The 107617-nt window shown below is 40.6% G+C and overlaps 1 protein-coding gene and 1 long non-coding RNA gene across 7 annotated transcripts; one reads left to right on the forward strand and one right to left on the reverse strand.

The window, feature by feature from the left end:
• Positions 1 to 16882: 16882 nt before the first annotated feature.
• LOC140629719 (cullin-4B-like) lies at positions 16883 to 90096 on the reverse strand. Of its 5 annotated transcripts, none has more exons than XM_072819301.1 (19): positions 89991 to 90096; positions 87619 to 87837; positions 83812 to 83927; positions 74697 to 74800; positions 74368 to 74437; positions 71020 to 71093; positions 70186 to 70348; positions 69998 to 70087; positions 68775 to 68857; positions 67967 to 68034; positions 65793 to 65911; positions 47672 to 47864; positions 46773 to 46877; positions 45937 to 46047; positions 28203 to 28288; positions 27937 to 28044; positions 26980 to 27093; positions 18081 to 18186; positions 16883 to 17245 (listed from the first exon to the last, which is right to left on the reverse strand). In XM_072819301.1, exons 2-19 carry the CDS (start codon positions 87821 to 87823, stop codon positions 17055 to 17057), a joined length of 2106 nt encoding a protein of 701 aa, XP_072675402.1. In that variant the 5' UTR covers positions 87824 to 87837; positions 89991 to 90096; the 3' UTR covers positions 16883 to 17054. The 5 variants fall into 5 exon arrangements, with proteins under 5 accessions (XP_072675402.1, XP_072675403.1, XP_072675404.1 ...); XM_072819302.1 differs by having other exon boundaries at positions 89866 to 90001; XM_072819303.1 differs by lacking the exon at positions 46773 to 46877.
• On the forward strand, positions 90083 to 105318 carry LOC140629720 (uncharacterized). Of its 2 annotated transcripts, none has more exons than XR_012027526.1 (4): positions 90083 to 90129; positions 93984 to 94150; positions 101922 to 102072; positions 105076 to 105318. It is a non-coding gene; the product is annotated as an uncharacterized lncRNA (long non-coding RNA). The 2 variants fall into 2 exon arrangements; XR_012027525.1 differs by having other exon boundaries at positions 90113 to 90162.
• Positions 105319 to 107617: the final 2299 nt, after the last annotated feature.

Here is a 107617-nt window from a genome sequence, read left to right on the forward strand (position 1 = left end):
GGCGTTGGGAACCGGGCCGGGGCCCCATGGAGAGCGAGACGGGGTCCCGGGAAGCCGGGCTTGCCCCGGCATCCTGGCCCTGCTTCGTGCTGGAATGGAGACTTCAGGCAGCCGGGGCCCGCGGGGACGTAGGCACCCCGAGGGATGAGGGGACGCTGCAGTCCCTAGGCGTTGGGACCGTGGAGGAGCGTGTGCATGAAGCCAGCGCCGGGAGGGAGACCGAGCAGGCCCCGCTGCTTGTGGAGTTGGTGCTGGCGGTGGAAGACGCCATGGTGCTGGTCGAGGTCGTAGACGGGGCGGCGGCTGACAACCGTGAGGAGGCAGAGGAAGAGGGGCAGAGGGAGGGGGAGTCTCAGGCGGTGGGAGAGGAGGAGGAGTGTGAGCATGAGGAGGACTCGGGGGAGGAATCTGAGCAGGGCACGCAGTTTGAAGCGGACGACCAGGAGGCCGATGAGAAGAAGACTGACCCCGAGGAATCTGATGAGGAGACCGGGACTGACGACGACGAGGAGACTGAAGACGACAGGCCTGAGGTGGACGATGACTCCGAGCAGGACGACGCCGAGGATGTGGCGATGGCTCACGAGGAAGAGGGGGAGGCTGAGGAGGAGGCCGTCATGTCTGAGACGGAGTACATGCTGGAGGAGGAGGCGAATCTTCAGGAAGAGGAACATGAGCCGGAGGAGGCCATGGAGGAGGGCCAGGGAGAGGAAGGCGCCAGGGAGCTGCAAGACCAGCAGCAAGGGTCAGAGCATCCAGAGGCAGGGCCGAGTCCGTTGGAGTGCCCGCTGGAGGCTCTCGAGGCGCTGCGGGCAGACATGGAGCCCACCAATGGAAGAGGCAGGCGCTCCTTTGCTCCGTTCCAGCTCAGGCTGGGTCAGAGAAGGCACCATCGCCTGCAACAGCGAAGCGCCCACATGCAGGGCATCCGTGGCTTCTGGGCCAAGGCTGTATCCTTGCTGCTGTGGGGCAAGGACCCCAAGGTGACGGGGGTGGGGGGGACGTGGGGGGCTGGGGGTGGGGAGCCGGAGCCAAGCGGGCCGAGAGGAGGGCAGGGGCGCTGTGGGGTATGGGCATCCCTCGGACAGCATTGGTGAACGCTCCCCGCCCGGCCCGGGGTGGGAGTGGCGACGACGCTCATGCCCCGGTGATCGCCACAGCCTTGGCAGCCCGCTTGAGGGTGGGCTCCTCCTGGGCTGGATCGTCCCCAGAGGCAGCGAGTGTCAAGTGCGCGGGACGACATGCGGTCCGGGTCACACGTGGGAGTGGCAGCAGGGTCTCCGCACTGGCCACGGCTACCCGCAAAGCCCCTTTTCGCCTCGGCACACTGCTGCAGCCAGGGGGCTGCGTGTGCCCCCCTCTGACCTGGTCGCCCAGAGCCAGGGACGTGCGCCGTCCCGGGAGCAGCCCACTGTTCCTTGCCGTGGGCCCACAGGCATGTGCGGTGGACGGGGTGCGGGGAGGGGCGTGTCTCGGGATACACAGCTCCCGTCCCGTGGCAGCGCGCACATGGGCAGCAGCCCGAGGCCCAGCGGGCCGTGCTCGGTGCAGCCTGTGCGGATGGCCCGGGAGCCGGCGGGAGGGCAGGGGCGCCAGGGCCACGCTGCTGTGCGGGCCTGCGGTGTTGTTCTAGCTCTCGCATCTCCAGCCCCGGAAGGCTCCTTGACCTAAAGCAGTTTGGGAACCACCCCCAGCTGTCAGCCGTGATCAGTGAGCAAGATCTGCGCATGCTTCGCTTCATGACGAACCTGAAGGTCAGGCCCAGGGCGCGGAAGAGGGTCCTGGGTCGGGAGGCGAGAGGCTAGGACACGTGATTGGCGAGCTGAGGCTGCAAGGGGGAGGCCTCAGCACAGAGGTGTCACCACGCTCCCCGGGAACCCCCAACCCCGTCCCCGTGTCCCCCATTTGTCGGCAGGTGCAGGAAGTCACCTTTCCCAGTGCCTGCCGCAGGATCCTGCTGTTCTTTGGCAAGAACTCCTACTTCCAGAACGAAGTCCTCGTGAAGGAGTATGTCGTCAGTGCTGCTGGTAAGACAGCTCGGCATGACTGCCTGCCGGCCTGCCTGCCTGCCTGCCTGCCTGCCGGCCTGCAGGCCTGCCTGGAAGCGGCGGGTGGACGGTGGAACCGGGTTCACCGTGCAGCACCGTCTCACGTGCCCGTTGCCCTGCAGGCTACAGAGCGTCGCACTCCACTCCCATCCAGTGGTCGCAGCACTACGAACGGGAGGCCTACCGCCGCCAGACCCACGACAACGGCCTTAACTTCTTCAACTGGTTCTGTGGCCACCACCTTGCCGGGTCAGGCAGGATCGCTGAGGTGGGGCCCTGTGACAGACTGGGTCAGTGAGCTCGCTGGGTCCCCCAGCTGCTCCGGGTGGGGATGTGAGTCCCGCTCTCTGTTTCCTGCCAGCTCATCATGGATGACCTGTGGCCCAATGTCCTCAAGTACTACGAGAGGAAGAAGGCGCCGGGAGAGGGAAGCCACAGGAGGACAGGTGAGGAGCCGAGGGTGTGGGCGTGGAAAGGGGGGATCTCGGGGGACTTTGGCTGACACACTGAGGCTGCGGGTGGCCCTGACGGGGAGTGACCCCAGGTCAAGTTGGCATCATCCCCCTGAACCCGGGAGGCTGGGGAAGGGCCGTGCCAAAGGGCTCGTGCCTGGGGAAGCTCAAGACATTGGGAAAGGGCTCTGTCATTGCAATGAGCCGTGCCAGAGAAACAAAGCCAGCCGAGCCGCACCGCCTGTGCGAATGGTCCTGGCGGGGCCCTGAACCCCGTCCTCCGGTGCCCGAGTACCGCCAGACGTGTGCGCACGGCCAAGGTGTCCCTGCCGCCCTTGACACCGTGCGTAGGCGAAACTTTGCAACGAGGCGCTAGGCGGGGGTGGAATCACTGCAGCGATCCCCTCAGTCTCCATTGGCGTCCCCTCCGCCGCCCAAAAGGCACACAGAGAACCCTGGCCAGCATGCCGACATTAAGGAGCACGAGTTTGAATTGCGTGGGCGCGTGCGTGGAGGAAACCTAAAGGCAGAACCCCCCGTGCTCGTGGGGGCGCTGCGGGGGCCAGGAGAATCATAGCCATTGGAGCCAGGCCGAGAATCACTCGTGCGTCGGCCCCTTGGCCCAGAGACCATACAGACTTGTGTCATGGCCGCCTGGCTGTCTGTGTCTCTGCGTGTACCTGAGGCCCTGGGTGTTTCTGTCCCTGCCAGGGAGCTTCAAGATGCCGAGATGAATATGAGGCGACGGCACACTTGTCCACAGCCGTCGCACACATACAGATGGATGCCAGCGGTCAACACGGCTCTCCTGCAGAGGAGATCACTGAGGACAACGCTGTGGTGCTGACACGTCAGACACATGATGGGGCTCCAGGAGCCATGTAACTTTCATTAAAAGTTAGAAACACAAGATCCTGTGTGTGTTTGTGTTTGCGTGTATGCATCTCACTAATCAATCAATCAATCAATCAATCAATAAACAAACGAACGAGAATTTGAGTAAATAAAAATAACCAAGATGAGCTGGGCGTCTGAGTCCGTCTGCCTCTGAAGGAGACCCCAATTCTTTCCTTTCGGGACCCAGTGCCTGTACTGTTGCAACGGGGTGCACTACTTGTTTGGTGGCGGCCCGAGGCGTCCCATATGGTTCCAGTCAAGGAGGGGCAGGGAGCATAGAGGCCTCAGGGACTCAGCAGACCTCGCAGAGCGCACGAGGTCTGGCCCCCGATCCCCCTGAAGGTCCGCACACTCCACACCACCCTGGCTGTGTGGCTGAGGGTGGTGAGTGGCAGGAGAGCCTGTGGTGGATGGGGGACTGTGTCCGTGGGAGCCAGATCCTACCTGGCTCACTTAGGACTGCCTGCCCCATCGTGCAGGTCCAGGAGGGATACACAACCGCACAGCGTGGCGCAGGGGCCGGGGCACCGCCCAGTGAATGCGGGGCCCTCCCCCAGGCCTAGTAAGGAAGGGCTCCTGCATGGCCTGCCGCCTGCCTCCGGCCAGACTTCCTCGATTCATTGACTGACTGATTGATTGATTGATTGATTGATTGATTTTTCCATTCATTCATTCATTCATTCATTCATTCATTTTTTGGTAGATGAGTGCTTTTATCTCCAACAACAGAGAAAGAGCAGGTAACCTGAACAGCCACCCTCTATAAAACATAAAAAAATGCAAGGCAGAATCAACCCAAACCCTTGAAATACATAGCTGAGACCACAAGGTACTGCATATGGTCGGGATGATTTTCAAAGTGCAGACTTGTAAACGTAGTGCAGAAAGTTTCTGTACACCCTTCATCCGTCTCCCTCAGAGGTGAACATCTCCTGACCACGCTCCAATGATAAAAACGAAGAGACCCACATGTGTACACTAGGACTAAACTACAGACGGCACTCAGATTCCGCCAGGTTTTCCAAGGAAGGTGCTTCTTCCGCTGGACACCTGTGTGTGATAGCACATTACACTTAGTTGTCACATGGCTTTCGTTTCCGTGACACTTCTTCTGTCTTTCCTAATTGTTGAAGATGTTGACAATTTTGAAGAATACTAGCAACCGATGATTGTAGACTGTCTCTCAGTTCACTTGTATCTGATGCTTTCTCGTGTGTAGATAGGAGTTGTGCTCTCTTTTTGGGCAAAAACGCCAGGGATGGGAAATTGATCACGTCATACCCTGCTCTGTGCCTCCCAGGCAGACAGCGTGGTCAGCTCTCAAGGCTCTGGACTGAGAAGTCTCCTGATTCTTCCTCCAACGTTCCTCCAACAACGGCACTCATGCCTGTCCCTCCCCCGAATAGATTTTTTTTACAAAATCTCTTCCTTTTCTCCAACAACAACACATTTTCACCAATGCCCTAAGTTTCAGTGCGCTATTTATCTTTCGGCCCAGACGGAAGGATGTTATTCAATATGGATAATAGGGGTCATGATCTGAGCCTTGCTCCGGCTCCTCTCGTGGTGGCTGCTGTTCCTTTGCTCCTGGTGTGTACCGTCAAGGGAACTTTCCACGGCAAGGACTCTGTCCAATGCTGTCTGTGATGCATCTTGTAAGGTCGAGGCGAGAAAAGCCCTCAAGATGTTTCAGACTTCCCCAGGTTTTGTGGTCATCATGGGATTCACTGTCTTGCAAGTGAACACTCCCCTGGATGAATTCTAGTCACCATCATCTGCCTGTTGTCCTCTCCAAGTAAGCCAGAGCTCCCGTCTTTTCCTCGGGCTTTAGGACGCGCGCGTGGTTGCCCTGCAACCTCAAATCCCTCACGAGTTAGTGACAAATTATGAATTCAAAGGCTTTGTTTTCGGCTCTCCTTCTTAACGGCAAAGTGGGAGTGACACTCTTTCTGGCTCTTCACATCCTCAAGAGACCTCCTGGATGTAAAGGCTCCGGTGCCGGCAGGTGGTGCCCCAGGACGCAGTGGGCGGCACGCTCTCGGGGATCTCCTGGGCATCGTCTGGCAGATGTCGGCCAGGAAAATGGCCAGAGACACGGACGGGGGCTGGAGGACACCGACCCGACCTCCGCCCAGGCGGCTGCTCGGTCTCCTGGACTCCCTGGCTCAGGGCTAGTCGTGGGAGGGCGGGACCGCCCAGAGCCCCTCCCACCGCCTTGCCCCTGATTGGCAGGGCCTTCCTTGGGGCCAAGGTCCAGCACGTAACTCCACTCCCGGGGGTGGAGCTCCCGGTGAGTCAGGGCACAGGTGCCTGGCAGCAGGCGGCAGGCCAGGAGCCGCTCTGCGCCTGCGCCGCCTTCTCGCCCGCGCCTCCCGGCGGCGGCCCTAGGGGGCGTATTTCCGCCAGCCACGAGCCGGGCCACTGCGGGGACTCGCGGACTCGGACCTCTCCAGCGCCTTCCCTCACAGCGGCCCAGCTCCCTACAGGCCGGTGGCGCGGTGGGCGGGGGGGGCGGGGGGGCGTTGGGAACCGGGCCGGGGCCCCATGGAGAGCGAGACGGGGTCCCGGGAAGCCGGGCTTGCCCCGGCATCCTGGCCCTGCTTCGTGCTGGAATGGAGACTTCAGGCAGCCGGGGCCCGCGGGGACGTAGGCACCCCGAGGGATGAGGGGACGCTGCAGTCCCTAGGCGTTGGGACCGTGGAGGAGCGTGTGCATGAAGCCAGCGCCGGGAGGGAGACCGAGCAGGCCCCGCTGCTTGTGGAGTTGGTGCTGGCGGTGGAAGACGCCATGGTGCTGGTCGAGGTCGTAGACGGGGCGGCGGCTGACAACCGTGAGGAGGCAGAGGAAGAGGGGCAGAGGGAGGGGGAGTCTCAGGCGGTGGGAGAGGAGGAGGAGTGTGAGCATGAGGAGGACTCGGGGGAGGAATCTGAGCAGGGCACGCAGTTTGAAGCGGACGACCAGGAGGCCGATGAGAAGAAGACTGACCCCGAGGAATCTGATGAGGAGACCGGGACTGACGACGACGAGGAGACTGAAGACGACAGGCCTGAGGTGGACGATGACTCCGAGCAGGACGACGCCGAGGATGTGGCGATGGCTCACGAGGAAGAGGGGGAGGCTGAGGAGGAGGCCGTCATGTCTGAGACGGAGTACATGCTGGAGGAGGAGGCGAATCTTCAGGAAGAGGAACATGAGCCGGAGGAGGCCATGGAGGAGGGCCAGGGAGAGGAAGGCGCCAGGGAGCTGCAAGACCAGCAGCAAGGGTCAGAGCATCCAGAGGCAGGGCCGAGTCCGTTGGAGTGCCCGCTGGAGGCTCTCGAGGCGCTGCGGGCAGACATGGAGCCCACCAATGGAAGAGGCAGGCGCTCCTTTGCTCCGTTCCAGCTCAGGCTGGGTCAGAGAAGGCACCATCGCCTGCAACAGCGAAGCGCCCACATGCAGGGCATCCGTGGCTTCTGGGCCAAGGCTGTATCCTTGCTGCTGTGGGGCAAGGACCCCAAGGTGACGGGGGTGGGGGGGACGTGGGGGGCTGGGGGTGGGGAGCCGGAGCCAAGCGGGCCGAGAGGAGGGCAGGGGCGCTGTGGGGTATGGGCATCCCTCGGACAGCATTGGTGAACGCTCCCCGCCCGGCCCGGGGTGGGAGTGGCGACGACGCTCATGCCCCGGTGATCGCCACAGCCTTGGCAGCCCGCTTGAGGGTGGGCTCCTCCTGGGCTGGATCGTCCCCAGAGGCAGCGAGTGTCAAGTGCGCGGGACGACATGCGGTCCGGGTCACACGTGGGAGTGGCAGCAGGGTCTCCGCACTGGCCACGGCTACCCGCAAAGCCCCTTTTCGCCTCGGCACACTGCTGCAGCCAGGGGGCTGCGTGTGCCCCCCTCTGACCTGGTCGCCCAGAGCCAGGGACGTGCGCCGTCCCGGGAGCAGCCCACTGTTCCTTGCCGTGGGCCCACAGGCATGTGCGGTGGACGGGGTGCGGGGAGGGGCGTGTCTCGGGATACACAGCTCCCGTCCCGTGGCAGCGCGCACATGGGCAGCAGCCCGAGGCCCAGCGGGCCGTGCTCGGTGCAGCCTGTGCGGATGGCCCGGGAGCCGGCGGGAGGGCAGGGGCGCCAGGGCCACGCTGCTGTGCGGGCCTGCGGTGTTGTTCTAGCTCTCGCATCTCCAGCCCCGGAAGGCTCCTTGACCTAAAGCAGTTTGGGAACCACCCCCAGCTGTCAGCCGTGATCAGTGAGCAAGATCTGCGCATGCTTCGCTTCATGACGAACCTGAAGGTCAGGCCCAGGGCGCGGAAGAGGGTCCTGGGTCGGGAGGCGAGAGGCTAGGACACGTGATTGGCGAGCTGAGGCTGCAAGGGGGAGGCCTCAGCACAGAGGTGTCACCACGCTCCCCGGGAACCCCCAACCCCGTCCCCGTGTCCCCCATTTGTCGGCAGGTGCAGGAAGTCACCTTTCCCAGTGCCTGCCGCAGGATCCTGCTGTTCTTTGGCAAGAACTCCTACTTCCAGAACGAAGTCCTCGTGAAGGAGTATGTCGTCAGTGCTGCTGGTAAGACAGCTCGGCATGAATGCCTGCCGGCCGGCCTGCCTGCCTGCCTGCCTGCCTGCCGGCCTGCAGGCCTGCCTGGAAGCGGCGGGTGGACGGTGGAACCGGGTTCACCGTGCAGCACCGTCTCACGTGCCCGTTGCCCTACAGGCTACAGAGCGTCGCACTCCACTCCCATCCAGTGGTCGCAGCACTACGAACGGGAGGCCTACCGCCGCCAGACCCACGACAACGGCCTTAACTTCTTCAACTGGTTCTGTGGCCACCACCTTGCCGGGTCAGGCAGGATCGCTGAGGTGGGGCCCTGTGACAGACTGGGTCAGTGAGCTCGCTGGGTCCCCCAGCTGCTCCGGGTGGGGATGTGAGTCCCGCTCTCTGTTTCCTGCCAGCTCATCATGGATGACCTGTGGCCCAATGTCCTCAAGTACTACGAGAGGAAGAAGGCGCCGGGAGAGGGAAGCCACAGGAGGACAGGTGAGGAGCCGAGGGTGTGGGCGTGGAAAGGGGGGATCTCGGGGGACTTTGGCTGACACACTGAGGCTGCGGGTGGCCCTGACGGGGAGTGACCCCAGGTCAAGTTGGCATCATCCCCCTGAACCCGGGAGGCTGGGGAAGGGCCGTGCCAAAGGGCTCGTGCCTGGGGAAGCTCAAGACATTGGGAAAGGGCTCTGTCATTGCAATGAGCCGTGCCAGAGAAACAAAGCCAGCCGAGCCGCACCGCCTGTGCGAATGGTCCTGGCGGGGCCCTGAACCCCGTCCTCCGGTGCCCGAGTACCGCCAGACGTGTGCGCACGGCCAAGGTGTCCCTGCCGCCCTTGACACCGTGCGTAGGCGAAACTTTGCAACGAGGCGCTAGGCGGGGGTGGAATCACTGCAGCGATCCCCTCAGTCTCCATTGGCGTCCCCTCCGCCGCCCAAAAGGCACACAGAGAACCCTGGCTAGCATGCCGACATTAAGGAGCACGAGTTTGAATTGCGTGGGCGCGTGCATGGAGGAAACCTAAAGGCAGAACCCCCCGTGCTCGTGGGGGCGCTGCGGGGGCCAGGAGAATCATAGCCATTGGAGCCAGGCCGAGAATCACTCGTGCGTCGGCCCCTTGGCCCAGAGACCATACAGACTTGTGTCATGGCCGCCTGGCTGTCTGTGTCTCTGCGTGTACCTGAGGCCCTGGGTGTTTCTGTCCCTGCCAGGGAGCTTCAAGATGCCGAGATGAATATGAGGCGACGGCACACTTGTCCACAGCCGTCGCACACATACAGATGGATGCCAGCGGTCAACACGGCTCTCCTGCAGAGGAGATCACTGAGGACAACGCTGTGGTGCTGACACGTCAGACACATGATGGGGCTCCAGGAGCCATGTAACTTTCATTAAAAGTTAGAAACACAAGATCCTGTGTGTGTTTGTGTTTGTGTGTATGCATCTCACTAATCAATCAATCAATCAATCAATCAATAAATAAACAAACGAACGAGAATTTGAGTAAATAAAAATAACCAAGATGAGCTGGGCGTCTGAGTCCGTCTGCCTCTGAAGGAGACCCCAATTCTTTCCTTTCGGGACCCAGTGCCTGTACTGTTGCAACGGGGTGCACTACTTGTTTGGTGGCGGCCCGAGGCGTCCCATATGGTTCCAGTCAAGGAGGGGCAGGGAGCATAGAGGCCTCAGGGACTCAGCAGACCTTGCAGAGCGCACGAGGTCTGGCCCCCGATCCCCCTGAAGGTCCGCACACTCCACACCACCCTGGCTGTGTGGCTGAGGGTGGTGAGTGGCAGGAGAGCCTGTGGTGGATGGGGGACTGTGTTCGTGGGAGCCAGATCCTACCTGGCTCACTTAGGACTGCTTGCCCCATCGTGCAGGTCCAGGAGGGGTACACAACCACACAGCGTGGCGCAGGGGCCGGGGCACCGCCCAGTGAATGCGGGGCCCTCCCCCAGGCCTAGTAAGGAAGGGCTCCTGCATGGCCTGCCGCCTGCCTCCGGCCAGACTTCCTCGATTGACTGACTGACTGATTGGTTGATTGATTGATTGATTGATTGATTTTTCCATTCATTCATTCATTCATTCATTCATTCATTCATTCATTTTTTGGTAGATGAGTGCTTTTATTTCCAACAACAGAGAAAGAGCAGGTAACATGAACAGCCACCCTCTATAAAACATAAAAAAATGCAAGGCAGAATCAACCCAAACCCTTGAAATACATAGCTGAGACCACAAGGTACTGCATATGGTCGGGATGATTTTCAAAGTACAGACTTGTAAACGCAGTGCAGAAAGTTTCTGTACACCCTTCATCCGTCTCCCTCAGAGGTGAACATCTCCTGACCACGCTCCAATGATAAAAACGAAGAGACCCACATGTGTACACTAGGACTAAACTACAGACGGCACTCAGATTCCGCCAGGTTTTCCAAGGAAGGTGCTTCTTCCGCTGGACACCTGTGTGTGATAGCACATTACACTTAGTTGTCACATGGCTTTCGTTTCCGTGACACTTCTTTTGTCTTTCCTAATTGTTGAAGATGTTGACAATTTTGAAGAATACTAGCAACCGATGATTGTAGACTGTCTCTCAGTTCACTTGTATCTGATGCTTTCTCGTGTGTAGATAGGAGTTGTGCTCTCTTTTTGGGCAAAAACGCCAGGGATGGGAAATTGATCACGTCATACCCTGCTCTGTGCCTCCCAGGCAGACAGCGTGGTCAGCTCTCAAGGCTCTGGACTGAGAAGTCTCCTGATTCTTCCTCCAACGTTCCTCCAACAACGGCACTCATGCCTGTCCCTCCCCCGAATAGATTTTTTTTACAAAATCTCTTCCTTTTCTCCAACAACAACACATTTTCACCAATGCCCTAAGTTTCAGTGCGCTATTTATCTTTCGGCCCAGACGGAAGGATGTTATTCAATATGGATAATAGGGGTCATGATCTGAGCCTTGCTCCGGCTCCTCTCGTGGTGGCTGCTGTTCCTTTGCTCCTGGTGTGTACCGTCAAGGGAACTTTCCACGGCAAGGACTCTGTCCAATGCTGTCTGTGATGCATCTTGTAAGGTCGAGGCGAGAAAAGCCCTCAAGATGTTTCAGACTTCCCCAGGTTTTGTGGTCATCATGGGATTCACTGTCTTGCAAGTGAACACTCCCCTGGATGAATTCTAGTCACCATCATCTGCCTGTTGTCCTCTCCAAGTAAGCCAGAGCTCCCGTCTTTTCCTCGGGCTTTAGGACGCGCGCGTGGTTGCCCTGCAACCTCAAATCCCTCACGAGTTAGTGACAAATTATGAATTCAAAGGCTTTGTTTTCGGCTCTCCTTCTTAACTGCAAAGTGGGAGTGACACTCTTTCTGGCTCTTCACATCCTCAAGAGACCTCCTGGATGTAAAGGCTCCGGTGCCGGCAGGTGGTGCCCCAGGACGCAGTGGGCGGCACGCTCTCGGGGATCTCCTGGGCATCGTCTGGCAGATGTCGGCCAGGAAAATGGCCAGAGACACGGACGGGGGCTGGAGGACACCGACCGGACCTCCGCCCAGGCGGCTGCTCGGTCTCCTGGACTCCCTGGCTCAGGGATAGTCGTGGGAGGGCGGGACCGCCCAGAGCCCCTCCCACCGCCTTGCCCCTGATTGGCAGGGCCTTCCTTGGGGCCAAGGTCCAGCACGTAACTCCACTCCCGGGGGTGGAGCTCCCGGTGAGTCAGGGCACAGGTGCCTGGCAGCAGGCGGCAGGCCAGGAGCCGCTCTGCGCCTGCGCCGCCTTCTCGCCCGCGCCTCCCGGCGGCGGCCTAGGGGGCGTATTTCCGCCAGCCACGAGCCGGGCCACTGCGGGGACTCGCGGACTCGGACCTCTCCAGCGCCTTCCCTCACAGCGGCCCAGCTCCCTACAGGCCGGTGGCGCGGTGGGGGGGGGGGGGCGGGGGGGCGTTGGGAACCGGGCCGGGGCCCCATGGAGAGCGAGACGGGGTCCCGGGAAGCCGGGCTTGCCCCGGCATCCTGGCCCTGCTTCGTGCTGGAATGGAGACTTCAGGCAGCCGGGGCCCGCGGGGACGTAGGCACCCCGAGGGATGAGGGGACGCTGCAGTCCCTAGGCGTTGGGACCGTGGAGGAGCGTGTGCATGAAGCCAGCGCCGGGAGGGAGACCGAGCAGGCCCCGCTGCTTGTGGAGTTGGTGCTGGCGGTGGAAGACGCCATGGTGCTGGTCGAGGTCGTAGACGGGGCGGCGGCTGACAACCGTGAGGAGGCAGAGGAAGAGGGGCAGAGGGAGGGGGAGTCTCAGGCGGTGGGAGAGGAGGAGGAGTGTGAGCATGAGGAGGACTCGGGGGAGGAATCTGAGCAGGGCACGCAGTTTGAAGCGGACGACCAGGAGGCCGATGAGAAGAAGACTGACCCCGAGGAATCTGATGAGGAGACCGGGACTGACGACGACGAGGAGACTGAAGACGACAGGCCTGAGGTGGACGATGACTCCGAGCAGGACGACGCCGAGGATGTGGCGATGGCTCACGAGGAAGAGGGGGAGGCTGAGGAGGAGGCCGTCATGTCTGAGACGGAGTACATGCTGGAGGAGGAGGCGAATCTTCAGGAAGAGGAACATGAGCCGGAGGAGGCCATGGAGGAGGGCCAGGGAGAGGAAGGCGCCAGGGAGCTGCAAGACCAGCAGCAAGGGTCAGAGCATCCAGAGGCAGGGCCGAGTCCGTTGGAGTGCCCGCTGGAGGCTCTCGAGGCGCTGTGCAGAAGCCATATTTCAAATTGCACTACAAGACTGTGATCATCAAAACAGTGTGTTACTAGCATAAAAACAGACACATAGGGATCCCTGGGTGGCGCAGTGGTTTGGCACCTGCCTTTGGCCAGGGCGCGCGATCCTGGAGTCCCGGGATCGAGTCCCACGTTTGGCTCCTGGCATGGAGCCTGCTTCTCCCTCTGCCTGTGTCTGCCTCTCTCTCTCTCTGTCTATGCCTATCATAAATAAATAAATAAAATATTTAAAAATACCAAAACCCCTCAACAAAGTAGGGATAGATGGAACATAACTCAACATATAAATCCATATTACAAAAAACCCACAGCTAGTGTCCTCCTCAATTAGTAAAAATGATCATTTTCCCTCTGCATTTAGGAAGAAGACTTAGAATTTAGAATTAGAATTTAACATAGAATTTAACATAGGTTAAATTGCCATTAGAATTTAGAATTTAACATAGGTTAAATTGCCAAAGTCTTAGCTTCAGCAGTCAGAAAACAAGAAGAAATAAAGAAATAAAATGCCCCCAAATCAGCAAGTTCACTGTTCTCAGATGACATGATACTGTAAATACCCAAAAAGACTTCACCAAAAAACTGCTAAAATATATAAATTCAGCAAAGTTGCAGGTACAAAATACAAAATCAAGCAATAACAAAGTGGAAAACAAATTAAAAAAAAAGAAATTAAGGAAATCTATGCCATTTGCAATTTCATCAAGAGGAAAAAAAATACCTAGAATGAAGACCTAACTACGTAAGTAAACAATCTGTACTCTGATAACTATAACCATTTATGAAAGAAACTGTGGAGGCATAAAGAAATGGAAAAGTATGCTGTCTATGCTGATATACTGGAAGAACAAACATTGCTAAAATGTCTATACTACCGAGAGCAATCTACACATTCAATGCATACCAAAATTCTACAAGCATTTTTCACAGATGTAGATTTTAAAAAACACCAAATATTTATGAAGCTACAAAAGACCGCAATGGCCAAAGCAATTGTGAAAAAGAAAAATAAAACTGGAGGCATCATGATTCTGGATACCAATTTGTATTACACCAAGCTGTCATCATCAAGAAAGTATGATACTCGCAGAAACCCAGACACACAGATCCATGGAACATAACAGAAGACCCAGAAATGGACCTATAGCTCTGTGGACAACTAAATTTCAACAAGGCAAAAAGAATATCTAATGGAGAAAACACAGTCTCTTCAACAAATAGTGTTGAGAAAACTCAGAAGAAGAGCATAACAAAATCACCATGGATGAAAGACCTAAAGGTGAGACAGGAAACCACCTAAATTCCAGAGAAGAATACAAGTTGTAGCAACTTGACACTAGCTGTGGCAACTTCTCAGATATATGCTGAAATGTCCACAATAGCCAAACTGTGGAAGGAGCCTCAGTGTCCATCGAAAGATGAATGGATAAAGAAGATGTGGTCTATGTATACAATGGAATATTACTCAGCCATTAGAAACAACAAATACCCACCATTTGCTTCAACGTGGATGGAACTGGAGGGTATTATGCTGAGTGAAATGAGTCAGTCGGAGAAGGACAAACATTATATGTTCTCATTCTTTTGGGGAATATAATAGTGAAAGGGAATAGAGGGGAAGAAAGAAGAAATGGGTAGGAAATATCAGAAAGGGAGACAGAACATGGAAGACTCCTAACTCTGGGAAACGAACTAGGGTGGTGGAAGGGGGGGAGGGTGGGGGGTGGGGGTGACTGGGTGGCGGGCACTGAGGGGGGGCACTTGACGGGATGAGCACTGGGTGTTATTCTGTATGTTGGCAAATTGAACACCAATAGAAAATAAATTTATTATTTAAAAAAAAGATATGCTGAGGAAAGGGAAATAAAAGCAAAAATGAACTACTGGGTCTTCAGAGTAAAACACTTCTGCACGGAGAAGGAATGAATCAACAAAGCAATTAATGGAATGAGAGGAGATATTTGCAAATGATATATCTGACAAAGGGCTAGTATCCAAAATCTGAAGGAATTTATCAAACTCAACACCCAAAAAAACCCAAATAGTCCAGTTAAGAAATCAGCAGAAGATATGAATAGACACTTTTCCAAATAAGACATCCAGATGTCCAACAAGCACATGAAAAGATGGTCAACATCACTCATTCTCAAATAAATACAAGTCAAAATTGTGATGAGCTATCACCCCTCAGCAGTCAGAATGGCTCAAATAAACAACACAAGACACAACAGATGTTGATTAGCATGCATGAGAAAGGGAAAACACTGGTGCACTCTTGGTAGGAATGCAAACTGGTGCAACTCTCAGAGGAATTTCCACACTCTCTACCAGAAAGATTGCACCAGTTTGCATTCCTACCAACAGTGCACCAGAGTGTGGAAATTCCTCTGAAAGTTAAAAATAGAAATACCCAAAGACAGCAATTGCACTCTTAGGTATTTACCCAAAAAATAAATAAAATATATTTGAAGAGTTACAGGCACCCTGATGTTTATAGCAGTGTTATCAACATATCCAAGCTATGGAGAGAATCTAAATGTCCATCAGGTGAGGAATGGATAAACAAGATATGTCAGATACACAATGCAATATTACTTCACCATTTTAAAAAAATGAAATCTTGTGATCTGTGAGAGGATGTGGATGGAGCTCAAGTATATTATGCTAAGCAATATAAGTCAGTCACAAAGACAAATAAATACCATATTATCTCACTCATATGTGGTATTTAAGTCTCCCTCTGCCTACATCCCTGCTTCTCTCTCTCTGTGTGTGTCTCTCATGAATGAATAAATAAATATTTAAAAAATGAAAGAAAACAAGTGAATATATGGGAATGAGAGGGGGAGAGAAAAAAGATATCATTAACTATAGAAAACAAACAGTTTTGATGGAGGTTAGTAGGGAGATGGGCTAAATGGGACATGATTATTAAAGAGGACACTTGTGGGCACGTGGGTGGCTAAGTCAATTATGTGTCTGACATCAGCTCAAGTCATGATCTCAGGGTCCTGGGAGTGAGCCCTCATTGAGCACCCCCTAATCAGTGGGCAGTCTACTTGTCCCTCTGCCTCTCCCCTGAGTGGTGTGGGTATAGTCTCTGTTTCTCTTTCTCAATTAAATAAAATCTTTAAAAACACTAAAGAAGAAGAAGAGGGTGCTTGTGAATACTGTGTGTTGTATGTACGGGATGAATCAGCTCTATTCCCGAAACCAATACTGCACTGTACTGTGATAATACCACTTTTTTTAAAGTTTAAATTTAACATACAGTTAAATGTCAATATTTAACATACAGTTAAATGTGGTCAATATTATCAATCTACAGAATGCAAATCAAAATGATCATGAGATATCACTTCTTCCTAGTAGAAAGTCTGTAATAATAATAATAATAAATGCAGAAAATAAGTCTTGCAAAACATAGAGAGAAACTAAAACCCTTGTGCACTGGTGGTAATCTTTTGTAAAGCTTGCAAGTCCTATGGAAAATAGTATAGTGGTTCCTCAAAATAAATGAGAATAGATCCAATGTAGGATCCAGTTGTGTCGGATCCTATGGACAAAGAATTGAAAGGAGAGTCTCAAAAAGATAGTTTTGAGATAGTTATCTCTAAAGATAGTTGTATACACTGTACACTCACATTCACAGCAACAGTATTCAAAGGATCATGAAAGTAGATGGATAAACAGAATGTGACATATTAATAAAATGGAACATTTATTTTTATTTTTATTTATTTATGATAGTCACACACACAGAGAGAGAGAGGCAGAGACACAGGCAGAGGGAGAAGCAGGCTCCATGCACCGGGAGCCCGACGTGGGATTCCATCCCGGGTCTCCAGAATCGCGCCCTGGGCCAAAGGCAGGCGCTAACCCGCTGCGCCACCCAGGGATCCCTGGAACATTTATTTGATGTAAATAGGAATAAATCTTGTTACATGCTATCACATATTCCATGTATGAAATTTTAGGACATTATGCTAAGCGAATTAGGCCAGTCACAAAAAGACACAGTCTGTGTGGTCCCCTACTCATACAAGTTACCAAAATTAGTCACATTCATAGAAAATAAAAAAGTAAGTAAAGCTATTGTTTACCAAGGCTGGGGTTAAGAAGAAAAGAGGAGTATTGTTAAAGAAGACAGGGTTTTTTTTTGTTATTTAAAATGAAGAAGTTCTGGACACAATGCACCATAGTGTAGATGTATTAACACTGCATTCTATTTACACTTCAAAACGGTAATGATGGCAAATTTTACATGTTTTTACCACAATAAAAAAAATGTGCCGTTAGAGTTACTGCTGATCCAAAAGCAAAAGACTTATGAAAGGTCTCAGAAAATTTAAAAGAGACATTAAGATTAAGAGGAAAAAAATACTGTTTCTTTCTCTTGGATTTGATTGATCTTTATCTTGAAGAGTTTGTGTTTGAATTCCTCATTACAAAAAAATCTGTCACCATCTTCCACGTCCTTGCCCTTGGGGTTTTTGATGAGAACTCTAGCTCTGCCACAAGCTAATGACTGAAGAGTTCTTCTTAGTTCTCTATCCTCTGAATGAGAAAAAAAAATGTTTAGAATTTTTTATATCACACACTTAATGAATATAATCAAAAGTTACTTAGTCCATATGGACATTGCTGTTACAAACATTGGGGTGCAGCTGTCCTGCCGTTTCACTGCATCTTTGGGGTAAATCCCCAGCAGTGTAATTGCTGGGTCATAGGGTAGTTCTATTTTTAACTCTTTGAGGAACCTCCACACAGTTTTCCAGAGTGTCTAAACCAGTTGACACTCACACCAACAGTGCAAGAGGGTTCCCCTTTCTCCACATCCTCTCCAACATTTCTTTCCTGTCTTGTTAATTTTCACCATTCTCACTGGTGTGGTGGTAGCCAAACTGTGGAAGGAGCCTCAGTGTCCATCGAAAGATGAATGGATAAAGAAAATGTGGTATATGTATATGTATACAATGGAATATTACCTAGCCATTAGAAATAGATACCCACCATTTGCTTCAACATGGTTAGAACCAGAGGGTATTACGCTAAGTGAATAAGTCAATCGGAGAAGAACAAACATCATATGGTCTCATTCATCTGGGGAATATAAATAATAGTGAAAGGGAATTAAAGGGAAAGGAGAGTGGAAAATATCAGTGACAGTGACAGAACATGAGCAACACCTCTCTGGGAAATGAACAAGGGTGGTGGGAAGGGAGGTGGGCGGGGGGTTAGGGTGACTGGGTGATGGGCACTGAGGGGGGCACTTGACAGGATGAGCACTGGGTGTTATATGTTGGGAAATCGAACTCCAATAAAAAATATATACAAAAATTTTTTTTTAAATAAGGTTTTAAAATTAAAAAAAAAAAACAAAAAAACTTACCTAATCCAGTAGCCATCTTAATTTCTTCTAAGCTGAAATGATCTCCTTCATTAAACATCAACAGCACCAATGTTTGGAAAAGAGTCACCTGAAGTTCTTTTTTGCCCTATTAGAAGCAATATTGTATTAATTTATAGAACAATAACATGTTATTGATGACTCAGGTAGGACTTTAGTTACATAAGATGGTCTACATTTGTTGTATTAAAGTATTAAATTGAAAAATAAGTCCTGTGGAAGCAAAGTAGAGCTAAAAGTAGGTGAATATTAACTAGAAAATAATAGAATTTACTGTTTCCACAAATAAATAAAACACACTTTCCATCTCAAACCTCAGAACACACTAGATATATTTTAAAAAATGACAGGAAAATATGCGTTAATTATCTATTCGTCACTTATTCACATTAATATAACTCTGGCTAAATAATTTCCCAATTGCTTCTTTCAGTTACCATTCACTGATAGTAATTATGAAAATTACGTTGTACTCCTTCTAAACATTTAACTGAAATCAATTAAATACTTAATGTTAAACCTTTGAGCATGGGGGGGAAGAAAAACCCCTTTGACACTGGTCTTGACAACTTTTTGGATATGATACCAACAGTAGCAGCAGCAACAACAACAAAAACAAAACAACAGCAAGTAAGCAAATGGGACTGTCGTAACAGCAATTTTCTGCAAAGGAAAGGAAATAAATTTATTCATTGTTCAATTCAACAAAATGAACGGCATCCTACAGAATGGAAGGACTTATTTGCAAACCATTTATCTGACAAAGGGTAATATCCAAATACATAAAATATTTATACTACTCAATTTAAGAAAAGCCAAAATAAAAGCTCATTAAAAACAGGCAAAGGGTGTCAATAATCAGTTTTTCCAAAAAAGATACGCAAATGGCTGAAAACTACATGAAAACATGTTCAAAAACAATAATCACTAGGGAAACTGTAAACAAACCAAAATGGAAGTTCATCATAAAAATAACAATAGAATCATCATTATATATATATATTTTTTTTTTCTTTTTTAAAGATTTTATTTATTTATTCATGAGAGACAGAGAAAGAGGTAGAAACACAGGTAGAGAGAGATGCAGGCTCCATGCAGGGAACCCAATGTGGGACCCGATCCCAGGATTCCAGGATCACACCCTTAGCTGAAGGCAGAAGCTCAACCACTGAGCCATCTCGGAGTCCCTAGAACAATATATTCTATAATCCAACAATTCCACTTCTGGGTTTCTATTTGAAAGAAAGGAAATCACTATGTAAAAGAAATCTGTGCACCCTCATGTTCTTTGCAGCACTATTTACAACAGCCATGACATGGAAACAACTTAAGTATATATGAATAGAAAAATGTGTAAGAAAATGAGACAGATTAGATTAAATAGATACACAGATTAGATAGGTTTATGTAGGTATACAGTTTTTATATACATTAATTATACATAGATACAATGTGTATTTATCAATAAGAAAATAAAATTCTACCCTTTCTGACGATGATGGACGGAAGGCATGAGGCTAAGTGAAATAAGTAACAGAAAATCAAACGCCATACGATCTCATGTTTTACATTATACTATGCTAATATATATTCCCATCGGTCTGAGAGCATAAGTGCCCAACTAATATCTCAAAACTAATTCCCATCTGCTCATGAGTGCTAACATCTGGCCTATTTAATATCCCTAACTGAGCTGCCTTAGTGAAGGTGTTTTTCTGCCAAAACAAACCTGTAAAGGCTTTAGAAAGAACTGCGTACTCAAATATACAGATAACTCAAGGAATCAAAGATTCACGTGAACAGTACACGGTCAAAGTATACTAACAAAGCACCAAAACTGATGTCAAAAAATGAATATGAATTCTGACAAATAATTCAGAACAATCCTCTTAACAAAATTTAGTGAACTACAAATAATGAAAGACAACTAAGGGGAATTTAAGAAAACAATGCATGAAAATAATTGCAACAAAGATACAGAAATGACTAAAGACAAAAATTCGACAGTGGAAGAACAGAGTGAGTGAATTCAGTTTAGAGCTTATTCAATAGCTATCTCATTATGCAGAATAAAATTCAGTGAACTTCTGGGGTTATGAGAATCCTAGAAAAAGAGGAGAAAGACAATGTGACAGAAGATATATTTAAAGTAATAAGGACTGAAAACTTCCTAAACTAGACAAAAGAAATGTATGTCCAGACTCATGAGCCCCAAGAGACTCCAAATAGGTTAAACTTTTAAGGAGTAAACTCATTACAATGAAATTATCAAATGTGTAAACCAAAAGAGTTTTGAAAGCAACAAAAGAAAATTCGCTCATCATATACAAAAGTGAGACTACAAGAATATGAGCAGAATTCTCACCAAAACTTTGCAAGCCAGGAGAGAGCAACCTATACAGTAATAAAAAAAAAAAAAGAAAAAATAAGATCCAATGATATGGTGCATATCAAAAACTGCATTTTAGCTTTCACAGAATGTACAGGAAGAGGTGAAAAGATTTTGCCTAGTTTATATTAATAGCCAATTAATTAATAATTAACAGAAATTAGACAAAATACAGATAAGGCCAAGAATGGACAAAGAAAGGTGATTATATAATGAAAGGGCAATCCAAAAAGAACACAGAAATTTTAAATACATATGCTGTCAACATATGTATTTGACAGAAACTTTAAATACATAAATATATATGCTGTCAACATTGGGGCACTTAATATATAAAGCAATAGTAATAGAACTAAAAGGAGAAATAAATTAAAAAGTGACAAGTTAACAGTTAAGGACTTTCCATACACTATTCTCACGAACAGACCGTTCATCCAGATGCAAAATCAATTAGTAGGGAATGCTGAAAAATACTGTAGACTCAAGGACAAATAGAGCCTTTTTTGGGGACAGATAATATATGCCATTTAAATAATTTTAAAAAGCAGGAAGATAGAAATTCTATCAGGTCTATTTTCTGACCACAATAGTAAGAAATCAGAAATCAGTAACAAAAGGAAAACTTGCAAATATATGGAAGCTACACGACACAATAATGGTTCAAAGATCTTATAAATATACTTACTTGAGACAAATGATAAGGGAAATGAAACTGATGAGTTGTAGCAAAAGCAGTGGTTAAAGGGATTATTTTTACAGCAATAAATATCTACATTTATTGTATTACCTCAAATTCACCTAATTTATATCAAGTAGGAACTAGAAAAGCAAAAACAAACTAAGTCCAAATTAGTAGGAGGAGAGACCTGGTATCAGAGCAGAAATACATGAAAGAGAACAGAAAAAAAAAAAAAAACATTAACAACACTAAAAGTTGGCTCTTTGAAAAGAAGAAATTTGCAAAACTTTACACAGACTCATCAAGAGAAATGACAAAAAATTATAAAGACAAGACACTACCACAGAAACCACAGAAATTCAAAGATTCGGAAGACTACTATATACAATAATACACCAAAACATTAGATGACCTAGAAAAAATAACTGAATTTCTAAAAATACATAACTTACCATCACAGAAACATAAAAAAATAAAAAACTTGAACACAGCAATTAGTAGTAAAGAGATCGAACAGGTAAATCAAAATCCTTCTACAAAGAAAAATACAGACCCTAACTTCATAAGGGGTAAACTACTTAAAAAATAATACCAACTCTTCTCAAACTCTTATAAATAACTAAGATGAGGGCAGCCCTGGTGGCGCAGCGGTTTAGCACTGCCTGCAGCCCAGGGCGTGATCCTGGAGACCCTGGATCAAGTCCCACGTCGGGCTCTCTGCATTGAAGCCTGCTTCTCCCTCTGCCTGTGTCTCTGCCTCTCATTCTCTCTCTGTGTCTCTCTGAATAAATTAATAAAATCTTAAAAAAATAAAAATAAAAATAAATAAATAAGATGAGGAAACAGTACCAGGTTCATTTCAGTAGGCGAACATTATTACACTCATAATAAGGCAGATAAAGACACTATAAGAAAACAGCAAGATACCTTGAATACATGTGCAAAAATTCTCAAATACTGGGTAAGTGAATTTAACAGAACCTTAAAAAGATCTTCTACCATGACCCAATGGGATTCATCCCCATGATACAAAGGTGAGTCAACATATGCAAAGCTATGTGACATATTACACTAACAGAATGAAAGATACAAATCACATGATCATCTCAATAGTTGCAGAAAAAGCACTTGAAAATAATTCACGTGAATTCATGACAAAAACTCTCAAACAAGTGGTTACAAAATAACATACCTCAACATAATGAAGGCCACAAATGAGAAGCATACAGCCAACATTTAGCTGAACAGCAGAGGTTAGAATTTAATCTTAACTAAATGGTTTCAGCTGCAGGCTTACATATTTTTATTTTCTCCATTTTTCCCACCAATTTTATTTTTTTTCCTGTTTCAAACTCAGCTCCATTCCTCCAACTTCAAGCCATCTACTTATCAATTACCTCAGTCTTCCCTGTTCTTCCCCATTCTCCACTTAAAGCCTGTCCTCTAAATGTCTTCCTATGAAGTTTAGACTTTGGTCCATTAACAGGAGTAGATCCAGCTTTTGTGGCATCGGAATCTTACACAATTTGGAGACCACTCTCAATAAAAATGATTTAATTCGAAATGAAAAGTTATACAGCTAAATAACTATGTACTGAAAATGAATAAACATATTTATGGCTGGAAAGTAACATATATGGTGATTACATTATCAAGATTATAACTGATTATGACTTCATAATTTGCATTCACAGCTAAATATTACATTTCTGTTTTTGTATGGTTTTTTTTCTGTGCTTTTATTGGTTTTCCCCAGGTACATATGCATCATCTAGTTTTCAACAGGTGTTATTTCCTTTCAATGTATTAAAAAAAGGCAGAATATAGTCATAACTTTTTAATACCTATAGTTATTCATATTATCCTGAATGCAGGTAAATAGCTTCCAGGGAGTGAGATACTAATTATTAATTCCAGCAAATACTGCACTAGTTCCCTTTTATCCCAACCTTTGTTCATTCTGGGATGAAATTTTGAAAAAGTACGTGTCTGTGCATGAATACACCTGAAAATAATTAAATTATCTGTAATATAGTTCTCAAATTTGGTTATGATGTGAATTTACAAAGTAATTAAGCAGAGCTGTTTTTTTTTTTTAACATCATTACGATATGATGAAAAATGCTCCACAATAATGGAAGGTATTTCCCTAATAAAGAATCCATTGTGTATAATTTGCTGAATAACAAAACCAAAAAAAAAAAAAAACAACAACAACAAAGAAAGGTCTTAAAATTTTTACTGGGAAACAAGTAACACTTCTGAAAATATGTACTTGCAGAATTTTTAATTTAAAATAGATGTCACGAAATCCCTGGGTGGCTCAGTGGTTGAGCGCCTGCCTTCGGCCCAGGGCATGATCTTGGAGTTCTGGGATTGAGTCCCACATCAGGCTCCCTGCATGGAGCCTGCTTCTCCCTCTGCCTGTGTCTCTGCCTCGCTCTCTGTGTCTCTCATGAATAAATAAATAAAATCTTTAAAGAAAATACGTGTCACATTCAGGTGGGATGCAGGATTTTTACAGCCTGAAATTATTCAGTGTGCTAATATGTGTCCTAATACACTTTCCAAACCCGTAAGCTGCAACATATCAACCTTGAACACTAATACAATATAAAGACTTTGGAAGATAATTATGTGCCAATGGAACATTGTCAAGCATGATAAATGTATCAGTTTGGTGGGAGGTGCTGATCAAGGGAGACTTTGTGACTTCTGTTCAATTTTTCATTAAATCTTACACTGCTGGATTGAAGAGAATGCATGTATAGTTTAATTTCAAATCATTTTAATGAAAAAAGGAGTTATGAAAATATTATAATTTCTCAAATAATGAGAGTCCAACCAGCAAGAAGACTGGTCCTATCTAACTCAATCTGGTATTATCAGCATATAGAATAATTCAGGAAAATATCACAGTCTTTCTTGATTCCCTTTTCCAATTGTATTACAAATGTTAGTGTCACTAATAATTAGCGGTGTTTTCTTTCCTAAGTGAAGGACTTTGAACTGTTAAGAAGATTCACCATAGAAAGCAATTAAAATTTGACTTTTCATTTATTAATTAATATAGATGCTCATGATGAATCCAGAAGAGTAAAATGAAGTGAAAATTGCACATTAGAAATCTCTAATATTAGTGAAATTAGTAAAAATCAGTAAAACGAATTGTATGTTTGCAGCATGATAGAAGACAAAATGGTTGGAGGCAAATTCTTTATCTTTTCAGGCTTCCTGAAGTGAAAGAAGTATGATTAAGTTTGTCATTTTTAATGACATTTCTGTACTATTTTACTTGTTATCAGGTATACATTGAGTTTCCCATATGTATGTAAGAGCAAGCATAATAATGCATTCATACATATCATATAAAAATTAGTTGTAATTATTCATCCTCTTGTGTAAGTTCTTTCAATAATATTAAATATTCAGATGTAACCTGAGAATTTACATCATCTAGGTCCAACTTTACCTTGGGAAATCAAGTGTATCTTATATTACCCTGAGACCCTTAAGGGTCTAACTATTATCACTCCTGAAATGTAAACATGGTTTACATTTTCCTAGGTTCAAATCAAATGTGAGTTATTGCTTTTCAGCATGGCCTTTCCCAAACTGGCAGAGACAGAATTAAAGACAAAATCTCTCATCATCTCTTAATACTTTGATCACTGAGCCACCATACTCAATTTATACACTTAAGGAATAGATTCAGTCTTCTTTGAAGGTAGAGAGAAACATGTTGGAGATATTTATCTATGGATTGTCAATGCCTGGGGCTTCTATGAAAAGAAAAAAGTGTCACACAGTGAAGTGCTCTGGAGGATATATAAACTTCTTGTGGCTGCTATAAGACTTACCACAAACAGTGGCGCAAAGTGAAACAAGTATATATTCTATCACAGTTCTGAAGGTCCGGAATTCACATGAGTATCACTGGGTAAGAATCAATGTGTGGCAGGGTTATACTCTCTTCAGGGAGTTTACAGTATCCTCCAGCCATTTTCACAATACCATTCCTCTCTCTCTGTCTCTTTCTCTCCGTTTGTGTGTGTGTGTGTGTGCGCGCGCGCGTGCACATGCATGTGTGTGTGTCTTGGGAAGGGGGTGAGGGAGAATGGTGTGTGAGTTTGTATGTAACCTTTGGTATGGCATTTAGGGCCCATTCAGATAATCCAGGAGGACTTTCTGGATTACGGATTAAGACTTTACCTCAAGGTCTTTCATCACATCTGCAAAGACCTTTTTCTTCTTTTCATATAAAGAAATGTTACAGTTCCAGAGAATAATAGGATATTATCTTGGGGACCCAATCTTCAACCTACCACCGGGGCAAGAGTTAAAAGTACTGATAAGAAAAGAGAGCCAGCTAATTGCTGTGTCATTATCTCAGAAGTTCAGGCAATGAATGGCATTAAACACACAAGGCAATTAATTGCCTATTTTGTCCCAAATCAATTCCTAAGTCCCAGGCATCAAGAACTGATCTCTGAGAGCTCAGTCAACATTTTTCTTCTTTCCTTCATTTTTTTCATTGCATCAAAAAGTTAATGTGCTACACAATCCAAGGAGCTTTGGTGCTGGTCTTATTTTTTTCCTTTAATCCTAATAGTTTCAATAAAACACTCCACACCCAACTATGTCAGAATAAATTTCACACTGTGCTGATTAAGTGCAAGCTTCCATCAGGCTTGTGAGGTCAGAGTGGTAAATGGCCAGGGCTCTAATAATTACTGATAGTGATTTTGAACGATCAGAGAGCAAAGAGTGTGGTTTAATATCACAGAAATCCAAGAGTGGACAAAAAGGAAATTAAAATTAATGTTTTAAAAGTAATGTTTAAATAAGTAATGTTTTAAAAACTGATTTGGCATCACTTGCCATCAGGGAAATACAAATCAAAACCACAATGAGATTTGACCTCACACCAGTGAGGATGGGGAAAATTAACAAGGCAAGAAACAGCCAATGTTGGAGAGGATGTGGAGAAAGGGGAGCCCTCCTGCACTGTTGGTGGGAGTGTGAAATGGTGCAGCCACTCTGGAAAACTGTGTGGAGGTTCCTCAAAGAGTTAAAAATTGACCTGCCCTATGACCCAGCAATCTTTACCCCAAAGATACAGATGCAATGAAACGCCAGGACACCTGCACCCCGATGTTTCTAGCAGCAATGTCCACAATAGCCAAACTGTGGAAGGAGCCTCGGTGTCCATCAAAAGATGAATGGATAAAGAAGATGTGGTTTATGTATACCATAGAATATTACTCAGCCATTAGAAAGGACAAATACCCACCATTTGCTTCAACGTGGATGGAACTGGAGGGTACTATGCTGAGTGAAGTAAGTCAATCGGAGAAGGACAAACATTATATGTTCTCATTCATTTGGGGAATATAAATAATAATGAAAGGGAATATAAGGGAAGGGAGAAGAAGTGCATGGGAAATATCAGGAAGGGAGACAGAACATAGAGACTCCTAACTCTGGGAAACGAACTAGGGGTGGTGGAAAGGGAGGAGGGCGGGGGGTGGGGGTGAATGGGTGACGGGCACTGAAGGGGGCACTTGACGGGATGATCACTGGGTGTTATTCTGCATGTTGGCAAATTGAACACCAATAAAAAATAAACTTATTATAAAAAAATAACTGATTTCTACAAAAATGATACATGCATCAGCATATTCAAAGTTCAAACACTTCATCATTAAATAAATGAACTTCCTTCATAAGAAAAATATGTATTAAAATATTCTTTATGAAGATAAAACTATTATTTAAAAGTAAAATGCTATCCTTAAAAATCACTTGCTTACCTTTTTAAATTCAGCTTTAAGAACACAGTGTCCAAGAGTTGACTGCCACTGAAGTTTCCGGCCACTGTGTTTGCTTAAGTAGAAATTTTTGAAATTTTCCTGAAGTCTTTCCATCTGGAGGAAAGAAGTAAAGCATCAGTATTGAAACTTATGCTAGCTATCGTACCAGTGGCAGCCCTAGAGTATTATATTTAAAATTGTATATCACCACCTCACACAGGACTATGTAAGAGACTTTTAGGGAAAGGACTGAGTGAGAAAAATGAGAGCTCTGAAAGTAGAAAACAAACCATTGTTATTTTCTTCTAGTTTATATGTATGTGTTCAATAGCTTACATATGCTCTTACGGAAAATGACAAACATGGTAATATAATTATGAAAAATAAATCCATGTAGAAAGAAAGTAAAGATAATAGCAACTGAGTTGCCAACATTAATAAAAGGGGACCATTAAAAAGATGATGGGTAATTGATTTAGCAGAGAAGAGAAAGCTAAAACCAAAGCTGCATGCTGAAAATTGGTGGTACATGGACACGAATTTCCATGATTACTAAATGGAATGAGTAGAACAATGATGTGCTGAATCCTTTTTCCATCATATATTTACATGATACATGAATAAATAGTTATATTAAAACACTGTAAAGAAAATAGAAGCCAATACCAGTAAAAAGCACAGCCTGAAAGCAGAAGGAAGCCAGGATGATAGATTTAGAATCTCATCTGACTACATAATAACAACAAACTAAACTATTAAATTTCTTGAATACTGAACTGTTTAATCTGGTTGCCAGATTAAATCTCCATCCTAAAACCTGAAAAAATACCTTTCAAAATGGGCAACATTAAAGTGATACTTATATTAACATAAAAAATGGCACAGAAACTTAAAAGGTTACATTAAAACTTATCTGCTACGGGATATATTTATAGTCATAAACAACGAATTTCTTACCTCTGGGGGTAAATGGATCTCCTTAGGGATATAGGTTGGCCAAAAACTTGTCGTCAGAATATTCACAGTCAATTCAATGTTTCCTGGTATATTTTGGTTCTGCATATACTGTAAGAATAAAAGAATGCAATCAAATAAGAATTTAAAAACCCCTACATGGTTATAACTCTGTAATAGAAATTCATTACTAAAAACAACTTGATAAATTAATGATAAATTACTCACTAAAGATATACCCTGCATTCAAAATGAAATTAATTAAATACCTGTTTTAACTGAATCATGGTATCTTTGGAAAGCTCCATGTCTTTAAACATTCCTTGAAGTTTATTAGTGAAAGCAGTTCCACATTCTGTAAAATATTTTAAAACAATTATAGGTGACATTGAGGAATACTATAGATCGGGAACTCTGAGAGCCCAGCTCCCTGAAATATACACTGAGAAACCTTACAGAAGTATCAGAATTATACCTTACCAAAATTCTGAGAGATATTCGAAGGTTCTCATAAACCAACTGATTAACCAGTATAAAGGCAACATAAATTTAAGTATGCAGTATTTTACCTTACTATATTCTATCCAATTTCCTGTCAAAAAGAAATCTTGTGCATCACTGTTTATGGTTCCAATTGAATATCTGGTTCCCAAGAAACTGTATTTGTCTGGACTCAATTCAAGTCTCCCAGAGTAACTAACCCAGGACTCTATCAGAAAGTTCCCCAGAACATTCAAAGATAAATAAATAAGCTCTTCCAGCCTAAACAGAAGTAATGGTTTGGGGCAAAAAAAAAAAAAAAAAAAGACATGCCAAAAGACTGGGAACAGTAGTCATTTTCAGGAATAAAAAATTTGAGATAGGGGATCCCTGGGTGGCGCAGCAGTTTAGCGCCTGCCTTTGGCCCAGGGCGCGATCCTGGAGACCCGGGATCGAGTCCCACATCGGGCTCCCGGTGCATGGAGCCTGCTTCTCCCTCTGCCTGTGTCTCTGCCTCTCTCTCTCTCTCTCTCTCTCTCTCTCTGTGACTATCATAAATAAATAAAAATTAAAAAAAAATTGAGATAGAGGCAAGATGGCAGAGGAGTAGGGGTCCTCAACTCACCTGGCCCAACCAACTTACCTAGATAACTTTCCAATCATCCTGAACACCTATGAACTCGACGTGAAATTTAAAGAGAGAATAGCCTGAATGCTACAAAGAGAAGGGTTTTCCCTTCTAGCAAGGTAGAAGGTGGAAAATAATAAAAGAAAAAATGATCAAGTTGGGGGGGGGGGTGGTATGTGTGAAGAGTCAGGCTAAAGCCAGGCAACAAAAGCCTCCAAGACAGGAAAACCCAGCCTTGGAGAAGGAGGAAGTTTAAAATTCCACCCCTGATTCTTCCCAGAAGGAAAAGTGCTTAGCACGGAAATTGGGCAGAATGGCAAGAGGACCAGTGAAGCCTCCAGTTTTCTGAGTCACAATGAGAGAAGGGGCTCCGTGATGGTTCATTCTGGGAAAGTGCACCATAAACTGTGGACAAATCTCGGTAATGGGCTGGAGTGTTTGGCCAGCGGGGCATTTGGGAGAAGCCAGTGGATTAGGAGGGCAGCTCCAGACGGAGGTGTCTGTGCCCTGCTGCGTTTTCGGGAGCCCTGCCACTGGGACCACGATCCCAGCAGCACAGGGCCCCGGATCCCAAAGCACCACGATCCTGCACTCCCCTGGGACAGGCGAAAGCAGGGAGGGCACAGGACAGTGAGGACTTTCCTGAAACCTGGCCCCTGCAGGCTGTGAGATCACTGCACCCACACCATCCCAGGAAGAATCCCAGGAAGACTGGGAGACTGCGGCAGTTAGTGCAGGGAGCTGACTCCAGAGCTGGAATTCTGGCCACCTCCCTTGTTGTTTTCCTCGTGCCTGGGGGGAAAGCACTGCCAGGGAACAGAGGTCTCACAGGGTAAACAGCTCCCACTGAGCCCTGCACCTGGCAGGGGGTGGGGCAGCTCCTCCAGGTGCACACACCTGAGAATCAGCACAGCAGGCATCTCCCCCAGATGACCAGCTGGAAGAAGAGATGGGAAGAGCAAGTTCTTGACCAAGAACTTGATTTCAATTTCTGGTCTCTGAACTCGAAATAATAATCTATGGTGAACGTAGGTCGTGGTTGACATTCTTGACTCAATCCACTCATACAGCCACTCTGCACTGGAAAAATGACTACAAAGAATAATTCACCACGGGAGAATCTGCCACAGAGTTACAGAGTTTGGATTACAATTCGAAGTCAGAAAGCCAATTCACATGCACAATTATAAACTACTTGTAGTTCTTGAAAAAAGCATAAAGGATTCAAGAGACTCCATGACTGCAGAACTTGGATCTAATCAGCAAAATTAAAAATCAATGAAATGAGATGCAATCCAAACTGGAGGTCCAAACGACGAGGGTTAATGAGGTGGAAAAAAGAGTGAGAGACATAGAACACAAGCTGGTGGCAAGGAAGGAAGCTGAGGAAAAAAGAGAAAAACAAGTGAAAGACCATGAGGAAAGTGTAAGGAAAATAAATGACAGCCTCATTAGGAAAAATATACATATAATTGGGGTTCTAGAGAGCACCAACAGGGACAGAGGGCCAGAAAGCATATTTGAATAAATCATAGCTGAGAACTTCCCTAATTTGGGAGAGAAACAGGCATTCAGATCCAGGAGAGAGGGAGGTTCCCCCCAAAATCAATAAAAAACTTTCAACACCCTGACATTTAATAGTGAAACTTGCAAATTCCAAAGATAGAGAGAAAATCCTTAAATCAGCAATAGACAAGAGAATTCTAAGTTATATGGCAATAAATATTAGATTCACAGCATACCACTCCAAAGAGACTTGGAAGGAAAGGAAAGGGCTGGCAAGATATACACAGGGTACTAAATGAGAAGACCATGCAACCAAGAATATGTTATCCAGCAAGGCTCTCATTCAGAATAGAAGGAGAGAGAAAGAATTCTAAGATAGGCAAAAACTGAAAGATTATGTGACCACTGAACCAGCTCTGCAAGAAATATTAAGGGGAACCCTGTAAAAGAAAGAGAAAGCCCAAAGAAATAATCCACAAAAACAGGAATGGAATAGGTATTATGATGAAACTAAATTCTTATCTTTCAGTAGTTGCTCTTAAGGTGAATGGGCTAAATGATCCCATCAAAGGATGCAGGGTTTCAGAATGGAAAAAAGCAAGAAGACCCATCTATTTGCAGTCTACAAGAGACTCATTTGAGACCTAAGGACACCTCCAGCCTGAAAATGAAAGGTTGGAGAACCATGCAACATTCAAATGATCCTCAGAAGAAAGCCGGGGTAGCAATCCTTATATCAAATAAATTAAAGTTTATCCCAAAGCCTGTAGTAAGAGATGAAGAGGGACACCGTTTCATATTTAAAGAGTCTATCCAAAGGAAGACCTAACAGTCATGAAGAGTTATGCCCCTACTGTGGGAGCTAACAAGTACATTAATCAAGTATTAACCAAAAACTACATACTTAGATAATAATACACTAAATAGTAAGAGATATCAACATGGCACTTTCTGCAAATGACAGATATTCTAAGAACATCATCATCAAAGAAACAAGGGCTTTAAGGGCTTTAAAAGATATGCTGGACCAGATAGATTTCACAGATATATACAGAACTTACCATCCAAATGCAAATGAATATACATTCTTCTCAAGTGCACATGAAACTTTCTCCAGAACAGACCACACACTGGGTCACAAATCAGGTCTCAACCAATACCAAAAGACTGGGGTTGTCCCCTACATATTTGCAGAGCACAATGCTCTGAAACTAGAACTCAGTCACAAGAAGAACTCCGGAAGAAACTCAAGTATGTGGAGGTTAACGAGCATCCTACGAAAAGATGAAAGGGTCAACCAGGAAATTAGAGAAGAATTACAAAGATTCATGGAAACTAATGAAAATGAAGATACAATTGTTCAAAATCTTTGGGATACAGCAAAAGTAATCCTAAGAGGGAAATATGTTGCAATATAAGCATCCTTCAAAAAATTGGAAAAACCCAAATACACAAGCTACCTTCCCACCTACAGGAACTGGAGAAAGAATAGCAAATAAAACCTACACCAAGCAGAAGAAGAGAGATAATAAAGATTTGAGCAGGACTCAATGAAACAGAGGCCAGAAAAACTGTAGAACAGATAGGCGAAACCAGGAGTTGGTTCTTTGAAAGAATTAATAGGACAGATAAACCATTAGCCACCCTTATTAAAAATAAAACAAAAGACAATTAATAAAATCATGAATGAGAAAGGAGAGATCACTACCAACACCAGGGAAACACAAATGATTTAAAAAACACAGTATGAGCAGCTATACACCAATAAATTAGGCAATCTAGAAGAAATGGATGCATTTCTGGAAAACCTAAATGACCAAAACTGGAACAAGAGGAAATAGAAAACTTGAACACGCCAATAACCAGCGAGGAAATTGAAGGAGTATCAAAAACCTCCCAAGACACAAAAGTCCAGGCAGGGCCAGATGGATTCCCAGGGGAATTCTATCAAACGTTTAAAGAAGAAATGATACCTATGCTACTAGAGCCGTTCAGAATGATAGAAAGGGACGGAATAGTTCCAAGCTCGTTTTATGAGGCCAGGATCACCTTAACTCCAAAACCAAAGACACCACAAAAAAAAAGAGAACTATAGACCAATATCCCAGATGAACATGATGCAAAAACTCTCAACAAGATACTAGCCAATAGGACTCAACAGAACATTAAGAAGATTATTCACCATGCCCAAGTGGGATTAATCCCTGGGATACAAGGCCGGTTCAACACCCATAAAACAATAAAAAAAATCAATCTATAGATCATATCAACAAGAGAAAAAACAAGAATAATATGATCCTCTCAACAGATGCAGAGAAAGCATTTGACAAAATACAGTACCCATTTCGGGAACAAAACGCTTCAGAGTATAGGGATAGAAGTAACATTCTCCAGCATCTTAAAAGTCATCTATGAAAAGCGCACAGCAAATATCATTCTCAATGGGGAAACACTGAGAGCCTTTCCCCTAATATCAGGAACAAGACAGGGATGTCCACTCTCACCACTGCTATCCAACACAATATTAGAAATCCTGGCCTCAGCAATCAGGCAACAAAAAGACATTAAAGGCATTCGAATTGGCAAAGAAGAAGTCAAACTCTCCCTCCTCCCAGATGACATGATACTACTGTACGTAGAAAACCCAAAAGACTCCACCCCAAGATTGCTAGAACTCATACGGCAATTTGGCAGTATGGCAGGATACAAAATCAATCCCCAGAAGTCAGTGGCATTTCTATACACTAACAATGAGACTGAAAGAAGAGAAATTAAGGAATCAATCCAATTGACAATTGCACCCAAAACCGTAAGATACCTAGGAATGAACCTAACCAAAGTGGTAAAGGATCGATACCCTAAAAGCTATAGAGCACTTCTGAAAGAAATTGAGGAAGACACAAAGAGATGGAAACACATTCCATGCTCATGGATTGGCAGAATTAATCTTGTGAAAATGTCAATGTATTACCCAGGGCAATTTACACGTTTAATGCAATCCCTATCAAAATACCATGGACTCTATTCAGAGAGTTAGAACAAATTATTTGAAGATTTGTGTGGAATCAGAAAAGACCCCAAATACCCAGGGGAATTTTAAAAAAGAAAACCATAGGTGGGGCCATCACAATGCCAGATTTCAGGTTGTACTACAAAGCTGTGGTCATCAAGACAGTGTGGTACTGGCACAACAAAAACAGACACATAGGTCAATGGAACAGAATAGAGAATCCAGAAGTGGATCCTCAACTTTATGGTCAACTGATATTCGATAAAGGAGGATAGATTATCCACTGGAAGAAAGACAGTGTCTTCAATAAATGGTGCTGGGAATACTGGACATCCACATGCAGAAGAATGAAACTAGACCACTCTCTTTCACCACACACAAAGATCAACTCAAAATGGATGAAAGATCCAAATGTGAGACAAGATTCCATCAAAATCGTAGAGGAGAACACAGGCAACACCCTTTTTGAATTCGGCCACAGTAACTTCTTACAAGATACACCTATGAAGGCAAAAGAAACAAAAGCAGAAATGAACTATTGGGACTTCATCAAGATAAGAAGCTTTGGCACAGCAAAGGATACAGCAACAAAACGAAAAGACAGCTGACAGAATGGGAGAAGATATTTGCAAATGACATATCAGATAAAGGGCTAGTTTCCAAGATCTATAAAGAACTTACTAAACTCAACACCATAGAAATAAACAACCCAATCATGAAATGGGCAAAAGCCATGAACAGAAACCCCACAGAGAAAGACACAGACATGGCCAACACACACATGAGAAAACGCTCTGCATCACTTGCCATCAGGGAAATACAAATCAAAACCACCATGAGATACCACCTCACACCAGTGAGAATGGGGCAAATTAACAAGGCAGGAAACCACAAATGTCGGAGAGGATGTGGAGAAAAGGGAACCCTCTTACACTGTTGGTGGGAATGTGCAACGGTGCAGCCACTCTGGAAAACTGTGTGGAGGTTCCTCAAAGAGTTAAAAACAGACCTGCCCTTAAACCCAGCAATTGCACTGTTGGGGATTTACCCCAAAGATACAGATGCAATGCCATGCCGGGACACCTGCACCCCGATGTTTCTAGCAGCAATGTCCACAACAGCCAAACTGTGGAAGGAGCCTCGTTGTCCATTGAAAGATGAATGGATAAAGAAGATGTGGTTTATGTATACAATGGAATATTACTCAGCCATTAGAAATGACAAATACACAGCATTTGCTTCAACGTGGATGGAACTGGAGGGTATTATGCTGAGTGCAATGAGTCAATCAGAGAAGGACAAACATTATATGTTCTCATTCATTTGGGGAATATAAATAATAGTGAAAGGGAATGGAAGGGAACGGGAGAAGAATTGGGTAGGAAATATCACAAAGGGAGACAGAACATAGGACTCCTAACTCTGGGAAATGAACTAGGGGTGGTGGAAGGGGAGGAGGGCAGGGTTGGGGGTGACTTGGTGGGGGGCACTGACAAGGGCACTTGATGGGATGAGCAATGGGTGTTATTCTGTATGTTGGCAAATTGAACACCAATAAAAAATAAATTTATTATTTAAAAAAAAAAGAAAATGCTCCACATCACCTGCCATCAGGGAAATACATACAAAACCACAAGGAGGTACCACCTCACACCAGTGAGAATGGGAAAAAGTAACAACACAGGAAACCACAAATGTAGTGGAGGATGTGGAGAAAGGGGAACCCTCCTGCACTGTTGGTGGGAATGTGAACTGATGCCACCACTCTGGAAAACTGTGTGGAGGTTCCTCAAAGAGTTAAAAATAGATCTGCCCTACGACCCAGCAAGTGCACTGCTGAGGTTTTACCCCAAAGATACAGATCCAGTGAAACACCAGGACACCTGTACCCTGATGTTTATAGCAGCAATGACCACAATAGCCAAATGTGGAAGGAGTCCTGGTGTCCGTCAAAAGATGAATGGATAAAGAAGATGTGGTTTACGTATACAATGGAATATTACTCAGTCGTCAGAAACAACAAATACCCACCATTTGCTTCGACGTGGATGGAACTGGAGGATATTATGCTGAGTGAAAATAAGTCAATCGGAGAAGGACAAACATTATATGGTCTCATTCATTTGGGGAATATAAAAAATAGTGAAAGAGAATAAAGGGGAAAGGAGAAAAAATGAGTGGGAAATATCAGAAAGGGAGACAGAACCTGGGAGGCTCCTAACTCTGGGAAAGGAACAAGGGGTGGTGGAAAGGGAGGTGGGCGGGGTGTGGGGTTCCTGTGTGACGTGCGGTGAGAGGGGCACTTGATGGGATGAGCACTGGGTATTATGCTATATGTTGGCAAATTGAACTCCGATAAAAAAAAACAAGAATACATAACTCAGAAACGGGCCCTCAACTCTCGGGTCAACTAATATTTGACAAAGCAGAAAGGAATTTCCCCTGGAAAAAGGACAGTCCCTTCAATAAATGGTGCTTGGAAAATAGGACAGCCATGTGCAGAAGAATGAAACTAGACCATTCTCTTATACCATACACAAAGATTAACTCAAGGTGGATGAAAGATCTAAAAGGAGACCGCAATCCATCAAAATCCTATAGGAGAACACAGGAAACACCCTTTCTGAACTTGCCCACAGCAAGTTCTTGCAAGATACCTCTATGAAGGCAAGGGAAACAGAAGCTAAATGAACTATTGGAACTTCATCAGGATAAAAAGCTTTTGCTCAGGAAAAGAACAATAAACTAAACTAAAAGACAACCTACAGAATGGGAGAAGATATTTGCAAATGACCTATCAGATAAAGGGCTGGTATCCAAGCCCTTATTAAACTCAGCAGCAAAGAAACAAATAATTCAATCATGAAATGGGCGAAAGACATGAACGAAATTTCACCAAGGCAGACATAGACATGGCCAACAAGCACATGAGGAAATGCTCTGCATCGCTTGCCATCAGGGAAATACAAATCAAAACCACAACGCAGTACCACCTCACACCAGTGGGAATGGGGAAAATTAACAAGGCAGGAAACCACAAATGTTGGAGAAGATGTGGAGAAAGGAGAGCCCTCCTGCACTGTTGGTGGGAATGTGAGGTGATACAGCCACTCTGGAAAACTGTGTGGAGGTTCCTCGATGAGTGAAAAATAGAACTACCTCAGCAGCCATGGTGGCTCAGTGGTTTAGCACTGCCTTCACTTCAGGGTGTGATCCTGGAGTCCTGGGAACAAGTCCCAGGTCGGGCTTCCTGCATGGAGGCAGCTTCTCCGTCTACTTGTGTCTCTGCTTCTCTGTTTCTTTCATGAATAAATAAATAAAATCAAAAAAAAAAAAAAAAAAAAAAACGAATAGAACTACCCTCTGACCCAGCAATTGCACTACTGGGTATCCCAAAGATACAGATGCAGTGAAACAGCCGGACACCTGCACCCCAATGTTTGTAGCAGCAATGTCCACAATAGCCAAACTGTGGAAAGAGCCTCAGTGTCCGTCGAGGACAAGAATGGATAAAGAAGATGTGCTCTATGTATATAATGGAATATTCCTCAGCCATTAGAAACAACAAATAACCACCATTTGCTTCAACGTGGATAGAAATGGAGGGTGTTATGCTGAGTGCTTAATAATCTGAGAAGGACAAACATTGTATGGTCTCATTCTTACTGGGAACATAAAAAAACTGAAAGAGATTAAAGGGGAAAGGAGAGAAAATAAGTGGGAAGTATCAGTGAGGGTGACAGAACATGAGAGACTCCTAACTCTGGGAAAGAACAAGGGGTGGTGGAAGAGGAGGTGGGCAGGGGGATGGTGACTGGGTGACGGGCACTGATGGGGGCACTTGATGGGATGAGCACTGGTTATTTTATTAGATGTTGGCAAATCGAACTCCAATAAAAATATACAAAAATAATAATAAATAAAACAAGCCATCCCTGCAAGAAATATTAAAGTTGCCTCTTGGAGGGCAAAGCAGAAACAAAATGTTACATAAAACAAGGAAACACCAGAAAAAAGATCTCCAGAACGGAGAAAACAAGCTATACAATGAGAATATACATTTTATATCAATAATGAATTTGAATGTAAGTAAACTAAATGCTTCTATCAAAATACACAGAGTGTTAAAATGATTTAAAAAAAAAAACAAGATCCAACTGTAAACTGTCAATAAGAGACTTGTTTTAGAGCTAAAGACAGCTGCAGATTAAATGTTGGGGGCGGGGGTAAAAATATTTTTCATGCAAATGAAAGTCCAAAGAAAGCTGCAGTAGCCTTACTTCCCCTAGACAAACTAGACTTTATTTGTATGTTTTAAAGATTGATTGATTGATTTTTACCAACAGTGTGTGAGCAAGCAGAAGCAGGGGAAGTGGAAAGCAGAAGGAGAAGCTCTCCACAGAGCAGGGAGCACATGTGCGACTTCTAGGACCTGGAAATCACCACCTTAGCCAAAGGCAGATGTTTAATTCCCTGAGCCACTAACGGTTCCCCCAAACTAGACTTTAAACCAAAGACTGTATTAACAGATGAGGAAGGGCACTATACCAAAATAAAGAGGTCTATCCAACAAAAAGATCTAAAGATTGTAATCATTTATGTCTTCAATGTGGCATGTTAATACATAAAAACATGTTAATATATAATACAATAAATGATTACCATAAAGGTACTCATTAATAATAATACAATAGTAGTAAGGGACTTAAATACCCGACTTACAGCAATGTGGAAACAGCATCAGTTCACCTTGACTAATGGATAAAGATGATGTGAGATATATACATTAAATGGACTGTTAGTCATCAAAAATAATGAAATCTTACCTGTTGCAATGATAGAGAATATAGGGCTAGTCAAAACATGTCAGAGAAAAACAAATGACACATAACTTCACCAAATGTGGGATTGAAGAAACGAAACAGGAGGGCCTGGAATGCTGTGAATCCTCTTCTAAGTAGGAAGATTGCAGCAATACAGGCCTAGCTTAAGAAGTAAGCAAAACAGGGATGTCTAGGTGGCTCACCTAGATGCACCCAGCAATTGCACTACTGGGGATTTACCCCAAAGATAGAGATGCAGTGAAAAACCAAGAAACCTGCACCCCAATGTTTATAGCAGCAATGCACTGAGCATCTGCCTTCGGCTCAGGGCATGATCCTGGAGTCCCAGGATCGAGTGCTGCATCGTGCTCCCTGCACGGATCCTGCTTCTCCCTCTGCCTATGACTTGATTCTCTCTCTCTCTGTGTGTGTGTGTGTGTCTCGTGAATACAGAAGTAAATAAAAAATAAATATATCCAAAAAAGAAGCAAGCAAAACATAAACCTTCAACCCAACAGGAAGAGAAATAGAAGAAAAAAGATAGTAAGAGGGAGGAAATAAGATCAGAGATGAAATAAATTGAATATTGATTAACAAGGTAACAGAAAAGATCAATGAGTTGGTTCTTTAAAAAATACCAACTGAGGGAAGAAGTAAAATAGCAGAGCAATAGGGGGACCCTAAGATTGCCTTATCCTTTGAACTCAGCTAGATAAGTAGCAAATCATTCCAAACGCAATCTGAATGCTGAGAAAACAAACTGCACAACTGGCGGGGGTGGGGGGGAAGGCCATACTATGAAAAATTAGGACATACAGAGATGAGATTCCAAAGAGAAAAGAATCACAGGAGCTACAGCAGAGAGCCTTGCTCTCAGAGAGAGGATAGAGAAAGAAACAGAAAAAAACAGGGATACAGATTGCCCCAGAGAAACACTTCCACAAAACCAGGGGAAAATTAGAGCAGATGATTATCGACAGATTTTACAGGCAGGGGAGCAAAAAAGCTGAAGGTTTAGAAGACCACAGCATGTTCCATCGCATATTTCACATCTTCTTAATCCATCTGTTCATGGGCAGCTTAGCTCTTTCCACTGTTTGGCTATTGTGGACACTGGGGTACATATGCCTTCACAAATCACTATTTCTTGTATCCTTTGGAATAAATACCTAATAGTGCAATTGCTGAATACTTCTATTTGTAACGTTTTGAGAAACCTCTATAATGTCTTCCACAATGGTGCACCACTTTGCATTCCCACCAACAGATTCTCCTTTCTCTGCATCCTCACCAACATCCATTGTTTGTTGACTTGTTTATTTTAACCATTCTGACTGGTGTGAGGTGGGATCTCATTGCGGTTTTGATTCGTATTTCCTTGATGGCATGTGATGTGGAGCATTTTCTCATTTGTCTGTTAGCTATCTGGATGTCTTCTCTGGAGACATGTCTCCATGTCTGTTCACATCTTCTGCCCATTTCCTAACTGGATTTTGTATTTTGGGGGTATTGATTTTGAGGAGTTATTTATAAACTCTGGATACTAGCCCTTATTCTGTTATTTCTGGATATCTTCTCCATTCTGTAAGTTGCCTTTTAGTTTTGCTGATCATTTCTTTTCCTGTCCAAAAGCTTTTTATCCTGATGAAGTGCCAATAGTACATTTTTGCTTTTGTTTCTCTTGCCTCTGGAGACCGTTCTAGCAGGAAGTTGCTGTGGGGGAGGTCAAAGCGGTTGCTGATCGTGTTTTCTTCTACGATGCTGATGGATGCCGGTCTCACATTTAGGTCTTTCCACCCTTTTTGAATTTCTATTTGTGTATTATATAAAAAGGGGTCCAGCTTCCTTCTTATACGTGTGACTGTCCAATTTCCCCAACATCATTTGTTGAACAGAAGTCTTTTTCCCCATTGGATTTTCTCTTCTGCTTTTTTGAAGATTACTTAAGCACAGATCTGAGGTCCATTTCTAAGTACTCTATTTTATGATCTATGTGTCTGTTTTTATGCCAGTAGCATACTGTCTTGATGATCACAACTTTAACACACAGTTTGAAGTCTGGGATTGTGAGGTCTCCTGCTTTGTTTTTCCTTTTTCAATGTTCCTTTGGCAATTCACAGGGTACTTTCTGGTTCCATACAAATTTTAGGAGTGTTTGTTCTGGGTCTGTGAAAAATGCTGGTGAGGTTCTAATAGAGTTTGCCTTCCATGTGTACGTGGCTACAGCCAGTCACTTAGACACATGTTAACAATATCTGTTCTTCCAATCCATGAGGAAGGAATGTGCTTCCATTTTTTCATGTCTTTCTCAATTGCTTTCATTAGTGTTTTATACTTTTCAGAATCCTGATCTTGACCCTCTTTGGCTAGGTATATTCCTAGGCAGAGCACATGGTTTCTGATGCAACTGGAAATGGGATCAACTCCTTGAATTCATTTTATTGTTGTTGTGCAGACTTCTGTAGTTGAGTTTGTATCCAGCACCTGTGCTGAATTCCTTTCTCAATTCTAGCAATGTTTTTGGTGAAGTCTTTTGGGTTTTCTATATAGCATCATGTTATCTGAAAACAGTGAAAGTCTGACTTCTTTGCCAATGTGAGTGCTTGCCTTTTATTTCCCTTTGCTGTCTGATTGGGTTTTTAAATATATATATTTTATTGGAGTTCGATTTTCCAACATCTAGTATAACACCCAGTGCGCATCCCATCAAGTGCCCCCATCAGTGCCTATCACCCAGTCACCCCATGTCCTTCCCCACTTCCCCTTCCACTACCCCTTGTCCTTTCCCAGAGTTAGAGGAGTCTCTCGTGTTCTGTCACCCTCACTGATATTTCCTATTCATTTTCTCTCCTTTCCCCTTTAATCTCTTTCACTATTTTCTATATTCCCTGTATGAATGAGACCATACAATGTTTGTCCTTCTCCGACTGGCTTATTCACTCAGCAAAATACCATCCAGTTCCACCCACGTTTTGAAGCAAATGGGTATTTGTTGTTTCTAATGGCTGGGGAATATTCCATTGTATACATAGACCACATCTTCTTTATCCATTCATCTTTTGATTGACAACGAGGCTCCTTCCACAGTTTGGCTATTGTGGACATTGCTGCTATAAACATTGGGGTGCAGGTTTTTCACTGCATCTGGGGTAAATCCCCAGCAGTGCAATTGTTGGGTCATAGGGCAGGTCTGTCTTTAACTCTTTGAGGAACCTCCACACAGTTTTCCAGAGTGACTGTACCAGTTCACATTTCCACCAGCAGTGCAGGAGAGATCCCCTTTCTCCACATCCTCTCCAACACTTGTGGTTTCCTGTCTTGTTAATTTTCGCCATTCTCACTGGTGTGAGGTGGTATCTCATTGTGGTTTTGATTTGTATTTCCCTGATGGCAGGTGATGTGGAGCATTTTCTCATGTGCTTGTTGGCCACGTGTAGGTTTTCTATGAAGAAATAAATGTTCATGTCTTCTGCTCTTTTCATGACTGGATTGTTTGTTTCTTCGCCATCGAGTTTAGTAAGTTCTTTATAGATCTTAGATACTAGCCCTTTATCTGATACGTTATTTGCAAATATCTTCTCCCTTTCTATAGGTTGTCCTTTAGTTTTGTGTGCTGTTTCTTTGGCTGTGCAGAAGCTTTTTATCTTGATGAAGTCTCAATAATTCATTTTTGCTTTTGTTTCTCTTGCCTTCATGGATGTATCTTGCAAGAAGTTGCTGTGGTCGAGTTCAAAAAGGGTTTTGCCTGCGTTCTCCTCTAGGATTCTGATGGAATCTTGTCTCACATTTAGATCTTTCATCCATTTTGAGTTGATCTTTGTGTAGGGTGTAAGAGAGTGGTCTAGTTTCATTCTTCTGCACATGGCTGTCCAATTTTCCCAGCACCATTTATTGAAGAGACTGTCCTCTTTCCAGTGGATATTCTTTCCAGCTTTGTCAAATATTAGTTGACCATGGAGTTGAGGGGCCTTTTCTGGGTTCTCCATTCGATTCCCCTGATATGTGTTGTTGTCTGATTGTTGAGGCTAAGAACTTCCCTTACTATGTTAAACAACACTGCAGAGAGTGGGCATCCCTGTGATGTGTCTGTCCTTTTCCTTAGCACAAAAGGTCTGTTTTCCCCACTAAGGATGATATTACTTGTGGGTCTTTCATATATGGCCTTTATGATGCTGAGGTATGTTCCCTCTATCCCTACATTGTTGAAGGCTTTTATCAAGAAAGGATGTTGTTTTACCTAATGTTTTTTCTGTATCAGTTGAGAGGATCATAAGGTTCTTGTCCTTTCTTTTATTAATGTGCTGTACCGTGTTGATTGATTTGCAGATGCTGAACCATCCTGGTAGCCCAGGAATAAATCCCACTTGGTCATGGTAAGTAATACTTTAAATGTAACCATTTCATCTGATTAGTTACTACCTTGTGAGAATTTCTGCATCATTAGGGATACTGGTCTATAATTCTCTGGTAATGGCTTTTTTATGTACCATAAACTTTGAGCCAGTGCCCTGTCCTAAGAGTAAATGGAGGTCCACACTGTGCCAGATCCATAAATTTGGAGTTATAAAACTCAGGCCCACACTTGAGATAAAACACAGGAAGAAAATGCTGCCTGACAGGTATATAGCTATGGCATAGAGTGAAGGCAAGAATCTGATGGAAATCTGGGACACAAGAGGGAAGAATGTTTGCTTTTCTCTAAGGGATGAGGAGTGGCAGGTAACATCTGCTCCAGGGATGAGAGAGTGGGGTGACACCATTTCCCTTACCCATCAATACTGATCTACTCTCTTGAGCAATACAGCACTCCAGTGGAGGATGGATCCACTTACAAGCCCCACCACCATGTGCTCTGCAGTTTCATTTTTCCTCAGATTGTCTGCATGAGAACCAACAAGGCAAGACCTCAAACAGAAGATGAGAAAAAAAAACCCTTACAAGGACCAAGACTACTGATCACAGACTGCTGCAAGGGGTCAACTCTATTGGAAATAAGATCTAGCCTCTTTTAACAACCAGACCAAAACTCACCTCTTAAGACTGCCACACACTGGACAAGGTCCAAATACTCCCCACTGTAGGTGAAGAGAAATTCTGCGAAGGACTGACCTGAAGGTAGGGGCAGCCAATACACAACAGCACGGTACACATTATGAAACATTTCCTAAAGCATGAAGCCTAAGATAGTATAAGACTCTTCTTAACATAGTACTATTAATTATTAATGGATTATTACTACTATTAAGTTAATATATCACTATTACTTTCAGTACTAAGAATGTAACAGACTTACACACACACACACACACACACACACACACACACACACACACACAAACACGGAGTGGCCTAGACAAAATGGCAAGATGGAGGATTTCACACCAAAGGAAAGAACAGTAAGACTCCACAGCCAGGGATCTAATCAAAACATGTGTGAGTAACATGCCTGAGCAAGAATTTAAAACAATCATAAGGGTACTAGCTGGGCTTGAGAAAAGCATGGAAGACACCAGAGAGTCCCTTCCTAGAGAGATAAAACAATGAAAACAAAAGGTTTAACTTTAAAATGATACCACCAAGATCCATTTCATAGAGGAGTCCCAGAAGAAAAAGAGTGGAAAAGGGGCAGAATATTAATTTCATCAGGCAACCTCAGTGGCTCAGTGGTTTGGTGCCGCCTTCAGCCCAGGGTGTGATCCTGGAGATCCGGGATGGAGCCGGATTCTCTCCCTTTTCTCTTCTCCCCCTCTTCCCCTTTCCCTCTCATGATTAAATAAATAAAATCTTTAAAAAAATATTAATTTCATCAATGTACAGCTGAGAACTGCCCTAACCTGGGTAATGAAACAGACATCCAAATCCAGGAAGCACAGAGAAATCCCATCAAATTCAACAAACAATGTACAACACCAACACTTTTTATAGTAAACTTTGCAAAATACAGAGATAATCCAGAGGCAAAAGGGAAAAGAAATACCTAACCGATAAGGCAAGACACTGAAAAAATCAGGTTTGCAGTATATCTCTCCACAGAAATATTACAGACCAGAAGAAAGTGGCAAATACACACAACATACTAAAGGTGGAAAAACGCAAGTTTTCCCACAACACTGTCATTCAGAATAAAAGTAGAGATAAAGAGTTTTCCAGGAAAAAAAAAAAAAAAAAAACGATAGGAGTTCATAACCACTAAACCAACCCTGCAAGAAATTCACAGGGGAATCCTTGAGTGGAGGAAAAAAAAGCCAAAACAAGAAAGAATATCATTAGAAACACCAAATCCACAGGTAACAAAAGGGCACTAAATTCGTATCTATCAATAATCATTCAGAATCTAAGTAGGCTAAATATTTCAATCAAAAGACATAAGATGTCACAATGGATTAAAAAAGAAAAATAAGACCCATCTATATGGCGCCTACAAGAGAGTCATTTTAGATCCAAAGACACCTGCAGATTAAAAGGAAGGAATTTAATGGTTTTCAAAAGGAAGCTAAAGTACTCATCTTTTCCATCAGGCAAACTGGATTTTAAAACAAAAACTGACAGATGAAGAATGGTAGTACATCTTAAGTATCCATGAAGAGGATCTAACAATTGCAAATATTTTTGTGTTCAACATGGGAACAGCCACATATACAAATCAGTTAATCACAAACATAAACTTAATGACTGATAATAATACAATAATAATAATACAGTAGGGGACTTTATATCCCACTCACAATGGACAGATCATCAAAGCAAGAGATCAACAAAGTCTGAGAGCTTTGAATTACACCTTGGACGGGATGTAGTCAACAGACATATTCAGAGCATTCCTATTGCAAGAGAATACACATTCTTCTCAGGTGCACATGGAATATTTTCAAGAATAGATCACATACTGGATCACAAATCGCCCCCGTTCAAGTACAAAAGTTTGAAATCATACCATATATATTTTCAGCCACAATGCTGTGAAACTTGGAGTCAACCACAAGAAAAAAATTGGAAAGATGACAAAAACAAGGAGGGTATTACTCCCCTCCTAAATAATGAATGGGTTAACTCGATATTAAAGAAAAAATTGAAAAATACATAGAAACAAATGAAAATGAGAATATGAGAGTCCAAAACATCTGCAATGCAGCAAAGGCAGTCCTAAGAGGGAAGCAGATAGCAATTCAGGCCTGTCTTAAGAAAGAAGAAAAGTCTCAAATGCACAATCTCACCTTGCACCTAAAGGATTTAGAAAAAGAACAGCAAATAAAGCTTAAATCCAGCAGAAGGGAAATAGTACATATTAGAGCAGAAATAAATGATACAGAAACAAGAGAAAAGGTAGAAAGGACAACAAAGTCAGAGCTGGTTCCTTAAAACAAGAAATGAAATTGATAAACTTCTAGCTAAACTTATCAAAAGAAAAGAGAAAGGACCTAAGTAAGTAAAATCATGAACGAAAAGGAGATCACGACCAACACTGAAAGGAAATCATTGTTCTCCATGCAGATTCATGAAACACAGAACCAAAAAAAAAAGACTAAAATAAACAATATACATGTCAAGATACACACCTTGTTTCAGTTTGGACAGCATTGATTTTTCTGCATCAACTGAAGCACTCTTACCAAGCAAGAGACGTCTGGCTAAATCTTTTTTGTAGAAGGCTTCGAAAACATCTTTTCCTGTTTTAAGGAAAAGCACCTGAATGTTAGACTTGGAAAATGCAAAATGATAATACCAGATACCAATGAAATGACATGCTATATCCAATAATATTTGAAAATCATGTAAATATTAACAGCAAGTGAAACTAAACGGTCACACGTTAATGTGATTATATTTATATAAAATATCTGAAAATACATACATCCACATCATGAACAGTCAAATTATTGGTTGCCAGAAACTGAAAGCAAGAAAGTAATGATGAATGACTGCTTAATTTGCAGGGAGTTAGTTTATGATTAAAAAGTTAAAAGCCAGGTAATTGTGATGGCTGCCCAACAATGTGAACATACTTACCATTACTAAATTGTAAACTGTTTTAACTTACCAGTTTTAGAACCATAAAAACTATTCAATTGCAATTTATGTTGGGATTTGCACATAATTCTTTAATTTCTTCTACAAATGCTATTATTGTTTTAAACACTATTTTTAAAAGAATTTATTTATTTGAGAGAGAGAGTAGGCATGAGAGATACAGCCAGAAAACACAAGCAGGGGGAGCAACAGGCAGAAGCAGAAGGAGAACCAGGCTCCCCATTCCAGCAAGGAGTCCAATGCAGGGCTCCATCCCAGGATCCTAGGATCATGACTTGAGCTGAAGGCAGACACTTAACTGACTGAGCCACCCAGGCGCCCTGTTCCAAACTTTTAAATACACATTTTAAACCAGTCTACTCACCATTAATGAACCTAAATAAAACTATTACTTTATCTAGTAATTCTTCAAGTTCTTCATCTGTAGCTTCTTTGTTACCTGCACGAAGTTTTGAATCCACATACTTTGCTAAAATGTAAAAAATAACTTTCTAAGTAATGCTACATTTTCAAATATATACTACAAACAAAAAAAAAATTTCCTTTCAAATAAGTATTTTCCTCCAGAGCAAGGCGCATTTTCATAAAACAGAAAACCAATAATTGAGCTGATGGATAGAGAAATGGAAGGAAAATACGAGAAATAAATATTTCTTCTAAGTGCTTTTAATATTTCTATAACCTCAATGTCCAAATGTTGTAGCCATTTCTTCATACGATATAGTCCCATGTCCCCAATCTATTTTTAAAAATCGCAAAAAAGTAACGTGTTACATAAAACAGATTATATCAATCCCCAAATCTTAAAGATTAAGTGATTTATTCATTTCAAAGAACAAGAGAATATCAATTTGACATTTTGTTTCAACTTTCAGAAAGCATGTCAATAAAAAAATTACCTTAAAATATAAAATCATTAGGTTTCTTGTAAGAAAAGCTTTCGTTTATTTTATAAGAAATAAATAAGAACGAGAAAAAGAAGTAGGCCTATCTATAATTTTTTGTTTTATCTACTGATTTAAAAAATGCTGAATTTAAAACAAGCTAAAGGAACAGAAGTTTCTAAAGTGCTAGGTTACTATTAATTAAACAAATGAACAATGCCTTGTGAAAACTAAACCTGAGAAAAATAGTTTATTATAATCACTGATAGTCAATCTTATAATTATGATGAATTAGGAGGTCAAACTGAACTCCCGTCACATATTTAAATGAAATGCAATAAAGAATAAAGTACGTATTTCATAAAATTGAAAACCATACCTAGAAGCTGGGCGGGCTTGTTAGATCTTTTATTTATAAATGTTTCAAAAGCGTCTTTCATAGCAACAATAAACTTCTCATTCTTCAGAAAAGAAGTTGCAATAATGAAATCGATCTTATCTTTAAAATCCAGAAGCTCTTGCACCATTGTTTTATCTTTCACAGGATTAGTAACTATGCTGTTACCAAATTTCTGAAAAATACAATTACCTTAGATGGTGATGATAATTATTATTAAAAATAGCAAGTAAAACAACATAAATTTAACTTCAGTTACAAGACTGAGAATAGCAAATGTGCAGGATAGAAAATATGCAGAAAACATCAAAAGGAAAAGATAGCACTAGATAAAAGGTAAGGTGCTCTAGAAATGAAGCCAAGAGAAATAAAGGTAAACTGATTATTTGAGTGGAGAACTATTTTGAAACATATTAGTAATGAAAGTCTATGGTGCCAAAACAATAAATCAAGTAAGGAGTATATTAGAGTCACAGGAATAAATAGAAGAAAATATCGGAAAAAGAAGAAAGCAATTGGGCTCAAAAGGGTTTATTTCATCTCTGTGCATTAAAGAAATGATTAAGCTACCAGAGCTTGTCAGCATCAGATTTTCAGAATTCTGGAATACAATGAGAAACCTACTAAAACCAAAGTGATGCTTACTGAAAAAAGTTGTGAAATAAGACAGTGTGCTATCATCTCCTCTTCAACTGCTTAAATGGTCTTAAAAGCAGTGAGAGAAAAGCAACTCATCCTGTGCAACAGATCTTCACTAATAATAAAGTCATTAAAAGCTATGATTAGGGATCCCTGGGTGGCGCAGCGGTTTGGCGCCTGCCTTTGGCCCAGGGCGCGATCCTGGAGATCCGGGATCGAATCCCACGTCGGGCTCCCGGTGCATGGAGCTTGCTGTCTCTGCCTCTCTCTCTCTCTCTCTCTGTGACTATCATAAATAAATTAAAAAAAAAAAAAAAGATTTAAAGCTATGATTAAAATGCTGGGTGAAAAAACTGTCACCAAAAGCTCTATAGCCAGAAGAACCTGAATCCTTTAATAGTGAAGGAAAATTAAGAAATTGTGAGATAAGCAACTGCTGAGATAGTTCTTTGCTAACAGACCTGCCCTATGTACTAAAGGGCAGAGACAGTCCAAGACGGTGGGGGAATAGAGGACCTTAGTTTCTTCTGCTCCCAGGAATTCAGCTAGATAGCTATTACATCATTCTAAACACCCGCGAACTCAGAAGGAGATCTAAGAAAAGAATTGCTGCAACAAATAGTGAAGTGACCACTTTCTACAAGGTAAGAGGTGAAAAGAAGTGAATCTGAGGCGATATACTAAAAGATAAACTGGGGGCAGCGGAGGAGCTTCGAGAAGCCAGCTGCTGGAAAGGGATATACAGGGGAGTGCAAAATTCCAAGAACCCTGCTGTGGTGGAGACATCGTTGCCTGAAACGTGCTCAGGTGGCGAATGGGGACAGTGTCTTAGATGGGACACTGTGGTCTCAGGATCCCTGGGGTCACAGGAAGAACAGAGGTGCCTGAGTGTGGCAGAATCCCCAGGTGGAATTCACTGGAACAGGGAAGCTGCCTGCAGTCAGCAAACCTATGAGTGGGCTGTCAGTTCATTGCTGCCATGAACAGTGAACGAGGACCTGGTCCAGCAACCACTTTGAAAGCAGGGGGCAAGGGATGCCTGTGTGGCACAGCGGTTTAGCGCCTGACTTTGGCCCAGGGCGCGATCCTGGAGACCCGGGATCGAATCCCACGTCGGGCTCCCGGTACATGGAGCCTGCTTCTCCCTCTGCCTGTGTCTCTGCCTCTCTCTCTGTCTCTGTGTGACTATCATAAACAAATAAAAATTAAAAAAAAAAAAGAAAGCAGGGGGCCAGCAAGCACCAGCACCCCAGGGAGACAACCATTGTCCCCAAGAGGAGACCTGCTGGTGCACACCATTAAAGTCTGCAGTGTTTGGAGACTTGAAATGGGATCACGTGCCTGAAATAGAAGAGCTCGGTCACAGGGTGGGTGAGTAAGGAGTGTGGACAGAGATCAGGGAGACAGGAGTGACTGACTGATTTTCCCTGAGGGTGCTCTGAGGAGTGGAGGCTGGAGATGGGGAGGCCTCCATTTTCACTCTCATCCTCTAAAGCTGCGTGGAAAGCCCACAAGAAACAAAAGCCACCTACACCAATTCAGAACTGCTTACTTAGCCTGGCCCCCTAGCAAGGGTGGTCCAAATCTACTCAGAACTAACAGAGCCCTCCCAAGATTATCAGCAAGAACATCCAATCAAGACCAAGTTTACCAATCATTGAGAACTGCAAAACCCAGCACGATAGGAATATAGCATGTAGAATTCATGTTCCTTTTCCCCATAATTCTTCACTCTTTCAATTTTAATTTTTTTCTCTTTCCTTTTCAATTTCTTTACTTCAACACTCTTACATCTTTTTTTAACTCTTATATTCTATCCTTTCATTGTATTTAATTTCATTTTTAGAAGTTTTTCTTTCTTTACTATTTTGGGATGTGTTTTCTAAGACACCAAAATATACACAGGATTCGGTATATTGCTCTGTTCTGTTCACTTGTCTGATTATATTCTTTTTTTAAAAAACTTCCCTTAGATTTTGGGTCTCTTTCTAATTTGTTTATAGTGTTTATTTACATGAGGTCATTGTTGTCATTTTAGAATTCTGTTTCTGGGGATGCCTGGGTGGCGCAGCGTTTTAGCGCCTGCCTTTGGCCCAGGGCGCGATCCTGGAGACCCAGGATCGAATCCCACATCGGGCTCCCGGTGCATGGAGCCTGCTTCTCCCTCTGCCTATGTCTCTGCCTCTCTTTCTCTCTTTCTCTGTGACTATCATAAATAAATAAAAATTAAAAAAAAATAAATAGAATTCTGTTTCTGTTCATCTATTCTGCTCCAGACAAAATGACCAGGTGGAGAAACTCACCTCAAAAAAGAGAACAAGAGGCAGTACTGACTGTCAGGGACCTAAGTCAATATGGATGTAAGTAAGATGTCGGAACTGGAGTTCAGAATAACAATTATTAAGATACTAGCTAGGCTTGAAAAGGGCAGAGAAGACATTAGACAATCCTTTTCTGGAGAAAAATAAAACTACAATTTAATCAAGTCAAAATCAAAACGGCTATTAAAGAGATGTAATGAAAAATGTAGATTCTAACTGCTAGGAAAAATGAGGCAGAAGTGAGAATTAGTGATATAGAAGACAAAACAATGAATAATAAAGAAGCTGAGAAAAGAGCAACTACTGGATCAGGAAGGGTGAATTCAAAAGATAAGTGATAAAACAAAACTATATTAAAATAACTGGGACCCTCGAGAAAAAAGACGGGACAGAAGGTATGGGGAGCAAATTATAGCTGAGAACTTCTCTAATCTGGGAAAAGAAATAGACGTCCAAGTCCAGGAGGCACAGAAAACTCCCCCTGACAAAATCAATTTTAAGAAAAGGTCAGCACCCCAACATGGAATAGCGAAGCTGGCAAATTTCAGAGACAGAGAAAATCCTGAAAGAAGCTCAGGATAAGACATTGATAACCTACAAGGGTAAACACATAAGGCTAGCAATAGACCTCTCCACAGACACCTGGCAGGCCAGAAAGGACAGGCATGACATATACAGCATACTGAATGAGAAGAACATGTAGCCAAGAATATTTATCCAGCTAGGATGTCATTCAAAATAGAAGGAGAGAACATGGATGCAAAAATTCTCAACAAGATACTAGCCAATAGGATCCAACAGTACCTTAAGAAAATTATTCACCATGACCAAGAACGATTTATTCCCGGGACACAAGGCTGGTTCAGCACTTGTAAAACAATCAATGTGATTCATCATATCAGCAAGAGAAAAACCAAGAACCATATGATCCTCTCATTAGATGCAGAGAAAGCATTTGACAAAATACAGCATGCATTCCTGATCAAAACTCTTCAGAGTGTAGGGATAGAGGGAACATTCCTCGACATCTTAAAAGCCATCTTCAAAAAGCCCACAGCAAATATCATTCTCAATGGGGAAGCACTGGGAGCCTTTCCCCTAAGATCAGGAACACGACAGTGATGTCCACTCTCACCACTGCTATTGAACATAGTACTGGAAGTCCTAGCCTCAGCAATCAGACAACGAAAGGACATTAAAGGCATTCAAATTGGCAAAGAAGAAGTCAAACTCTCCCTCTTCGCCGATGACATGATACTCTACATAGAAAACCCCAAAGCCTCCACCCCAAGATTGCTAGAAATCCTACAGCAATTTGGTAGCATGGCAGGATACAAAATCAATGCCCAGAAATCAGTGGCATTTCTATACACTAACAATGAGACTGAAGAAAGAGAAATTAAGGAGTCAATCCCATTGTCAATTGCACCCAAAGCATAAGATACCTAGGAATGAACCTAAAAAGAGGTAAAGGATCTATACCCTAAAAGCTATAGAGCACTTCTGAAAGAAATTGAAGAAGATACAAAAAGATGGAAAAATATTCCATGCTCATGGATTGGCAGAATTAATATTGTGAAAATGTCAATGTTACCCAGTGCAATTTACACGTTTATTGCAATCCCTATCAAGATACCATGGACTTTCTTCAGATAGTTGGAAGAAACCATCTTCAGATTTGTGTGGAATCAGAAAGACCCCAAATAGCCAGGGGAATTTTTAAAAAGAAAACCATATCTGGGGGCATCACAATGCCAGATTTCAAGTTGTACTGCAAAGCTGTGGTCATCAAGACAGTGTGGTACTGGCACAAAAACAGACACATAGATCAATGGAATAGAATACAGAACCCAGAAGTGGACCCTCCACTTTATGGTCAACTGATATTCGATAAAGGAGGAAAGACTATCCACTGGAAGAAAGACAGTCTCTTCAATAAATGGTGCTGGGAAAATTGGACATCCACATGCAGAAGAATGAAACTAGACCACTCTCTTTCACCATACACAAAGATCAACGCAAAATGGATGAAAGGTCTAAATGTGAGACAAGATTCCATCAAACTCCTAGAGGAGAACTACTCTAATCTGGGAAAATAAATTGGCATCCAACACCCTTTTGAACACCCTTTTTGAACTCAGCCACAGTAACTTCTTACAAGATACATCCACGAAGGCAAAAGAAAGAAAAGCAAAATGAACTACTGGGACTCCATCAAGATAAGAAGCTTTTGCACAGCAAAGGATACAGTCAACAAGACGAAAAGACAACCTACAGAATGGGAAGCAATATTTGCAAATGACGTAGCAGATAAAGGACTAGTTTCCAAGATCTATAAAGAACTTATTAAACTCAACACCAAGGAAACAAACAACCCCATCATGAAATGGGCAAAAGACATTAACAGAAATCTCACAGAGGAAGACACAGACATGGCCAACAAGCACATGAGAAAATGCTCCGCATCACTTGCCATCAGGGAAATACAAATCAAAACCACAATGAGATACCACCTCACACCAATGAGAACGGGGAAAATTAACAAGGCAGGAAGCCACAAATTTTGGAGAGGATGTGGAGAAAAGGGAACCCTGATACACTGTTGGCGGGAATGTGAAATGGTGTAGCCACTCTGGAAAACTGTGGATGTTCCTCAAAGAGTTAAAAACAGACCTGCCCAACGACCCAGCAATTGCACTGTTGGGGATTTACCTTAAAGATACAGATGCAATGAAATGCCGGGAGGGACACCTGCACCCCGATGTTTCTAGCAGCAATGTCCACAATAGCCAAACTGTGGAAGGAGCCTCAGTGTCCATTGAAAGATGAACAGATAAAAAAAGATGTGGTTTATGTATACAATGGAATATTACTCAGCCATTAGAAATGAGAAATACCCACCATTTGCTTCAACGTGCATTGAACTGGAAGGTATTATGCTGAGTGAAGTAAGTCAATCGGAGAAGGACAAACATTGTATGTTCTCATTCATTTGGGGGATATAAATAATAGTGAAAGGGAATATAAGGGAGGGGAGAAGAAATGTGTGGGAAGTATCAGAAAGGGAGACAGAACTAAAGACTCCTAACTCTGGGAAACGAACTAGGGGTGGTGGAAGGGGAGGACGGCGGGGGGTGGGGGTGACTGGGTGGTGGGCACTGAGGGGTGCACTTGACGGGATGAGCACTGGGTGTTATTCTGTATGTTGGCAAATTGAACACCAATAAAAAATAAATTTATTATAAAAAAATAGAAGGAGAGGTAAAGACCTTCCAGGACAAACAAAATATAAAAGAATTTGTGATCATAAACCAACCCTGCAAGACATAATGAGATCCTCTCAGCAGAAATAGAGTTTGAAAGTAATACAGACCAGAAAAAAACAGAGACAATATACACAGAGAGTGACTTCACAAGTTATACAATGGCACCAAATTTCTATCACTCAACAGTTACTCTGCATGTATATGGGCTAATTGTCCCAATCAAAAGACACAGGGTATCAGACTGGATAAAAAATCAAGATCTATCCCTGTGCTGTCTGCAAGAAACTCATTTAAACCTAAAGACAAACTCCAGATTGAAACTGAGAGGAGGAGGTGGAAAAGCATTTAAATCATGCTAATGGACATCAAAAGAAAAGCTAGTGTAGCAATCCTTATAGCCCACAAATTAGACTGTCAACCAAAGACTGCAGTAAGAATGAGGAAAGGACACTATATCGGAATTAAAACATATATTAAAAACATATATAAAAAAAAGATCTAACAATTCTATATACTTACATCCTTAACATGGGAGAATCCAATTATATAACACAACAATAAGATAAAACACAGTGATAATAATACAATGATAGTAGGGGACTTCAACACCCCTTTAACTGCAACAAACAGATGATCGAAGCAGAAGATCAACAACAAAACAAGGGGCTTCGAATGACACACTGGACCAGATGAAAATCACAGATACATTTAGAGCATTTCACCCTAAAGTAACAATTCACATTCTTCTCAAGTCCATATGCAGCATTCTCCAGAAGAGGCCACATACGGGTCACAAATCAGGTCTCAATGGTACCAAAAAATTGGGATAATTCCCTGCATATTTTCAAATGGCAATGCTTTGACACTTGAGCTCAATCATGAGAAAAAAACCTTGGAAAGAACTCAAATACATGGATGTTAGAAAAAGCATCCTAATGAATGTTGGCAAATCGAACTTCAATTAAAAAAAAAAGGAATGAATGAATTAGTCAACCAGGAAATTAATGAGGAATTTAAAAATTCATGGAAACATGAAAATGAAAACGTAACTGTTCAAAACCTTTGAGATGCAGAAAAGGTAATCCTACTAGGGAAGTACACAGCAATACAAGCCTTTCTCAAGAAAGAACAGCCTTAAATACACATCCTAACCTTATACCTAAAGGAGCTGGAGAAAGAACAGCAAATAAAGCCTAACGCAAGCAGGAAAAGAGAAATCATATAGAGCAGTAATCAATGAAACATAAACCAAAAAACCAGTAGAACAAATCAATGAAACTAAGAGCTGGTTCACTGAAAAAATAAGACTGATAAATCCCTGACTACACTTATCAAAAGAAAAGAGAAAGGGCCCAAATTAGTAAAATCATGAATGCAGGAGGAAATCACAATAAACACCAAGGAAATACAAACAATTTTAAGAACATACAACAAAATTAGGCCATCTGGGGAAACAGATGCATTCCTAGAAACATATAAACTACCAAAACAGAAACAAGAAGAAAGAGAAAAACTGAACAGACCCATTACCAGCAAAGAAATTGAAACAGTCATCAAAAATCTCCCAACAAACAATGGTTCAGGGCTGTATGGCTTCCCAATGGAATCTGAAGAATAATTAATATGTACTGTCCTGAAGCTATTTCAAAATACAGAAATGGAAGGAAAACTTCCAAATTCTATGAGGCCAGCATTATCTTGATCCCAAAAGACACAGACCCAACCAAGAAGGAGGATTACAGACTATATCCCTGATGAACGCTGGGTGATGCCAAAATTCTCACCCAGTTAACAGACAACAGGATCAAGCAGTAATAAAAGGATGGACACCACGACCAAGTGGGATTTATTCCTGGGCTGCAAGGGTGGTTCAACATTCACAAATCAGTCAATCAATGTGATATACTACATCCATAAAAGAAAGGACAAGAGCCATACGGTCCTCTCAGTAGATGCAGAACAAAGGCATTTGACTAAGTACTGCAGTCTTTCTTGATTAAAATTCGACACAGTACAGAGATAGATAAAATATACGTCTGTATCATAGAAGCTAACAACAAAAACCTGAAAGGTAATACCATTCTCAGTGGGGAAAAACTAGAGTTTTTCCTCTAAGGTTAAGAATATGACAGAGATATCCACTTTCACCACGGTTGTTCAACACAGTAAGGGAAGCTCCTAGTCTCAGCAATCAGACAACAAAGAGAAATAAAAGGCATCTGAATTGGCAAAGAAGAAATCAAGCTCTCAATCTTAGCAGACAACAACTTATTTTAAATGGAAAACTCAAAAGACTCCACCTTAAAATGCTTAAACTGATACAGGAATATAACAAGTGGCAGGATATGCAATCAATGCACAGAAATCAGTTGCACTTCTGTACACTAATTAGAAAAAAGAGAAATCAAGTAATGAATCCCATTGACAACTGCATCAAAAACAAAGATACCTAGGAATAAACCTAACCAAAGAAGATAAGGATCTATATCAGGGATGCCTGGATAGCTCAGTGGTTGAGAGTCTGTCTTGGACTCGGTGTGATCCTGGAGGCCCAGGATCCAGTACCACATTGGGCTTCCCATGGGGAGCCTGTTTCTACCTCTGCCTATGACTCTGCCTCTGTGTGTCTCTCATGAATAAATAAAACCTTTTTTTAAAGAAAGGATATATATTCAGCAAACTATAAAACCCTTATGTACTTGAAGGAACTTGAGGAAGACGCAAAAATGGAAAATGTTCGTGGACTGGAAGAATAAATATCGTTAAAGTGTCTACTATGCCACCTAGAGCAATCTATACACTCAATGCAATCTGTATCAAAATAACTTTTCACAGAGCAGGAACAAATAATTCTAAAATTTGTATGGAACCAGGCCAGGCCGGAAGATGGCAGAAGAACAGGGGTCCTCAAATCACCTGGCCCCACCAACTTACTTAGATAACTTTCAAATCATCCTGAACACCTCCAAATTCGACCTGACATTTAAAGGGAGAACAGCTGGAACACTACAAAGAGAAGAGTTTTCAATTCTAGCAAGGTAGGCAGGTGGAAAAAAATAAAATAAAAAAGAATCAAGTGGGGGAGGGGCACCAAGAAGAGGTGGGCTGAAGCCTGGCAGGCAGCAAAAGCCTCCAGGACAGGAAAGCCCTACCCTGGAGAAGGAGGAACTTTAAAAATCCGCACAGATTCTTTCTGGACAGAAAAGTGTTTAGCAGGGCAATTGGGCAGAATGGCAGGAGGGGCAGTGAAGACTCCAATTTTCTAAGTCACTTTCAGAGGAGGGGCTCCTAGGGGGAAAGCAAAACACAAACTGTGGACCATCTGGGTAAAGTGCTGGAGTGTTTAGCTGGAGGGGCATTTGGGAGAAGCCAGTTGGTTAGGTGGGCAGCTCCAGACGGAGGTGTCTGTGTCCTGCTGCCTTCGGGAGCCCTGCCACCAGGAGCACGATCCCAGCAGCACAGGGCCCTGGACCCCAGGGCACCATGCAGACAAAGCCCACGATCCTGCACTCCCCCTGGGACAGGCAGAAGCAGGGAGGGCACAGGACAGAGAGGACTCTCTTGCCAACAGGTGCCCTGCAAGCTGTGCAGATCAGGCCACTGCACACTGAGAGCCTGTGTTAGTTACTGCAGAAAGCTGACTCCAGAGCTGGAATTCTGGCCACCTCCATTGTTGTCTTCCTCCTCGTTTCCCCCTGTGCCTGGGAGAGGCAGCACTGCCAGGGAACAGGGGCCTCACAGGATAAACAGCTTCCACTGAGACTGGCACCCGGCAGGGGGCAGGGCAGCTTCCCCAGATGCATTTATCTGAGAATCAGCACAGCAGGCCCCTCTGCCAGAAGACCAGCTGGAAGAACAGGGGAAGAGCAAGTTCTTGACCAAGCAGAGCTGGAAAGCTCCAGGGGAAGTCGAAGGATTTATAGTATATAGAACTAGAAGATATACCGCCTTTTTTCCTTTTCCAGTACAACGCGTTTTTATATCAGACTAAAAATTTACAAAGTTTTTTCTCTTTTCCCACCTTAACTACAACATTGTACCACCTCTTCATTTTTGTTTCGTCCTTTTTGACTTTCATATCACTATAATTACACGTCTTAGATGTATTTTTCCCTTCTAGAGTCCCATCAAAATACTCAGTTCAATTTGGGGAGACACTTGAGATTTCATTTTGTGTGTGTGTGTTTTTTTTTTCTCTGACTCGTTTTGTTCTACAATGGTGGAAATTAATACCTTCTAAAACATGACCAGCATGCACCCAGAACCAAGTGGTATACTGTGATGATTCATTCTGTGAGATTATATTCTCTCTTCATTCCCATTCTGCCCCCCTCTTTTATCTCGTTTATGTTTTGGTGGTCAATGCTGGGGCTTTTACAAGTATTGCTGGTTTATATACATTTGGGACTGAGGATCTTCTAACATACAGAACTTAATATACTCAGAACCAAGAGGATCACCTTCTAGGACCCCTTTTGTAGACTACATTTTCCCTTCACTACAACTTCTTCACCACCACTATCTCCCAGTATTCCTCCTTTTTTTTTCTTTTTTTTTCCACTTTATTTTTTTTCTTTCATTCTTTTTCTTTTTTCTTCTCCTTTGGATACCTGGCCGTTTATTTTCACTACGTCGTTTTAAATTTTGTTTCTCACTTTAGCGGATCTTTTGTTTTATTTTGTTCTGATCTTTGTTTTCATTTTTTGGTCTCTGACCTCGCCAGAATCACCTAGGGTGAAACTTAGGTTGTGGTTGACATGTTTGACTCAGCTGGGTCGTACAGCCACTCTGCACTGATCAAAATGACTAGAAGGAAGAACTCACTGAAAAAGAAAGAATCAGAAACAGTGCTCTCTCCCACACAGAGTTACAGAATATAGATTACAATTTGATGTCAGAAAGCCAATTCAGAAGCACAATTATAAAGCGACTGGTGGCTCTGGAATAAAAGCATAAAGGAGGAATCCAGAGACTTTGTTACTGCAGAATTTAGAACTAATCAGGCCGAAATTGAAAATCAATTAAATGAAATGCAATCCAAACTGGATGCCCTGACTGCTTTGGTTAAGGAGGTGGAGAAAAGAGTTGAGTGACACAGAAGACAAGTCAAGAAAGGAAGGAAGGACAAGGCAAGGAAGGAAGCTGACAAAAAAAGAGAAAAACAATAAGAGACCATGAGGAAAGGCTAAGGGAAATAAATGACAGCCTGACAAGAAAGCATCTACAAATAATTGGGATTCGAGAGAACGCTGAGAGGGACAGAGGTCCAGAAAGCATATCTGAGCAAATCATAGTTGAGAACTGCCTTAATTTGGGGAGAGAAGCAGGCATTCAGATTCAGGAGATAGGTCCCCCCAAAAATTAATAAATCAATTACAACCGCAACATTTAATAGTGAAACCTGCAAATTCCAAACATAAAGAGTAAATCCTTAAAGCAGCAAGAGACAAGACATTTCTAACTTATTTGGGAAGAAAGATCAGATTAACAGCAAACCTCTCCACAGACACCTGGCAGGCCAGAAAGGGTCTATATACACAGGGTACTAAATGAGAAGACCATGCAGCCAAGAATATTTTATCCAGCATTCAGACTCGCATTCAGAATAGAAGGAGAGATAAAAAGCTTCCAAGATAGGCAGAAACTGAAAGAATATGTGACCACCGAACCAACTCTGCAAGAAATGTTAAGGGGGACCCGGTAAAAGAAAGAGGAAGCCCAAAGGAATATTCCACAAAAACAGGGATTAAATAGGTATTACGATGACACTAAATTCATAGCTTTCAGTAGTTACTCTGAAGGTGAATAGGCTAAATGATCCCATCAAAAGACGCAGGGTTTCAGACTGGATAAAAAGCAAGACGCATCTATTTGCTGTCTACAAGAGACTCATTTGACACGTAAGGACAGCTGCAGCCTGAAACTAAAAGGTTGGAGAACCATTTACCATTCAAATGGTCCTCAAAGGAAAGCTGGGGTAGCAATCTTCATATTCGATAAATTTAAAAGTTTATCCCAAAGACTGTAGTAAGAGATGAAGAGGGACACTATGTCATAATAAAGGCTGTATCCAACAAGAGGACCTAACAATCATGAATATTTATGCCCCTTATGTGGGAGCTGCCAAGTATACCAATCAATTAATAACCAAAGGAAAGAAATACATAGATAATAATAATACATGAATAGTAAGAATTTTCAACACAGTGCTTTTAGGAAAAGACGGATGTTCTGAACATCACCAAGGAAATAAGGGCCTTCGATGTTGATAGCAGCAAGGTCCACAATAGCCAAACTGTGGAAGGACCCTCGGTGTCCATCGAAAGATGAATGGATAAAGAAGATGTGGTTTACGTATACAATGGAATATTACTCAGCCGTTAGAAAGGACAAACACCCACCATTTGCTTCGACGTGGAAGGAACTGTAGGGTATTATGCTGAGTGAAATAAGTCAATCGGAGAAGGACAAACACTATATGGTCTCATTCATTTGGGGAATATAAATAATAGTGAAGTGGAATAAAGAGGAAAGGAGATAAAATAAGTGGGAAATATCAGAAAGGGAGACAGAACATGGGAGTCTCCTAACTCTGGGAAACGAACTAGGGGTGGTGGAAGGGGAGGAGGGCGGGGGGTGGGGGTGACTGGGTGGCCGGCACTAAGGTGGGCACTTGATGGGATGAGCACTGGGTGTTATTCTGTATGTTGGCAAATTGAACACCAATAAAAAAATAAATTTATTATTCAAAAAAAAGAAATAAGGGCCTTGAATGATACACTAGACCAAGTAAGATTTCACAGATACACACAGAATTTTTCATCAAATGTAACTGAATACGCATTCTTCTCAAGTGCACAATGAATTTTCTCCAAAATAGACCACATACTGGGTCACAAACCAGGTCTCAACCGATACCAAAAGAATGGGATTGTACCCTGCATATTTTCACGGCACAATGCTTTGAAACGAGCTCAATCACAAGAAGAAATTTGGGAGAAATTCAAAGACATAGAGGTTAAGGAGCATCATACTAGGGATCCCGGGGTGGCGCAGCAGTTTAGTGCCTGCCTTTGGCCCAGGGCACGATCCTGGAGACCCGGGATCGAATCCCACGTCAGGCTCCTGGTGCATGGAGCCTGCTTCTCCCTCTGCCTGTGTCTCTGCCTCTGTGTGTGTGTGTGTGTGTGTGTGTGTGTGTGTGTGTGACTATCATAAGTAAATAAATAAATACATTTTTTTTTTTAAAAAAAAGGAGCATCATACAAAAGATGAATGGGTCAACAAAGAAATTAGAAAAGAATGAAAAAGACTTATGGAAACTAATGAAAATGAAGGTACAACTCTTCAAAAGCTTTGGGATATGGAGAAAGCAGTCCTAGGAAGGAAATACATAAAAATAAAAGCATTCCTCAAAAAATTGGAAAAAACTAAATACACAAGCTAACCTCACACCTAAAACAACTGGAGAGAGAACAGCAAATAAAACCTACACCAAGCAGAAGAAGACAGTTAATGAAGATTCGAGCAGAACTCAATGAAATAGAGACCGGAAGAACTGTACAACAGATCAAAAAAAACAGGAGTTGGTTCTTTGAAAGAATTAATAAGATAAAACATTAGTCATCCTTTTAAAAAGAAAAAAGACTCAAATTAATAAAATCATGAATGTAAGGGGACAGATCACAACCAATAACCAAGGAAATACAAATGACTTTAAAAACATATTATGAGCAGCTATACGCCAATGAATTAGGCAATCTAGAATAAATAGATGTATTTTTGGAAAACCACAAATTACAAAACTGGAACAGGAAGAAACAGAACCTTAACAGGCCAGTAACCAGCAAGGAAATTGAAGCAGTCATCAAAATCCTCCCAAGACACAAAAGTCCAGGGCCAGATGGCTTCCCAGGAGAATTCTATCAAATGTTTAAAGAAGAAACCATACCTATTCTACTAAAGCTGTTCTGAAAGATAGAAAGCGACGGAATACTCCCAAACTTGTTTTATGAGACCAGCATCACCTTAATTCCAAAACCAGACCAAGACCCAACCAAAACGAATTATAGACTGATATCCCTGATGAACAAGATGCAAAAATTCTCAACAAGATACTAGGCAATAAGATCCAATACTACATTAAGAATTTATACACCATGACCGAGTAGGATTTATCCCCGGGATGCAAGGCTGGTTCAACACTTGTAAAACAATCAACCTGACAGATCACATCAGGGGTAAAAACAACCCTATGATCCTCTCAATAGATGCAGAGATTTGACAAAATATAGCACCCATTTCTGAACAAAAACCTTTCAGAGTATAGGGATAGAAGGAACATTCCTCAACATCTTAAAAGCCATCTACGAAAAGCCCACAGAAAATATCATTCTCAATGGGGAAACACTGGTAGCCTTTCCCCTAAGATCAGGAACATGACAAAGATGTCCACTCTCACCAGTGCTATTCAACATAGTCCTAGCAGTCCTAGCCTCAGTAATCAGACAACAAAAATAAATAAAAGGCATTCAAACTGGCAAAGAGCGAGCTAAACTCTCCCTCTTTGCAGATGACATGATATTGTAAATGGAAAACCCAAAAGACTTCACCCCAAGATTGCTAGAACTCATACAGCAATTCAGCAGTGCGGCAGTATATGAAATCAATGTCCAGAAATCAGTCCCGTTTCTATACACTAACAATGAAACTGAAGAAAGAGAAATTAAGGACTCAATCCCATTCACAATTGCACCCAAAAGCATAAATACCAAGGAAGAACCCTAACCAAAGAGGGAAAGGATCTATACCTTAAAAACTACAGAACATTTCTGAAAGAAACTGAGGAAGACACAGAGATGGAAAAATATTCCATGCTCATGAAAGATCTAAGTGTGAGACAAGATTCCATCAAAATCCTAGAGGAGAACAGAGGCAATACCCTTTCTGAACTCGGCCACAGTAACTTCCTGCAAGATATATCCACGAAGGCAAAAGAAACAGAAACAAAAACGAACTATTGGGACTTCATCAAGGTAAGAAGCTTTGGCGCGGCAAAGCTTACATCAACAAAACTAAAAGACAGCCTACAAAATGGGAGAAGATATTTGCAAATGACCTATCAGATAAAGGGCTAGTTTCCAAGATCTATAAAGAACTTATTAAACTCAACAGCAAAGAAACAAACAATCCAATCATGAAATGGGCAAAAGACATGAACAGAAATCTCATAGAGGAAGACACAGACATGGCCAACACGCACATGAGAAAATGCTCCGCATCACTTGCTATCAGGGAAATACAAATCAAAACCACAATGAGATACCACCTCACACCAGAGAGAATGGGGAAAATTAACAAGACAGGAAACCACAAATGTTGGAGAGGATGCAGGAAACGGGAACCCTCTTACACTGTTGGTGGGAATGTGAAATGGTGCAGCCACTCTGGAAAACTGTGTGGAGGTTCCTCAAACAGTTAAAAACAGACCTGCCTGACGACCCAGCAATTGCACTGCTGGGGATTTACCCCAAAGATACAGATGCAATGAAACACCGGGACACCCATACCCCGATACTTCTAGCAGCAATGTCTGCAATAGCCAAAATGTGGAAGGAGCCTCGGTGTCCATCGAAAGATGAATGGATAAAGAAGATGTGGTTTATGTATACAATGGAATATTACTCAGCCATTAGAAACAACAAATACCCACCATTTGCTTCAACGTGGATGGAACTGGAGGGTATTATCCTGAGTGAAATAAGTCAATCGGAGAAGGACAAACACTATATGGTCTCATTCATTTGGGGAATATAAATAATAGTGAAAGGGAACAGAAGGGAAGGGAGAAGAAATGGGTAGGGAATATCAGAAAGGGAGACAGAACATGAAGACTCCTAACTCTGGGAAATGAACAGAGTTTGTTCGTTGAGTTTGTTCCACCAGAGAACAAACTGGTGGTCGAAGGGGAGGAGGGCGGGGGGTGGGTGAATGTGTGGCGGGCACTGACGGGGGCACTTGACGGGATGAGCACTGGGTGTTATTCTGTATGTTGGCAAATTGAACACCAATAAAAAATAAATTTAATATTAAAAAAAGAGAAAAAGAAAATCAGAGCCAGAGGCATCACAATGCTGGATTTCAAGTTGTACTACCAAAGCTGTGATCATCAAGACAGTGTGGTAGTGGCACAAAAACAGACACATAGGTCAATGGAACAGAACAGAGAACCCGGAAATAGGCTCTCAACTCTATGGTCCACTAATTTTCAATAGAGCAGGAAAGAATACCCAATTGAAAAGGACAGTCTCTTCAATAAAGGGTGCTGGGAAAATTGGACAGCCATGGGCCGAAGAATGAAACGGCATCATTCTCTTACACCATACACAATGATAAACTCAGAATGGATGAAAGATCTAAATGTGTTACAAGAATCCATCAAAATCCTAGAGGAGAACACAGGCAACACCCGTTTTGAACTTGACCACAGCAACTTCTTACAAGATACATCTATGATACTTCTATGAAGGCAAGGGAAACAAAAGAAAAACAAGCTATTGGGACTTCACCAGGATAAAAAGCTTCTGCACAGCAAAAGAAAACTAAAAGACAACCAAACTAAATGACATATCAGTTAAAAGGGCTAGTATCCAAGATCTATAAAGAACTTACTAACCTCAACACCCAAGAAACAAACAATCCAATCATGAAAGGGGCAGAAGACATGAACAGACATTTCTCCATAGAAGACCTACATATGGCCAGCAAGTGCATGAGGAAATGCTGCACATCACTGGCCAACAGGGAAATACAAATCGAAACCACAATGGGATACCACCTCACACCAGTGAGAATGATGACAACAAGACAGGAAACCACAATGCTGGGGAGGATGTGAGAAATGGGGACCCTCCTGTGTTGCTGGTTGGAATGCAAAGTCGTGCCACCCCTTTGGAAAACAGTATGGCAGCTCCTCAAGAAGTTAAAAATAGAGCTACCGTATAACCCATGCAGCAATTGCATTACTAGTTATTTACCCCAAAGATACAGATGCAGTGAAATGCTGGGACAGCTGCACCCCAATATTTATAGCAGCATTGTGCACAACAGGTAAATTGTGGAAGGAGTCATAATGTCCTTCGACAGATGAATGGATGAAAATGATGTGGTCTATATATCTAACGGAATGTTACTCAACCACCAGAAGAGACAAATACCATTTGCTTTGACCTGGATGGAACTGGAGGGTATTATGCTGAATGAAAAGAGTCAACTGGAGAAGGACAATCATCATATGGTTTCACTCATAGGGCAATGTAAGAAATAGTGAAAGGGATTATCGGGGAAAGGAGAGAAAATGAGTGGGAAAATTTAGAGAGGGTGACAAAACATGAGATTCCTAACTCTGGGAAACAAACAAAGGGTTGCAAAAGGGGAGGTAGGCAGGCGATTGTGTAACTGGGTGTCGGGCACTGAGGAGGGCACTTGAGGGCATAAACACTGAGTATTATAGTATATGTTGTCAAATTGAATTTAAATAAAAAATAATAATTTTTAAAAAAGAAAGCCGCCTTTCTCTCTGCTTCTCTGAGACAATTTATGTTTACGGTCTCTTTCAATAATAATTTGTTGTTATCAAACAAAAGGCCTAAACTCAAATACTATACCATAAATAATGTACCCGTCTTTTCCCTTCAAATGAAAATATTATTGGGGGATTTGGAATTTATGAACTGGGAAAAAAAGAGTTTTAAAAGAACGTTTAAAATATGCTTTATGAATTTCAAGTTAATTAAGGTAAAAAAGCACATTATTAAAGTGGGAAAATAAACCATTAATAATCTGTTATTTTTCAATGATATCTTCTTTAAATAATACCTTTATATAATCAATCCAATGTTGAAGAAGAACTTGAACTCCAAACTCTACCCTACTAAACAGCTGGTAGAGTACAGACAGATCCTCAACCCTGTTTTCATCAAGAAGATAGCTTAAGCCTGAATATTAGAAACATGAAGGCAAAATGAGCAATACAAATATCCTCCTCAAGATATACATTCAGTGAGGCATTATTTTGAGATTAAAATATTTACTTGATCAAAATAGTACGGTACTAAACTTTACAAATGAAAGTAATATCAGTAAGTTTTAAATTAAGTAGTAATTAGAGGATAATGAAAAAAATAATTATGCCTCTGGACTACTACTTTTTTCATTCTTCTAACTGTGGTCTTTATAAACACATTTCAAATTATTACCCCAAAATCTAAATTAAAGAAAAATATAGTAAACAAATTTGTAGGACAGACATTACTAAAAAGAAAAAATTATGAATTTTAATTTATAATTTAAAATGAATAACTGAAAACATTAAATATCTAATTAAGAGGCAGATATTAATTTTCACATGAGAATAAAATGATTCAGTTAGAGATAATTAAGTCCAAAACGATGTTATACGATACGTCCAGATATGTCGACAAATCTACTAATTCAATAAGTAAACGTAAAAACCCCCAAATGCAAAAGAAAAAAGGAATATGTTACTAAAAAGTCATTTATTCAGCATCAGTATCAACATGTTGCTTTTCTGAGCTCATCATTAACAGAATAAGCCCTCACTATTCAGAGAAATTTTCTGCCGACTCGGTTTCCTGGAATTACATGTTCCATACTTAACATATAAATCAATAATTAATAATATAAAGCTTCAAACTTGATCAACATTCTTCGACTTCAAATATTTAAAAATCTGTTTTACATTAGTTCACCTCTCACTTCCCACTAACTTGTTACTCTATATACTTTTTCCCCGTGATTTTGTCAAACTGAGTTTTTTTAGCACCTAATTCTATAAAATTGAGGATGCTTTTTAAAGTTGCTGGATTTTATTCTAAGAGTTGGCAAATGTTATAAATCCTACTGGAAAAGAATAAGGAAGTCCTCCCGTTTTGGTAATCAAAAAATTTAAGGAGCAAAATTGATGAAGATGTGGAGATCTAGCTGAGGTCAAAGCACAAGCTGACACCCCACAGAGGACCTGCCTGCCCCTCAGAGATGGGATGTGTTTGACATTCCTCAGGCACTCCTGGCTGCCGTAAAACTAAGGGAAGGAAGGAGCAAATAGTTAATTTTTAGAGATTACAGTCCTATAGACAAGAGTCCCCCTCCATTTACCAGAAGTCTTAGTGACTTAACAAGGAAAAAGCATTCTTAACAATAACCTAGCTTCCAGAAGGAAGCTCCCAACTGTTAATGCTTTACTAGAAGGAAAAACAACCTTACCTTGGCAATGGTAAGGTCTTTGGTAAGTTCTCTTTAGCGTACAAAAATCCTTTTGAAACCTCCTTTTCCTATCTACCCCAAACACACGGTATATAGTCCCAAACACATAGTATATAGTCAGCCACCTCTCACAACCCTGGGGCAGCAGCTCTTTCTGCCTATGAGTCCTGTCCTAGTGCTTTAATAAAGCCACCATTTTTGCTCCAAAGATGTCACAAGAATTCTTTGTTGGTCATTGGCTCCAGACCTTACCCCATATCAAGCCTCACTTATATTCCAAAACTACATCAAACAGAAAAAAAGGTTCAGTATTTGTGTTCTTATTCTATGTTAGATCTCTCTTGTCCAAAAAAAATAGTTAAATTTTAGTTTACATGCACTCACTTTAATAAAGGCTTCTAAAGAAGCATTCACCCTGTATCAAATCTACTTGTTTTGCACCAAGAAGTAAACATTCAATACGTATATGTTAAGCAAATGTTAACCTTATGTGAAGAATGGGAAAATACCAGAAGTAAAGCAAAACATGTGCTCAAGAGCACTTATAATCTAAAATTTTAAAACATCAGGAAGATGTTTTAAAGACTATTTTTAAGAACAGCCAAAAAAACTTTACCACATTACTGTTTTTGAGATGTATGTATACCTTCATTTTATGTATCATTTTAAAGGAAGACATCGCACAGAACACAGAAATTAAAATTACTTAAAAATTGAAAATTATTTTCCTTAATACTATTTAGCTAAACGTATCTATACTTGTTTACCTTTCTGAAGAACTGCTGATAAATGTTCACCTAGAAGTTGCTTTTCTACAATAGCAATCAGTAGCTTCCTGTTTTAAAAATAAAGTTTTACATCACTAAAAGATTCTCATACTGGAGTGATAAAACTGCTTTCCAGAATGCTAGTGCATATATTACTGTTATCAATCTTGATTTCTTGTTCCCACTATAACTTATGCCATAAAATTAAAATTGCTACTGATGGTCTTCAGGAAGACTGAATTTTATTCATAAACTTCTCCTGATTCAATTTAATTTTATTTTAAAATATTTTATTCATTTATTCAGAGAGACATGGAGATGTAGGCAGGGGGAGAAACAGGCTCCCCACAGGGAGCCCAACATGGGACTCGATTCCAGGACCTGAGCCAAAGGCCAACATTCAACCTTTGAGCCACTCAGGTTCCCCTGAACTTCTACGATGAGTTATAATTATCATTACTTAATTGGAGAAAATTAAATAATAGCAGATGTCTATCTAACAAAAAGACCATTCTTTCATCTATAATTCAAAAAGATCAACAACCTATTTTCCAAACTTAGTTTCTTTACTTTGGCTCATCAAAAACTTGAAAAATAAACTTATGAAGAAATTTCTATTTGTCAGGAATTTTCATTACTTTGATACAAATGAAGAAAAGAGGGAGAGAAGAACTTAGCCAAAAAGGGAAATAAATTTATAATTTCATCATATCCCACGGTAATTATTGATGTGTTTAAATAGTTGCAATCTCAAAGCGTAAAAAACATATAATAATCCTATGTGTAATTATACGATATATGTTCTTACTGTGTGTTAAGGCTTAGGTAGGCTCTAACTCTGTCTACTTCTTCTTCTAGGAGATTCTTGATATGGTAAAGACACCCAGGAATCTGAAAAGAATATTTTAAACTTATTATGTCTAAAAATTATAGGACTTAAAGCACAAAAGTTACAAACAAAACAAGCAAGCAAACAAAAACATGTCTGGCCTAAATAAATTTAGTTTGATTAAGACCCAGCTACATCCTCAGTTCATTTCCATATGGCCAGAATACCAAGAATTATAAAACTGAGTTTAATTTGTAACTGGAAACACTGTGGCTTGAAATTTTAATATAACTAAAACAAAACCATACAATACTGGAAGCAAAGGGCTGTCAGAAATGAAAAGAGAAACTGAAAATTCAACAACAGTTGGTGACTTCAAAAGCCAATGACATATATGTAAATCATATATAAGATAAATAATGGCTAAAATGCTAAGACCAGAACCAGCAAAGAAACAGAAGGCTTTAACAAAACTAAACAAACAAGAACTAACAAAACATTTGCAAAACACCACTGAATAATACAATACATGGTCTTCTTAAGTGTATAAGGAACATTCTGCAAGACCCCATCAAACCACAAAACAAGTGAAAATATTTTAAAAGAATGAAATCATACAAAATGTGCTCATTTATTATAATGAAGTGGAAATGGGGGGAAAAAGAAAATTTCAGAAATTCACAAATATGAGGAAATTAAACAAGACATTTCTTAAGAGCGAAAGTAGGACATACTTTACCATGTGAAAAATGAACCTAGAACATACCAAAATTTAAGGACTGCAGCTGACATATGCTGAGTGGGCAACTTATATTTGTAAATAGCTACACTGGAAAAAGAAAGATCTTAAAACAATAAACTAACTCTTTCTGTTGTTTTTAAACCTAATTTTCCACATAAAGACTGTGGGAAAAGATCAAACTAAACCTGAAGCAAGTAAAGAAAGTAATTGTGAGAATTTAGTGAAACAGAAAGGAGAAAAACAATAGAAAAAAGAAAAATCAGGAACACCAAAAACAGGTTCTTTGAAAGGTCAACAAAATTGACAAACCTTTAGCAAATGCCCAAGAAGAGAAAAAAAATAAGTATTAGCAAGAAAAGTATGTCAACATTTAAATAGGAATTATAAACATGGTTCTCCACCAAGTATTTAATGATCTGTTTTACAGATAACGTTAGAGTTTATAATTGTCTTCAAATACCTCTTTTTTTTGCACCAGCTTCCTTCCCTCTGCTGCATAGAACCTGTTTGTTTCTTCTAGGAATTTATTCTCAAATGATACTTGGTAAATCTAAAATGCAATATATTTTTAAAACTCAGTTAAAACTGATATTTAGAATACCAGATTAGAAATTAGCTGCAAAGTAATAGAAGTTAAGCATTACTTACCTGCAAATCAGAAAGCATACTTAAAAGCCTCTGAATCAGACATCTATCAATCATCTCACCATTTCTTTCTTTTTCAATTAACAGAAGAATTCCATCTATGGTCCTACTCTGAACATTCTGATCACGAATTATATATGATTTAAATAATTCAAGGCCCATGTCCCTGAAACAACAACAAAAAAACCTATCTAAATAAATATATTTTTAAAACTGTAAATTCTAGGGGTCTTTTTGCCATTATACTTTGATGTAATAATGCATTATCCATAGTTCAAAAAATTATACTTTGATGCTGAACTCTATCTACAGTTGGTTAAATTCTTCTACTTTGTCTTTTGATAGTCTGAAGTCAACTAAAATAAACGTAAGATTTCAGAGTATATAAAGACAACTGGATGACATGCATAATTCCATAATTTTTAAAAAATAAATCAAAATTCAGGGTGACTCTAAAACTGTTACACTTGCCTTTAGATTTTTTAGCCTTCATTAGCATAATTTGGTATCAATTTACAACTTCCCAGTGTTTCCATCATAAGTATGAAATATGATTCATTATCTAGAATTAACTTAGAAATAATATGTCTCCTAAACAATTATTAACACTGAGTAATATAATTTTATAATAAATTATCCCATAAGCTATGTTACCATGCGCTCTAACATGATTTTAAACATTTCTAAGTTTCATGATACACATAGAGAAAAACGGGTTTTCAAAATTATATTTGAAAGTTTATAAATTCATCTTATTATGTCTTCTTTCAGTTAGGAGATAAAAAAGTGATCATAAGTCACACATAATAATTTTTCAAGTAATGATTGAATCCTTACCAAATGGAAGACAACATCGAAATTTGAAAAACGTAAGTTCTATCTAGGAACAGAAAGATGTTCCTAATCATGCTCTGTCAGAAATAAAACAAGGTAAAACATTACGTCTGAAAGATTCTGGGGTTAAACTATTATTCATCTAATAAAATCTTAATTCTTAAGAAAAGTACATTATATATAAACATTGCTATCAATCTTTAAATCAAACATAGGCAGCAACATATTTATTCCAGAAAGATAACTTTCCAATTTATCACCCTTTTTCCACATTGCTAGTTTTTAAATAGTAAAGATTAATGGAGATACATAAATAAAATTTATCCACGTAGATTATTCTCACTTTGTAAAAACTGCTAAAATATTAGTTATTAGTAAGAAGTACAGTTTGCTTAACAAATCTTTTTAAAAACTATAGAGGATTAGAAGACTAAGAGCTAGAGTTGTAAAGAGTAAACAAAAAGAAATAAGAAGAATTAACAGGAATATGCACTACGACAAAATCTACGTACAAATATAAAATCTTATGCTTTATATTTGAAGACAAAGTACCAAGGGAATTTTTTACTATGAATACATTGGTTATGTACAAATTAACTGCAATGTAAGCATATACAAGAACAGCAGTTCTCAAACATTCTTATGTCAAGTACCCTCTATATTTTTAAAAATTATTGATGAAATCAAATAATTTTCACTAGTGTGTTATCTAGTAATACTGCACTAGAAAATTCAAATGAGAAACTCTAAGTATTAGTTATATTAATTTCATAATAAAAAGTTAATTTGTTAGGAAATGTTTTTATATTATTTTAAATTTATTTTTTAAATATTTAATTTATTTATGTATTTATGTATGTATGTATGTATGTATGTATTCATTCATGAGAGATACAGAGAGAGAGAGACAGAGACAGAGACACAGGCAGAGGGAGAAGCAGGCTCCATGCAAGGAGCCTGATGTGGGACTCAATCCCGGGTCCCAGGATCACACCCTGGGCTGCAGGCGGCGCTAAACCGCTGCGCCACCAGGGCTGCCCATATTGTTTTAAATTTAAAACAGTAATTGGTGAAAGTATGAGCTTTCACTTATAATATGAATAAATTGGGGGGGTCTAATATAAAGCTTAGTGATCAAAATTAATCACCCATATACTTGAAAAATATCTGAAAGGTACTGAGAATAGATCCTTAAATGCTCTTACTACAAAAAACAAATAGTAATTATGTGAAGTGATGAAGGTATTAATTAGTTAATGCCACTCTGGTAATCATTTTGTAGTATATAAATGTATCATATTATCACATCATACATCTTATACTTGCACAATGTTATGCCTCAATTATATCTAAAAATTTTTTTAAAGAATTTATAATCTAAGAATAAGTAGAGCATTAATAATTTAAACACACCTTTAAAGTATAATACAACCTTATTTATATAAACAGGAGAAACTAAAAGAGAAGAGAAAACCAGAGCGGTATAAAGAGATAACAGCACAGAAGTGATAACATGTGAACTTTATGTAAAGCAGTAGGAATTTTCTAGAAAGTATATTCCAAACTGACTGGTTAAATACCGCATGGAATAATTAACATACAAGTCATGCATGTTTTCCTTGACACACCATCCTTTAATCAGGATCAAAACCACAAAGATATCCTCAATATGGTTTTATAGACTTTTACTTTTGTGGCAATTTTACGGTCACTATAAATAATGTAATTACATTTATAAGATTTTAAAATGTGCTTGTACAACCTTAACATTGTCAATCATTGTATTCATGGATATTCTGTTTCTAGAAAATATGTGTTTTTGCTTTAACTTAAACCATTTACAGCACCTCTCTGCTGATTCCACTTGGAACTCTGCACAAAATATTTCGAATTGTTATAGGAAGAGTTAATTATGAGGTCCAGAGAAACTTGTCATGCGACAGTGCTGTGGGAGATTAAAGGACACTGATAGTTGCAAAGCTCACAGCCTTGATTTTGAGCCAGGATTCACAGCCAGTTTTTTAAATAAAGGTGAAAAATAGAAAGTTGTGATATGGTAGCCATGTATGACTAACGAGGACATGAGTTAGAACTGGAAATGAGTGAGAATGGATCTTAACTCCAAATACAAAGAATTAAATCAACCAAATATGAAGGGCAATTCATTTAAACAATCAAAGTTCATATCGCCTTCCCTTTCCCTTCCCTTCCCTTACTATCGCCTGTAGTAAGCTACAGAAGAAGCATAGATTAGCTCTTTCTTCTCTTAATGGAGGCAGCCACAGATTTTTCTTTCAGAGTGAGGGGACCCATGTTCAGTTCCTGTTCTGTTTCAGAGGCAGGGATGACCAAGGATATATATGTCAAAACTTATTGAACTGTATAGTCAAGTATCTGTGCCTTATTGTGTATCACATTATACCCCCAAAGAGATGTTTTGTAAAAGAACCATAAAAAAAACAATCAGTCACGAATGAAAAAGGAGAGATCACAACCAATATCAAGGAAATACAAATGATTTTAAAAACATTTTATGAGCAGCTATGTGCCAATAAACTAGGAAATCTAGAAGAAATAGACACGTTTCTGGAAAATCACTAAGTACAGAAACAGGAAGAAACAGAAAACCTGAACAGGCCTATAACCAGGGAGGAAATGAGGCAGTCATCAAAACCTTTTAATCTTTATGTACGAAACTGAGAAATACACTTTTCATTAGTGAAGATTTGAATTCACAGCATTGCTTCTACACATTAAATAAAAATTCAAAACTTATACTAAGAGTATTAACACATTATATTATCTTATACTTACTTTATCATGCCAAAATTAAAAAGCAGCCATAATTTGCATATTTTCATATTCAGATATACACGGAAACATTGATACATTTGAAAATGTCATTTTCAAATATCGTTGAGATATTTAAAATGCCTATTTACCTAATTTAGTATAATTCCCTTTGTTATAGCTCCAATGCCTTTATAGCACAGTCCCTTGTATATTCAAACCTCAAATGACAATTACTAATTTATAGTAGTATTTATTTAGTGAGACTAAATCTGGCATATATATTGTAGCTCTTCTTTAATCTTAAATTTATGTTAAATATTATAGTTGTCTATATCTAAAATATAATATCTCTCTTAAAAAAACCCTTCCTAATTTTATGCACACCAATAAACTAAAACAAATCTTAAAGAACTAAGAATAGACTTCTACCATAAAAGCATTTCCAAGTATGTTTTTAAATAGTGTGAGTTAACGATATTGTTTGATTTTCTTTTAGAGACCACTTAACACATTCCATAGTAGTCCTTTTAGCTAAAAAGTACAGTTTTTATATACTACCATTTGTCTAGCATGATCTTGCCAGCATTTATCCATTTTCTTTAGAAAAGGGCCAGTATCCAAAGAATATATGAGATAATGTTAAGAAAAAGTTTATATTCTAAAACTAACAGAGATCTTGCAAATGCAAGATAAGACTACTAAAAGACAGCATTTGGTAAAACTGAATAATGCTAACCATTAAGTCCAAGCACCCCTCATTTTTAAACAGAACATAAAAATACAAAAACAATATTAACCCCGTATGCCAAGTTAGTATTTTTACTCAGATATCGATATAGAAAATTGGACAAAAGAAGATAAACAACTCAAAGGGGAAAAAAGGATACTCTCTGAGTTGATGAATTTCTGCTCTGATGTGCTGTTCACAAAGCTGCTTCAACTGCTTATATAAGTTTGCAGATAAATTGTAGGAGCAAAGGTTTTTAACACTCTGAAAAATTAGAAACATATATGCGTAAGTTGAAAATAACCAAGCTCACTTCTTCTGCGTTTATTGATAAAACTGGCTAGTGATCATGAACTTATTTCTTATGAATATGTAAATGAATAGGAACAGTTTAACATATTAAGGACTATTAAATAATAAAAAACAATCTCAAAATTTATAGTATATGAAGAAAATGTTCTTAAAATTCTTCCATCCAAGTGAGTATATACAAGCCTGTTGTAAGCAGTAATTCTAAGTACCCAGACATTCACCATAATTAACTTTTTAAAATTTAAAATAATTCCATGAAACTAGTTGGCTAAACAGTAAGTTAACCTATATCTTACCTTCGGGAATGTTTAAAAGATAATAATCTTTGTTTAAAATTTAAAAATTAAGAAAGGAATTTAAAATAATGCGTACAATAACAACAACCAATTTTATTTTATTTTTATTAAGTGTGGCTTAAAATGCCTGCAATAAGCAATAAAATAAACCATTTTGCTTATATTAAAATATACCCCACATCACTAGAGTGATGTGACCAAACATGGTATTAAAAAAAAAAAAAACTCTAAAGAAAAAATTAGGTCAGCAAAACCGTAGAACCAATTTTTTTCAGAGCTCTGGAATTTTACCAAAACCCTTACAATTAAAGGAACATTTAATGAAGAAAAAATCCGGTACATTTCAGTAATAGCGCCTTTTGGTATTAACATAACCCATTTACCACGGTGAAAATCTAATCCAGTATAGTTTAGAAAATCTAATCCAGTATAGTTTACTGGTTATGGTGGGGGGTAAATACAGACTTTGTTCTCAAAGAGCTATAAATGTATTTGACTCTGGAATTTGCCTTTATGCTTTCTGGCTAGAGCTTAGCAACAGAGAACATCACCAGAAACATCAACTTTACAGTAACACAATGGCACTAAATTCGTATCTTTCAATAATTACTCTGTAAATGAATTAAATGATCCAATAAGAGATACGGGGTATGAGGACGCTTTAAAAAAACAAGATCACAATGCCAGATTTCAGGTTGTACTACAAAGCTGCGGTCATCAAGACAGTGAAGTACTGGCACAAAAACAGACACATAGATCAATGGAACAGAATAGAGAATCCAGAAGTGGACCCTCAACTTTACGGTCAACTAATATTGGATAAAGGAGGAAAGACTATCCAAGGGAAGAAAGACAGTCTCTTCAATAAATGGTGCTGGGAAAATTAGACATCCACATGCAGAAGAATGAAACTAGACCACTCTCTTACACCCTACACAAAGATCAACTCAAAATGGATGAAAGATCTAAATGTGAGACAAGATTCCATCAAACTCCTAGAGGAGTACACAGGCAACACCCTTTTTGAACTTGGCCACAGTAACTTCTTGCAAAATACATCCAGGAAGGCAAAAGAAACACAAGCAAAAATGAACTATTGGGACTTCATCAAGATAAGAAGCTTTGGCACGGTAAAGGATACAGTCAACAAACCTCAAAGACAACCTACAGAATGGGAGAAGATATTTGCAAATGACCGATCAGATAAAGGGCTGTTTCCAAGAACTATAAAGAACTTATTAAACTCAACACCAAGGAAACAAACAATCCAATCATGAAATGGGCAAAAGACATGAACAGAAATCTCACAGAGGAAGACACAGACATGGCCAACACGCACATGAAAAAAGTGCTCTGCATCACTTGCCATCAGGGAAATTACATATCAAAACCACAATGAGATACCACCTCACACCAGTGAGAATGGGGAAAATTAACAAGGCAGGAAACCACAAATGTTGGAGAGGATGCGGAGAAAAGGGAACCCTCTTACACTATTGGTGGGAATGTGAACTGGTGCAGCCACTCTGGAAAACTGTGTGGAGGTTCCTCAAAGAGTTAAAAACAGACCTGCCCGACGACCCAGCAATTGCACTGTTGGGGATTTACCCCAAAGATACAGATGCAATGCAACACCGGGACACCCATACCCCGATATTTCTAGCAGCAATGTCCACAATAGCCGAACCGTGGAAGGAGCCTCAGTGTCCATCGAAAGATGAATCGATAAAGAAGATGTGGTTTATGTATACAATGGAATATTACTCAGCCATTAGAAATGACAAATACGCATCATTTGCTTCAACGTGGATGGAACTGTAGGGTATTATGCTGAGTGAAATGAGTCAATCAGAGAAGGACAAACATTATATGTTGTCATTCATTTGGGGAATATAAAGAATAGTGAAAGGGAATAGAACGGAAGGGAGAAGAAATGGGTAGGAAATATCAGAAAGGGAGACAGAACATGAAGACTCCTAACTTTGGGAAACGAACTAGGGGTGGTGGAACGGGAGGAGGGCTGTGGGTGGGGGTGAATGTGTGGCGGGCACTGAGGGGGTCAATGACGGGATGAGTGTCATTTTGTATGTTGGCAAATTGAACACCAACAGAAAATAAATTTATTATTAAAAAAATCAAAAAAGAAAGAAAATGAAGCCATGAAAGGGTAAACTGTTTCTATGATATATGGAAATTTCTTTAATGTCCCTCACAATAAATTCAATAACTTTGCAAAAAAAAAAAAAAAGAAGAAGAAGAACTGAGTAGAAGATGCCTAGATGGATAGCAGACAAATCAAAAGACAATCAACATCACTCATTAACAGGGAATACAAATCAAAACTACAATGAGACAGCTCCTCATACCTGTCACAATGGCTAAAATTAACACAAGAAATAATAGGGGCTGGCAAGGATTTGGGAACCAGGAACTCTCTTATGCTGTTGGTAAGAATGCAAACTGGTGCAGGCACTCTGGAAAATACGATGAAGGGTCCTCAAAAGTTATAAATAGAACTAACCTGTGACCCAGCAACTGCACTATTACCCAAAGGTACAATAATACAAATTTTAAGAGGTACCTGCGTTCTGATGTATTATCAACAAAAGCCAAGCTATGGAAAGAGCACAACTATGGAGATGGTCCAAAAGTGCATGGACTGTTGAGTGGATAAACTGGTGTATTTACAATAGAATATTACTTAGTCATCACAACATGAAATCTTGCCATTTGCAACTATGTGGATGGAACTAGAACACACTATGCTAAGTGAAATAAGTTCAGAGAAAGACAAATATCATATGATGTCACTCATGTAGAACTTGGGAAACAAAACATATGAAGACGGGGGGGGGGCGGGGGGGGGCGGGATGGGGCAAAAGGTAAGAGGGAAACCGCAATAAGAGACTCTTAGTAATAAAGAAAAAACTGAGAGTTGATGGAAGGAGATGGGTGGCAATGGGCTGGATGACTGATAGCCATTAAGGACAGCACTTGATGTGAGGAGCACTGGTGTATTTAAGTGATGGATCATTGAATTCTACTCCAGAAACCAATATTTCACTGTATGATAATTAACCAAAACTTAATTTTTTAAAACTTTAAAAAAAATTGTGGGGGCATGGGGCAAGATGGCGGAAGAGTAGAGTCCTCAAGTCACCTGTCCCCACCAAATTACCTAGATAACCTTCAAGTCCTGAAAATCTACGAATTCGGCCTGAGATTTAGACAGAACTGTCGGAATGATACAGTGAGAAGAGTTCACGCTTCTATCAAGGTAGGAAGACGCGGGGGGTGGGGGGGGGAGGGGGGGAGGAGGGGGTTAAAGAAACCATAGGCATCCGAGGGGGAGGAGCCCCTCGAGGAGCCGGGCTAAGGCCGGGGTGAGTGTCCCCAGGACAGGAAAGCCCCGCCTGGAGAAGCAGGAGCTTCAACAATCTTCCCGGGCGTTAGAGCAGGATCCCTTGAGGGCGGGGATGCCCTCAGGCTCCCTGGGACACTAACAGACACCTGAGCCCCGGGGAGAGCCCCACAACCCGTGGCCGAGCTCCCTAAAGGGCTGCAGCGCGCGCATGGCTGGACCCGGGAGCAGGTCGGAGGGGCTCGGGCGGAGGCTCCGCGGAGGCGGCTGCGCGGCCCGGAAGCAGCACAGGCAGCCGCTCAGGCGGCCGCTCAGGCGGGGGCTCTGCGCGGCTCAGGCGGAGGCTCCGCGCATAGGGGGCTGCGCGGCCCCGGGAGGGGAGGGGAGGGGCGGGGGGGGCGGGGGAGGGGAGGGGCGGGGGAGGGGGAGGGGAGGGGCGGGGGCGGCTTCGGTGGAGGCTTCCAGGATTGGGTCCCAGGTCGGGCTCCCTGCATGGAGCCTGCTTCTCCCTCTATCTGTGTCTCTGCCCCCCCCCCTCTCTCTCTCTCTCTCTCTGTCGCTCATGCATAAATATTTAAAATCTTAAGAAAAAGAAAATATGGCCCATTCTATGAATACAGAAATTAACGAAAGCTACCCACAAGGGAGCAAAGACTTGGACTTACCACAATCAATACATTTTATCATATGCTAAAATGACTTTTATATTTTGGCCAAAAAAAATCCCAAAGGAAACAAGCTAAATCACGTCTCAATGAATGGAGAATTTCAATAAAAATATATCATAAGAACAAGCAAAAACCCAAAGCTGAAAATAACAGCTGAAGTTAAAATCAGCAAACATGAAATTAAGGCCAATTAGAATTATCTGAGGAGTCTGGGGAAATAGGAAAAGCAATAAAGCCTAGGCTATGATAAAGCCTAGCATAATCAAAAGAGTATAATTTTGGAATAAGGACAGGCATACAGCTAAAAAAACCAGAAATACACTATAAATACACACATACATCCATAATTCCACTGGTACTTGGCAAGGATACTAATACCACTCAACAAGAAGAGAATAATCGGTTAAATGAATTGATACCACATGTAAGCAAAGTTGGAACTTTTTCTAACAGTATATATGAATGGAACCCAGATCTAAACAGCATGTGCAATGGAAGAAGGACAGGCAAAGAGGGTGGAAAGTAGAAGAGGAGGAAGAGAATCCTCAACAGATTCTGCCCTGAGCCAGAGCCCAATGTCTCAGAACGTTGAGATTATGACTGAGCTGAAACCAACTGCATATTTTTAAATGGGAAATTTTGTTATGTTAAATTTAATGTCTATTAAGTACTTCATTTTTTATTAAGGTGATATTATTAATATAAGTACTTAATAGACATTTCTCAAAAAAATCAAATATACAAATATGCCAAGCCTATATAAACATATTGAACATCATTAGTCATTTGCGAAATGTAAATCAAACTTCAGTGTGAACTACTTAAAATCCACTCTGATGACTATTATCAACAGAACTAAAAAAAAAAGCGTTGAAAAGGGTGTGGAGAAATTAAAACCTTCATATATATGGACAATACCATGTAAAGTGGTACATCTACTGAGGAACAAATGTTGCGGCTTCTAAACAAGTTAAACATGGAATTATCACATGATTTCTCAATTCTCCTTTAGGTATACACAAATGAATTGAGAACCCCACTCAAACAAGTACACGTACATTTGTGTTCATAAAAGCACTATTTACAACAATCAAAAATGGGATCATAGCTCTATCAAGAGATGAGTGAGTAAATAAATTCTGGCACATCCATATTATGAATTATTATTCAGTCTAATAAAGTATGATGTATACTGTATATGTATGATGTATACTGTATGATGTATAGGTACATGCCACAACATAGCTGAATCTTAAAAACATAATGCCAACTGAAAGAAAACTGACATGAGAGACATACTATTTAACTGCATTTATATGAAATATCCTGAACAAGATAATCCTTAAAAATGAAATTAAAAAATTGAAACCAAATCAGTGTTGGCCACAGGTGGGGAATAAAAATTGAAATGTAACTGTTTAATTTCCATCTGGGTGATAAAAATTAAATTTAGTAAGATACTGCTTATCCAATACAACATTATAAATACACTATATACTAGTAAAAATGTTAGTATCCAGAATCTATAAACAACTGCACAAAATCAACACCTCAAATATAAACAATCCAGTTAAGTAAGAAACAGATAGAAGAAGACATTTATCCAAGAAAGAAACACAAATGGCCAACAGACATATGGAAAGATTCTAAACGTCACTCCAGCATCAGGGAATACAAATCAAAAACACAATGGTAAGGATGGCTAAAACGAACAACACGGGAAACCACAGGTCCTGACATAGGTGTGGAGAAAGGGGAACCCTCTTACACTGCTGGTGGGAATGCAAACTGCTGCAAACAGTATGGAGGTTTCTCAAGAAGTTAAAAAGAGAGCTACCATATGACCTAGCAACTGCACTCTTAAGCATTTATCCAAAGAATACAAAAATGCTGATTTGAAAAGGCACACATGCACCCCAATCTTTACAGCAGCATTATCAACACTACCCAAACTACAGAGAGAACCCAAATGTACGCCAACAGATGAAAAGACAAAGAAGAAGCGATGTATACCTGTAATGGAATATTATTCCTATCAAAAAGAATGAAATCTTGCCATTTGCAATCATGTGGATGGAACTAAAGAGTATTATACAAAGTGAAACAGGTTAGAGAAAAACAAATTCCATTTATTTCACTTATGTGGAATTTAAGAAACAAAACTGGTCAATACTGGGGAAGGGAAGAGGAAATAAGATAAAAATAGAGAGGAAGACAAATCACGAGAGACTCCTAACTCTGGGAAACAAACTGAGGGTTGCTGGAGGGGAGAGAGGTGGGACGATAAGGGAACTGGGTAATGGGCATTAAGGAGGGCATGTGATGGAAGGAACACTATATATAAGTGATGAATCACTAAATTTTACTTCTTCTGAAACGAGAAAAAGTTAATTTTTTGTTATGTAAATTTCACTTTCAAAAATCTCTTCTCATAAACAGTAGAAAGACAATCCAGAGAATGGTAAAAAAAAAAAAAAATACTTGCAAACAATATATCTTAAAGTCTAGCATCCAGAATATATCAAGAGCTCATACAATTTAACAAAATGACAAATACAGTTTAATAAAAGGCAGACTTGAAAAACACATTTTCAAACAATCTTCAAAGGACACACTCAAGGAGACAAGCTCATGAGAAGACAGATGTTTCATGTCACTGTCATTCAGAAAATGCAAATCACAATGAGTACCACTTCACGTCTGCTAGGATGTCTACAGTGAAAAAATGTAAAATAACAAGTGTTAGGGACGATGTGGAAAAACTGGATCCTGTACATTCCCTCACAGAGAATGTACAGGAAAGTACTATGGGACAGCCACTGTGAAAAACAATTAGACCATACTTCAAAAACTTAAGTATAGAACTGTGTCATGATTTAGCACTTCCATTTCACCATATAAAACCAAAATAATTGAAAGCCAGCAGTCAAAGAAAATTTTACACGCAAATGCTCACAGAAGACTTATTCACAACAACCCACAATTCAAATGTTCATTACTCGTAAAAAAGATGTGGTGTATCACATAATGAAATGTTATTTACCTATCTATAAGAGGAATGAAGTAGTATAACATGATACAATATAAACAAACCTTGAAAATATATACTGTGTGAAAAAAGGTAGTTCCAAAAGCTTGCCTGTTGCATAATTCCCACTATTCAAAATACCAAGATTAGGTAACTCTCTACATATAGAAAAGAAATTGAGAAGACGGGTGAGGTGGGAATGGAGACTGAATCCTTAATGGGCATGGGCTTCCCCTCTGGGGAATGAAAAAAGTCCTTGAACTAGGGTAGTGCTAGTAATGGCACAACACAGTGAATGTACTTGATGTCAATGAAACGTAAACCTAAAATGATAATATCTTATGTTTGTTTCACTGTAATAAAAAAAGGATAAAAGAATATGTATACTACAAAAACTTCACATTCAAGAGAGTAAGTACAAATACTTAAGTGTACGAGACTTATTGAGAATAAGTAATATCCTATTTATAAAATATACACATATATCTCTAAAAGGATAATTTTCTGACTGTACATATAATATACAGAAGGCATATATGAGTGTAAAACTATTCCACGTGTCCAAAGGAGGAGCTAGAGAAAAAAGAGTGACTGCTTCAAAATTACTTAGGTGCTCTCTATTAGATACTGTTTCAAATGATTTATCTCAATCATACATCATCTTATACCTAACAAAATTACACTGTGCTCTAAATACTACAGTGTTATTATTAGCACTTTAAAATATGAGAAAACTGAGGCCTGAAAGAATAGAATCTCCTGCCAAATGCTTTTATCAGGACTATCGGCTGATAGTGTGGATTAAAGTATTCATATAAAAGAACTGAGGTTCAGCATTTCAAATTGTGCACATAGGAGAATTTAAAACATGAGATCAAGGTATACAACTACCTATAAAACAGATGATTTGAGTAAAAAGGAAAACTAACCAAAAAATGCTAACAGCTTGTAATTTGTAAGAGTCCAGAAAACACAAAGAATGAAGCTAGGATCGTAACAAAAAGAAGGAAATGAATAGTGATTATGTTGTTATAAAAGAGTAAATCAAGTTAAAAAAATTAGTCTGAATAACAGCTCCAAAATTCTACTGTATTCCTTTGAGAAATATTTTTTGGGGGGGGGGCTAATGTAAAGTTGTATGGAGAAAAAAGGTAAATATGCTACATAAAACAAAGAAAGAACTACTGGTATTCAACAATGTAGTTATCTTTCTAATATCTATTTATGGGGTAAACTACTTACAAGGTCCTGGATAGTCTTGACGTTCATTCGTCATTCGATGCATTTCTCTCCAATTTTAATAAAAAGCCATTCTAGATTATTTTTAAAGCAAGAGAAACTTACACAAAATCTTGCTAAATTAAACTGAATTAAAATAACCAAAGAATAAGAATATACATAAAGCAGAGTGTACACAGCATAACTGCAGCTAAATAAATCTACCAATTATAAATTCAGAAACTGAACTTCATGATTGCAATCTTCGATGGATTCTCTGATTATAATGCATAATGATAAAATAGATGCAAGCAAATATAATACAATTACTAATATATGTCCTGTCTCCATTACTAGTAATGAGTATTTATATATCCCAAAATAACACACACCTGATAGAGTTCTTCCAAGCTGTACTGAACAGAGGTATTGTTCTGGATAGCCTGCACAGCTTCTTTTAGTTTTTGCCATGCCTCTTCAGTGTAGTTTTCCAGTATCAAGGGTTTATCTAATAAATAAACAAAAGATTATGAATCAAATGTTTAGGAGACAATGGCCAAATACTAACGGTGTCCAAATGATGAAATGTAACATCATCATACACTTAAAACAAATTTATTTTAAACAGGTGTGTGGAGACCACTGAGCAGGTAAAAATGTGTCTCTCCAATAAATAACACTAGGACAACGAGATATCTACATTTAAAGAAATGAAGACAGACTGCTACCTAACATATTCAAAACATAATTCAAAATCAAAGGCCTGACTATAGATATGAAAGAAAAATCTATCAAAATTTTGGTACAAAATATAGGGATAAATATTCATAATCCTGGATCTTGCAATAGATTCATTCTTGACACCACAGTATAAGCAACAAAAGAAAATTTCTTGGAGCTCATTACTCTAAAATGTAAAAATTTTTGTGCACCAAATGAAAAACCAAGAAAGCAAAAATACAACCCTGAGGATATGAGAAAATATTTGCTAACCATACAACCGATAAGTATCAAGCACCTAGAATAAAAACTCTTGCAATTCAACTACAAAAAAAGATAAATGCAATTAATAACTAGGCAAAGAATGTGAAGAGACATTTTCAAGAATTTATACAAATGGCCAAGTAGCGTATGAAAACTCAGTCAATGTAAGTAAATAGATAAATGTAGGTAAAATTATGATAAACCACTTTACACCTACTAGGAAGCATACGACAAGTTTTTGAGAGAAGGTAGATATATCGGAGCACTTGTACATTTCTGGTGGGAATATAAAATTGTGGGAAACCTTAGCAGTTTTTCAATTAGTTAAACACAGAATTACCATGTAACCTCACAATTCCCTTCTTGCTATACAGCCAGAGAATTAAAACCAGGCATTCATACAAATATTAGACATAAATGTTCATAGCAGCATGAATGTCCATACAATGGAGTTTTATTTAGCCCATAAAAATGAAGCTATCACACATGCCACACAACATGAATGAACTCCAAAAGCACTATACTATGTGAAAGAAGCCAGACAGAAGAGGACACTTACAGAATGATTTCATTTATATGAAACATCCAGAATATGTAATTCCATAGAGACAGAAAGCAAACTGCTGACCATCTGGTAGAGAGGAGATAGGAAAGCAAAAGGAAGGGGCAGGGAAACGATAATGTTTATGCTTATGGGGCTTCAGTTTGAGGTGATTACAAAGGACTAAATGAGAATGATTAAAATTACTTAGTTCAGAATCCGGGATGTCTGGTTGACTCAGTCAGTTAAACATCCGACTCCTGGTTTTAGTTCAGGTCATGATCTCAGGGTCCTGGGATTGAGCCCCACTCAAGCATGCTGAGAATCCAGTCTGCTTCTCTCTCGCTCTCTGCCCCTCCCCTTACACACTCTTTCATTCATTCTCTTGGTATCTCCCTTCCCCTACCTCAAATAAATAAAATATTTAAAAGAATGTCTCAGGTTTAGACTCAGGTGGTAGTTACATAATATTGTCATTTACTAAACCCACAAGTGTCCATTTTAAAGCAGTTAAAGTCTAATTTTGTGTAAAGTGAATTTCACCTCAGTAAAAATATAAGCGCAGAACTAATAAAAGAGAGTCTACACACTCAGCATGGAGCCCAATGAAGGCCTGAACTGAAGACCCTGAGACCAAGACTTGAGATGACATCAAAAGTCAGTCATCCATCTGACTGAGCCACCCGAGTGCCTCAGGTTTTGTTTTGTTTTGTTTTGCTTTGTTTTTAATCATCACATTCACTCTCAAGAAATTTACTATTATACAAAATTTCCCCTGAAAGAATGAGTTATTTTAAAAGCCTAAAAACCATTATTAATTATATCATGAGAAAAGAAGAGGAAGTGTTGCTTCAAATCTACAAGTTCATATAAAAAAGTCAGCAAAAAAATCAAAAGTCCGTATGATGATACTCAAAACAGTAGAATACTATTTCAATCTTCCAACTCAATGCACTAGAGTATTTTCTAAATTTGTTTTTAGTGTTAAAAATGTGAAACAGAAAGGCATATTTTTTAAATCCTTCATGTAGGAATGTGAAATTAGTCAAAATTATTTAAATAACTTTAAGAGATATTTAATACAGCTAAACCTTAACTATGAAAAAAAAAGCAGATCAAATTACTAATATCGACTAATACCGACTAAAAAACGAAAACAAAACAAAAAAAAACGAAAACAAGAGGTATAGACCAAGGCATTTCAGTTGCTGAAATTTATCCTACAAATATTGAAATATACCAAAAGATATTGGAAGTCCTAATTTTCATTCATTCAACGACGCATGAATATAATATGAATTCATGTTATTTGAAATATTCCTAAAGATTGCTTTTTTACAGTTGCAACAATTGAAAGTCAAACTTCTGCGTAATACACCTAGTAGCATGCACTAGGTTCTAGACAGATAAAACAGAAAACCACTAGGGGGCAAAATATTAAAAACATTTTTGAAAAGTTCTACAGAATGTGGGGTGTTCTACAGAAATTCTGTAATATTTGAGATTTTCCCTACAATCAAGAGTTGTACTTTGTAAGCAGACAAGAAGTGAATATGAGAATTTCTAAACAAACAAAATTCCTCACAGTTAAAGATAGTAACAAGGCTGGAATACATCCTTTAAACTGTATAAACAATGAGAAACCTAATGGGATATCAAAAATGTTGGTTTTTAAAATACAAATGTGGGGATCCCTGGGTGGCTCAGCACTTTGGTGCCTGCCTTTGGCCCAGGGCATGATCCTGGAGTCCCGGGATCAAGTCCCGTGTCGGGCTCCTGGCATGTAGCCTGCTTCTCCCTCCTCCTGTGTCTCTGCCTCTCTCTCTCTCTCTCGCTCTCTCTCTCTCTCTCATAAATAAATAAATCCTTAAAAAATAAATAAAATAAAAAAATACAAATGTAAGGATTTACTTTTAAAAACCTTACGTGAAAAAACTTGATTCAGTAATTGTTGAGTCTCTAATTTTTATATTAATATTTCCTCAAAAATTTTATTTTTTTATTTTTATTCTTTTTAAAGATTTTATTTATTCATTCATGAGAGAGAGAGAGAAAGAGAGAGAGAGGCAGAGACGAAGGCAGAAGGAGAAGTAGGCTCCATGCAGGGTGCCCGACATGGGACTCCATCCTGGGTCTCCAGGATCCCACCCTGGGCTGAAGGCGGTGCCAAACGGCCTAGCCACCGGGGCTGCCCTTCTCAAAAATTTTTAAATGCATAAAATCCATTTATTCTTACTACTAGATCTTATTTATTATTTTATTATTCACATCCAAGTGTATTATTTTTACCACATATTTTATGTCAGCAAATAATTAAATTGTTGCTTTTTTGACTATCTGTGTAAGACCACTTTTCACTATAACACAGATCTAGTCACTAAAAAGATGGGAAACTAATCTACAAAGGTTTGGAAGTCTAGAATGTATTTCAAAATCTAAGAGAGAACTGAAAATGTATTTTAGAGGGAAACAAAAAAGTGAAGCACGGAGCAAATTTCCAAAGGTCACGGGTTACGATTATATCGTGGCTGGGAAAGCAATGTTCCTAAATCTTCTAAAATTTACCTGTGCCACAAAAAATAAAACTTTATCTCTCAGAATTCAAAAATCAAAAAGCAGCAATAGGAAATGTGGAGCTAAAACTGAAATCTTTATAAAATGATCATTATGTTACCTTTAAAGTTTCTGATTACTAATTTCTTGACAGAGCCTGTGCCAAGCTTGACACCGGCAAAACCAGACAGAGTTGTGGAGGCTTCAGTCAAGTCATCTGTGTGATGGTCTGCAGCCACAGAGGGAACTATCAAGTTTCTGTTTTCAAGTTGTTCTTGTTCCTGAGAGGTAGTAGCAGATGATGAGAATGAGTCTTCCTCAGCCATGTTCACATTAAGTCCTGTAAAAAATAAATAAATAAAAATTCCAGTTTATAATTTTGTCTGCTGGATTTAAGAAGTCTGACTTAAGGAAGGAAATTTAGGAACAGGAGGAGATAACAGCAACTTGGATGCTCAGTTAAGTATCTGCCTTTGGCTCTGGTTGTTACCCCAGGGTCTCAGTGTGAAAAAATGAATAACCATCTAAACAAGAGAGAAAAATAATCAAGAGCAAAGTCAAAAAAAAAAAAAAAAAAGGAAGAAGAAGAAGAAAAAGAAAACTGAAACAAGAAGTGGTAATGTAGTAGTAAATGAGAAAATAATCCTGAATATTTTTTAGAGTAACGTGTAGAGGGCATATATGCCAAGGAAAGAACAAAGATCAGAGAACAAGAGAAAACGGGAAGTAAAAAGGTAAAAATAAATAAATACATAAAAAATAAATACATAAATAAAAGAAACTCCAGACAGAAAATGGAAACAGACTCAGAAAGAAAGAAAAGTGCAAGGCACCCATAAATGTAAATTTCAGAACCTGTTGCAACAAAGAGCTACCCTGAGAGGAAAAGAGACAAAGACAAACCATAGGAATGGCTAAAAAATATTAAACAGACAAGAAGAAATGAAGTATAGAAAGTCAGGAAAGGCAGAGCACAAGATTTTTATTTATTGTGTACCATTCAGGTGTTTGGAACACATGAGATATAGGGGTACACAAAAGACACAACGCTCTGGACTCTCATGAAATATTCATCATAAAGGTGCAGAAAATATGGCAAGTCTGAGAGATAAGATGGAAAATGAGAAAATAGTAAAAACTGATGCATGGGCAGAAAGTTGCATCTAGTAAGGGTTTAAAGGCGGGAAACCAGTAGAAGCAGTAAGAAAGGGGGTTGTACAATATGGTGGGGAAAAACCAAAGAGAAAAAAGAATCAGGCAAAGAATATTTACTCACATAATGAGAAAGGCATAAAGAAACTATGATAGAAATGAATATATGGATAAACACGAGAGAAATTCAGGGGAAGAGAGGGAAGCAATGGTGGACGCTAACAAACGTGCAATGTACGAGAAGCTCAACAAGACATTTTTAAAAGCAGGCATGAAGAAATAAAGACATTAACACAAAGAAAATGAAAAGACAAAAGACTCAGAGAATGAAATGCAGGCTATATTTCTGAGGGATAAAAATATGAAAAGTCAAAAAAACAAATAAAATAGTACTTGTGTCATGAAGATACAGAGACACAAGGTAAACATTCTATATTTGTAGAACTCTTTTCCCTAACATAGAAGTAGGGAAAGAATAGAAGTAGGGAAAAACAAAGTACTTCAAGAACTGGAGAGGACACGTATATGAACAAACTAAATGACATCAACAGAAAGAAACCAGTGATGATTACCACATAAAAGCATTAAAATAAAAAACAGGACATCGAAAAATGGAAACAGATGAACATAAAAAAAAAAAAATGGGTACATAAAAAGTCAGAGATTTAAAACTGGATTAAAAAGAAAACCAAAATGGGGATCCCTGGGTGGCGCAGGTGGCGCAGCGGTTTGGCGCCTGCCTTTGGCCCAGGGCGCGATCCTGGAGACCCGGGATCGAGTCCCACGTCGGGCTCCCGGTGCATGGAGCCTGCTTCTCCCTCTGCCTGTGTCTCTGCCTCTCTCTCTCTCTCTGTGTGACTATCATAAAAATAAATAAATAAATAAATAAAAAACCAAAATGTACAAATAAAAGTAACAACTTGTGTAAATATGAGAGAAACCACACGAAACTGTGGAAACCTAAGAAATACAAAGTGAAATACCCGTATAAACTGCACTAAAGGCACAGCATGGACGGGCAAACTAAGAGTCGAAGACACGCTCAAATCAGATATAATGAAAAACAAACTTGAAAAGGCGCACAATATAGAGAGAGAGGCAAAGAAAAACGGAAAGGAGAAAGGCTGAGAAAAATAGGATGTTCACTCGAAAACGAAAAGATGGAAGCAAGGTCAATAAAGAAAATAAATATTCACATTCTTAAAGAGTCACTTACAAAGCCAACGACAGAAGCCTGTTAACCACTGTGACCTAAAATACCAACAAGTTACTCTCAAGATTAAGGCATAACGAACTAGTAATAATTTACACATTTTGGATGCTGGGGCGCAAAGTACTTGCCTCTCTAAAAGATGGAAAACTACCTCAGCAACGACCGCCGGTGGACTACCCCACGGCCCCACGGTCTCGCGATGCGAGACTTCAACCGGTCTCCACCGGAAATGACGGGAGTCTAAAATCCCATTATGACCGACGGATGGTAAGCAAAGTTTTATCCTGGGCACTGCAAGGGGTAAGAGAGAGGCGCTATAGCCATGTCTATGGAAACATAGCCTACAATTACCAGATCATTAGTCTTGGGGGGAAAAAAAGGAAAGCACCTTGGGGTACATTACTGAGCCCCCAAATGTACACATTTACTTATTTATTATTTTTAAAGATTTGTTTATTTATGATAGACATGGACAGAGAGGCAGAGACACAGGAGCAGGGAGAAGGAGGCCCCACGCAGGGAGCCTGATGGGGGACTCGATCCGGGACTCCAGGATCACGCCCTGGGCCGAAGGCAGACGCTCAGCCACCGAGCCACCCAGGGATCCCCCTCGCACTGACTTATTTAAATGACCAGAAACAGAACAGAAATGTAGTGGAACAGAAATGAATCAATTGCATATCCTAATGCTTCAGCCTCTCCATCCACTGCTTTCTTAGACAGTATCTAACGAAGTTATCAGTGATGATACAGGGAACAATTACCATCTCGCAGCTTAATTAAAGATATAAACTCCTTCACCCTTAAAAAAAAAAAAAAAAAAGAATTATTCTGATTAGCTTTTATGTGTGTTCTCGAAGTCCTGGTAATTTTGTTATTTAAATTAACCTCTATTAGGACCACAATAAACAGTATGGGTAAACATTGTGAATTTTCATGTACGTGCGTAAATGAAACATTTCATTTCTATTATTAATTCATTTTGCTAGAAAACGTAATTAACATTTTCCCCAGGTGCATCTGAATGCCTGCCAGTAATTGCTACTCTCACCATTTTATATTGCTACTTTGTGTTACTAAATCCTTTAAATCAATGAAAGTTAATGTATCTAAACATAAGTACATATCCACTTATGAAAAAAAAAATTTTTTTACTTTTTTTAAAGATTTTGTTTTTATTTATTCATGAGAGAAATAGAGAGACAGAGAGAGAGAGAGAGAGGCAGAGACACAGGCAGAGGGAGATGCAGGCTCCCCGCAGGGAGCTCGACGGGGGACGCCATCCCTGGACCCCAGGACCCCCGCCCTGGGCCAAAGGCAGGCGCTAAACCGCTCAGCCACCCAGGCAACCCCTTGAAAAAATATTTCAATCAATATATTGTACACCTTAAACCAATATTACACTGTCATGTTAACTAACTGCACTCTAAATAATACCAATTTTTTTTTCTTTCTTTTCACATAACACATACTACTACTCTGTACCTTTGTTGACCTTAAAAATGTTATGGATTATTTTAATTCTCACTCCTACATTCCTTCATAACAGCAAAGGCATTATAGAAAATGTGAGATCATAAAGCTCAGGCCTTTTATCTCTTTTTATTGCCATCTATATTCCCATCCCTCAAAATCTTACTTAGCACAATAAATATTCAATAAGTGAAGTGAATCATGTTTCCAACCTTGAGGAAGATGGAATGAAATACTGACCCTCATATTTCCCAGGGAAAACAAGAGTCAGGTTGAAAAACTTTTGACTTTTTCACCAAGTCCGCCTCAATTTCTGTTAGGCTATTAAATCTCTAAATTGTTAATATTAATGTCCCTTAAGGGAAAGGAGAAAAAATAACTGGGAAATATCAGAAAGGGAGACAGAACATGAAAGACTCTTAACCCTGGGAAACGAACTAGGGGTGGTGGAAGGGGAGGTGGGCGGCGGGGGGTCGGGCGGGGGGGGGGGGTGACTGGGTGACGGGCACTGAGGTGGGCACTTGACGGGATGAGCACTGGGTGTTATTCTGTATCTTGGCAAATTGAACAACAATACAAAATAAATTTATTTTTAAAAAGGGAAAAACAAAAAATAAAACAATTGCACATACAGAGCTGTACTCTTCAGATTGAAAAAAAAAAAAAAAAAGGGATCCCTGGGTGGCACAGCAGTTTGGCGCCTGCCTTTGGCCCAGGGCGCGATCCTGGAGACCCGGGACCGAATCCCACGTCGGCTCCCAGTGCGTGGAGCCTGCTTCTCCCTTGCCTATGTGTCTGCCTCTCTCTCTCTCTCTCTCTCTCTCTCTCTCTCTCTCTCTGTGACTATCATAAATAATAATAAAAAATGTCCCTCAACAAGGAAGCATTAGTCATCTTTATCCCTAGAATAACAGAAATGTTCTCTGGATTGAAGAATTTAGCAGGTTGAGATAAAAGTTACACCGAGTCAATGGACTGTTCTGGAGTCAGTGGTACTCATGTTTTTGTTCTTAGACAATCATATCATATTTTTGACAATCTACCTCACCAATATATTGCTTTAATGAGTGAACTTCATTTTTCCTCTGAAATCCAGGTGAAAGAGTGACTAAGATTTCAACATCGTCAATACAACTTAAACCCTCTCTTTCCTCGTAATCTAAACCAAAAAAAATAAATAAATAAAAGAAAGAAAGAAAGACTTCTTTTCTCACTGATTTGTAAAAGTAATAAAATTCTTCTATAGTGGGAGAGAAGGTCAAGAGGAAAGCCAAAAGAAATACAAAACCTATAAGAAAATCCAAAATGTGTATTTTTTTCATCTTCCAAGTTTAACAGGTGTTTGAAAGATAGGACATGATTTTGAGCATGAAACAGCTGGAGTATTTTGTCCTAGTCAGCTAGATCAGATAGAAACTTAATCTTTCCTTCTCTATATCCCAACACTCTCCATAAACCCTGCAATTAATTTTTTGATCCTTTGAGAACCTTACCAGAATTCTTGTATCTGATATATACTGCCACAACTACATTACCTCCTTGCCTTGCTGACATCATGAAAATATCTTCCGTCCATGCACTGTCTGATGAACTGAAATGAAATTACTTCCAGTCTAGTGATAGGATAGTTTGATCCAAGCTTTTACAGGAGTGCCTCCCAGAAAATGAGTGAAAATATCAGTGAGGGTGATAAAACATAAGACACACCTAACCCTGGGAAAGGAACGAGAGGTAGTGGAAGGGGAGTTGGAAGGGGAGTTGGGGTGACTGGGTGATGGGCACTGAGCAGGGGCACTTGGCAGGATGAGCACTGGGTGTAACGCTATATGTTGGCAGATTGAACTCCAATTCAAAAAAAAAAAATTTTTTTTTTTAAAAAGGGCGTGCCTCCCAAACACTCATTTATCTTTCTTCCATACTCTAGTCTTCAATAGTTGGGTCACAAAAGAATCTAAGTTAACAATACAAGTAATGGTTCTCAATTTTACTTAGCAAAGGTGGGAAAAGATTTCCTTTGGACTATTAGCCACGTACAGAATGTTAAAGAATCCAGAGTAGGCTATCTACATAGTGTTTATGAATGTTGCTTGTAAATGGTCATTGGGTCATCTCTACCAATGGTACCTTCAAAATACTTCTACTTTTTTCCAATTTGAAGAATTTTTACTGAATATGGAGTTCTTATTTGCAATGATGGAATAACTGGAAATGCAGAGTGGTAAAATATTGTGGATGCACTGACTGCTATAGAATTGATCATTTAAGAATGATGACATGAATATCTTTGTTTGTTGTCCTTTCTAATCAGAAGAAATTGGCATCCATTTGTGCACACAATTGCTTCTATTGGAGATGTACATTCCAGCATCACATGCCAAGAGATCCAAGAGGAGTTTTTACCCACCTCAGTGTCAAGTAATATGCACATAGATCTCAGATATGTCTGTGGACCCTGTCTTAGACAATCACCCACAGACAACATAACACTTGAGGAAGTCCGGAGAAGAAGTTTCACCACATAATTAAGATAAACAGACAAAAATACCAGTTTGGATATATAATATATAATATATATATATATATATATATATATATGTATATATATATATATGAACTTAGATCTTATCACCCTGTGATTTCTCCCACAGAAAGTGAGACCATGTGAATGAACACTCACCTTCCCCAAGTGTGTGGGATGTTGCCAAATTGAGCTACATAACTATCAAAACATCCTGAACACCTATGAATTCAACCTGCGTTGAAAGGAAACAAAACCTGAAACTCTACAAACATGGGAGTGACCACTTCTTGAAAGGTAGGACTGAGAAGAGCAGAAATGGAGGGAAGATATGGGAAGATAAACAGCATGGGCTGGGGCAGGGAGCCTTTGTAAGGGGCTGGGAGAGAACTGTACAGTCCTGAGACTCAAAAGTCAAGACCTTCAGAAATCTGCGTCTGAGGTATTTCCCTCAGTGGTGAAACAGCACAATCGCAGATGGGACAGTGAGGTCTCAATATTCCTAGAGGAATAGAAATGGGTGCCTAAGCTGGCAGAATTCTCAAGCATTGGAGTGGGAAAATGGGTTTAGGTCTATGAGCCTGGAAGAAGACTTAGCTTGTTATTGCATAAACTACAAACTGTGGACAGATGGGGTAACTGCTGTCATGCTGGGTCCCTGCAAAGGACTGAACACAGCAACCTCCAGTCTCATCTGGAGAAGCAGACCAGATGTGCATTGCACCAAAGTGAACTCTTTCTGTGCCAGAGCCCTGCAATGTACAGAAGCAGGGTAATGCTCTGGTTCCTCAGGAGGGATGGAGCAGGTACATGCAGGAGAGGGCAAAACATGAAATCCCCCCACTCCCTCCCACCTGTATCAAGGAAGGATCTGAGTGACTGACTGGGCTCTCTAGCAGTCTGCAGTTTGGCATACAGTGGGATCTCCCTACTCCAGGACTGGAGATCTGGGAACAGCCGTATTTTCCCATTTCACCCTCTAGAGAGGCATGGCCTCCAGGGAGCAAAGACCTCACAAACAACTTAAACTGAGCCCTGCCACCTGGCAAGGGGTGGTGCATCTCCACCCAGGCACAGACACATGAGAATGTACTGCAACAGGCTTCTCGCCCAGAAGACCTTCTGGAATAACAGGAAAACAGCAGGTTTATTGATCAAACAGTGGTGGAAAGCTTCAGAATTGGAGAACATAGAATGCAAGTTTTTCTCTTATGATTTTTTTTTTTTTGTCTTTTAGGTTAAAATGACCCAATATGCTTTCCCTTTTCTTGTCTTCACTACAGAATTATATCAACCTTTATTTTATTATTTTTTTCTTTTTTAACTTTCCTATTTTACACTTACATGTTATAGACATATGTAGATAGATAAAGCATCCTTTCACCATATTCAATTTTATTATATAGATATATATTGCTTTTTAAAAAGTAAATTGGGAATTTAGTACCTTCTAACATGTACAGACCAAAATACACTCAGCAACAAATGGATCGCCAATTTGGTCCGTGTATGAGATTGTATTCACTTTCCCCCACTTACTTTCCCCCTTTTTAAAAATTTGCTTTTATTTTTCTTGTCGTTTCCTTTTATTTTCTGGTTCCTGACCTCCTCAGAATTGCCCAGTATTCTGCTTGGGTCATGGTTGCTATTTTTGACTCTGCACACTCATACATCCAAGAAAGAATTGACCACAAAGGAAAGAATCAGTGGTAATGTTCCCTGCCACAGATCTAATGGATATGGACTTAAGTAAGATGTTGGAGACAGAATTCAGAATCACAATTATAAAGTTACTAACTGGACATGAAAATAAACTTGAAAGACTCTAGAGAACCTCATAGTGCAGAAATGAGATACAATCAGAGTGTTAAAACACTCTGAGATGCAGTCTAAACTGGATGCTCTAGTAGCTAGAGTAGTTATTCTCAATAGAGAGAAAAAGTGGCTTAGAAGACAAGTTGATGGGACATAAGGAAGCTGAGGAAAAGATAAAAACAAGTAAGAGTCTATAAGGACAGGCTCTGAGAGTTAAGTGATAGTTTTAAAAAATGCATTAGAGGATAAAGAAGATGTGGTTTACGTATACATGGAATATTACTCAGCCATTAGAAACGACAAATACCCACCATTTGCTTCAATGTGGATGGAACTGGAGGGTATTATGCTGAGTGAAATAAGTCATTCGGAGAATGACAAACATTGTATGGCCTCATCCATTTGGGGAATATAAATAATAGTGAAAGGAATAGAAGGGAAGGGAGAAGAAATTGTTAGGAAGTATCAGAAAGGGAGACAGAACTAAAGACTCCTAACTCTGGGAAACGACCTAGGGGTAGTGGAATGGGAGGAGGGCGGGGGGTGGGGGTGAATGGGAGATGGGCACTGAGGGGGGCACTTGACGGGATGAGCACTGGTTGTTATTCTGTATGTTGGCAAATTGAACACCAATAAAAAATAAACTTATTATTTTTAAAAAATCCGTTATAAAATCCATTATAAATCCTCTGGGATTGCAGAGGGCGTGGAGGGACGTAGAGGGCCAGGAGGTGTATTGGAGAAAATTTTACCTAAGAACTTCCCTAAACTGGGGAAAGAAACAGGCATTCACATCCAAGAGATAGAGAGAAACCTCCCAAAATCATCAAAACTAATCAAGATGCCAAATTATAATGGTGAAGCTTCCAAATTTCTGAGATAAAGAGAAAATTCTAAAATCAGCTTGAGACAAGGTTCCTAACTACAGAGGGAGAAATATCAGATTAACAGCAGACCTATCCACAGAGCATGGCAGGCCAGAAAGGACTGGGATGATATATTCAGGGTAGAAAATGAGAAAAACATGTAGCCAGAATACTTTATCCAGCAAGGCTTTCATTCAAAATGGAAGGAGAGATAAAGAGTTCCTAGGAAAGACAGAAACTAAAAAAAAAAAATAAAAAAAAAATTGTGACCAGTAAATGAGCCCTGTAAGAAATGTTAAGGGGGATCCTGTAAGGGAAGGGGAAGCCCAAAGAAACAGAGACCATCTGCAGAAACGGGGATTGTATAGGTAATACAACAGCACTAAATTCCTATCTTTCACTAGTTACTCTGAATGTAAATGGGCTAAATGATCCAGTTAAGAAACACAGGGTACCACGCTGGATAAAAAGCAAAACCCATCCATATGCTGTCTACAAGAACCCATTTTAGACCTAAAGTCACCATCAGACTGGAAATGAGTGTGTGTGGCAGGGGGAGAACCATTTACCATGGAAATGGACCTCAAAAGAAAGCTGGGATAGCAATTTTCTTATGAGAAAAATTAGATTTTTAAACTATAGTCTATAGTTGGAGATGAAGAGGGACATTATATCATGCTTAAAGGGTCTAGTCAACAATTACGAATATTTAGGTCCTCAACGTGGGAGCAGTCAATTATATCAACCAATTAGTAACCAAAGTAAAGAAACATATGGCTATAATACATTAATAGTAGGGGGACTTCAACGCCACACTCACAGCAATAGACATATTATTCTAAGCAGAAGATCAACAAGGAAACAAGGACTTTGAATGACACTCTGGCCCAGATGGACTTCACAGATCGATACAAAGCATTCCATTCTAATGCAGCAGAGTTTACATTCTTCCTGAATACACACAGGATATTCTCCAGAATAGATCAAATACTGGGTCACAAATCAGGTCTAAATTATACCAAAAGATTGGGATTTTTCCCTGCATATTTTCAGACCACAGTGTTTTGAAATTTTAACTCAATTGATCACAAGAGGAAATTTGGAAGGAACACAAACACTTGGAGGTTAAAGTCCATCCTAGTAAAGAATGAATGGGTTAGCCAGGAAATTAAAGAAGAATTAAAAAGATTCATACAAACTAAGGAGAATGAGAGCACAACTGTACAAAACCTCTGGGATATAGCAGAGGCGTCCCTAAGACGGAAGCACATTTCAACACAAGCCTCTCTCAAAAAAATTAGAAAAATCTCAAATACACAAGCTAACCTTACACCTACCTGTGCTGGAGAAAGAACAACAAATAAAGCCTAACCCAAACAGGAGAAGACAAAGAATCAAGATTAGAGCAGAAATGAGTGAAATAGAAACCAGATCAACACAACCAGGAGATGCTTCTTTGAGAGAATTAATGAGATAGATAGACGCTGAGCCAGAGTAATCAAAAAGAAAAGAGAAAGGACCCAAATTAATAAAATCATGAATGAAAGAGGAGCAATCGTGACCAACACCAAGGAAATACAAATGATTTTAAGAACCTACTGTGAGCAACTACATGCCAACAAAATAAGCAATCTGGAAGAAATAGATGCATTCCTGGAAACTTATAAACTACCAAAATTGAAACAGGAAGAAATAGAAACCCTGCACAGGCCAATAACCAGCAATGAAATCGAAACAGTCATCAGAAAACTCCCAAGAAACAAAAATCCAGGGCCAGATGGCTTCCTAGGAGAATTCTACCAACATTTAAAGAAGAAGTAATACCTATTCTGCTGAAGCTGTTTCAAAAAGTAGAAATGGGAGGAAAATTTCCAAACTCATTCTATGAGGCCAGCATTTCCTTGATACTCAAACCAAAGACCCCATCAAGAAGGAGAATTACAGACCAATATCCCTGATGAACATGGACGTCAACAGTCTCCCCAGGATACTAGCCAATAGGCTCCAATAGAACATTCCAAGGATTATTCACCATGAGCAAATGGGAGTCATTCCTGGGTAAGGATGTGGTTCAGTATTCACAATAAGTCAATGTGATAACTCACATTAATAAGAGAAAGACAAGAACCATAGGATCCTCTCAACTGATGCAGAAAAAGTATTTGACAAAGTACTGCATCATTTCTTGATCAAAACTCTCCACAGTGTGAGGATACCTCAGTATCATAGAAGCCCTCTGTGAAAAGCCCACCATAAGTATTATTCTCAAAGTGGAAAAACTGAGAGCTTTTCCCCTAAGGTCAGGAACGTGACAGAGATGCCCACTCTCAGCCCAGTTGTGCAACATAGTGCTAAAAGTCTCAGCCAGTCAGACAACAATCAGACAAGTCAGCAATCAGACAACAAAAAGAAATAAAAGACATTCATGTTGGGCAAAGAAGAAGCAAACTCTCACTCTTTGCACACAACATGATACAGCATATGGAAAACCCATAGGACTCCACCCCAAAACTGCTAGCACTCATACAGCAAAGTGACAGGACACAAAATCAATGCACAGAAATCATTTGGATTTCCATACATTAACAATGAGACAGAAGTCAGAGACTTTAAGGAATTGATCCCATTGACAATTGCTCCAAAACCCATTAGATACCTAGGAACAAACCTAAATAAAGAGGCAAAGGTCCCCTAAAAACTACAGAACACTTCTAAAAGAAATTGAGGATGACGCAAAGAGATGGAAAAACATTCCACACTTACGGATTGGCAGAACAAATGTGAAAAGGTCTGTGCTGCTCAGAGCAATCTACACGTTCAATGCCATCCTTTTCAAAATACCATGGACATTTTTCACAGACTTGGAACAAATTATCCTAAGATTTACATGGAACCAGAAAAGACCCTGACATAGCCAGAGGAATGTTGAAAAAGAAAAACAAAGCTGGTGGCATCACAATGCCTGGCTTCAAGCTGTATTACAAAGCTGTGATCATCCAGACAGTAGGGTACTGGCACAGAAACAGACACATGGGTCAGTGGAACAGAATAGAGAACCCAGAAATGGACCCTCACTCTATGGCCAACTCATCTTTGACAAAGCAGGAAAGAATATATGATGCCAAAAAGAGAATATTGAACAAATGGTGTTGGGGAAATTGGATAGCCACTTGCAAAAGAACCATTCTCTTACACCAGGCACAAAGATAACCTCAGAATGGTTGAAAGACCTAAATGTGAGACAGAAATCCATCAAAATCCTAGAGAAGGGGATCCCTGGGTGGCGCAGTGGTTTGGCGCCTGCCTTTGGCCCAGGGCGCGATCCTGGAGACCCGGGATCGAATCCCACGTCGGGCTCCCGGTGCATGGAGCCTGCTTCTCCCTCTGCCTGTGTCTCTGCCTCTCTCTCTCTCACTCTCTGTGACTATCATAAATAAATAAAAATTTAAAAAATAAAATCTTTAAAAAAAATCCTAGAGAAGAACAGAGGCAACAACTTTATAAAAAAAATTTTAACGAGGGCATAACGCTTTTTATTTTTTATATAAATTTATTTTTTATTGGTGTTCAATTTGCCAACATATAGAAAAACACCCGGTGCTCATCCTATCAATTGCCCACCTCAGTGCCCATCACCCAGTCACCCCCACCCACCACCCACCCCCCCTTCCACCACCCCTAGTTCGTTTCCCAGTGTTAGTAGTGTTAGTAGTCTCTCATGTTCTGTCTCCCTTTCTGATATTTCCCACTCATTTTTCTCCTTTCCCCTTTATTCCCTTAGTGAAAACTATTTTTATATTCCCCAAATGAATGAGAACATATAATGTTTGTCCTTCTCCGATTGAATTATTTCACTCAGCATAATACCCTCCAGTTCCATTATGTAGAAGCAAATGGTGGGAATTTGTTGTTTCTAATGGCAGATTAATATTCCATTGTATACATAGACCACATCTTCTTTATGCATTCATCTTTCGATGGACACCGAGGCTCCTTCCACAGTTTGGCTATTGTGGACATTGCTGCTAGAAACATCGGGGTGCAGGTGTCCCCGTGTTTCATTGCATCTGTATCTTTGTGGTAAATCCCTAGCAGTGCAATTGCTGAGTCGTACGGCAGGTCTATTTTTAACTCTTTGAGGAACCTCCACACAGTTTTCCAGAGTGGCTGCACCAGCTCACATTCCCACCAACAGTACAAGAGGGTTCCCCTTTCTCCACATCCTCTCCAACATTTGTGGTTTCCTGCCTTGTTAATTTTCCCCATTCTCACTGGCGTGAGGTGGTATCACATTGTGGTTTTGATCTGTATTTCCCTTAAGGCCAGTGGTGTGGAGCATTTTCTCATGTGCTTCTTGGCCATGTCTAGGTCTTCCTCACATGTCATTTGCCCATTTCATGATTGGATCGTGTGTTTCTTTGCTGTTGAGTTTAATAAGTTCTTTATAGATCTTGGATACTGGCCCTTTATCTGATATGTCATTTGCAGATATCTTCTCCCCTTCTGTAGATTGTCATTTAGATTTGTGGACTGTTTCTTTTGCTGTGCCAAAGCTTCTTGATGAAGTCCCAATAATTCATTTTTGCTTTTGTTTCTTTTGCCTTCATGGATGTGTCTTGCAAGAAGTTGCTGTGGCCAAGTTCAAAAAGGGTGTTGCCTGTGTTCTCCTCTAGGATTCTGATGGGATCTTGTCTCACATTTAGATATATCATCCATTTTGAGTTTATCTTTGTTGAGAGGATCATATGTTTCTTGTTTTTTCTCTTGCTGATATGATCAATCACATTGATTGTTTTACGAGTTGTTGAACCAGCTTGCATCCCAGGGATAAATCCTACTTGGTCATGGTGAATCATCTTCTTAATGTATTGTTGGATCCTATTGGCTAGTATCTTGTTGAGAATTTTTCCATCCATGTTCATCAGGGATATTGGTCTGTAATTCTCCTTTATGTTGTTGTCTTTGTCTGGTATTGGAGTTAAGTTGATGTTGGCCTCATAGAATGAGTTGGAAGTACTCCATCTCTTTCTATCTTTCCAAACAGCTTTAGTAGAATAGGTGTTGTTTCTTCTTTCAATGTTGATAGAATTTCCCAGGGAAGATGTCTGGCCCTGGAGTTTTGTGTGTTGGGAGGTTTTTGATGACTGCTTCAATTTCCTCCCTGGTTATTGGCCTGTTCAGGTTTTCTATTTCTTCCTGTTCCAGTTTCGGTAGTTTGTGGTTTTCCAGAAATGCATCCATTTCTTCTAGATTGACTAATTTATTGGCATATAGCTGCTCATACGATGTTCTTAAAATTGTTTGTATTTCCTTGGTGTTGGTAGTGATCTTCCTTTCTCATTCATGATTTTATTAATTTGAGTCTTCTCTCTCTTCTTTTTAATAAGGCGGCAGCAACTTTTATGATCTCAGCCACAGCAACTTCTTGCTACACACCTCTCTAAAGCCAAGAGAAACAATAGCAAAAATGAACTTTTGGGATTTCAACGAGATAAAAATCTTCTGCACAACAACAGAAACAGTCAACAAAACTGAAAGGTAACCTACAGGATGGGAGAAGTTATTTGCAGATGACAGATCAGATAGATGGCTAGTATCCAAGATGTACAAAGAACTTGTTAGGGACACCTGGGTGGCTCAGTGGTTGAGCATCTGCCTTTGGCTCAGGGAGTGATCCAGGAGTCCTAGGGTTGAGTCCCACATTGGGCTCCCTGCATGGAGCCTCCCTCTCCCTCTGCCCCTCTCTCTCCCTCTGTGTGTTTGTGTTTGTGTGTGTGTGTGATATGAATAAATAAATAAAATTCTGAAGAAAGGTACTTATCAAACTCAACAGCCCTGAACCAAATAATCCAGTCAGGAAATGGGCAGAAATGAAGAAGACAGGAACAGGCATTTCTGCAAAACAAACAAACAAACAAACAAAAAACCGACAGATGGCCAACAGAAACAATGGCCAACAGGTACATGAAACAATGCTCCATTTCACTTGCCTTCAGGGAAATACACATCAAAGGCACAGAGATACACCACTTTATACCAGTGAGAATGGCTGAAGTCAACAGACGGGAAAAATAAATGGTGGCAGAGAATGTGGGGAAAGGAATCCTTTTGCACTGTTTGTGGGAATGCAAGCTGGTGCAGCCACTTGGAGAGCAGTGTGGATATTACTCAAGTTAAAAATGAGCTACCCTACCACCTAGCGATTGCACTACCACTTATTTACCCCAAAGATACAGATGTAGTGATCCAAAGGGGCACGTGCACCCCAGTGTTCATAGCAGCAATGTTCACAATCCAAACTGTGGAAGGAGCCATTATGTCCATTGACAGATGAATGGATAAAGAAGATGTGGTGTGTCAGAGTGTGTATATGTGATATGTAGATGTATATAATGGAATAGTACTCCTCCATCAGAAAGAATGAATACCTCCCACTTACACTGATGTAGATGGACCTGTATGGTATTATGCTAAGTGAAATAGTCATTCAGTGATAACCACTCAGTTATCATATGGTTTCACTCATATGCAGAAGATAAGAAACACTGCAAGTGATTATTGGAGGAGAGGAAACTGAATGGAGAAAAATCAGAGAGGAAGACAGACCATGAGAGACTCTTATTCCTGAGAAGAAAACTGAGGGGTTCCGTAGGGGAGATGAAGGGGGGGGGAGGTAGGGTAACTGGGTGATGGGCACGTGATGTAATGAGCACTGCATGTTATACACAACTGATGAATTCTTGAAAGCTACATCTGAAACTATTGATGTACTATATGTTGGCCAATTGAATTTAAATTTTTTTTTAAAAAGTAATTTCATCTCACACCTGCCTAAATTTCCACAGCCTAAAATTAACTCCACAAGAACAAACAGGTACTGGCATGGATGTGTAGAAAAGCCATATTCAGAATGAAAAGCTAACGTGGAGGTATCTCCCTCTTGGATTTGGATATATACTGCAATACTAATAGTGATTGTAGCAGTATGATACTGGCCCAAAAAACAGACAGCTCAAGAGTACAGAGCCCAGAAATTAGTTCACACTTATATCATCATTTTATGTATGGCAAAGGAGGTAAGAAAATACAGCTCAGAAAGATACTTTCTTCTCTAAGTGGTATTGGGAAAAGTGCGAGGTGCACGCAAAAGAATGAAACTGGGCTATTTTCTTACTCTATACACAAAAATAGAATAAAAATGGATTAAGAAATAAATGTAAGACTGAAAACTATAAAACTCCGCAAGGAAACATAGACTTTAAGCTCTTTGACATTTATCTTAGCGATGTTTTTAGAAAATGTTTTCTCAGGGTAAACAGAAGGAAAAATAAGCAAATGGATGTATCTCAAAACAAAAAGATTTTAACTGAGAGAGACCATCAAAAAGAAAGGATAGAAGGAAGGGAAGGAGGGAGGGAAGGGAGGGAGGGGAGGGAGGGAAAGGAGGAAGGGGGAGGGAGGGAAGGGAGGGAGAGAGGAAGGGAGGGAGGTAGGAGGGAGGAAGGGAGGGAGGATGGAAAGGGGGGGAGGGAGGGAGGGAGGGAGGGAGGGAAGCGGGGAAGGGGGAAGGGAAGGAGGGAGGGAGGGAGGGAGGGAGGGAGGGAGGGAGGGAGGGAAGGGAGGGAGGGAGGAAGGCAGACAAGCCAGTGAGCCAAGCTGCCAATAAATGCATAAGTCATTCAGAGATCATAAACACAAAAGCTTGGATCTGAAAGATGCTGTAGACCCAGTGGACCTAGCAGACATTTATAGAACAATCCATTCAACAATAGTGGAATACACATTCTCTTCACGTTGGCATGGAACATTCTCCAAAATAGTTTGTATGAGAGGCCACAAGACAATTCTCAGCAAATTTAAGGAGATTGAGATCATATGAAGCTCCTTTTCTGACCACAAAGCCATGAAATTAGAAATCAATAACAGGAGATAGACCAGGAAATTACAAGTATGTGGAAAACCAACAATATTTGCCTGAACAACCAGTAAGTCCAAAAAGTACTTATAAGGGACATAGGAAATATGTTTAAACAAATGAAATACCAATAAAGCATGTTTCTATTCTAAACCTAGGGAATGCAGAAAAACAATTCTAGGAAAGAATTTTTCTGCAATAAATACCAATTTTTTAAAGAGAAGATCAATAAGCAACCTGACTTTATACCTCAAGAACCTAGGGACTGAGGGGGGGTACTGGACAGGATGAGCACATCACAGGATGAGTATAGTGTTATACTATATGTTGGCAAGTCAAAATCAAATTTAAAAATATACTAAAAATAAAAATAAAGGCAAGGCAAGAAGGAAAAAGAAGAACCTAGAAAATAAGAAACAATCTAAGACCAAAGTTAGAAGGAAGAAGGTAACAGTATTCAGAAGAAATTAATGAAATGGAGATTGGAACAATAGAATGAACACTGAAATTAAGGGTGTTGTTGTTGTTGTTGTTGTTGTTTGTTGTTTTTAAAACAAAGAAAGTGGAGAAAGAGCTAAGATGATGATGATATAGGACCCTAGGGTTTTCTTATCCTTCTACCACAGGTGGATAACAACCAAATCATCCTAAATACCCTAGTATGGACCTGAAGACAGAAAGAACAAACTCCACAACTGAAGGGCAAGAAGAAGGTACACTGAAGAAGGTGGGAAATGTAGAGACATGGTGTGGGGAAGAAATGCTTCAGTCCCACACACCTGTGATTTGACATGACTGCCCTTCTGTCTGAAACCTCCCTCAGCCCCAGAAAACCAGTGAAGATCCTTGCCCACACCATGTCCCTAAAATCTAGAGTTTTGTTATTATTTTTTGTTTTTAAAAAATATTGTATTTACTTGATTATGAGAGACACACAGAGAGAGAGGTAGAGACACAGAGGGAGGGGAGTTCTGCGGGGAGCCCCATGAAGAACTCAATCTCAGACCCCAGAATCACTCCCTGAGCTGAAGGCAGATGTTCAGCCACTGATCACTCAGGGGTCCCAAACCTAGAATTTTACAAGCCACTATGCTGGGCTGGGGGATGGGATCCAGAGGACACTGTTCTGCTCCTGGAGAGAAGGCAGGCAAAGAGCAACTGGAGCCAGATAGCACAGGAACAGTGATCTGAAAAATACTTGGGACACACAGGAGACAGATAATTTGCTCTCCTTGGAGTGCTTCTCTGAGAGCAGCAAGCACCAGAGATCCATCTCCAAGGACAAAGGAGCTAGCTGGGACCCTTTCCCTCCCCTGTACCTCTGCATAAACACAGAGCCACATACCTCCAGTAAAGCACAATGCCAACGACTGCCTTACTTGCTTATAATAGGTCCCACACCCAAGCACACCAGCAGTATTACCCTTCTGGCTCAAGTTTGCCTCAGTCCCAGTGTGGGAGCCCTTTCCCAGAGGACCAGCAGAAAACTCTGCCCACCCCACGTGTCCTGACCAGACAAATTTGCTGTGTAAAATATCCCCTTTGAACATCCATTGGATAAGAATTTCCAATCTCTCCTGTTCTGTTTTTTTCTACATATAATGCATTGAGAGCTTAATGGGTGTTCTTCTGTAGTTTATTCCTTGTTTCCCTGGATGCTTTTATAAATCTTGATTTATTCTTGCTTTTTAACGTTTCTAATATATGCATTTTGAAGATGGTATTTTCACATTGACATAACAGGGTGTTCTAGTAGATTCACGGACTTCTCTGTTCAATTCTTGTTTTTGGATTTGTAAAGTTTCAGCACTTATTTCTCTAAATGAGTTTTCTGCTTTAACCTCTATCACATCTCCTTTGGGAACACAAAGTTTTCCTTTTGTAAAATTTTATTTTATGTTTAAATTAAATTTAATTAAAAAGTACTGTTATATTAGCTTCAGAGGTAGGTCTTAATGATTCATCAATTGCATACATTAAAGTACTCTCTTTACTGCCCATCTCTTCAGTTATCCCATCCCCCATCCACCTCCCCCCCTCCAGCAACCCTCAGTTTGTTTCCTAGAGTGCGGCCTGTCTTGGGATTTGCCTCCCTTTCAGAATTTGTTTTACTTTATTTCTCCCTCTGTTTCCCCATGTTCATCTGTTTTGATTCTTAAATTCCACATATGCGTGAAATCATATGATCATATGTCATTCTCAGACTGACTTACACCTCTTAGCATAATGCCCTCTAATTCCATCCACATCATTGCAAATGGCAGGATTTCTTTCCTTTCACTGACTGAGTAATATCTCATTGTATATGTATACCACTTCTTCTTTATCCATTCATCTGTCATTGGACATCTGGGTTCTGCTCATAGTTTGGCTATTGTGGATGTTGCTGTAGAAACACTACAGTGCATGTTCCCCTTTCAAAACTCTATGCTTGTACCCTTTGATACCTTAGTATTGCAACTGCTGGGTCATAGGGCAGCTCTATTTTTTACTATTTTTGTGGAACTTCCACACTGTTTTCCAGTATGGCTAGACCAGCTTGCAATCCCACCAACTGTGTAAGAGTGTTCCTCCTCTCCACATCCTTGCCAGTGTCTCTTCCTTCATGAATTGTTGATTTGAGACATCCCGTCTCGTGTGAGGTGGTAACTTAACTCACTGGTTTTGATTTGGATTTTCCCAACTGGGAAACTGTTTCTCCTCACTGGGAATGATATTTGCTGCGGGCTTTGCATAGAGGGCTTTTATGATATGGAGGTAGGTTCCTTCCATCCCTAGACTACAGAGAGTTTTTATCAAGAAAGGATGCCGTACATAGTCAGAGGCTTTTTCTACATCGATTGAGAGGATCAATGGTTCCTGTCCTTTCTCTTATTAATGTGGTGTAACACATCGATTGAAATGGAGGTGTTGAGCCACCCTTGCAGCCCAGGAATAAATCTCAGTAGGTCGTGGTGAATAATTCTTTTAAAGTACTGTTGGATCCTTTTGGCTAATATCTTGGTGAGAATTTTTGCATCCATGTTCGTCAGGGTTATTGCTCTGTAATTCTCCTTTGTGGTAGGGTCTTTGGTTTTGGGATGAAGGCAATGCTTGTCTTCTTGAATGGGCTTGGAAGTAATCCTTCAATTTCTATTTTTTGAGATAGTTTCAGAAGAATGGGTATTA

The sequence above is a fragment of the Canis lupus genome (genome assembly GCF_048164855.1).
Source record: "Canis lupus baileyi chromosome Y unlocalized genomic scaffold, mCanLup2.hap1 SUPER_Y_unloc_7, whole genome shotgun sequence".
NCBI classification, from domain to species: Eukaryota; Metazoa; Chordata; class Mammalia; order Carnivora; family Canidae; genus Canis; species Canis lupus.

Excerpts from the sequence above, each read along its gene's own strand:
- LOC140629719 (XM_072819301.1), bottom strand. The coding sequence starts at position 87,823 with ATGGCTGAGGAAGACTCATTCTCATCATCTGCTACTACCTCTCAGGAA. Across the intron at positions 83,928-87,618 it reads AGTAATCAGAAACTTTAAAG|ATAAACCCTTGATACTGGAA; the intron begins GTAACATAATGA and ends TTTATTTATTAG. Across the intron at positions 70,349-71,019 it reads TCGATGTTGTCTTCCATTTG|GGACATGGGCCTTGAATTAT; the intron begins GTAAGGATTCAA and ends TTGTTGTTTCAG.